Raw genomic sequence first — 144,179 nt, forward strand, 5'->3', positions numbered from 1 at the left:
AACGAAAAAGCGTATAATAAAAAACTACACTTAAATAGAAGCAAAATAAAATAAAAGACAGCATTACGTTAACTTGGAAACATGATAACAAAAAAGCTCAGTTCACTCTCATATCAAATTGGCAAATAAATTGTCGATAATATCTGACTTACTAAACTCGTGTGTGGGTGAAGCGGAATATAAAGTGACATTCTGCCAGATGATATAGGTTTGCTTGGCTTACCTACATGACTGTCGACACAAGTTCTTCATGTGGCAGCCATCACTTCCCTCTCCAACGATTTAGTGCGCCGTCTGTAACGGTTCCAACTATGATCCCATATTTCCTCTTAACTTTCCTTCTTTACTGCTTTATTTATTTTGTTACTTTCCCCAGAATGTGTAAATCTTTCAGACTCTCTCTGAGGTGTAAGCAAGACTCCTTAAACATATTCGTAACAGTAAATCTTGCAATGAGTTTCATTGGTGGATTTTGCATACCAATAATAATACTTGTAGTAATTAATAAACATATTACGGCAAGGTCAGTAAGCTCATTCTGTTAAATGAACATAAGAACTTATACGAGCGACCAACCAACATTTAACTACAAATCGTATTCAAGAAATTATGGGTCGGCAACCGTAATGGATGGTTTTTCTTTTTTCTTTTTCTTTTTTTTTTTTTTTTTTAATGGTTGCACCTTTGTATCGATTTGAGATGTGGAAAAACAGTGAATATGAAGGCGTTTCTTGATCATGCCTATGTTTACTCCATTATGCTCAAAATGCTTTATGAAAACATGAGTCAAGGGAAACTTATTTCTCGTGGAAGGCTGAGTGTACTCTGTTCATCAGTTGCACGTCGATGCTTTTGGATTAATTCTCTTTCTAATGCTAGCATTTTGCTTACTATAACTGGGGAACTTCTTTCTGTCATCACAGGTAACGAAGTCATCCAGGAGTGCTAGACGATGTTGAAATGGCGAATAGACGAGACCTCTTAAGAGCTGCAGCACCATACCACACCGTCTGCAGGGTTTTCGGGTTGACGCCGTTCACAGTGGACACTGAGAAGTGTGAGCTACGGAGGACACGTGCTGGTACGCTGTACGCAGCTGCTGTTCTCGTCATCAACCTGGCAGTAACTGCAAATGTGGCAAACTCGTTGCAAGATATGTACACGAGAAAAAAGGATTCCATCACCTTTGTGTGGCTGATAGGCCATATGACGACGCATTACGCCACCACGGTGATGGCGGTCGCAGCAGACCTGTTTGGAAATACCGACAAGTACCAGAGGATCCTCAGTCTGTTGTCTTATCGGGACAGCGGTATCCTGGAGTCGCGCCGTTTCTCCAGTGCGGCGGTGAGGATCTCCAGCAAAGTGGCACTCGCAGGCTCTCTCGCGCTACTTGTAGCTGCTGTGAAGTTGGAATTTCTGAGTAACGAAGTGAAATGGACACACGTGTTAACACTGTTCTCATGTGGCATTGTTCTTACCGCTGTTGCCAGGTATGTGGGCCTCGTTCTTCTTGTGAGGAGTGACTTACGCCAACTCAACCAGTGTCTGAGAGCTACAGCCCGAGTGAGATGGCAGCAGCGACCACTTGCGGACCGCTACCGCAAGCTGAGGAGAGTCTACTCCGCATTGTGCAACGTGTCCCAGGAGGTCCTATCGGCCCACCAGATATTTTTAGTTTTATTCGTGGTGACAGCGCTGTGCAGTATATCTTGGAATGCAGTTGCCGCTGTTTCATTACAGCACCAGCAACGGCTGGTCGTGATACATATTTTGCGTATATCGTGGCAGTCGTCACAGGTGTTAGTAGTGACTGTAGCTTCGCACGCGCTGTCCAAGGAGGCGGCGCAGACACCTCCTGTCCTGTGCCGGCTACTCCTGAGTTCGACTCTCCGCAGCTCAGAAACTGCAGAGCTGCGTCACTTCTGCCGACTCGCCCGCAGCCAGAGTCCCACTCATCAGCTTTACGGCGTCTTTCCTTTGGATACACGGATGTTGGTGGCCTCCTTGTCGTTCGTTACAACTTGCATCGTGATTTTGTTTACTTTCTGGACAGTGTCCTAAAAAAGAAATTAAACAGAACAGTGAGCTACTGCAGTATTTGTGGACATGGATTGCTCTGCAGTAAAGTTCTAGAACAGTGCTCTATGATTACGAGCTTGTATAGTACGTGCCTATTACATTAATCTTTACCAGGCTCTCAGGTAGTTATTAGAATTCTGTAGTGTTGTAAATAATAAGACCTTATTTGTTCAAACTTTCCCCTTGATTAGTATTGCAAAACACTGCCAAGGGGTACAAATAATGGATGTTCTCAAGTCTGTTGCGCAATATATCCAGGTATAATGTGGCTAGCTTCGCTCAAACTCAACATGTAATGTCTCGTCGGTGGAAGCCGTAGGAGACAAACCACAGCTGCCGTACTTCTTTCACTACGTTACACTTTCAAGCAATAAGTAACTCTTAATAGCAAGACTGAAATGATTTACTTATACAAGGATATAAATTGCACGAATTTACAATTCTTGAAACACAAAATCAGTTATTTCATTTAAATGAAAGAGAAATGTTCAGGAACAACAACTCGAATGTTTTTAGAAAGACAGAGTGTTGCCAGAGACGACAGAGAAGCTGTGTTTCTCAGAAGAAGATGGAAGGTTGACAAAGAGGTTCAAATGCTACATGGACGTAGAGGAACAACAGGACACGTCGACAGAAGAAGGCCACAATCACTAACTGACGTAGGCAAATGTAAACGATATTTCGTCACTGTCTTCAGTGGGACGTCAAATATGAGCTACTAAATTCGCAAAATTTACCCGCTACAAAAATTATACTTGTATTAATCTCGGACATAAATATTACTGTTTCTTGCTTTGTTGCATAGAGAAATGGGACCACCACAGTCTTAAACACCACGACGATCTGGAGAAACCATCATAAAACATAGTCAACCATCAGTGAAACGAAATCCATATCGAGACCTTATTACTTCCCTTGACACAACCCACTTTGCCTCACTCAACCCCAGAGAATCATTTCATATTGTATCACGCGGAGGTAAACATTTTCTTGTAGATATTTAACCTTTACAAACAACTCTCATACAATACTCAGTGCTTGAATAAATCTACATTCACACAGACATAGTGCAGAACAATACTAGAAAACAGCACAGAAAATGGAAGGCGAAATGTGCACTGCCTCGACAGGAGTGATCTTGAGCTTTCTACACTCGTCATGTACACAGTTCCTGTGAAGCGCTGAGCGTCAAGTGGTAACCTCACTGCACACCAGATTCACTTTCATCCACACAGCGTACTCACTCTGGCTCAAATGTCGAACAAATGAGGCATCTTTCGCATCATATGTGACACAGATCAAGAGACAACCACTGCCAATCAAAACTCACTTTTCAACATACTAGGACAGAGCCATCTCTTCACCCAGAAAACTGTGGGACCCGACAGCTACAATAGAAACTTTTTACGAGTATAAATATCCTTAATATGTCACATCGTGCGTACATATATCTTCCATAGGGACTGTTTTCTGTCAAAGAAGAATAACACTCATTCAAGGAAATGTAAAATAAAGTGTAAAGTAAAGGCTAAACATAACTGTCATAAATCATCCTACATATCATTCACAGCATACACTGAACCTTACAACATAGAAAATACCCACTCATAATGACACGTCACAGTTTCAGGTTCACAAGAAACATGTTCTTACCCTGTATCTTCTCACTGTATCGTACATTATTCAGATAAGGCCAATATCGCAACATCAAAACATTCATGAAAATCATATCATAAGACTAGTCGTTCATCAAATCGGACCTGACACTAAAAGAAGAAGCTGCACAACGCATGTGGAAATTTGTCTCATTAAACATATATATATGCGCATGACATATGGTAACCACATCTCTAATCAAATCATGTGTAAGAGCACTGTACATCATCTCACTTGGCCTCATAATTCAGAAAATTACTGTACACCATCTCATCAATAGTACTCCCCAAGAGTAGTAAATTCTTCATCACATGTTGTAACTGTAGTCACCCTGATTTATGATTTCCGTGATTTCTCTAAACCGCTTCGGGAAAGTGGTGGATGGTTCCTTCCCTAATTCGATGGGGCCGATGACCTAGCTCTTTGGTCCCCTCACCCAAACCAACCGATCATCCTATGCCCAGCTTACACAGGCAGTGCGCGACCTCCTTATAAATACGATGAACCTGTTACTGCGGCCAATAGTGTTACAAGGCACATATAATTTTGAGTTGAAGTGACTTAGTGTATCGTAGATGCGAATATCGGATATTCCATCCCGTTAGAGCAGCTAAAATACTTTACACTTCAGACACTCGTTTTCCAAACCTTTGATAGGTTGGTTTGTTTTGCTGAGGAACTGCTCCCTGTCCTAGTGTTTAATGAGGCCATTATTTCACCGAAGTGTCAGTTTGTTTTTAAAGAAAGGACATTCTTACTGATCAGGATTTTTATTTGAGACAGAAGTGTCCTTTCGCTAATCTATCATTGAGTCCATTTGCTAGATCTTTTACTTAGCTTTCACATGTTCTTTCACATGAGGAATTCGGTGTTGACTTTGTAAACTCGCACAACATGTGGTTAGCTAACGTATTACTAGTTTGCAGTTTTGACACTTGTACGAATGTTCAGCATGTTGTAAAATAACCGACTGTTACCAACATAACTCTCATAAATCATTCTACGTATCATTCACAGCATATACTGAACCTTACAACATAGAAAATGTTCCCTCTCCTTTCCTCTTTCCTGAGGAAAGCTTGAAATTTTGTGTGTGTGTTTGTGTGTTTTTTTATTGTGTCTGTCTACCTGCGCTTACCCATTTGGTAGGTCACAGAATCTTTGTTTTTAATATATTTTTCCCATGTGGAATGTTTCTTTCTATTTTATTCGCGCATGACATGTGGTAACCACATCTCTAATCAAATCATGTGTAAGAGCACTGTACATCATCTCACTTGGCCTTGTAATTAAGAAAATTACTGTACACTCTCTCATCAATAGTACTCCCCAAGAGTACTAAATTCTTCATCACATGTTTTAACTGTAGTCATAACCCATATTGTGCAACAACCAAGTATCAGTCTCTGAAATCCAATAGCACCTGGGATATCTAGAAGATTACCCATCCATATACTAACCAGGCCTGACGGTGCTGAATTTTTTTGATTGTGTGAGACCCAATGTGGCAAGACCGTTGGCTATATTGCCACTCATACGAAAGAAAATATCAGGACATATAACTAAGGCCTCACTCATGCAAAAAAAAAAAAAAAAATTAAAACGAGGAAATAAGCTCAAAGGACAAGACTTGCAAGCTGCCTACTTACACAAATAAACGAAATCAGGACATAAGCAAAAACACTACATACGTTACACCAGACACCTGAACATCAGAAAATACGGTACCTCCAAAGTATCACACACTGAGGTCGGCATTGACCCTGTATAAATTCCATAGATTCTAAGACGAGTGTTTAAATTTCCATTCACACTGAGGCCATTACAGACGGTCATTTAGCAACAAAAACAGACATATGTTAGTTTTCAGGAAAAAAAAATTGTATTTTGAAGATTTACTCCTTGTTGGAATAGCAGTCTCAAAACGACTGTAAGTGTGAAGTCACTTCGCCGTTCTAAAGTTTGGTTTGCTACCTCTACATCTGTTAATAATTCAGTTTCATTTAGTCCTATGAGAGGTTATGTAGCTAGTTCATCCTGTTCCTCCCGTATCACATTAACGCCTAAATCGTGTTGTACATTTACTGTAAATAATCCTAATTCAGACTTATCTTTCAACCCTGGTTAGACATGTGCTGTGTGGTCACCATGTGCATCTACCAGCGCCTCCTGACAAACTGTTAGCTCAGTCCATAAACAATGGCCTGCACTGGGATATCCGAGCTCTACTTACCACTAGCAGCCAGTTTGGCTATAGCAGTAGAAAGTTCATCAACCTTCTCTGATTCTTGCTATGCTGTTTTGTCTGTTGCCCTTTAATACTTCTACTCTGTGTTCAAGATATTCCAAATTGTCGCACGACTGTTTCCTTGCTCGTTAACCTGACTCGCTCCAATCTGACTTGGAGTAGCTTCTAGCCTATTATGTAACTCAGATTGTTCCCTTCCTCCGCAAATATTACCCTCCTGGTCTTTCACTTCTTTTCATATCTTTTTTGACAGTTATAATTTTCTAATATTTCCGCCCTCAAGTGCTATTAATCTGTATAATTCTGCTATTTCCGTGTAAGATTCGAATTTCATCCCCTGTGACGTCTAGAAACTTTCCAAACAAACTTCCGAAGAGGGATAACATAGGTCCTGAAGTAACATAAACCTCACTCAGCTGAATCCAATCCACCTTTCCACAACAAAATAATGTTAGTTTCATGGCAGATGCACACTAAAGAATAATTCAGCAAGGCATTAGTATCGATCACAAGCAAGTTGACCGTAGATGTTCAATCTCATCTTTTTAATACACAAGTTCACAAATTTTGTACGCCCTGTCTACCTTGGTTTTCATTAGACCTCTTTTTTTGTCTAGGGTGGTGGTTTGAATCTCTGCGTAGATAACGATCAGTACGTGTGGCCTTTCTATTCACCTTATGGCCCAACGTTCCGTCCCGTCGTTTAATCACAGACACATCCAGGAAATTCAATTGCCCATTCCTTTCCGTCTCCATAGTAAATTGGATTTTCGGATTAATGCTGTTTAAACGTGTCAGGAAGGCATCCAACTCCTCTGCTCCGTGTGTCCATGCTACGAACGTGTCATCGACATAGCGATACCATCTGGCTGGTCTCTTACTGGCGGTCTGCAAAGATCGTTGTTCAAAAGTCTCCATAAATAAGTTAGCCACAGCAGGACTGAGAGGACTGCCCATAGCCACCCCGTCAATCTGTTCATAAAAGTTACTATTGTTTTGAAAGGAGGTTGTGGTGAGGCAGTGTCGAAATAATGCCACAATATCGGTAGGAAAAATATTCGCTATGCATAATGTAGTTTCGTTTACCGGAATCATGGTAAATAACGACACAATATCAAAACTGACGAGGCTCTCATCCGGGCCCACGCTCGTTTCCTTTAACTTGTCAATGAAATGAACTTAATTTTTAATATGACTGTCCGTCCTACCAACGTAAGGTTGCAGCAATGAGGCAAGGTGTCTAGCTGACTCGTGTGTTGGTCCGCCTATAGCGCTGACAATTGGCCTCAGCGGAATTTCAGGTTTATGCACTTTGGATAAGCCATAAAGTCTAGGTGCAAGGGCATCCGGCCACCCCTTTCCACTAACCTTGCCAAATCTGTTCCTAACAATGCCGACTCTGCGACAGCGCGGGACATGGCACCAGTGAAAGAAAGAATGAAAGAACTGTTGGTACTATGTGTAAGGTCATTAATACACAACATGAACAGCAAGGGTCCCAGCACACTTCCCTGGGCAGACCTTAAGTTACTTGTACTTCTGATGAAGACTGTTTTAATGCGGTTATGTCTGTTTCAATTATTCGGGAGTTGACCGTCTGGTTTTAAACTTTCTTTGCTTTTTGCGTTTAATTTGATTGCGAAACCGTTGAGATTGAACTTAACATAGACATGGATGGACATGAGAAATGCAAGGTTGCAATAAATTTTCCGTATGTGATTATTACTTTACGTATGAAATATTCTGTTGTAGATTAATAAAAATGAATTTCTTTGAATATTACAAAATAGTGACTCAAGTTTTTCTTTTATTCAAGTAGTAAAGCTGTTTCTGCAAGAATGAAAATATTATTGTCCATCGAACTTAGCAAATATTTTCACGTTGCAGTGAATTTTTGTTTAACTGGATACATCCCGACTAGCTTTGAAGCATAAGACTATCTTTACTATATGAAAATGTTTTCTTTTTTTATATATTGCTAAGCTCTCATGAAGATTATCCACTTTTAAATACACTTCACGATGTGTTCAGAATTTATCACTTTTTTGAATGAGAATTTACAAAAGCTGCAGCTTGTATCCACCTGTGAGTGCACAAGATAAAATCTACTATCTCTTTTTATTCTGCGTCTGGAATGCTGTGAAAAGGAACACTTTCTTATTTTCCTTCACCTCTACCTGTACCTTTTTTAGGATGTGGTCGTTACTGCGATCGTATATTTAAATCTGCCGCTGCTGCAGACTGCTCGCTCGCGCCGCAGCTCCGCACCGCCAGCGATATCCGATAAAATGCTGCAATTTCTTAAATAAAATGGGTAGTGGCCGGTGCGAACTTTGCAGTAATTGTGACAAACAGATTTTACTAAATAAATATATTTTAACAGTAACAATTATAACCTTTACACACCTTTTACAATCCCAGCTACAAACGGCGTCGATCATCGACTTATGACAAATGAAGACTACCTAAGAGCCTAATGCAACGTCACGGGTTCCTCTCCCATTCAGTCCGTGCAGAAGACAAGCGATTCTATTACGATATATTGCCTATTTATATCTTAACTAATTCTTGTACAGTCTTTGTCATTTTTAATTACATATCGTTTCTTCTGTGGCGGTTTTCACATCCTCCGCCACAGAATTTCTGTGAATTTGTAGACACATCTGTGATGATATTATTCCCATGACTAGGTGCACATATATTTCCTTGAATCTTCTTTATGTAATTACTAATCTGATAGAGACAGCACAGACATGCGCCTTGCTTGGGATATACCTACAAAGAATAACCTATTGCGACTAATGTATAACGAGCACTACATACTTGGAAGGCTTAAACTTTCCACTGGTAATTCTGTTCAGCTCTCACTCAGTTTTGCACAACGTCATTTCAATTAAATTAGAGAGGGACTTACAGATATGTGTTTCACTTGGAAACAGCTACCAGGATTAATTAATTTGCTAAGTGCAGTCATTATTGTTTTGTAGGTACATTTCACCTGGCAGCTCCCACCAGGATTGTCTTACTAATAGTGCGGTTATCAGATTTGCATTTATACTTTTGAACATGTTCCCGCGGTACAAGCAATAGCAAGTAGTCGTTCTATACAATGAAAGTAGGGCTACCAAGTTTCGGCCAATCTGTTATCCATAGTTAACGTCTGCAAAACAAGGTGAATTGTGATAACCTTCCATGCAAACGCAATATTGAATGCATTTTCTATTCACCTGTTCCAGACTCACGTTCGTAACTGTAGTCCGCTCACTTAGTAGTTTCATAATTACCTATTATTCGTTTAAAGAGTTCATGTAGGTTTGAACATTACCTTGTCTAAAATCCTTTGCAAAACCACAGTCTGTGAGGCATATTCCTGGAACAAATAAATCATGAATCAAACTAAAGTTGGATGACAAAATGAAATTTTTTCTATGCTCATGTGGACTCATTTTTACCGCGAATTGACGGCTTTGTGTTGATTCTGTATACCTTAGAAACAGTTTTAAAATGATAGACGCCTTTAAAGATATTAGTCCCCTACCGATGCCACGTCTGTTGTAGGCCAATATATTTTCCATGCATTGGTTACTGTATTTCTTAGTTCTTTACGAAAGTACAGTTGGGAGACAGTTCTAATCATTCGAGTAGTCTTTTACATTCGAAACATAAAGATTTTTTTCCAGTGTTTATTCCATACTTCAGCAATCACAACGGCCACGGCGGCTGGAAAAAAAACTCACCACCGACCTTTAGAGGCATGGAGTCCGCATCTTCCTTGGTAAACAGGTTACTCTCTTTGAGACAAAACAACCTGTGGTAAATAACACCCGTGTACTTTGAAATTTAATTTTGTACGAAATGCGTGTTTGCTGCTGTCCACCGAATCTGCAACACAATGACCACGAAGGCCTCTTGCAATAAACATCCAGTCTGTCGAGTGTACACACAAAACATGCTCGGATATGCAAATGATCAGCATTTCAACGCAGGCACACAATGTAGGTTGGAGCAAAGTCATCTACATTCATTTCACAAGAAAAGATTATGCTGCGAGTATGTCATTCAGAAATCACATTTCAGTAGCAGTTATTGTGAGGAAATCGTGTTATGGATCGTTTAAGGACACCCCACCACCAGCAGATGTCGCAGTTTGGCTGTGACGAAGTCGCTTTCTCACGGGGCTGCAGCTAATCGATCCACGTCACTGCTGCTTGCAGTAGTCGGCGTATCATGATTGCCAGTACTCGGTACCATGCAGGGTCTCCATAGCTCGTGGCCCGTTTGCATCAAAACAAGAACCATAATCGCAGTGAGCACTACGAGACCTCAGCACGGCGGACATTTCTGTGCTGTCCGAGCAGGGGTGGCATCGCGATGAACACAGGAGTGGCACCACATCACCTTTCCAGACAAATCACTATCTACATACACCGTCACAATAGACGTTTCACATGTGGCGGTCTGCAAGCTGAACGAAGCTTGCCTGATTGCATATGACATTTTCATATGTCCACAGCGTACAGTGTGGATAGAAGGAGTATCCAGAATGAATTGCCTTAGGTTAGAATTAAAACTTGCTTTGCTACCTGCCAGACTTGTGATTTCATCTTTCAGCTACACAGCGCAAGGCTGCAAGTGGTCCGTGGTATCCTGACCTACATCGATGTAGATGATATTCAGCTGTTGCCATGGTCAGCACGTTCTTCAGAAGAGTTAGCGAATTAAATTATTTGATGGTAAGTCGACGAGACACTGACGCCAAACCAATAATTAGAGGTTGCAAATGATGAACTCTGCTATATAGATGAAGGGGAATGGAATGACATACCCATATATGTCATCCACGTTTCCCTCTGCTCTGTACCATGCCAGTTTAGAGCTATTGTCAGAAGCTTCAGATCTGTGTCCTACTGTTGCATCTTGCATATCTCCAAATCATGTGTTCTTCTCCTGCACTATAAACGGACAAAAAGTACATTTAAATTATTTGCTGTCCCTCCTTTTACATTTTTAATACCAAGTACCGTACTTTATGTACCTGTAAAACAGTCAAGTTTCAATGAGTTTGTAATACATAATGAGATAGAGTCTTACTTTCTTCATCACCACACTACGTTGTTGTGGCTTTTTTCTTTCTCTCATAGCTTACTGAGAACTATTTATTACCAAAGCTGTTAACAGCCATTGATGTAAGGAACATTAGTTCTTGAAATAAAACGTTACCTTTCATTTTTCTCAAGTCCGTAATTTCTATGTCGACATAATTTTCTCTCAACGCCAGTTTCCTCACATGTACAATTGTTGCTGATACGTTAGACGATAGGGATAGCGCTGGCGCCAGCTATCGGCACGAAGATTCTGCTTGCCTTCGGAGCATAGCTGGCCACAGTAATCGGACGGAAAAAGCAAGACGCGCCCTCAGAAGTTCTCCGTGTCACCATCGACGGATTGTCTTGGAACAGACACGATGTCAGTTGTACGCCAGGCTATGTTTCAGTCAACACCTGGTCCACAGCAAACAAGCAGAGGAGTGTCGTGTCCGGTGAGAACAGAGTAAGGACAACCAGTTGGCTGATAAAGTTAACATGCAGGTCCTAGTTTGTGTTTGAGAACTTTGACTCTCAGTAGCTCTCGAAAAAGAGTTTCCACTGGGAAGCATTTAGAGTTGTACTACCAACAATGGTCTGTTTCAGCACAGGTGTTAGAGTGGTTCTATGTATGTATATAAATGCACCTGCGCTCTGACCCATAGTCGTTATAAACCAGCGGTTGTACGACAAAAGATAAGTGTTGCTTTTCACTGTCAGTGTATTTCAACACTTACGTTTTACACTTCCAATAATCATGTCATTGTGACAACCAGTCACAACAGTGGCGACGAGGATTACCGACAACTGTTTCTCTGTTTTGAATAAAAGTATGCACAGAGTGTATCACGCGCCTCCCTGCTCAAGTGCCGGACTTGTCACCGACACAGACTGTTCAGCTGCAGGGCCGCCGCGTTGAGCAGCTGCCACAAACGCTGCACGGGGTGACGCAGCTGGTTGCCACGCCACAGCGGCAGCCACCCCCAGCCTCAGTGAAGCCAGTGCGTGGTATGCCCTGCGCACCGCAGTTCAGAGCGTATCGTGGTAAAGTGCAACATTGTGCGGAATCCTTGGCTCAGCTTACAGCACATTTCCACGCCTACAGCATCACAAGTGACCAGCGCGTTTTTCATTTTCTTTCCACAGTGGGCTAGGAAGTACGTAGGGTAACAGTAGAACGTTTCCCCGATGTTCGTCCAGATGAAGTACCGTACCATCACTCAGTACCTAAAGTGTCAAGGGTATTAATTCTCTACTAGTTCATGAAAAAACAGTAGGACAGAGAATTACTTGGATCAACCAGACAGCATCGCTATAACTGTTCGCGTGGCTTAAGTTACAGTGACGTTATGCTCAGAGGCAGCATTACTCAAAACGTTGGTATTGCACATATCCGTGATTCTGTTCTCATATTGCCGAGTTCTTCGAACTTCCATACTGTTTTGTCTATTACAGACACACCCCTTCTACAGCGCGTAGCAGCGGCGTAGCCCGAAGTCCCAGTTTTGTGCTAGCATGTAGCGCAGTTCGTGTAAACAGCCGGACTACCGTACACAGAAATCTTACCTTTGCTGCTATTGCGCGCACGAACGTTCTCAGAACCATTGTCGGAAAACAAGGCGAGACGACATAAAAACGCTGTTTATGCAGTCTTTCAGGAAACGGAAAGTTTCTAAACCGAACTCTATCCCACAGTAAGTAACATTGTTTCTGCCTGTGCCGTCCAGAGAATTCAGTGACTCGACTCGTTTCCGTAAAAACAGTTCCTCGGTGGTTAAGCAGCAAATTAGTTGTATGTAGATTTGTGGAAAATCACAATATTAAATTTCACTACGATACTAGTGCTTCCGCGACCCTGCTGAATCGTGCAACGTGTAAACGTTTAGGCATCTCGCCGCTAGAGAAGCCATTTGCCACCCTCACATCCTTTACTGGTCAAGATAGCCCTGTGTTAGGCGTGTGCAGCGGGACTTGTACTTTTCGTGACGCTGAGTAAACAGTTATTTTTCACGTGTAATATTCATGTGACAGCACGAATATATTTGGAATGGACAATTTTGATTTGTTTGGTTTCACCATTCATGGCAATATATTGTGAGTTAATTCAGCTGGGCCACTTGACAGTGTCAGTACTTTCCGTGACAAGTAGATTTCTCTGTTTGAAGAAGTTTCAGGAAAAGTGTCAGGATTCGAAGCCCATGTTACATTAAAACACAGTGCGCTGTGTACCTTTTGTCATGCTAGCCCTGTCCCTCATTCTTACGGGAGGCATTAGCCCAACAGTTAGAACGGTGGCAGGACTGTGGGTGGCTTAAGCCTATATCTGCAGGCTAGTGGCCGCAGCCTTTGGTTGTTCTCAGGGAACCGTCAGGTGGTCTCAGAATGTGTGCACACTTCAAAGTAACAGTAAGTCCACAAACTGTTGTTGAGTCTTTTTCGCAGCCTCGGCCATAGTAATTGGACGAATTAGAAAAAGGTAATTTTTTCTGAAAAATTGACTTGTACGAGACACGTCACACTGTGTGGGCTCCACAAACTGGCCTATCGCATTTGAATCAAAGGCACTTACTAGGGTGCAAGGCAATTACAGGTAGTTGCAAAAGGAAGACCTCTCTAACATTTACAGGGCCATCAAATTCCACCAGTAACTGTATGAATCTCTCTCTCTCCTTTTTTTTTTTTTTGACGTCTCTATTTGACTTCTTCCTGTCCTGACTTGGCGACCTGGACAGTGCAGAAGCTACAGCAGACGTCCCTATTGCTGTCAGCTTATCATTATGACTTGAAACATCAGTCCACACCATAAAGCATTCAAAAGTGACTTGCAATCGCAGCTACCAGTGGGATCTGATGTAACGTTTGATTCGTCCTAAGCCTCCTGACTTCCACACTTATTTGTAAGAAAAGCGTGTGCTGGAAAATTTTCTTCTAACTTTTCGTCGTATGGCACATGAGGCTACGTCAGACCCTGCTTTGACAGTCACTTTGGATTTTGCTCACTACAAGTGACTAAGTAGTATCGAAGACACGCACCACCACATGGGAAGCTGCTTGTATGCACATCGTTGTGCTATCACAGTACAGATGGGTGTTCTTGTCCTTCACACAGAAGATGGGGATGCCTTGTGCCTTTGTGGCTCAGGCCCTCCAGTGAGTAGTGTTAAACTGACTGCATCAGAATCAGAGTGTGCAGTGTGTGTGGAGCATCAGGCGACTCCCTTACAATGATGCATTCTGTTCACACAGAGGAGCTCCCTGGCAGTGCTTCTACAGTGGCTTTGCTGGTCCATACTGGAATATGAGATGGTTAGTAGCGGCGGACACGTTCAGCAAGTCTCCAAGCGTCACCCAATGTACTCTACTACTTAAACAAATACTGTGTCTGCTTTGACTTCAGTTTTTTTGTATCGAAGGTATAGCAGCAGAAGTAATCGTGTCTGACAATGGGCCACACGCTGCCTTCTATCCGACGACCACTCAAATTATGAACTATTGTAACCCGAAATACCTACTTCTACAACAATTAGATCTCTATTAGTCTCTAAAGTAGAGATATATGCCATTTGATTCGTTTGATATGGGAATGCAGCACCACCATTTAAGAAAAAACTGACAAAACAAGTTTTCTTCTCTCTGGAGTTTGACGTTACAGAACATAAATGCTTCACAGAGCGGCGCTTCTGTACAGTATTTTATTCTCTACTGTTCGCCAGTTTCGACCACACTGCGATATTCACGCTGTCGTCGGGCATATCAAAGAAACTCTTAAAACATGGACATTCTCAGATAATAATTTAAAGATTTCTACCAAAAAACTGAAAGCGAAATAACATGATGAAATGATTAGTGATTTATTATTTGGTCATTACAAATAAAAACCTTTGTAGGAGACGTTTGGTACGTTACTTACAAAGTTGAGAAACGTCTTAATCAAAATGGGAGCCGTGTCGAGCAGCCTGTACGCCATGTAATTACTTACTAAACCCTTTGTATTAGTAAGTGTATACACAACACTTGCATAAATTTCAGTCTGTTCATAAATCACTTCGAAACGAGATTCCTCTATTAAGAGTAAGTATAAGGAAATAAATGTTGCTGGTGATTTCATATAGATTTTCTTAAATAATGGGCAAGTAAGAATTTATTGCATTCGGTAACATTATTATTCAACATAGTCCATATTGTAAACATTCCAGTCAGGTTAGTCGTTTGTCCAAAAACAGCCACTGATTATATATTTAGTTAAAGGTCCAATAAACAAGAGGTATGCTACAAAACCAACAGTCAGTGGCCGCTCAGGGTTGCAGTTCCTTCTGTTAAGTGAGAATACCTATCAGGATAAAAAATTTTAATTAAAAATAATAGTCAGTCACGCAAAATTAGGTTACTTTAGAAACTCCTCAGAGGAATCAGCTGTAAGATGTATGCACGAGTGACAAATATGGTACTTTTACTGATAAAATTTCTACATTGTTTTAAAATCATCTTTCTGCAAAAGTAACCCAGATTAGTGCAAAATCTACAGAACATCCACAGATTTCTCAGGGAATGAAGGTATCTTGCAAAACAAAAAGAAAATAGTATTTCTAAGTCAGAAACGGGAATCAAGTTGATGGTGTAGCATAATATTGAAGGTAGTAATACAGAAAGATACGCAAAGGTATTATGAGAAATACATGGAGACATAAGGTAGCATAACAAAGGCAGTATTCCACACAGTGAAGGAGAAAACTGGTAGAGTTACTAATGAAGAAGACTGATACTATAAAGATTAAATGATAGATGGACAGATGCTTGCAGTGTTGCAAAACATTTTAACAAGCATTTCATCACTGTTACTGAATCGATAGGGTTGTCAAGTCCAGTAAGTGCTAACATGGAGTATCTTAGACCGTCACTACAAATAGCTCGTGTAGTATGAACATGATCCTTACCATGAAAGCTGAAATACACTCCTGGAAATTGAAATAAGAACACCGTGAATTCATTGTCCCAGGAAGGGGAAACTTTATTGATACATTCCTGGGGTCAGATACATCACATGATCACACTGACAGAACCACAGGCACATAGACACAGGCAACAGAGCATGCACAATGTTGGCACTAGTACAGTGTATATCCACCTTTCGCAGCAATGCAGGCTGCTATTCTCCCATGGAGACGATCGTAGAGATGCTGGATGTAGTCCTGTGGAACGGCTTGCCATGCCATTTCCACCTGGCGCCTCAGTTGGACCAGCGTTCGTGCTGGACGTGCAGACCGCGTGAGACGACGCTTCATCCAGTCCCAAACATGCTCAATGGGGGACAGATCCGGAGATCTTGCTGGCCAGGTTAGTTGACTTACACCTTCTAGAGCACGTTGGGTGGCACGGGATACATGCGGACGTGCATTGTCCTGTTGGAACAGCAAGTTCCCTTGCCGGTCTAGGAATGGTAGAACGATGGGTTCGATGACGGTTTGGATGTACCGTGCACTATTCAGTGTCCCCTCGACGATCACCAGTGATGTACGGCCAGTGTAGGAGATCGCTCCCCACACCATGATGCCGGGTGTTTGCCCTGTGTGCCTCGGTCGTATGCAGTCCTGATTGTGGCGCTCACCTGCACGGCGCCAAACACGCATACGACCATCATTGGCACCAAGGCAGAAGCGACTCTCATCGCTGAAGACGACACGTCTCCATTCGTCCCTCCATTCACGCCTGTCGCGACACCACTGGAGGCGGGCTGCACGATGTTGGGGCGTGAGCGGAAGACGGCCTAACGGTGTGCGGGACCGTAGCCCAGCTTCATGGAGACGGTTGCGAATGGTCGTCGCCGATACCCCAGGAGCAACAGTGTCCCTAATTTGCTGGGAAGTGGCGGTGCGGTCCCCTACGGCACTGCGTAGGATCCTACGGTCTTGGCGTGCATCCGTGCGTCGCTGCGGTCCGGTCCCAGGTCGACGGGCACGTGCACCTTCCGCCGACCACTGGCGACAACATCGATGTACTGTGGAGACCTCACGCCCCACGTGTTGAGCAATTCGGCGGTACGTCCACCCGGCCTCCCGCATGCCCACTATACGCCCTCGCTCAAAGTCCGTCAACTGCACATACGGTTCACGTCCACGCTGTCGCGGCATGCTACCAGTGTTAAAGACTGCGATGGAGCTCCGTATGCCACGGCAAACTGGCTGACACTGACGGCGGCGGTGCACAAATGCTGCGCAGCTAGCGCCATTCGACGGCCAACACCGCGGTTTCCCGGTGTGTCCGCTGTGCCGTGCGTGTGATCATTGCTTGTACAGCCCTCTCGCAGTGTCCGGAGCAAGTATGGTGGGTCTGACACACCGGTGTCAATGTGTTCTTTTTTCCATTTCCAGGAGTGTAGTATCCGTGGCAAAAATCTTAAAATAAAAAAAATTCCACCTGCTATGACAAAATATCTTCAGTTATATAAAGAGTGTTGATCTGAGTTTAGTAACATACTAAGCTATCTCTGTAGCCAGTCAGTTATCAGCGAAATGTTCCCCAATTTGTTGAAATATGCTGAAGCTAAGCCTTTGTGTAAGATCTGAGTAAATGGTTCTTAAGCAGTTGACACTGATAAAATATTCTCAAAGTCACTGTCAGGGTATCTGCTGCATTCTGGTATTGAGAATTCTATTTACACATACAATGGGAATGTACACAACTATATATATATATATATATATATATATATATATATATATATATATATATATATATATATATCGATGGCATTTTATTATGTAAATGACTATATGTTAATTTGAACATTATGGTGTAACAGGAAACGCTGCAAAGTGGTTGAAACCGTATCTCTCTGATTAGAAACATGGGGTGTCAATGGTAAAGTGTCCTTTTTTAAGCTATCATGCATCATCCAACTGAGAACTATTTACATCTAGAGTACCACAAGATTCGATTTATGACCCTTAGCTTTCCTAGTGGACATTAATGACCTCTCATCAGTAACAGATGATATGACCATTGCAATAAACAGAAAATAAATTTAGTTTACAAATATCGGTTAACGAAAGTAACGATGCTATTTTTTATCATGAAACTTTGAAAAAACGCCTTGTGTTCGTTTTGGAACTTCCAAATTGTTCCACCACAGTATACACCTTAAAGACGACGAAAGGCAGACGTCATTGTTTGGTAATGTGAAATTATAGGCATAATAAGTTCATCTGGGTGAAGTGTACCACATTAACTACCGGAACCCGTTGTTGGTGGCTAATTTCTTTTGCTCGACTAGCGGTTTTCTTGGTAAATTGAGAGCTGTACATGTATTATTAATATCTGATATCTGCAGTGCAGTGATATGATCAATGTAAATAAATGTTGAAATCTGATAGTTCTCTTTGACGATGTGTGGTGACAACAACCTAAGAATTGTCGTATGCACCCTTCAGTTCTATATATTTACAGGTTTTGTGGGAGTTTTTTATTATACTTTAAATCAAAATATGTTTAGGTTTCTTCAATTTAATCCACATGCATTATGACTGTATCGATTTGGATATGTGGAAAGGTTATTAACTTTTCATCATTGTAAATATGTACTGTGCATTCTCGTTGTCCAGAGACAATCTATATCCTTGAGGATAGCCTGGATAGGGATCTGCGGAATGAAAAGTACATTTAATGCGATCTAACGTACTGATTCAAGAAGGATGAATATTAAAGAATCCCTTTAAGAGTACAAAATAAGAGAGTACATCGGCTGCCACTTGTGAGGTATCTGGAACAAGACAGTACAAGTATGCGAAGTTGTCAGTTGCTCTCTGATTTAATGATTGGCCACTCTACTTGGTGGCCACAGCTTTAATAAAATGTGTCACTGCTTCACAGATATCGATTAATAAGATGTATCTTGAAGTACTGTGAGAAATTCTCATAGTAAATTAACAGTCATTAACTTGCCTCAGAACTCTTTCACATGAAATAATCTTGGCTACAAGTACTATTCAATGTTTTACCCGTTGTATAAAATTCGCGGATGTAACTGGCCATTTTGATGAACATTTGACAGCTGACAGGAAAGTAATGGTCAAATTCAGACCAGTGTCCTAACCACACTTCCATGAGTAGATTTGTACAATTTTTATCAGATCACAGTGTCGCAGAAAACTAGCCCTTAATTTTCCTAACAATTTTGTTGTTAGCTTATGACATTATAATCTTTTATCATTAATCTTAATGGGAATGCTATTGCGAAAATGAAAATTGAGAATTTTGGTTTAGCGCGTTAAACAGACTTCTACAAATTTTCTACATTCGTTAATCTTCATATGTCGGTAAACAGTCACTTTCAGTCGAAATGATGAAGCATAAGATTGTGTACAGCTGAAAGTTGAATCTTATCATTCAAGTGATAGTCTTCCTGTACTCATTAGATCATTTCACTATTATTCAAAACGGTGGAACAAGCACTACATAATTTATGAAGTTATGAAAGTTTATCACCATCAAAACATAAAATGATATTAAAAAGGGAAGTTTCTACCTACGCATTTAACTTTGAGACTGGCGAGGCTACTTTGAAAAATACCATTCATTATTTTATCAGTTCACTGCAATCATCACAAATGCTACTTTTGCGTCTGTAATTCATTGGAAGCAAAATTTTGCCTCTGGACCTCTTTACGCATTACTCACAAATTCCAAGGGATCACCAATAAACCTCACTGAAGATATTTTCCTAGAATTTTTTTTTAGAAATTGTTAGACTTGTAGTTAAGTAATAATGTATCTAAGAAATCATTAAATGCTTTCGTTCTCGAATTATTTAGTTCAGATAGCTTACAACGAAAAGTGGAAGAGGCGTGTTACCTGTACCGTCGGTCAGATGAAGGGAGTCTGGTTTCATCCTCTCACGACGATTTGTTATTGTTGTTTATTTTTCGGGATGGTCTGTGTTAATGCATGGTTATTTTAACTAGTAAGAGCTAACGACACGCAAAAAAGAATGAAAGACACTTTTAAATGTTTACACCGAAGCTGCTCGTTATTTATTGGCTAATTAGTTTCGGGTTTCTCATATTCTCACAAGCTATGCATTTTGTCTCTAGGGTATGCTATCATACTTAAGAGTAGCTCAGAGCTTCATTATTCAGGATTGCACGTGATAACAATATTTTATGTGTAACAGGAATATGTTCTCACTTGTGTACACTGTGTGTCACATAGGCTTATTTGTCAGTACGAAATGGCAACATATTCTCCGTTTTATATGAAAAGTGGTAGTCAAGTGGATCACATCGTGCAGGAAAATAAATATCTGAGCTGCATGTAAGTATTATCACATCAGTACAGCTGCACACAACAAGCATTCACCAAGTACAAAATACATGGCTTGTGGGAATGGGCAAAATCCGAAACCAGCCATTCAATAAATAATTAGCAGCTTCGGTGCAAACATTTAAAAAAATTTCCCTTGAACATTTGAGAGCTGCAAGACGTGATGTACTGAAAACCATAAATATGAAAAAAAAATAATTTCCATCATCTCAATTTGCAACACAGGAAGGTGTATAGCATAGAGTGTTTTTCGGGGGACATGCGGTGTTTCAGAACACAGATGGGCGAAAACGACAACACACGGAGAAGGAAGACGCTCATCAGTGGACAGAGAATCGCTACAAGTTTGTAACTCACGCTACGGGTTCTCAGTATGGGTACGGCTTGTAACGCGACAAATGTCGGTACGTGTGAGCAGTTCATTGAGACGAACTGTCCAAGAAAGTGTGATAGCAAACCGTTTAGCAAATACGTTCATTAGGGTGCCAATCTGCAGGCGCCAACTGAAGCCATGCAACAATGTGGGGCAAAGCGGTGACAACGAAAATTAAGAGAGCGCAACCTTCAGGCGGAGCCTCTAATTTTAAGAATTCTGCAAACCATTAGCATGTTTATCTTCAACAGTTGGTCATTAGTACGTAGCAACAACATGGAGCAACTGCTCACTGTTTCTCTGATAACCTATCATGGAACACAAACCTCTCAACGATAGCGAACTGGTTAAGAAAGCAAACGTTTCCTCTCAGTTTCATCCACAGCAGCTCGATGGTAGATGTCACTTTCATAGCAAATGTTTCCAAATAAAGTGCCAATAAGTTACGCGCATGACACCGTCGCCTTTTGGGAACATGGCAGAGGGGCCCAGACCGCCTGAACAGCTTCCATCAAACTGTACAGTTGACGACAGAGCTACGACATAAGGGATGTCTTCCAGTTTTGGATACTCTAATAAGAAGAAATGCAGACAGTGCACTAGGATATGCACTCTATGAAAAAGACTCGCTCAGATCTGTACGTTCATGCAACAAGCTAGCATCAGCCGGTGGTGTCACCGCCAGACACCACACTTGCTAGGTGGTAGCCTTCATATCGGCCGCGGTCCGTTAGTATGCGTCGGACCCGCGTGTCGCCACTATCAGTGATTGCAGACCGAGCGCCGCCACACGGCAGGTCTAGTCTAGACAGACTCCCTAGCACTCGCCCCAGTTGTACAGCCAACTTTGCTAGAGATGGTTCACTGTCTACATACGCTCTCATTTGCAGAGACGACAGTTTAGCATAGCCTTCAGCTACGTCATTTGCTACGACCTAGCAAGGCGCCATATTCAGTTACTGTAAGTACTATATTCAAGAATGTATTCTGAACAGATAATATTGTGAATCATGAATCGTCAAGAGCGACGGTCATCATTAATGGATTAAAGTTAAGTAACAAACTAATTACGTCCGCTTTCTGAATTCTCATTCTTTGTCATGTTCCAGACGTCACGTCAGTATAGTTCTTTCCTCGTCACGCGAGCCTGCGTGAGCTAAAACGCGTGCATTTCGGCCTCCACTAGTAACACGGTGTTGGCTCTTCTGCCAACAAAGCACTGTGTGTTGCCAAAAAAAGTAGAGCGGAGCGCAGACTGACGTGCATCGAAGAAAACGAATGATACAGCCATCAGGAAATATGAGGTACAGAAAAATGAACAGAACCTCGTCTAAGCCAAAACTGGAAGAATCGTCGAAAAAAGGTAACATCAGGGCCACTTTCCGATCACTACGAAAAACGAATAATGTGGTTCGTAAAGTACAATATACACTTGCGAATACCGGGTACATATGACATTCATTGAGAGTGTGGCTCCCAATAGATCCGGCAAACATAGCACAGCATCCCACAAGGCTGGATGGAACACACTAGTTGCGTACATTTGGGACATAAAGACAAATCAGCACTGGCAAAATCAGCCTCAACGACGGGTATACGTTCAAATTTGAGAAAGCTAAATTGTTGTGCCGAGCTAGTGGATTTTGGGAGAGTATGACCAAATAATTTAGTGAGATAAGGCTCCATGATAATCTCGTCAGCAGGGACGACAGCTATCACCTGAGTTCGGCAAGACATCCTGTTCTAGCAGCTTTACGCCAAGCGTGCAGCCCGCAGTTGACTCCTTGCGAGTCTGTGCACTGAATGCACCGAGAGTCGAACGGCGGACCACAACCCCCAACACACGCCACTCTCTCAGTTATACACAGGGTGTAACGGCTGTTAAGTGCCGATATTTGTGCTGCTGACTGGTTGTTGTGGTGGTTGTTGGGATGTTTAAGGGGGGGACTAAACAGCTAAGGTCATCAGTCCCCCATCCCAAAAAAAAAACAGGCGAGACATAAATGCACGAAGCAGGTAAAACCCCAAGGGAAAGGAGACTCCCCCCCAGGCCCTAAAAGAACACAAATGCGGTAATGAACACTACAAACACGAAGATTACAGATGAACACCAGACAAAAAGAAACAGAAGAAAAGAAAATGGCCGGAGACTGGTTGACTGACCACGACAACAAAAAAGGGAAAGAGTCAACCAACCGACTACACACTAAAATCTGCATCCAAATATGAGAGACTCGAGGACAAGAGACACACAAAGGGAAAGGAGCAAGACCTCCCTAAATGGAACCATAAAAAGGACTACCACGGATAAAATTTAAAACGTCATCAGCCACGGAGGCATTGTCGCTTAAAACCAAAGGCAAAGTGCCCGGGAGATTAACAGACTGCCGGAGGGTGCGCAGTCGGGGACACTCCAATAAAATGTGGGCGACCGTCAGCCGGGACCCACACCGACACAGGGGGGGATCCTCCTGACGCAAAAGATGGCCGTGTGTCAGGTAGGTATGGCCGATGCGGAGCCGACACAGGATAACAGAGTCCCTGTGAGAAGCCCGCAGGGAGGAGCGCCACACATCGGTCGTCTCCTTGACAGCCCGCAGTTTATTCGGGGCTGTCATGCCACGCCACTCAACAGACCACATCCCAAGCACCTTACGGCGCAACACCAGCTGCTGATCGCGAGCCGTAAGGCCGATCTCCAAAGCTGGGGCGTCGATCGCCCCTTTGGCCAGCCTGTCAACACGTTCGTTCCCCGGGATGCCAATGTGACCTGGCGTCCAAACAAATACCACCGAACGACCAGAGCAGGTAATGGTGGAAACAGACTCCCGAATGGAGGACACCAGAGGAGAAGAGGGATAGCAGCGGTCGATGGCCTGGAGGCTGCTCAGGGAGTCACTACAGATGACGATGGACGTACCTGAGCAGGAACGCATATGCTCAAGAGCGCGCAATATGGCCACCAGCTCTGCAGTAAAAATACTGCAGCCAGCCGGCAAGGAGCGCTGTTCAACATGGGCAGCGTGAGCAAAAGCGTAGGCAGTGCGACCATCAACCAGGGAACCATCAGTTTAGACAGGCTCACAGTCCGGAAATGAGGCGAGGAGCGCAAGAAAATAGCGACGGAGGGCCACAGGCGGAACCGAGTCCTTGGGTCCCTGTGCCAAGTCCAGACGGACGGACGGCCAGGGCAAACACCAGGGAGGCGTAGGTGCACGGACCCGGAAGGGAGGCAGAAGAGGGAATGACCCTAGTTCCGACAGCAGGGACTGGACGCGGACAGCTATGGAAAGCCCAGACCTAGGTCGCCGTTCGGGCAGATGGAGGACCACGGCAGGGAAAAGCAGGCGATGATTGGGATGGCCGGGCGAGCAATGCACGTGGACAGCATAGTCGGCGAGCAGTCTGTGGTGGCGAATCCGCAGCGGGGGAACTCCGGCCTCCACCAGTAGACTATCCACAGGGCTGGTACGAAAAGCGCCAGTTGCAAGCCGAACCCCACAGTGGTGTATGGGGTCTAACAACTTCAACACTGAGGGCGATGCAGACCCACAGGCCAGGCTCCCATAATCAAGCCTGGACTGCACAAGGGCTCTGTATAATTGCAACAGCATGCAGCGATCCGCACACCAAGATGTGTGGCTCAGGCAGCGGAGGGCGTTGAGGTGCCACCAGCACTTTTGCTTCAGCTGAGTAATATGACGAACCCATGTGAGCCGGGCATCAAACACGAGTCCTAAGAAGCGGCAAGTGTCCACCACTTCAAGCAGGTGGCCGTCGAGGTAAAGTTCAGGATGAGGGTGGACCGTCCGACGCCTGCAGAAGTGCATAACGCGAGTCTTGGCTGCAGAGAACTGAAAATCATGAGTCAGAGCCCATGATGCTTCCTTGCGAACGGCTACTTGCAGCCTGTGTTCGGCGACTCCCGTAGTCGTGGAGCTAAATGAGATGCAGAAGTCGTCGGCATACAAAGAAGGAGACACCAACGACCCCACGGCTGCAGCCAGACCATTAATGGCCACTAGAAATAAGGAGACGCTCAACACTGAGCCCTGCAGGACCCCATTTTCCTGTATATAAGATGAACTTGAGACGGCACCCACTTGCACCCGGAAAGAGCGGCAAAGGTTTGAAGAAAAGCCGGGAGCTGACCACGAAGACCCCACGCATGTAACGTAGCAAGGATATGATGCCTCCATGTGGTGTCATACACCTTCCGCAGATCAAAAAATACAGCAACGAGATGCTGACGTCGGGCAAAGGCCGTACGGATAGCAGATTCCAGCCGCACCAAATTGTCCGCTGCAGACCGGCCCCGACGGAAGCCACCCTGGGATGGAGCGAGGAGACCGCGCGACTCAAGGACCCAACACAAACGCCGCCCCACCATACGTTCGAGCAATTTGCACAAAACGTTGATGAGGGTAATGGGACGATAGCTGTCCACTGCCATTGGGTCCGCACCGGGTTTCAAGATGGGGACAATAAGACCCTCTCGCCATTGCGACGGGAACACGCCCGAGCTCCAAATGTGGTTAAAGATGGTGAGGATGTGTCTCTGGCAGTCCCTGGAGAGATGCAGTCTGGTCCTGGTGCTGTATCAGGGCAATCGGCGAGGGCAGCGAGGAATTCCCTCTCGCTGAAGGGAGCATTGTATGTTTCAGAACGACGCGTGTGGAATGATAATGGCGTCCGCTCGGCTCGCTCCTTGAGAGAGCGAAAGGCGGGTGGATAAGTTGCAGTCACAGAGCTCTTAGCAAAGTGCGCAGCAAGGTGTTCAGCAATGGCGGCAGCGTCCGTGCAGACAGCGCCGTCCAAGGAGATCCCAAGGACACCCATAGGGGTCTGGTGTCCATAAATCCGCCGGATCCGGGACCACACGAGCGTGGGGGAGACACGGGAGCCCAAGTATGAGACATACCGCTCCCAGCACTCCTGCTTACGCCGTGTAATAAGACGACGGGCGAAGGCACGGAGCCTCTTAAAGGCGATGAGGGTCTCCAGAGACGGGTGCCGCCTATGACGCTGGAGAGCCCGCCTACGGTCGCGAATAGCCTCAGCAATCTCCGACGACAACCAGGGTACAGCCTTCCTCCGAGGGAGTCCAGAAGAGCGGGGGATGGCAGCCTCGGCCGCCGAAATGATTGACGTGGTTAAGACACGAACCACCTCGTTAATGTCACCCCCTGGGGGAGACTCAATTGTTGCCGCGGAAGTAAAACCCGGCCAGTCAGCCCTGTGGAGAGCCCAGCGGGACGGACGCCCAGAAGAAAGACACTGGGGCAGTGACAAATAGATGGGAAAATGGTCACTACCATACAGGTCAGGATGCACTCGCCAGTGGAGGGATGGGACAAGTCCGGGGCTGCAAAGAGAGAGATCGATGGCCGAGAATGAGCCATGGGCCACACTGAAATGCGTGGGAGCACCGGTGTTCAAGAGGCTAAGGTCGAGCTGAGCCAACAAATGCTCCACGGCATGACTGCGGTCATCGGAGACAGTCCCACCCCATAGAGGGTTGTGGGCATTGAAGTCGCCCAGCAACAAGAAAGGTGGCGGCAGTTGGGCTATCAGAGCAGCCAGGACATGCTGCGCGACAGCACCATCCGGTGGAAGGTAAATACTGCAGACGGTAATAGCCTGTGGCGTCCACACCCGAACAGCGACAGCCTCTAAAGCTGTTTGTAGAGGTACAAACTCGCTGTGAAGAGAATTGAGGACATATATGCAGACGCCACCAGACACCCTTTCATAAGCTGCCTGGTTCTTAAAATAACCCCGATAGCCATGGAGGGCGGGGGTTCGCATTGCTGGAAACCAAGTTTCCTGCAGAGCAATGCAAAGGAAAGGATGAAGGCTGATAAGTTGGCCGAGCTCAGCTAGATGGTGGAAGAAACCGCTGCAGTTCCACTGGAGGATGGTATTGGCCATGGATGGGAAAGGTGTGAAGGGACTGGGGAGGCAGATTACACCTCCGGGGCCCCTGCTGCTACTGAGTCACCACCTGTACAACAGCCATCTATTGCATCCGAGGGACTGGCGAGATCCATGTTCTCAGCGGACTCCAGAATCTCCACCTCATCCTCAGACGCAGAGCTTGTAGGAAGCGGTGGAATGGGTGTCACCGCAATATTGGTAGCCTTGGGGAGTTTCTTCTTCTTCTGCTTTTCGCGCTGCGCCTTGGGTGGTTCAGGCTGGGAGGGCGTCACTGGGTCAGACTCAGGGACAGACGACGACCGTGTGTCCCGACGACCAGGGACCGGCGGTTGTTTAAGCCACTTGCGGCTGTCGGCTTTGGTACCGGTCGGAACTTGCGAAGGGAGGTCCCCAGGGACCCCTTCCTTATGAGAGTAGCCAAAGAAGTCTTACGCTTCTCCGGCTGGGAAGGGGGAACTGATGTCCCCGATGGTTGGGGGGGTGTTGCTCCTGAAGTAGATGGAGCAGGAGCAACAGGGGGTTTAGTGCCCCCCACCATCAAGGGGGCAGGTGTGGGACTTCGACTCTGAGAGCTGGCTGGAACGGATGGAACGGTAGCAGGAGTGACAATTGCGGCATAAGAAGCTGTCATGCGCACTGGATGAAGCCGATCATATTTCCGCTTCGCCTCAGTGTACGTCAGGCGGTCGAGGGTCTTGATTTCCATGATTTTCCGCTCCTTCTGCAGAATCGGACAGTGTGGCGAGCAAGGCGGATGGTGCTCGCCACAGTTCACACAGATTGGAGGCGGGGCACAGGGATGATCAGGATGGGATGGTCGACCGGAATCGCGACAGACGAGGTCGGAAGCACAGCGTGAAGACATATGGCCGAACTTCCAACACTTGAAGCACCGCATCAGGGGAGGGATATATGTCCTGACATCACAACGGTACACCATCACCTTGACCTTCTCAGGTAACGTGTCACCCTCGAAGGCCAAGATGAAGGCACCGGTGGCAACTTGACTATCCCTCGGACCCCGGTGGACGCGCCGGACGAAATGGACACCTCGGTGCTCCAAGTTGGCGCGCAGCTCGTCATCGGACTGTAAAAGGAGATCCCTGTGGAAGATTATGCCCTGGACCATATTCAGACTTTTATGGGGCGTGATGTTGACGGAGACATCCCCCAGCTTATTACAAGCGAGCAAGGCCCGCGACTGGGCGGAGGACGCCGTTTTTATCAACACCGATCCGGACCGCATCTTGGACAAGCCCTCCACCTCCCCAAACTTGTCCTCTAAATGCTCTACAAAGAACTGAGGCTTCAAGGATAGAAACGAGTCACCATCAGCTCTAGTACACACAAGATACCTGGGCGAATACTGCTCACTTGCAATTAATGCCTTTCGTTCCTGCCATGGTGTGGCGAGGGAGGGGAACTATTTTGGGTCATAAACGTTACCTTTGAAATAGGCCCTCGAACGCCTAGAGACTGCTGGTGGCTGGCCACCAGCAAGAGAAGATGTGCCACGCTTCATTGCATGTCATCCACCCTGATGCCACCTACTCTGACCAAGGGCCCTCCCCACGGGCGCCACCCAGACACAGCAAAGGCCACCTGGCAGGATGGCCATTGCCGGGAGTCCCGATGCCCCAAGGAGATGGACATCTACTCCTTGGCATACGTGGGGAGTTAACGGCGCAGGCACCAGTAGAGCGATCCCTGTGTTGTCAGGGGGCTACAACCAAGAGGGTACATGGCGGCCCCACCACAACGGACTGGCTACCGTGCTGGATCTTAGGTGCAAAAATGTCCAGGGTCGTCGTCGCAGTTAAAAACAACACCGCAGAGTGCAGGGTGGTATCGCCCAAGAGATGGAAAACGAGCCCTTCCCCAATTGGCTCGCTCTTCGGAATAATTTAGAAAGATGTGGGTCAAACCCGAGAGGGGACCATCACATAAGGCCGAAACATTTGAGACTCCTTTTAGTCGCCTCTTACGACAGGCAGGAATACCGCGGGCCTATTCTTACCCCCGAACCCGCATGGGGGGCTGCTGACTGAGGACGGCATGTCGATCGACATTACAACAGTATTCACGTCATTTGCAGACAAAAAATTATAGCTGTTACAAGACATATGTTTGTAGGTTGCTTGGTATCTCCAAGTAGGTGTGGCAAGAGCGAGCAATTAATGACTATTCTACCCTAGGTAGATGGTCAGGGACTGAAGCTTGAACACGTGGATGGGAAACGGTAGTCTATAATGAAAGGCGTTGTCTGCTTAGTGGTGTACTCACGAGCACGCAGAAAACATCAAGGAAAAATTGGTGACATGTTTGCGAGAAGACAGTCAAAGCGTAAATATTAAGGTACCACATATAAACATATCTGCACTTAAATGCGTTACATTCTATATATGGGACACCCGTGGAACCTCGACGTTTCGCCAGAAGATGATGGAAGTAGCATTCATCGAAACGTCGTGGAATTTCGACGAAGCCACACACATAGAAACTGAAGATCTCATTAGTGCCAGTAACATTCACGCAAGAGCATGGCACATTTAAAAGGTCAAGAGAGACAAAGGGCAAGAACGTATTTTGGTTTTCAGACAAATTTTTGACATCAGAATGTTATTCTGCAATATACAGAGATTTACTAAATACACGGGAAAGTTAAAATTGTTTTGAATCTGCCAAAAAAGTATAAAAATGTGACTTTAAAATAGGTCGGCATCAACGAGACGTTAACTTACTCACTAGAGCACTGAGGTTCAGTGTGATGTAGAATTGTAAATAGTACCTGTGGTGCAGCAATGGGGGAGGGGGGGGGGGATTACTGTAGAACGTTAGCACGTAGTGTGCTTTCTGAGTTCTGAATCTGAAAAATTGCGTGTCAGAGGAGCAATCCATAATAAGTAAACTATTTTATTTCCATTACAAGTAATTTTACTTTACAAGTGAGTTAATGCTTTACTTACTATGATAAACATTTAATGTAACAGTACTCATATGAGTATAATGTGATAGCATTTTAAACTGCTCACATGTGTCAATAATTTTATTAAACGTTGGCAATCGATTTTTGTTACCACTGGAAGCCTTTGGATAGATACACTGCAACTGTGACCAGGAGACATTTTGCTGTTTTGTAGTAAGGATGGGTACAAAAATGAATACATTTTACACTGTATCTTAATACATAACATGTTCTATGAGAATTTTCGCATGTAATGTATGTTGTATTTTAGAGCTAAAATAATTGACTGAAATGGCCAGCAAATAAATAATAACAAAATAAGTGTCGTAACAATCGTCACTGTGACCCAGTAAGAGATTCTCATCGCATGCACTGAAAATGCTAACTCCCAACCTGTTAGTTCCCTGCCAGTTGTGTTTCTCTCGTGACATGACTATGAGCATGTGTTGTGCTACGTAATCGTTAGATAATTATGGGTTCAAATGGCTCTGAGCACTATGCGACCTAACTTCTGAGGTCATCAGTCGCCTACAACTTAGAACTGATTAAACCTAACTGAGGACATCACACACATCCATGCCCGAGGCAGGATTCGAACCTGCGACTGTAGCGGTAGCTCGGCTCCAGACTGTAGCGCCTAGAACCGCACGGCCACTCCGGCCGGCTTAGATAATTATTTCCGATAGCATGAAAGACGGTAAAATATAACATTGACAGCAAGGGGAGTGAGAAAATACGAAATATTGAAGTACACAAACAAAGAAAAATTGGAGCAAAGAAAACGACTGGTTTTTACCCTTCTGCATTGATTCGACAGTCCTTGCAGTGTCCATTAAAATAACAGCCACCTTAAAAAATACTACTTCCCTCCTACACCATGTCGATACCAGGCCAATTCATTATTCATATTTTTCTCACTTTCTCGCTCAACACTAGCGTACAGTTGAGAGATAGCCCAAACCTTCTCCGTCGTTTCTCGCAGACGCAACATACAGACCTGTCACATCTCAGTTATTTCAGCGATCTCAACTGTCGAGGAAGGTACAGAATTCTTAGACGTAATTGCCAAGGCAAAGGAACTGCGTGCTCTTGGCAAAGAGGTTAATGCTTTAGTCTATAATATTCAATGACGAATAACTACCACTCGCGTAATTTTTAATTTAACACGGAAGAAAGAAATGCACACAACTGCCATTAAAAATTTAAGGATCTTGTCCAGCAAGAGGGCATGCAACAAACGGAACATTGGCTGACGTGCACAGTACGCGTTGCAGCTGGTTATCATATCAGCTTAAATGCAAAATTTTTGATAAACAGATCATGTAGCCTTAGAATACTGTCTCGAGTTAGTGGGTTTTCGAACTTGCAATAATTCTTGCAAATGGCACAATCTCAGAGCGGTATATTTTCATGTTTGTATGCGCTTTGAAGTTGTAATAATACTCGCAAGTTGGAAAGATTTAACACACAATATTTCCACGAGTTAGTGGGTGTTCGGAGTGGCAAATATTTGAATGTTGAACAATCTTAGCGTGAGCTGGACATAGAAAAATTTCACGACGTTTAGCTATTGTGGAACTATTTAAGTTTGAACACAGGTGGCTGGACATAAAATAAACTTCGGTATTTTTCTAGGAATACATGCTAGATAATGTCGTGCACAGTTTTAGCCAGTAAATTCGAGAAACTTTAGCCCTATTGTTGTGATAATTCAACCTCAAAGAGGAATCAATAAACGTAGTTGCGTTAAACGAAACCCAAAGTGAGTTGAGAATGTTGTTTGGATTTTGGCATCATATATTTAAATCCTGCCTACAATTTACGAACTGATACTAACAAGATTAAAAGACCACTGCGACAAATGTCTTGGTTGTTCCCTAGATGAGCAACCAAGTGTAAAAAATAAGAAACCAACCAGTAGGTAGAAGCTACTTACCGAACAGTCGTACTGTACACCGATGGGCATTAGAAGTGGGACTTCCTGTGCTTGAAACACAATTATGATACGTTGAGCTCTGGATGTTTAACGAGATTCAAACAAACATTCTTCCCCAGATAATAAGGCTATTGTGTCTTGCTTGTTTCTCTTGTAGCTTTGCTGAGGAACAGTTATTATTAACAATGTTAACAGCCAGTTACATACGGAACATCATTACTTCACACGACGTTATATCGTCTTTTTTGAACTATCTATTTTTTTTTTTTTTTTTTTTTTTTGCTCCACTCGTTTTGTGCTGACGTAACTTCTTCCCAGTGCCAGTTTTCTGATGTTATTGCGCCAGTGCAGTTGATGTGTTGCATATTTATGTGCTGCTAGCTTCAGTTAATGTCAGAATTTGAGAATTTATGTTCACCTTTTCAGCGATAATTTTATTACCCTATTTACAACCAAAATTGAATTTTTGTGCTTGTGAATACCAGAATCTGAATTGGAGCAACTGATATCAGTAAACAGTAGTTGTAGAGCTCTGTACTGACAGTTATGGACGTCGAAAGATTGAAACGCTTGATGACAGAAACATCGAGGTGGGAATATCAGTACGAATTTAACTAACTTTTATTGTACAAAGAAAGGAATCACGCCGACAGAAACCGGATTTTATCTTACGAGTATATACAGGTAAGGACGGACTTAATAAGAAACATTCTTCATTTGGTAATAAGAGATAATTTTGAGGTGAAAAAAGTACCTATTATCGATTGACTTCTGTATCAAGGCACTGAATTTATCAGTTTTCCAGTTTTGTATCGTTGCAGCGTAATTCATAGAATTCTACCTGATTCTCATTTATCACTATTAAAATGCTTTTCCTAGCCACAAAATTGGTTAGATATAGAAATCGGTTGAGATCGGATGCGATAAATCTACCAACCTGGAAGAGTTTTCCATCAATTTACACTTAAGTTTCTTTGATTATTATGTTGCTTAAACATCTTTCGACGTACGTGCATTACTCAAAATCAAGAATAGTTTTGTACTGCGTTCAGATTCTTCACATCCATTTTTCATCTAATTATTCCAGGTATTTGCGTAATGAATGAAGTTGCTGATTCTGGGGACTGCTGGCAGCAACAAGTAATGAATCATGATCAGAGCTGAATAGGGAATAAAGTTAGAAGAAAAAGATTTCCGATATTTGTGAGGCAAGGAACTAATTTTTGGTGTGTAAGAACTTGGATTCTACGGGAAGAGAATGATTTGGAGCCTTCAGTGGTGATATGATTACTGTGCTACATTTAAATTTAACAAATGGGTACGTCTCTGGGACTATTTTATGTACACACTGTGAGATGGTGATTGTAAAAACTGAACTGGCAAAAGGATGGTTTGCATTGGGTTACGAAACGTGTGGGCCATCCGGGCTGGTGACTGACTGGGGCTGACTGGCATAAACTTAGCAGTAGGGAACATCTTTATTTACTCTTTGCTGTTATAGTAAGGAGCGTAACTGTCCATCATTAGCGCTACTGGCAACACAGAAGACAAATCATCTTTCCATATAGATTTAAGTTGAATGATTAGTGTTTCTTGTTAGTTAACATACGACTGCATTTTCTTTCAGGTTACATAAACTGACTTCTTAGCTTATGTCAAAGACATTTTTAAGTACGTTATATAATTATCTTCTTCTATGCCAGTGGTAATGAGCATATAAATTTGGTTATTGTGTAGTTTTCAGTGGCAGTGGGCTTTACATCCAAAGATAATGATTAATTTGACCTCAATACAGATTACATCATTTCACCTGTAAATAATTTCGTAAAAGTTAACACATTATCTGAAGAAAGGAATGTATTTTAAAATTAAACATTTAAATTAACATTGGTGGAATCTTCAATGGTTCTTTTTGTAGTTCCATCTCTTCGTTCAAAATAATGTCTCGATGTTTCATAAGACATTTATAATTTTCAGTATCTTGTAAAATGTTTAGCATATATCCTATTTCACTGTTGGGTGATATTGGCAGCCATTATATAATGTCACTAAACTTGTTGTTCTAACAGTGAGAAAATGAAGGTAATTTCATGCCAGTGAAATTCAGATACTGTTTTGAAAATTCCTTCTGCCTACTCCAGTATATTTTTTCTTTCACCTGCCACTTCAAAATATTAACACCTGATAGAGTAAATGTATCGGATTCACCTAGAGAATGATTAATTTGAGATCATGTCAGGTCGTGTATCCTCTTTCTTTTTCTCAAATTAGTTTTTGTTGAAGTGGAAGTTTAATCTGATCCAATATTTTTCCTCAATATGGGAAATATATCTACCAATCATACAATGAAGGCTTTCACGAACGGATGGTACTGTTGTTGATAATTCTTCCGGGTTATATGGCCGTGGTCCATGGAATTCTTCTATTCCTAACGTTTCGTCCAATACTACGTTGGACAACCTCAGAGGTATGGCTGGTCCTGCTGAGTCCTGCCTATGGTGTCACCGCCAGACACCACACTTGCTAGGTGATAGCCTTTAAATCGGCCGCGGTCCATTAGTATATGTCGGACCCGCGTGTAGCCACTGTCAGTGATTGCAGACCGAGCGCCACCACACGGCAGGTCTAGAGAGACGTCCTAGCACTCGCCCCAGTTGGACAGCCGACTTTGCGAGCGATGGTTCACTGACAAAGTAAGCTCTCATTTACCGAGACGATAGTTAGCATATCTTTCAGCTACGTCAATTGCTACGACCTAGCAAGGTGCCATTATCATTTGTTATTTATCTTGGGATGCATACCTCACGCCAGCCTGCGTGAGCTTAAACGTGTGCATTTCGGCCTCCTCTAGCAACACGGTGTTGCCTCTTCTGCCAACACTACATTGGCGCCGAGGATTTTGCGTTCGTCTTGCTATTGCACTAATTTATTTGTGTCATGGCTTCGCCACAATCTCAGAACATTGTTTCAGGTCTTGCGACAAAATGGTCTTCGCTTGCGGAAGGACAAATGTGTGCTTTTTCCTCGTGACTTACCCTGCCTGGGACATGTAATCAATGCCCAAGGCATACATCCCAGTCCCGAGCACCTCCGTGCCATACAAGACTTGCCTTCGCCGCAGAATTTGAAGCAGCTACAGAGTGTGCTGGGCAAAATCAATTATTACCATCGCTATGTGCGCCACGCCTCTTCCATTTCAGCTCCGCTTCATCGCTTACGCCGTAAAGGTATTCCGTTCGTCTGGACGACGGAATGCGAACGCGCCTTTCGCCAGTTGAAATCGGCGTTGCTTTCAAATACTTGCCTTACGCCATTCGATCCCTAGATACCCCTTTTGTTGATGTTCGATGCATCGGATTTCGGGATCGGTGCTGTGCTTGCGCACAAAGATGGATCGCATGATCGCCCTATTGCCTTTGCGTCCAAATTGCTCTCGTCTGCGCAAAGAAATTATTCACAGATCGAGAAAGAAGCATTGGCTCTCGTATTTGGTGTTACTAAGTTTCATGATTTCTTGTATGGTCGTCACGTTACCATCATCACGGACCACAAACCTTTGACGTCGCTTTTTCATCCGAACAAGCCTGTACCTCCACGTACAGCGCAGAAATTCATTCGCTGGTCTATTTTCCTCTCGCAGTACCGCTACCATATCTTGTATCGGTCCACTGCTAAGCACGGAAACGCTGATGCGTTGTCCCGTTTGCCTGTTGCTGAGGATAGAGCATTCGATTCTTCCGAACTTGCTTGCATGTTCATTGATGCGGAAACCGATGACGTGGTCGAATTGTTTTCCGATTGATTTTCGTCGTGTGGCTACAGCCACAGCTGCCGACCCTGTCCTTGCTACCGTTCTGCGTTTTGTTGCTACACAATGGCCCTTGTCAAAGTCACGGATCGAGGATCCGTTGGTTCGACGTGGTGTTTTGCTGTTGCGTTCTGATAATGATCAGTCCCAGGTCGTGGTCCCACGTTCGTTACAGTCCTCTGTAATACGGCTTCTCCACAAAGGACGTTGGGGTATAGTGAGAACGAAACAACTTGCTCGTCAGCACTGTACTTGGTTCGGAATCGATGCTGCGATTACGAATATGTGCTCTTCTTGCATGGCGTGCGCCGAACAACAATCCGCACCGCCGCGGCAATTCTTTGCATGGTCAAAAGCCACTTCCCCTTAGCAACGCTTACACATCGATTTTGCTGGTGCATTCTGGAATGCTCGATGGTTGGTTGTGGTAGATTCATTCAGTAATTTTCCTTTTGTTGTCCGGATGTCTTCCACGACGTCATCTGCCACCATTCAAGCGTTATCCGCTATCTTTTGTATTGAAGGTCTTCCACAGACTATTGTTTCCGACAATGGCCCACAATTCATGTCCGCAGAATTTCAGTCATTCTGCAAGGCCAATGGTATTCAACATCTGACGTCCGCGCCGTTTTCGCCGCAGTCAAACGGTGCCGCTGAACGATTGGTCCGGACTTTCAAGTCACAGATGTTGAAGCTGAAAGAGTCGCATTCTCGGGAGGACGCGTTATTGCTCTTCTTGTCCTCGTATCGCTCTCAGCCCCGAGATGGTCGCTCGCCGGCTGAGTTGCCCCACGGTCGTCCTCATCGAACCTTGATGTCTTTGCTACATCCGCCGCATCAGGTTCCTGTGCAGCGGCAGACACCTGCTTTTGCCCCAGGCGACGTTGTATACTATCGCAACTATCTAGGTTCACGGCGTTGGCTCGCAGGGCGCATTCTTCGCTGCCTCGGCCGCGCTATGTATCTGGTTTTGTGGTCCTCTGGTGACGTGCGTCGGCATCTCAATCAGCTGCGCGTCTGGCGTCGCACGGGTTCTGCTGCTCCCCGTCTGCTTTCAGCGACGGTGCCGTCCGGTCAGCGCCCTGGCGACCCATCTACTGGCTCGTCTCATCCCCAGGTGTTACCGACGCTGCCTTCCATTTTGCCCCATGGCGACGCGCCGCCGCCTGTTCTCCCGCCGGCGACGCCCGCAGTGGACGCGTCGCTGCAAACGCCGGGCGCCTCCCTGGGTCACGCGCCGCCGATCGCTTCCCGTGACCAGCTGTCCTCCGACATGGAGCTCTTGCCCGCTCCGAACCACATGACGTCTTCGCCCGTCGGGTGCACCGCCCCGATGGAGGTCGACTCTTCGGCCCCTCCTGTCTCTCTACGGGCGCATACACCGCATGTTGGCGTGCACCCTGGAGTAGGTTTTCAGCCGTTTCCTAGCTCCCCTCGGGCCGAATGGCAGGGTGCGGGTGGCACAGCCTCGCCTGTTCTTAGGCTCCCCACCTCGTCGCATACGTCAACATGGGGTCCTCCCCACGGCGGGCGGAAGCTTTATAACACAACCGTACGCCGATTTGCGGGGGAGGAATGTGGTGTCACCGCCAGACACCACACTTGCTAGGTGGTAGCCTTTAAATCGGCTGCGGTTCATTAGTATACGTCGGACCCGCGTGTCGCCACTGTCAGTGATTGCAGACCGAGCACCACCACACGGCAGGTCTAGAGAGACGTCCTAGCATTCGCCCCAGTTGGACAGCCGACTTTACGAGCGATGGTTCACTGACAAATTACGCTCTCATTTCCCGAGACGATAGTTAGCATAGCCTTCAGCTACGTCATTTGCTACGACCTAGCAAGGCGCCATTATCATTTGTTATTTATCTTGGGATGCATACCTCACGCCGGCCTGCGTGAGCTTAAACGCGTGCCTTTCGGTCTCCCGTCCATTGTGGATTGGCTGTCTTGCCAGTCCACAACACTGCCGACTGACGAGTCGGGCGTCAAAGAGCAGCCTAAATACCGAGGAAAGTGGGCGTGGTCTAGGTTGCACATAGTAGCAGAGAGAATGTGGAAGCAGGGATTCGAACCCTCCCTAAGGCAACGGCTAATGCAATTCGTATTGAAATCACAAGGGTCTTATGCCATAATAAGTCATTGGAGAATAATTTAACTAAGGGGGAGAGAAAGGCCCTCAGGGATTTAAATGCTGACGAAGGGATAGTTGTTCTTCCATCTGATAAAGGCAATGCCACTGTGGTGATCAACAAAGAGGACTACAGAAGTAAGATTTGGGATCTATTAGTGGCGGGACATTACAATAAACTTAGAAGAGACCCGACGGCTGTTATTTTGAGGAAAACTAATACGTTGATAAAGTCTTCTACTTCCATTCTACAGGAGGATAAAAAAGTTTTGCTAAGGAGTGAAGCTAAGTGTCCCAGACTTTATGGTTTACCTGAAGTTCACAAAATTAATCTCCATCAGAGACACATTGTTAGTGCGATTGATTTCCCTACTTACCAAATATCTAGGTATCTAGTTACTCTTCTACAACCATACATTGGTAAGACTGATTCTTATGTGAGGGATTCACGTCATTTTATTGAGAAAATTGAAGTTCTAACCTTGGTTCCTGAAGACATTCTGGTCAGTTTTAATATTGTATCTCTATTTACTATGATTCCGGTCAATGAATTTACGGTTTACACAACGGAAGTTTTCCTTGAAGATTTGACCGCTCTGTCTCACATCTAGCCCGTTTCAGTGGGATGAGGAGTTTTATGAGCAAATGGATGGTATTGCCATGGGTAACCCGTTGAGCCCTGCTATGGCCAATTTTTACATGGAGAAATTTGAATAATTAGCGTTGAATAAAGCAAATAAGAAACCATGTTGTTGGTATCGTTATGTATACGACACATTCGTGGTTTGGACACACGGTAAAAAAGCCTTAAACGAATTTTTTGATTATCGTAATAGCATAAACCCTAAAATTCAGTTTACCATTGAAGTGGAAAAAGACCAGGCTATTTCGTTTCTCGATGTGTTAGTCATGAGACAGACCGATGGCAGTCTAAATCATAAAGTTTTTCGGAAGAGCACACATACTTATAGATACTTACATAAGTACTCCAATCATCAGTCACAACAAAAAAGAGGTGTAATCAAAAGTTTAGTGGACAGGGCAAAATGGATTTGTACGCCGGAACAGCTGGATACGGAATTGAATCATCTGAAACAGGCCTTCGAAAAGAATGGGTACTCAAACAAAGGAATTAATAGAGTTTTAAAACCTAATTACAGCAGGCCAAAGGACAAGGATGGTACACAGCAATGGAAGAACACGGTGTCTTTACCTTTCATCAGTAAGGTTACAGATCGAATCGGCAAAACTTTGCTGAAACATAAAGTGAAACCGGTATTCAAACCTACCAGAAAAATAGGACAAGTACTTCGTTCTGTTAAACATAGAATGACACCATTATCGTCTAGCGGTGTGTATAAAATTCCGCGTACTTGTGGCAAGGTCTATATTGATACTACGAAAAGAAGTGTCAATACGAGGGTAAAGGAGCATAAAAGTCTTTGCCGACTGGGAAAAATAGATAAATCGGCCGTTGCGGAACATGCACTTCAGTCAGGTGACCACGTAGTTAAGTTTTCTGAAACTGCAGTTTTAAGTGCTACGACGAACTATTACCCACGACTGCGTAGGGAGGCCATTGAAATTTATAAACATGAAGATAATTGTAATAGAAAAGAAGAGGCCTTGAAATTAGGCGAGATATGGACAGTGGCGGAACAGAATCGATAAGTGATTTTCATCTATGACGGATTATTATCGATAGTTACATTTTATCTTTGACTAGTTTTCTCTCTGCTTCTATGTGAAAGCTAGACCACGCCCACTTTCCGCGGTATTTAGGCCGCTCTCCGACGCCCGACTCGTCAGTCGGCAGGACTCAGCAGGACCAGCCATACCTCTGAGGATGTCCAACGTAGTATTGGACGAAACGTCAGGAATAGAAGAATTCCATGGACCACGGCCATATAACCCGGAAGAATTATCAACAAAAATATCTCTACCATTTGAGAGAAAACAGGAACTATAAAGGCAAATTATTTAATACTAACAAAGATAATATAGCAGTAATCATGAACAAAACAGGCTGAGCGAAAAGAACACAAGGCTATTCAGCAAAAAGTCCACATGAAAAAACCCTAATTAAATTACTCCTAATTAAAACTGAATTTCTATTTGACAAAAGAAAAATGCAATCCATTTCCTTCTAAACAGTAGACCCAACAAAAAATTCATAAAGAAAACAGTCTTGTCAAACCAATAGTAAAGAACGTGATTAAACTTTAATTCCTACCACGCAAAAGATCAATTACATTTTTACTTAGAACTACGTATTGAGAAATCAGTGTCCAATTAAGAGCTCGAGTCATGTGATACAACACATTACAGGTATCACATTCAAGACAGACCAAAAGATTTTATCTTAGATGGAACAAACTTGTACACCAGTGGATGAGTTGACAAATCTAATTATGTTATTAAACATAATTTACAGACACATCATACAATAGCACTGGCTCATTATTGTATATGCGACTAATTACATGTACAAGGATAGAGCTTAGCATTATCAAAGTTCTTTGCTTGTGCACTAGCTAATGTGTCCACACAAAATTTTCGTAAAAATGATTTATAACCACCCCAATGAGCTAGTAGGTTTCATTACTACTGAAAATATGCACATGGCAAACTAATTCCATTTGATGAATCAGAACGATATATATACACATGCCACTTACAGTGGAATAAGTTACAAAGGTTATTGAATTCGTATTGAGCAAGGCCAACAGAAAAAATAAACTTTCTAGATCTCTAAATTACAAAACGTTTGCTTGAATACACACGCCAGACAGCCACAGACTGCATAATTAACAACTGCTTTTCCCACCAAAAATCACGTCCGTTGACAGATATAAGAACCTGTATGGAGAAAAAATACTTACTCAATGAAGGAAACATAATATCTGAACTAAAAACAGAAGAAATAGCAAACTTCATGTGGTTACAGTGACGTATTAGTCAAAATATTTACACTAATAAGCTATACGTTAATAAAATGCTAATATAAGGGAGCTTTACATAAACCAGAATACTTCATTGCAAAAAATGTCTATGCACTGTCATAACATACTGGAAAAAATTTGGTGTCAGATCATATCTGTACTGCAAAAAAAAATAAAAAAATAAAAAACTTCCAATATTTTTCGCACCACATAGCACCGTACGACTATGAATTTGTCATTTCCTCAGACAGTCTTGTGAATTTAGCCTTTGAGGTTTTTAAAAGTTAACATGTGGACACATGCCACGGATAGACATGAAGTCCCAAGAAAATGTTCACAGATCATCTGAATTCTCACCATCATTAATTGTCTTTGTTTCCCTTACACCAAAAAGAACAGGAACGCACAACCAATAGTACAATGCCTTTCAATATGACCGCCAACGGAGGAAGTATGTCTACTAAATATTTTAGAAGATTTAGAAAAATTCACTTTGTTTTTAATGACCATATCGACCTAAACCATAGTAACAAACAGTAATAAGAAAATATTGTGTTAGTACATATCTTTTTATAATCAGTATCTAATTGTCTGCTTGTAAAATGAGGCTAAGACAAAACATGTGCATCAGGGACACTCTTGTAAGTGATGGATCTTAATAAATTAATGGCACATACTGTTAAGAGAAAGTATTAAGGTATACAAGACTTAAGGATAATACAGAGATATCGATACAAAAAATTCATAGCCAGCTCTGAATAGGACACATGCCACTAGACCCACTAATACGCGTGTATATCATACAGTTTCGTGGATACGTTACTAGTCTAGTACCACTGTATGCAGTGTATGCGGAAGTTTGTATGTTAATGCAAGCAGTTACGACGGGTTTGTACTCTGCATATTGCTGCGCAACAATTTGCGGACTTCTTGAAAATTTTGCGCAGCTGTGGCTAGAAGGTAGAAGTTAAAGGACCTACAGATATTTGGCTAATGGGCACTGGGAAGGTCCTTATTAAGCAATCAGTTCTGCAAGGCAGGTTTGCGACACCACTCGCAGGTGAGGAACCATGGCCTGGGTGGCATTATAAGCAATTAATGTGGTGGCAGATGTAGAGTAATCAGACACAGGGCTGTTGTGTGCCATGAAAAACGTGTACACTGCAGTCACAACAGAGTCTAACTAGCTGCATGGGGGGGGGGGGGCGGGGGGGTGATGAGGGGTAGAAAAAGCTGACGTAGAAAAAGTTGATATTCTAATTATTAAGGAGGACTCCACTCGTCCCCTGCAGAGAAACCACCTCGGAGGAACAGGAGAAGGAGTATAAATAAGGGTGCCCAGAGGCTCAAGGTAAACAGTCGTGTTGATGTTCTGCCCATGTCTGGAGCTGGACCTAACGACGATTGTTTGTATTCCAAGGCAACTACAACAACTATCTAGAGATGGATTTCGACAACCAACTGGCCCACTGCCAAGCTCTGTGGTACAGACACGCCACTCCCGAGGGAGTGCATGTCTCACACTTGGCACTCCATGGGTGCTGTGAGCAGATGGGGGACCAGTCTCCAGTCTCCGTGTGACGTCGTCCGGCGGGCTGCAAGCTGCCGTCTGCAAGGATAGAGTTGGGTCACGGCCTCGCAGCCTCGTTGTCCCTAGGCTGTCCCCAACCACCGACAGAGTCACCCTGAGCGGGCGATTGGATATGCTGAGCCTCTTCCACAACGACGGCTGCTGGCTGTTACCCTTTCGCACCCTGCATGGTGGCCATAAGCAGCACTTGAGAGAGTAGACGGCCGCGCTCCGGAGGGCAGGTACAGTGGTCCGCGTCAGCCGACACGCGCTGCCGGCCACACCGCCTCGGTGAGGACAGGAGCCATTACGTCCAGGGGGCGGAACGTCAGGTGCCGTAACAGCAGACTTCGGCGTTGGTGTTTGCGCTGAAACACGTATGAACGTCGTATCGCCGTTGTCTGAATCAACATGGGCACAGTGGATTCTTCTGCGGAATGACGGTCAAGGCCAAACTTGTCTACTCATCTTTGCACGGCTGGTCCGATTCACCCTTCTCTCCCAGTAATCCTGGTACATTCTGCCTCCTGAGACCATGGGATCGTAACAATTTGTTGTCAGATTGGTCGTTTTGCTTCGCAACGTAACAAGTTGTGTCAGAAAGAGTTCATCGATTTAAAACACTACGGTTTGGAGAGAGAGAGTTGGTTTAGGGAGTGGTGAGTGAGGCAGTGGCACTTTATGTGGGTTCGGTGGTATCAGTTCAGCACAATGTCGTTCAGTGGGTCTAGCTTTTTTGCGTTGCATTTGGCGGTAGCACTTGATGTCAGAATTAATGGTGTCAGCTAGAGTATGCGATGTTTAGAGTTACTTTTGTAAAGCCACAGAAACCCATTTACTTACATTCGTTTAGGGGTAATTGTGAACATGATAATGTAGTGCCTTTTCGGTGTTCATTCTGTAATTTGTCTGGGCACGAACTGCCGTGTACCAGTGCTGCAGCACCTGGTTGTTCTGTGTGTGGGTGAATTCATCATCTGGCTAGTACCTCTGCTGAGCGCAGACGGGTGATGATTAGCCGGAAGAATTAATTTGCGTTTCAATTTTTCGTGTAATGTGGTTAAACGGGAGTTCCTGCGGTTTTTTTTTTGTTTTTTTTTTTTTTTGGGAACAGTTTGGTTGGTTGGTTTGAGAATTAAAGGGACCAAACTGCAGAGGTCATCGGTCCCTTGTTTCATAAACACACAGAGCACAGTGAAATCATGCATTAGTCATTCGAAGCACAAGATAAAAACTCCAAGGGAAGAAAATCCCCAAGGTCAATAATAAAGAAACATGGAAAACGGAGCACAGCAATAAAAATTACAAAGAGAAGAAAGGTAGAAAGAATTAAAACTGTACAGCAGAGGATCGTGGCTGGCTGATCACGAAAATAATAGGATGAGCCAGCCACTCTGCAACACGTTAAAACCTCCAGCCTAAAAGAATAGGAGGGAGTCGAATTAAAACACAAAACTAAGGAAAAGACACAGCTCAAAAGAGGGTGATGTAATAAAATTAAATGGACCTATAAAAGCTGCTTGCGCGAATAATACTTAAAACCCGATCTGCCATAGAGACATTGTCACCTAAAAGAGATGATAAATCACCCTGGAGATTAAAAGCACGCCTGAGAGCGGTTAAAAGAGGACATTCCAACAACAGATGGGCCACCGTCATCGTTGAACCACAGCGACAATGAGGGGGGTCCTCTCGACGCAGCAGATGACCATGCGTCAGCCAAGAGTGACCAATGCGGAGCCTACAGAGAATAACAGAATCCCTGCGAGACGCCCGCATGGAGGAACCCCACACGGTCGTGGTCTCCTTTACACGCCGCAGCTTGTTGGGTACAGACAGAGTGCGCCATTCGTCTGCCCACATCCCAAAGACCCGACGGCGTAACACCGATCCGAGATCAGTGGCCGGGAGGCCGATCTCCAACGGCAGTTTGCGGGTGGCAGCTTTAGCTAACTTGTCGGCGTGTTCGTTTCCCGCTATCCCAACGTGTCCCGGGGTCCATATGAACACCACTGAACGTCCACGCTGGTCAAGAGCATGAACGGACTCCTGGATGGCAACAACAATAGGATGGCGTGGGTAGCACTGGTCAAGAGCCTGCAGACTACTGAGAGAGTCACTGCAAATGACAAAAGACGCTCCAGTGCTGGTACGAATACGCTCAAGGGCACGAAAAATAGCTGTTAGCTCTGCGGTGTAAACACTGCAGCCGTCCGGCAAGGCGCGCTGCTCTACATAGTCCGCATGAGCATAAGCGTACCCCACACGGCCATCAACCATCGAGCCATCTGTATAGATAGCCTCCGAGTCGCGGGATGCGGCGAGGAGAGCAAGAAATTGGCGGCGCAAGACTGCAGGAGGAACTGAATCATTTTGCCATTGTGAGAGCTCCAGCCGAAGCTGCGGCCAAGGGGGCGTATGTGGGTGGACCTGAAGAGCAGATGGAAGAGGCAAAGAATCGAGGTCACTAAGGAGTGACCGAACACGGATCCCAATGGTATGGCCCGATCGCGGCCGCCGGTGTGGGGTATGGACTGCCGCATTAGCGAAAAGGAGACGGTAGTTAGGGTGACGAGGCGAACAACGAACGTGGGCAGCATAGTTGGCTAAGAGTTGTAGACGCCGAATGTGGAGCGGAGGAACCCCAGCCTCAGCAAGGAGGCTATTAACAGGACTGGTGCAGAATGCCCCTGTCGCCTGTCGAACCCCACAGCGGTGAATGGAGTCCAGCAGTTGCAACGCTGAGGGCGACGCTGAGCCATACGCCACACTCCCATAATCCAGTCGGGACAGCACAAGGGCTTTGTAGAGCTGCAGCAGCGTGTTACGATCTGCACCCCAAGTTGTGTTGCTGAGGCAGCGGGGCATTCAGATGCTGCCAGCACTGACGCTTGAGCTGACGAATATGTGGAAGCCAAGTAAGCCGGGCATCGAACAGCAATCCCAGAAAACGGTAAGTGTCAACAACCCTGAGCATGGCATCCTGTAGATAGAGCTCAGGGTGGGGATGGACAGTTCGACGCCGACAAAAGCGCATAACACAAGTATTCGCAGGGGAAAACTGAAACCCATGGGCTAGGGCCCACGCCTGCGCCTTGCGTATGGCTCCCTGCAACCGACGTTCTGCAACACCAATCGTGGAGGAACTGAAAAAGATGCAGAAACCGTCAGCATATAACGTGGGTGAGACAGACGACCCTACTGCAGCTGCAAGGCCATTAATGGCCACAAGGAAATGGGGCACGCTCAATACAGAGCCCTGTGGAACGCCGTTCTCCTGGATATGAAGCTAACTATGGGATGTGCCAATTAAAACGCGGAATGTCCGAACAGATAAAAATTCTGAATAAAACTGGGGAGAGAGCCCCGGAGACCCCACCTGTGCAACGTGGCGAGTATATGGTGCCGCCACGTCGTGTCATATGCTCTGGAGACATCGAAAAAGACGGAGACGAGGTGTTGGTGCCTGGAAAAGGCAGTGCGGATTGCAGACTGAAGGAAGACCAAAGTATCGGCGGTGGAACGGCCCTGACGGAAGCCGCTCTGGCACTGAGCCAGAAGACCCCGAGACTCGAGCAGCCAACACAGCCGTCGACTCACCATACGTTCCAGTAGCTAGCACAGAGTATTCGTCAAGCTGATGGGCCGATAGCTATCAACAGTAAGCGGGTCCTTACCAGGCTTCAGCACCGGAATGATGGTACTTTCTCGCCACTGCGACGGAAAGACACCATCGCCCCTTATGCGGTTGAAGATGGCAAGAACACATCGCTGACAGTCCGGGGACAGGTGTTTGAGCATCTAATTGTGGACGCCATGTGGCCCAGAGGCTGTATCGGGGCACTGTGCCCGGGCGCTTTGGAGTTCCCTCAAACTAAACGGGGCGTTATACGTCTCAGGGTGACGAGAAGCAAAAGAAAGCCGTTTGCCTTCCTCCCGGCGTTTAAGCGCACGAAACGCAGGCGGGTAAGTCCCCGACGCAGAGGCCCGAACATAGTGCTGTGCGAAATGCTCGGCGATTGCATCAGCATCGGTGGATACCGCACCGTTGATGGTAAGCCCTGGGACACCCGTAGAGTGCTGCACTCCAAAGATGCGCCGAATCTTCATCCACACCTGAGAGGGTGAAGTACGGGAACCAATGGTGGAAACGACCTCTCCCACCACTCCTACACTCCTGGAAATGGAAAAAAGAACACATTGACACCGGTGTGTCAGACCCACCATACTTGCTCCGGACACTGCGAGAGGGCTGTACAAGCAATGATCACACGCACGGCACAGCGGACACACCAGGAACCGCGGTGTTGGCCGTCGAATGGCGCTAGCTGCGCAGCATTTGTGCATCGCCGCCGTCAGTGTCAGCCAGTTTGCCGTGGCATACGGAGCTCCATCGCAGTCTTTAACACTGGTAGCATGCCGCTCAGCGTGGACGTGAACCGTATGTGCAGTTGACGGACTTTGAGCGAGGGCGTATAGTGGGCATGCGGGAGGCCGGGTGGACGTACCGCCGAATTGCTCAACACGTGGGGCGTGAGGTCTCCACAGTAAGTCGATGTTGTCGCCACTGGTCGGCGGAAGGTGCACGTGCCCGTCGACCTGGGACCGCACCGCAGCGACGCACGGATGCACGCCAAGACCGTAGGATCCTACGCAGTGCCGTAGGGGACCGCACCGCCACTTCCCAGCAAATTAGGGACACTGTTGCTCCTGGGGTATCGGCGAGGACCATTCGCAACCGTTTCCATGAAGCTGGGCTACGGTCCCGCACACCGTTAGGCCGTCTTCCGATCACGCCCCAACATCGTGCAGCCCGCCTCCAGTGGTGTCGCGACAGGCGTGAATGGAGGGACGAATGGAGACGTGTCGTCTTCAGCGATGAGAGTCGCTTCTGCCTTGGTGCCAATGATGGTCGTATGCGTGTTTGGCGCCGTGCAGGTGAGCGCCACAATCAGGACTGCATACGACCGAGGCACACAGGGCCAACACCCGGCATCATGGTGTGGGGAGCGATCTCCTACACTGGCCGTACACCACTGGTGATCGTCGAGGGGACACTGAATAGTGCACGGTACATCCAAACCGTCATCGAACCCATCGTTCTACCATTCCTAGACCGGAAAGGGAACTTGCTGTTCCAACAGGACAATGCACGTCCGCATGTATCCCGTGCCACCCAACGTGCTCTAGAAGGTGTAAGTCAACTACCCTGGCCAGCAAGATCTCCGGATCTGTCCCCCATTGAGCATGTTTGGGACTGGATGAAGCGTCGTCTCACGCGGTCTGCACGTCCAGCACGAACGCTGGTCCAACTGAGGCGCCAGGTGGAAATGGCATGGCAAGCCGTTCCACAGGACTACATCCAGCATCTCTACGATCGTCTCCATGGGAGAATAGCAGCCTGCATTGCTGCGAAAGGTGGATATACACTGTACTAGTGCCGACATTGTGCATGCTCTGTTGCCTGTGTCTATGTGCCTGTGGTTCTGTCAGTGTGATCATGTGATGTATCTGACCCCAGGAATGTGTCAATAAAGTTTCCCCTTCCTGGGACAATGAATTCACGGTGTCCTTATTTCAATTTCCAGGACTATATTTCCGCCTCTCGATGAGCCGCCGTGCCTGACCACGGAGGCGTTTGAAGAAAATGAAGTTCTCCAAAGACGGGTGCCGCTTATGTCGCTGAAGAGCCCGCCGACGTTCTTTAATGGCTTCAGCGACCTCCGGAGACCACCAAGGCACTGACTTTCGCCGGGGGCACCCTAACGAACGAGGAATGGTACGTACCGCAGCGGAAACAATCGCTGCAGTCAGTGCCTCAACCGCCACATCGACGGTACCGTGGGGGAGAGAATCAACAGTGGCAGCAGAGGAGAACGTTTCCCAGTTTGCCATGCGAAATGCCCATCTAGGCAGGCGGTCATGGGATCGACGCTGTGGTAGTGAAAGGAAGATTGGAAAATGGTCGCTACCACACAAGTCGTCATGGACTCTCCAGTGGACCGATGGTACAAACCTTGGGCTACACAGCGACAGATCTATGGCCGAGAACGTGCCATGCGCCACACTGAAATGCGTGGCAGCGCCAGTGTTTAAGAGGCAGAGGTCGAGTTGGGAGATGAAATTCTCGACATCTCTGCCTTGGCCAGTAATCTTCGATCCTCCCCACGTGGGCGTTAAAATCCCCAAGGAGAAGAAAAGGCGTGGGAAGTTGGGTGACAAGTGCAGCCAATTCGGTCAGGGAGACTGTACCACCTGGAGGGAGATAAATACTGCAGACGGTTATGTCCTGGGTAGTCCTTACGCGGTCAGCCACAGCTTCCAATGGCGTTTGAACGGGCACAGGAGCACTATACACAGAGGTAAGGACATACACGCAGGCTCCACCTGACACACAATTGTAAGTGCTACGGTTGCAGTAATAACCCCTGTATCCACGGAGGACAGGGGTCCGCATTGCCGGGAACCAGGTTTCCTGGAGAGCAATGCATAAAGCAAGTGTCATGCTTAGAAGCTGACGTAGCTCAGGTAGATGGCTAAAATAAACGCCACAATTCCACTGGAGGATTGTACAAAGCGTGTCCTGTAGGGGCATTCAGGCACTGAAAAGGCAAATCACTGCGCAGGGTTACATGCTGCCACCGACTGAATGACGGACGTCGCTACGTCCATCGTTTCTGAGGAGACGGTGAGATCCAGGTCATCAGGGGACGCAAAGAGCTCGACCTCAACCTCAGAGGCTGAGCTGACAGGAAGCGTTGGTGCGGGAACCACTGGGTCCATATCCTTCTTGGAGACCTTCCTCTTCTCTCTCTTGTCTTTGGGAGGAGGGTTGGCATGCTGGGAAGGCTTTCCTGATGCATTATCAGGAACAGAGGAAGAGCGTGAAGCCCTTCGACCAGCAGCTGGTGGCTTCTTCAGCCACTGGCTAGTGTCTTGTGAGACACTGGAGAAGTCCTTGGAAGGGACTCCCCCAAGGGATCCCTTCCGAACAAGTGAGGCCGGAGGAGGCTGTTGCGTCTCCGGCTGAGCAGCCGGAGAGAGCTGTCGCTTCCCCGGCTGAGGAGCCGGAGAGGGCTGTCGCCGCTCCGGCTGAGAGGTGGGGACTGACGTCCCGGGTTACTTGGGGCGCACTGCTCCCAAACTGGGTGTTTTGGGAGCAGTGGAAGAGAGAGTGGCCTGTCCCAGCGGTGGGGCAGACGTTACTGCATTTCTCTGTGGGCCAACGGAGAAGGGAGTGTGCAGGAGCTGGTGGCGGCAGTGTGACGGTAGCATAACTCCTCAACAGAGGTGTGGGGTTGAGTCGTTCTAGCTTCTTCTTTGCCTCTTGGTAAGTTAAACGGTCCAAGGTCTTAATTTCTTGTATCTTCCGCTCTCGTTGATAGACTGCACAGACTGGCGAGCAGGGAGAATGATGCTCCCCACAGTTAACGCAGGTGGAAGGCGGAGCACATGGAGCATTAGGATGTGTAGGTCGTCCAAAATCACGACACGTGGGGCTGGCAGTGCATCTGGAGGACATATGTCCAAACTTCCAACACTGGAAGCATCGCATAGGGGGTGGGACATAGGGCTTGACATCTCACCGGTAGATCATGACCTTGTCCTTCTCAGGCAAGCAGTCACCCTCAAAGGCCAGGATGAAGGCACCGGTAGCGACCCTATTATCCTTGGGCCCCCTAAAGACACGACGGACGAAGTGCACACCTCGTCGTGCCAGGTTCTCTCGTAGCTCGTCATCAGACTGTAGCAGAAGATCTTTATGGAAAATAATCCCCTGGACCAAATTTAAGGACTTATGGGGAGTGACATGAACGGGGATGACACCGATCTTCTCACAGGCGAGTAACGCTCGTGACTGTGCAGATGAAACTGCTTGTATCAAAATAGCCCCGCTCCTCATTTTGGAAACAGATGCCACTTCCCCAAACTTATCTTCAAGATGGTGAACAAAGAAGAGAGGCTTAGTCCCCAAAAACGAATCCCCATCGGTTCTGCTGCACACAAGGTATCGCGGTGAATACGGCTCCTGTCTGTCCGCAGCCCTACGTTCCTCCCATGGCGTGGCTAGGGAAGGGAAAGATTTGGGGTTATATGTCACAGCATTAAATTCTGTCTTACCGCGCTTAGAGACGTTGGCGGTCGTGCGACCACCGGATTGAGACTTCACCCGCTTCATTGCGGGGCATCCGCCCCGATGCCACCCACTCCGACCAGGGGCTCTCCCCACGGGCGCCACCCAGCCACAGCAAAGGCCACCTGGCAGGATGGCCGTTGCCGGGAGTCCTGATGCCCCAGAGCGACGAGCATCGACTCCTTGGCTTACGTGGGGAGGTGTCAGCTCAGGCATCGGCAGTACGATCCCTGTGTTGTCAGGGGGCTATAACCTAGAGGGTACATGACGACCCCACTACAACGGGCTGGCTACCGTGCTGGATTTTGGGTGCCATGGGTAGTCCATAGTGATCGTGGGTGCAGATGGTGACGCACTAAGGGCGTTACGTACACAATCCATCAGCTGTGTAAGCCCAAAATGACGGATGGAGGGTGCAGTGACGACGCCAAGACGATCAAGTGTGCCAAGGCCTTAGGGCACAGAGGACTGATGGTGCACCACGTAAGGTGTCCTTCCCCAAAAGGCTCGTACTTCTGTGGAATTTGGAAAAATGGTCAAACCCTAATGGGGAGCATCACATTAAGGCGGAAACGTTTGAGACTCCTTTTAGTCGCCTCTTACGACAGGCAGGAATACCGCGGGCCTATTCTAACCCCCGAACCCGCAGGGGGATTGGAACAGTTTAATTAAGGTAGACGTAGAGTACTCATAAAGGTAGAAATACGTGTTGCCACTAATATGAAAGCAGCTGGAACTTTAACTTAGCAAGTGCGTGTGTTAAGAGAGAAACTGGAGCACGAGAGGTAGACAAAATTCGAAATTAATCGTGCGTTAGAAGCTGAGAAAACGAGTCAGATTCAGTCGCAATTGGACGAAAACAGATCCTAATGCAGCGTGCTTCCTGTCCAAAACGACCCGGCAGTGGTTACCTTAATTAATTCCTTCTCTGACAAGACTACAGAGGACGTGACAATTTTTATTAAAGAGATCAGGTGTGCTGCCGCAGAGCACGAGAATTCAGCTGAAACTGCGTTTGGCAGGGACGCCAAAGCACACGTTGTACACCACGAGCCCTTGAGCAAAGCACAGCCGTTTCAGAAGTGGGCCGCTGGACTGTGCCAGCGGAACCAAAAGCAAACTAGTGCACAGTTTTAACATGGACACTAAGGACTTTATCAATGTAGAGCAACGAGTCTGTTGAAGTGTTCTCTAAGAGAGTCGATAAACTGAGTGCAAAGATATATGCGCGGTGCCAGAGTGTGGAAGCTAATACGGTGTCATTGCATGAGGCAGGTGGGCGCTTTTTCTGCGTCATATACCTGCGGAGATGTCACGGAGGTACTAATGGGAAATCTGGAGGACTTAGCAGGAACATTTAAAACCGCAGCATGTATAGAGGAGATGGGTATAGCAACAAAGCAAAGAGTGGGCAACTGAGTGTTCTCTTCTGAAATAAGGAGTTACGTATGCTGTCAGGAGGGGCTTATAGGGAAGCAATGTAGACAACCAGAGTGTTACATGGCGGAGTGGGTCACCAGGCATTTGACTGTAGAGGTGGAAAAGGTGGTGAGAACTGGCAAGGGAAGCACCTGTTGAACACGGACGAGAGTGGTTCAACCATTGGAAAGCAATCAATATAGACCGTAACATGGCACAAGTTAGTACAAAGATGAAATGCTGCTTAATAAGCTTGGTGAGTGGCAAGAACAGATTGTTGATAGACACAAGGGCGCTTGTGTCCGCTATCATTCCGCTCCTCATTGGGAAGAGGAGACTGGGGCGATAAAAGTGTGGACTCATTGGTACACTTGACAAAGATTGATCTTTGGCAACACATAGTAGAATTCATTGGAACTTGGTTTCAGTTGGGAGAAACAATTGCAACTAAGGCAATGGCGCACGGTTCACTTATTATGGGGCGACGCCAAATGAACTGTGTACGTTTTCAGTATAGATTGAATAGCAGGACAAAATACCAGCAGGTATGTGGAAGATAGTGTGGCTTTCAGTCGATACTGATTTGTAGAGAGAAACATTATATGCGATTGAGCCGCTCTCAAGCAGTAAAGGGTTTGATGGATCACATTGTTTAGCCCGCTGGAGTTTAGCACATGTGGGTGACACTCACGGATAGTGGATGATTCCGGTTAGTGTGGATAGCTTTGGTAGAAGTGAGGTAACTATCAAATTTTGCAGTAACAGCGTAGCTACTCAATGACTAAAAATGACATGCTGGCGGTCATATAACTTAGTATGTATTTTCGATTCTACCTGTATGGTAGGAAGCTTAAGGTCGCGACAGACTACGCCTTATTTAACTGGTTCCTTGGTTTCAAAGATGCGTCTACCATATTAATTTCGTGGATACTTAAGCTCAGTGAATTCATCTCCCATGTAATTAATAAGCCAGCGAGATCACATGCAGACAAAGATGCATTAAGTCGTTGATTAGCGTTGTTGTTGACGTTGGGGGGGGGGGGGGGGGGAAGGGAGGGGCATGGAAAGATGTTAGCGGGCACAGGCAAAAGATATGGAGTGCCACATATTTCAGTTACGGCCACTCTTTTTTTTTATTCACGTTGGTCTGTTGTGTAGAAGGACGATGTGTAGACCGCCTGTGGTGGTTCCAGCTGTTTCTGAGAAGGGAATTTTTCAGCACGCTCGTGATCATTTGTTGTCAGGTAACGGAGAGCTACGTGCGACGCATAGACGTGTAGCAGAGCAGTTTTAGTGGAGCAACAGAAAGCGGGAGATGGAGCAGTATGTTAAGAACTGTGTGCCACGCGTGCAAAGGGCCGACATTTGTCATCGCGAAGTTTCATTTCAAAGACTACCAGATGCGTCCAGAGCGTTTTATATGTTGGGGATGGATGTCCTCAGGGCCATTTAATACAACACCTGCAGGGAATAGGTATTTTATCACGATCGTCGATCATTTATCTCGAGTTTTGGCAATCGTATCGATGCCAGACTAACTGGCGAGTACCGTGGCACAGGCGTTATTAAACAGTGGGGTACCTGATAACATAGTTAAAGATCAGAGTACCATATCTGCCTTAGACTTAAAGAAACGATTATGCCAAGTGCGGCGAATGCGGCAGTTACAGACGAGTCTCTTTGTATGCAGACCAACGGGAGAACCGATTGTGTGCACAAGACTGTTGCAAACCTTTAAATTTATTTCGTTCAATCCAGGCACGATGACTGGCATATCTATCTTCCCTCTGTCCTGCGCGCCTATAATTAGACGGTCCATACCGCAATGGACTTGTCGTCATTTGAGGTGACGTACAGTAGGAGCGTCCCATTTCCTTTTGACGTTGAAAGACATGCACTTCATTCTCATTCACTTTACACGCCTTATATATTTTACTTATTTACTTTTTTTTTGTAACGAAAGTACCTTCCATCACTCTCTTCTAATACTAGGCGAATGCCTATACGGCTAGATGAGTTTTTATGTTAAAACTCTATGCGATCAAAAGTATCCGGACGCACCTAAAAATATACTTTTTCCATATTAGGTGCATTGTGCTGCCTACTTCTGCCAGGTACTCCATATCACTCCATATCAGCAACCTCAATAGTCATCAGACATCGTGAGAGAGCAGATGGGGTGCTCCGCAGAAGTCACGGACGTCGGACGCGGTCAGGTGATTGGGTGTCACTTGCGTCATAAATCTGTACGCGAGATTCCCACACTCCTAAATATCCCTAGGTCCACTGTTTTCGATCTGAAAAGTGGAAACGTGAAGAGCTACGTACAGCACAAAAGCACACAGGCCGACCTCGTCTGTTGTCCCACAGAGACTGCCGACAGTTGAAGACGGTCGTAATGTGTAATAGGCAGATATCTATGCAGAGCATCAAACAGGATCCACTGCTAGTAATATGACAGTTAGGTGGTAGGTGGGAAAACTTGGATTTCATCGACGAGCGGCTGCTCAAAATCCACATGTCACGCCGGTAAATGCCAAACACCGCCTCTCTGTGGTGTAAGGAGTGTATACATTGGATGACTGAACAGTGGAAAAACGTTGTGTGGAGTGGCGAATCACAGTACACAATGTGCGATGTGATGGCAGGGTGTGAGTATGGCAAATTCCCGGTGAACGTCATCTGCTAGCGTCTGTAGTGCCAACAGTAAAATTCTGAGGCGGTGGTGTTATTGCGTGGTCGTTTTGTTCATGGAGGGGGCAGGCACCCCTTGTTGTTTTGAGTGGCACTATCACAGCACAGGCCTCAATGATGTTTTAAGCACCTTCTTGCTTCCCACTGTTGAAGAGCAATTCGGGGATGGCGATTACATCTTTCAACACGATCGAGCACCTCTTCATAACGCAAGGCCTGTAGCGGAGTGGTTACACGACAAAAACATCCCTGTAATGGACTGGCCTGCACAGAGTCCTGGCCTGAAGCCTACAGAACACCTCTGGGATGGTTTGGAACGCCGACTTCGTGCCAGGCCTCACCGACCGATATCGATACCTCTTCTCAGTGCAGCACTCCGTGAAGAATGGGCTGCCATTCCCCAAGAAAGTTCCAGCTCCTAATTTAACGTATGCCTGAAAGAGTGGAAGCTGTCTTTAAGGCTAAGTGCTAGCCACCACCATACTGAATTCCAGCATTACAGATAGATGGCACCCCGAACTCTTCAGTCATTTTCAGCCAGGTGTTCGGATACTCTGGATCACATAGTGTGTCACACTGATTAGTGAGAGAGGATGTGTGCAGCGCATTTTCCTTTATTTGTGTAGTCAGTTCAGCAGCTTTTCTGTAGCCATGATGGCGCCACATTTCCCTCTCGATCGTCGTTATATGTGGAGCACGTGGGACCAGTTTGAATACTAGGAGATGACCAACCTTGTTCCTCTTCTTAGTCTCTCAAGCTGTCGTATCAACTTTGAAATTTCTCTTCTCACTCACTGGGCCCCCTGACTGGTCAGTGTAGGAGGGCGCCAGTGTTCGCAGTGCCCCTCTGGAGGCAAGGAATCGTCGGTGCTAGTCTGCTGCTGCTCGTTGGTTGGTTGGTTGGTTTGTGGGACTGAAGGGACCAGACTGCTACGGTCATCAATCCCTTTTTCCAAAACTTCAAACACCCACACAGAATAAAAACGAACAATGGAGATGACAACAGACGACACAGGACAAGAAAGACTCAGACAGAGACCAGACCAAAGGAAGTAAAATCACACAGAGTGTGACAGTGGATGGCCGACCATAAAGACAAAAAAGGAAAAGCCAACAATCTACAAACACACTAAAAAAATAACCCAGTCTAAAATCGTAGGCCAAAGGAGAGACTCAGGCCAAAGGAGAGACTCAAAACAAAAAAACGACAAAGTGATAAGCCACCTGCCTGAATAAAACGCAAAACTAAGCCTGAGATGGCAGTCTCATCTGTTAAAAGGGCAGGAAGCGTATCAGGCAGCGCAAACATCTGCCTGAGTACACCTAAAAGGGGACAGGCCAACAAAATGTGGACCACCATCAAAACGGATCCGCAGCGACATAGAGGTGGGTCCTCACAGCGCAATAAGTGGCTGTGCGTCATCCGGGTGTGTCCAATGTGCAGGCGGCAGAGGACAACAAACTCCTTGCGAGAGACCTGCAAGGAGGAGCGCCACGCACCAGTAACCTCCTTGATGGCCTGAAGTTTGTTTGGTGAAGGCAGGGTGCGCCATTCTTCACCCCAGGTGCGAAATACAATCTGTCACAAAACTGCCCTGAGGTCACTCTCCGAAAGCCCTATCGATAAGACTGGTGCACCGACAGTCTGTTTGGCCATCATGTCAACACGTTCATTGCCAGGGATGCCGACATGACCAGGGGTCCACACAAAGACCACACAGCGGCTGCAACGGGCAAGAGTATGGAAGGACTCATCGATAGCCATCACCAGATGAGAGCAAGGGAAACACTGGTCGATAGCTCGTAAACCGCTCAGGGAGTCACTACAGATAACCAAGGACTCACCTGAGCAGGAGCGGATATACTGTAGGGCACAAGAGATGGCGACCAGCTCAGCAGTGAAAACGCTGCAGCCAGCCGGCAATGAGTGTTATTCGTAATGGCCCCCTAGAGTGATAGCATAACCGACACGACCAGCAACCATCGAAGCGTCAGTGTAGACAACGCCAGAGCTCTGATACATGGCATGGATGGAAAGTAAGCGGTGGCGGAAGGCCTCAGGAGGGACCGAGTGCCAATTCGAGCCGAAGGCATGGGTGGGGCACACACCACAGGGGTGTACGCAGAAGGGGCCAGGAAAAGAGCTGGAAGAGGGAAAACCCCAAACCTGGAGAGAAGCTCTCTGACGCGAACAGCGATCGTACAACACGACTGGGGCCGACTTTCCAGGAGATGGACGACAGACTGAGAAAACAGGAGATGATAATTCGGATGCCCAGGCAACCTACAAATGTGTTTAGCATAAGAGGCCAGTAAACGTTGGCGCCGTAACGGCAGTGGAGGGACACCTGCCTCCACAAGTATGCTGTTCACAGGGCTGGTCCGGAAAGCTCCAGTGGCAAGTCGCATCACGCTGTGAAGGATGGGGTCCAGCACCCGCATCACAGAAGGGGATGCTCCCATAATCCAGATGGGACTGAATTAACGCCTGGTAGATCCATAATAGGGTAGACCGATCGGCTCCCCAGCTGGTGTGGCTCATGCAATGCAGAGCATTAAGATTGGTTGGTTGGTTGGTTTCGGGGGAATAAAGGTACCAGACTGCTATGGTCATCGGTCCTTGTTACAAAACTTAAAAACACTTACAAAGAATAAAAACCGACAATGGAAAAAGACAGACGACACAGGACAAGAGTAACTTAGACAAAGTCCAGACAAGAAGAACTAAAATCACACAGAGTGTGACGGTGGAGGGCCGACCATATAGACAAAAAAGGAAAAGCCAACCACCGAGAAACACATTAAAAAAACAGACCAAAATCCGAGGCCGTAGGCCAGAATCAACACAAAAAGACAAACACTTACATTAAGCGATAAAAGCCCCCTGCCCGAATAAAACGCAGAGTCATCTGTTAAAAGGGCAGGGAGCGTATCAGGCAGCGCTAACGTCTGCCTGAGCACAGCTAAAAGGCGACACCAACAAAATGTGGACCACAGACAAAACGGAGCCGCAGCGACATAGAGGCGCGTCCTCACGGCGCAGTAAGTGGCCGTGCGTCAGCCGAGTGTGCCCAATGTGCAGCCGGCAGAGGACAACAGACCCCTTGCGAGGGACCCGCATGGATGACCGCCACACAGTCGTTGTCGCCTTGATAGGACGGAGTTTGTTTGGCACGGGCAGGTTGCGCCATCAGTGTCCCATAAATCGAAAATTTTGCGGCGTAAGATTGCCCGCAAATCAGTCGCCGGGAGGCCAATCTCCAGAGATGGTGCACTGGTGGCCTCTTTCGCCAGGCGGTCAACATTTTCATTGACAGGTATCCCAACATGGCCAGGGGTCCACATAAAGACCACAGATCGGCCGCAAAGGATGGGGCCCCTCCACGCCCACACCAACGTGGTGACCAAACCAAAAGTTCTACTGTCACCTCCGTATAACATGATAGTTTTTGAATCAGGAGTCACAGGATGTTATCCATGCATCTGGGTAACATTACTCACTAACACTGTCCATCAGGAGATAGAGAGTGGACGAAAGCGATCGATGGGTAGCGGTTGTAAGGGTAAAGGAAAAAAAAGTGCCAAGGCAAGAGCCAAGGGAAAAAAACATCTGCGACAGTAGGACGGGTAGTAAGGGCAGTAGCGGCTTGCTGTCTGCGACAGTACATGCAAGGTGTGGTTATGTTAATTCGAGGTAACGTGCATCGTTACCTTTGTCGTTGTTGGAGGTCGTCGCGGCGCTTGCTGCAGTTGCTGCGTCCCTGCAACAGTTCAAAGTCGTTGTAAATTAGTGGGCGATCGGTCATAGATCGGCTCACAGACGGTGTAGGGTGTGTGTGTGTGTGTGGTTTTGCGTGCTGTGTACAGTACGGTTTCCCCGCGGTTGCCTGTTTTTCGGATGGTCGAACATCTGGGGTTTCCAGTAATAACTGTGTTGCAGGAGCTCGCCAGTACTGTCGTGTTAGCGTTCTATGGACCACAGATGTTTAGTTCCTAGCCAGTAATGTCTTTGGTCTGTTGTGCTTCCATCTATGGTTGTGGTCGTAGTCACCCAGAGAAAGGATAAACGGGTTGCCCGAGTGTGTCGTGTTATTGTACAGTCGTGTGGAGAGTTTTTGGAATACCTGCAAGATAGTATCTAGCCGGTATTCCCGGTGCAGGTCCGCGATGCGAGTGTAGCGCGGAGCGTTGCTTATGATTTTGAGTACTTTGTTATGTATGAGCTGCAGACGGCGCAGGCGAGTTGGCGCAGCGTATCCCCAGACTGGGGCTGCGTACGTTGGTTGGTTGGTTTGGGAGATTAAAGAGACCAGACTGCTACGGTCATCGGTCCCTTTTTTTTAAAAAAAAAACTAAAACCACCAAAAGGGAATAAAAAAAGAACAAAAGGAAAGACGGCAAACGACACAGGACAAGAAAGACTCAAACAGAGATCAGACGAAACAAATTAAAATCACACAGAGTGTGAAGGTGGTTGGCCGACCATAGAGATAAAAAAAGGAAAAGCCAACCACCGAGAACACATTAAAAAATCAGTTTAAAAACCGTAGTCCAAAGGCCAGAATCAAAACAAAATAATAAAATAAAACATAAACACTCAGATTAAATGATAAAAAACCCCTGCCCGAATAATACTCAAAACTAAGCCAGCCATGGCAGGGTCATCAGTTAAAAGGGCAGGGAGCGTATCAGGCAGCGCTAACGTCTGCCTGAGCACAGCTAAAAGGCGACACTCCAACAAAATGTGGACCACAGATAAAACGGAGCCGCAGGAACATACAGATGGGTCCTCACGGCACAATAAGCGTCAGTCGAGTGTGCCCAATGCGCAGCCGGCAGAGGACAACAGACTCCTGGCGGGAGACCCGCATGGACGACCGCCGCACAGTCGTCGTCGCCTTGATACGGCGAAGTTTGTTTGGCATGGGCAGGTTGCGAAATTCAGTGTCCCATTGGTCGAAAATTTTGCGGCGTAAGATTGCCCTCAAATTAGTCGCTGGGAGGCCAATCTCCAGAGATGGTGCACTGGTGGCCTCTTTCGCCAGGCGGTCAACATTTTCATTGCCGGGTATCCCAACATGGCCTGGGGTCCACACAAAGACCACAGAGCGGCCGCAACGGGCAAGAGTATGCAGGGACTGGTTGGTTGGTTTGAGGATTAAAGGGACCAAACTGCAGAGGTCATCGGTCCCTTGCTTCAAAAACACACAGAGCACAGGGAAACCATCCATTAGTCATTCTAAGCACAAGATAAAAATTCCAGGGGAAGAAAAACCCCAAGGTCAATAATAAAGAAACATGGAAAACGGAGCACAGCAACAAAAACAACACAGAGAAAAAAGGCAGAAGGAAATAAAATTGTACAGCAGAGGACTGAGGCTGGCTGATCACGAAAACAATACGATGAGCCAGCCACCCTGCAACACGTTAAAACCTTCAGCCTCAAAGTTTAGGGTGGAGTCGGATGACAACACAAAACTAAGTAAAATATACAGCACAAAAGAGGGTGACGCAATAAAATTAGAGGGACCTATAAAACCCACTTTCTCGAATAAAACTTAAAACATGAGCTGCCATAGAGACATTGTCACCTAAAAGAGATGATAAATCACCCTGGAGATTAAAAGTTCGCCTGAGGGTGCTTAAAAGAGGACAGTCCAACAATATATGGGCCACCGTCATATTCGCACCACAGCGACAATGAGGGGGTCCTCCTGACGCAGGAGATGACCATGCGTCAGCCAAGAGTGGCCAATGCAGAGCCTACACAGAACAATAGAGTCCCTGCGAGAGGCCCGCATGGAGGAACCCCACACAGTCGTGGTCTCCTTTACCTGCCACAGCTTGTTTGTTGCAGACAGAGTGTGTCATTCGTCTCCCCACAACCCAAAGACCCGACGGTGAGAAACCGTTCGGAGATCAGTTGCTGGGAGGCCGATCTCCAGCGGCAGTTTACGGGTAGCCTCTTTGGCTAACGTGTCGACGAGTTCGTTTCCCGCGATCCCAACGTGTCCTGGGGTCCATATGAACACCACCGAACGACCACGCTGTTCAAGAGCGTGAATGGACCCCTGGATTGCACCAACAATGGGATGGCGTGGGTAGCACTGTTCAAGAGGCTGCAGACTACTGAGCGAGTCACTGCAAATGACAAAGGACTCTCCAGTGCTGGTACGAATATGGTCAAGGGCACGAAAAATGGCTGTCAGTTCTGCGGTGTAAACACTGCAGCCATCCGGCAAGGAGCGCTGGTCGACATAGTCCACATGAGCATAAGCGTACCCCACACAGCCATCAACCGTCGGTAAAGATAACCTCTGAGGCATGGTATGCGCCTAGGAGAGCAAGGAATTGGCGGCGCAAGACTGCAGGAGGAACCGAATCTTTTGGCCATCGGGAAAGTTCCAGCCGAAGCTGCGGCCGACGAATACACCAAGGTGGTGTATGTGGGAGGACTTGAAAAGCAGATGGAAGAGGCAAACACTCGAGTTCATTAAGGAGCGACCAAACACAGATCCCAATTGTATGGCCTGATCGCGGCCGCCGGTGTGGGAGATGGACTGCCGCATTAGCGAAAAGGAGACGATAGTTAGGGTGACGGGGCGAACAACGGACGTGGGCAGCATAGTTGGCTAACAGCTGTTGACGCCGAATACGAAGTGGAGGAACCCCAGCCTCAGCAAGGAGGCTATTAACAGGGCTGGTGCGGAATGCTCCTGTCGCCTGTCGAATCCCACAGTGGTGAACGGGGTCCAGCAGTTGCAACTCTGAGGGCGACGCTGAGCCATACACCACACTCCCATAATCCAGTCGGGAGAGCACGAGGGCATTGTAGAGCTGCAGCAGCGTATTACGATCTGCACCCCACGTTGTGCTGCTGAGGCAGCGGAGGGCATTCAGATGCCGCCAGCACTGACGCTTGAGCTGACGAATATGTGGAAGCCAAGTAAGCCGGGCATCGAACAGCAATCCCAGAAAACGGTAAGTGTCAGCAACCCTGAGCATGGCATCGTGAAGATAGGGTGGGGATGGACAGTACGACGCCGACAAAAGTGCATAACACAAGTCATCGCAGGAGAAAATTGAAACCAATGGGCTAGGGCCCACGCCTGCACCTTACGTATGGCTCCCTGCAACCGACGTTCTGCAACACTAATGGTGGAGGAGCTGAAAAAGATGCAGAAATCGTCAGCATATAACGTGGGTGAGACAGACGACCCTACTGCTGCTGCAAGGCCATTAATGGCCACAAGGAAAAGGGGCACGCTCAATACAGAGCCCTGTGGAACGCCGTTGTCCTGGATATGAAGTGAATTATGGGATATGTCAATTAAAACGCGGAATGTCAGAATAGATAAAAAATTCTGAATAAAAATGGGGAGAGAGCCCCGGAGACCCCACCCGTGCAACGTGGCGAGAATATGGTGCAGCCATGTCGTGTCATATGCTCTGGAGAGATCGAAAACGACGGAGACGAGGTGTTGGCGCCTGGAAAAACCAGTGCGGATTGCAGACTCAAGAAAGACCAAAGTATCGGCGGTGGAACGGCCCTGACGGAAGCCGCTCTGGCACGGAGCCAGACGACCCCGAGACTCGGGCAGCCAACAAGCCGTCGACTCACCATGCGTTCCAATAGCTTGCACAGAGTATATGTCAAGCTGATGGGCTGATAGCTATCCACATTAAGCGGGTCCTTACCAGGCTTCAGCACCGGAATGACGGTACTCCCCCGCCACTGCGACGGAAAGACACCATCGCCCCATATGCGGTTGAAGATGGCAAGAACACACCGCTGACAGTCCGGGGACAGGTGTTTGAGCATCTGATTGTGGATGCCATCTGGCCCAGAGGATGTATCGGTGCACTGTGCCAGGGCGCTCTGGAGTTCCCACAAACTAAATGGGGCGTTATACGCCTCAGGGTGGCGAGAAGCAAAAGAAAACCGTTTGCCAGCCTCCCGGCGTTTGAGCGCGCGAAACGCAGGCGGGTAAGTCCCCGACGCAGAGGCCCGAACATAGTGCTGTGCGAAATGCTCGGCGATTGCATCGGCATCGGTGGATACCGCCCCATTGATAGTAAGCCCTGCGACACCTGTAGAGTGTTGCAATCCAAAGATGCGCCGAATCTTGATCCACACCTGGGAGGGTGAAGTACGGGCGCCAATAGTGGAAACGTACCTCTCCCAGCACACCTGTTTCCGCCTTTTGATGAGCCGCCGTGCCTGAGCACGGAGACGTTTGAAAAAAATGTGGTTCTCCAAAGACGGGTGCCGCTTATGTCGCTGAAGAGCCCGCCGACGTTCTTTAATGGCTTCAGTGACCTCTGGAGACCACCAAGGCACTGACTTTCGCCGGGGGCACCCTAACGAACGAGGAATGGTACGTTCCGCAGTGGAAGCAATCGCTGCAGTCAGTGTCTCAACCGCCACATCGACGGTACCGTGGGGGAGAGAGTCAACAGTGGCAGCAGAGGAGAACGTTCCCCAGTTTGCCTTGCTAAATGCCCATCTAGGCAAGCGTTCATGGGAGCGACGCTGTGGTAGTGAAAGGAAGATTGGAAAATGGTCACTACCACACAAGTCCACATGGACTCTCCAGTGGACCGATGGTACAAGCCCTGGGCTGCACAACGACAGATCTATGGCCGAGAACGTGCCATGCGCCACACTGAAATGTGTGGCGGCGCCAGTGTTTAAGAGGCAGAGGTCGAGATGGGAGATGAGATTCTCGACATCTCTGCCTCGGCCAGTAATCTTCGTTCCACCTCACAGGGGATTGTGGACGTTAAAATCCCCCAGGAGAAGAAAAGGCGTGGGAAGTTGGGTGACAAGTGCAGCCAATTCGGTCAGGGAGACTGTACCACATGGAGGGAGATAGACACTGCAGACGGTTATGTCCTGGGTAGTCCTTAGGCGGACAGCCACAGCTCCCAACTATGTCTGAAGGGGCACAGGAGCACTATATACAGAGGTAAGGACATACACGCAGGCTCCACCTGACACACAGTTGTAAGTGCTATGGTTGCAGTAATAACCCCTGTATCCACGAAGGACAGGGGTCCGCATTGCCGGGAACCAGGTTGCCTGGAGGGCAATGCAGAAAGCAGGTGTCATGCTTAGAAGCTGACGTAACTCAGGTAGATGGCTAAAATAACCGCCACAATTCCACTGGAGGATTGTACAAAGCGTGTCCTGTAGGGGCATGCAGGCTCTGAAAAATCAAATTACTTCACAGGGTCACATGCTGCCATCGACTGAGAGACGGACGTCGCAATATCCATCGTTTCTGAGGAGACGGCGAGATCTAGATCATCAGGGGACGCAAAGAGCTCGACCTCATTCTCAGAGGCTGAGCTGACAGGAAGCGGTGGCGCGGGAACCACTGGGTCCTTAGGCTTCCTAGAGAGCTTCCTCTTCTCTCTCTTGTCTTTTGGAGGAGGGTTTACATGCTGGGAGGGCTTTCCTGACGCATTATCAGGAACAGAGGAAGAGCGAGAACCCCTTCGACCAGCAGCTGGTGGCTTCTTCAGCCACTGGCTAGTGTCTTGTGAGACACTGGGGAAGTCCTTGGAAGGGACTCCCCCGAGGGATCCCTTCAGAACAAGTGAGGCCAGAGGAGGCCCATGCGTGCCCGGCTGATCAGCCGGAGAGGGCTGTCGCCTCTCCGGCTGAGCAGCCGGAGAGGGCGGTCGCCTCTCCGGCTGAGAGGTGGGGACTGACGTCCCCAGTTGTTCAGGGCGCACTGCTCCCAAACTGGGTGTTTTAGGAGCAGTGGAAGAGAGAGTGGCCCCAACCTGTGGTGGGGCAGGTGTAACGTGACTGTTCAGTTGGCCAACTGTGAGAGGAATCTTTGCAGGAACTGGTGGCGGCAGTGTTACAGCAGCATAACTCCTCAACATAGGCTTGGGGTTGAGCCGTTCTAATTTCTTCCTCGCCTCTTGGTAAGTTAAACGGTCCTGGGTCTTAATTTCTTGTATCTGCCGCTCTCGTTGGTAGACTGCACAGTCTGGCGAGCAGGGAGAATGATGGTCCCCACAGTTAACGCAGGTGGGAGGCGGAGCACACGGAGCATTGGGATGAGAAGGTCGACCACAATCTCGACACGTGGGGCTGGCAGTGCATCTGGAGGACATGTGTCCTAATTTCTAGCACTGGAAGCATCGCATAGGGAGCGGGACATAGGGCTTGACATCGCACCAGTAGATCATGACCTTGTCCTTCTCAGGCAAGCAGTCACCCTCAAAGGCCAGGATGAAAGCACCGGTAGCGATCCTATTATCCTTGGGTCCCCTAAAGACATGACGAACGAAGTGTACACCTCGTCGTGCCAAGTTCTCCCATAGCTCGTCATCAGACTGTAGCAGAAGATCTTTATGAAAGATAATCCCCTGGACCAAATTTAGTGACTTATGGGGAGTGACGGTAACGGGTATGTCACCAAGCTTCTCACAGGCGAGTAACGCCCTTGACTGTGCAGAGTAAGCTGCTTGTATCAAAATGGCCCCGCTCCGCATTTTGGAAAGAGATGCCACTTCCCCGAACTTATCTTCAAGATGGGTCACAAAGAACAGAGGCTTCGACCCAAAAATGAATCCCCATCAGTTCTGCTGCACACAAGGTATCGCGGTGAATATGGATCCTGTCTGTCCGGAGCCCTGCGTCCCTCCTAAGGCGTGGCTAAGGAAGGGAACGATTTGGGGTCATATGCCACAGCGTTAAAGTCGACTTTACCGCGCTTAGAGACGTTGGTGGTCGTGCGACCACCGGATTGAGACTTTACCCGCTTCATTGGTGGTATCCGCCCCGATGCCACCCACTCCGACCAGGGGCTCTCCCCACGGGCGCCACCCAGCCACAGCAAATGCCACCTGGCAGGATGGCCGTTGCCGGGAGTCCTGATGCCCCAGATAGACGGGCATCTACTCCTTGGCTTACGTGGGGAGGTGTCAGCGCAGGCATCGGCAGTATGATCCCTGTGTTGTCAGGGGGCTACAACCTAGAGGGTACATGACGACCCCACCACAATGGGCTGGCTACCGTGCTGGATTTTGGGTGCCATTGGTAGTCCATAGTGATCGTGGGTGCAGATGGTGACGCACTAAGGGCGTTACGTACACAATCCATCAGCTGTGTAAGCCCAAAATGAGTAATGGAGGGTGCAGTTACGACGCCAAGACGATAACGTGTGCCAAGGTCTTAGGGCACATAGGACTCATGGTTCACCACGTAAGGCGTCCTTCCCAAAAAGGCTCGTACTTCTGTTGAATTTGGAGGTCAAACCACAATGGGAACCATCACATTAAAGACCGAAACGTTTGAGACTCCTTTTAGTCGCCTCTTACGACAGGCAGGAATACCGTGGGCCTATTCTTACCCCCGAACCCGCCGGGGGAATGCAGGGACTCCTGGATAGCCATCACCAGACGAGAACGAGGGAAACACTGGTCGAGAGCTCGTAAACCGCTCAGGGAATCGCTACAGATCACGAAGGACTCACCTGAGCAGGAGCGGATATACTCTAGGGTATGAAAGATGGCGACCAGCTCAGCAGTGTAAACGCTGTATCCAGCCGGCAATGAACGTTGTTCGGAATGGTTCCCTAGAGTTAGCGCATAACCGACACGACCAGCAACCATCGATCTGTCAGTGTAAACAACGCCAGAGCCCTGATACGTTGCGAAGTTGGAAAGAAAGCGGCGGCGGAAGGCCTCCGGAGGGACTGACTCCTTCGGGCCCTGTGCCAATTGCAGCTGAAGGCGAGGGAGAGGCACACACCACGGGGGTGTAAGCAGAGGTGCCCGGAAAGGAGGCGGAAGAGGGAAAGCCCCAAGCCCGGAGAGAAGCTCTTGGACGCGGACCGCGATCGTACATCTTGCCCTGGGCCGACGTTCTGGAAGATGGACGTGCAACTGTGGGAATAGTAGACGATAGTTAGGATGCCCGGGCAAGCTGAAAACTTGGGCAGCATAAGCGGCCAGCAATCGTTGGCGCCGTAATCGCAGTGGAGGGACACCCGCCTCTACAAGTATGCTGTCCACTGGGCTGGCCCGGAAAGCACCAGTGGCAAGGCATATCCCGCTGTGGAGGATTGTGACCAGCACCTGCAACGCAGATGGGGATGCTGAGCCATAAGCCAGGCTCCCATAATCCAGACGGGACTGGATTAACGCCTGGTAGAGCCGTAACAGGGTAGATCGGTCGGCGCCCCAGCGGTTGTGGCTCAAGCATCGCAGAGCATTTTGATGCCGCCAGCACATCTGTTTAAGCTGCCGGATATGAGGCAGCCAAGTCAACCGGGCATCGAAAACCACCCCCAAAAACCTTTGTGACTCCACCACTGCAAGAAGTTCGCTGTCAAGATAATGCCGCGGCTCCGGGTGGACAGTGCGTCGCCGGCAGAAATGCGTAACGCAGCTCTTGGCTGCCGAAAACTGAAACCCATGAGCTATGGCCCAAGACTGCGCCTTACGGATAGCGCCCTGTAGCTGACGTTCAGCAGCTGCAACGCCAATAGAGCTGTAGTAAAGGCAGAAGTCGTCAGCATACAAGGACGCTGAGACAGACGTTCCCACCGCCGCAGCGATCACGTTAAAGGCTATTGAAAACAGGCAGACACTTAAAACAGATCCCTGTGGCACAACGTTCTCCTGAACTCGGGAGGATCTATGGGAGGCCACGACTTGCACGCGGAAGGTATCAGACGACAGAAAATTTCTGATAAAGATCGGCAGAGGGCCCATAAGACCCCATCCATGAAGCGTTGAAAGGATGTGAAGACGCCATGTCGTATCGTACGCATTCCGCATGTCTAAAAAGACAGCGACCAGGTGCTGACGGCGAGCAAAGTACGGATGGCCGACTCCAGGCTCACCAGACAGTCGGCGTCGGAGCGGCCTTTACGGAACCCACACTGAGAGGGAGCCACAAGGCCCCGAGTCTCCAGTACCCAATTCAAGCGCCGGCTCAACATCCGTTCAAGCAACTTGCAAAGAACGTTGGTGAGGCTAATGGGACGGTAGGTGCCCACCTCCAAAGGGTTCTTGCCTGGTTTCAGAATGAGGATAACAATACTTTCCCGCAATTGCGACGGAAACTAACCTTCGACACAACTACGGTTGTAAAGGTGGAGGAGCCGTCGCTGGCAGTCCACTGAAAGGCGCTTCACCATCTGACAGTGGATGCGATCTGGCCCAGGAGCGGTATCAGGGCAAGCGGCTAGGGCACTGCGAAATTCCCACTCACTGAATGGAGCATTGTAAGATTCTGGGTGGTGGGTGCGAAACGAAAGGCTCCGACGTTCCATCCGCTCTTTAATGGAGCGGAAGGCCCGTGGGTAATTGGCAGAAGCGGAACTCAGAGCAAAATGCTCTGCCAAGCTGTTTGCAATGACGTCGGAGTCAGTACAAACCGCTCCATTCAGTGAGAGCGCTGGGTCGCTGACAGGCGTTCGATAGCCATAGAGGCGTCGAATCTTGGCCCAGACCTGCGATGGAGAGACATGGAGGCCAATGGTGGAAACATACCGCTCCCAGCACTCCTGCTTGGGTTGGCGGATAAGGCGGCGGGCACGCGCACGCAGCCGTTTGAAGGTTATGAGGTGTTCTATGGAGAGATGTCGCTTGTGACGCTGGAGCGCCCGCCGGCGATCTTTAATCGCTTCAGCGATCTCAGGCGACCACCAAGGCACAGTCCTCCACCGGGGGGACCCAGAAGAACGGGGAATGCAGATTCTGATGGTGACGGAGTGAGCTATCGCATCAATGTCGTCATTAGAGAGAGGCTCAATAGTGGCAATGGAGGAGAACAAGTCCGAGTCAGCCTTATTCATAGCCCATTTGCTGGGGCGCCCAGAAGAGTGACGCTGTGGTAGTGACAGAAAGATCGGAAAGTGGTCACTACCAGACAGGTCGTCATGCAGACTCCATTGGACAGAAGGGCTGCAGATCGAAAGGTCAATGGCGGAGTATGTGCCATGCGCCACACTGAAGTGTGTGGAAGCACCATCATTTAAAATCGAAAGATGTAGCTGCGCCAATAAGTTCTCAACGTTGGCGCCTCGACCTGTCGCCACTGACCCACCCCACATAGGGTTATGGGCGTTGAAGTCGCCCAGTAACAAGAAAGGTGGCGACAATTGGGCTATCAGCGCAGCCAGTACATGCTGCACGACATCACGATCCAGTGAAAGGTAAAGACTGCAGACGGTAACAGCCTGTGGGGTCCACACCCGAACAGCGACAGCCTCTAAAGCTGTTTGTAGAGGGGCAGACTCGCTGTGAGGAGAGTGAAGGACATAAATGCAGACGCCACCAGACACCCTTTCATAAGCTGCCCGGTGCTTATAATAACCCCGATAGCCACGGAGGGCGGGGGTTCGCATTGCTGGAAACCAAGTTTCCTGAAGAGCAATGCAGAAGAAAGGGTGAAGGCTGATAAGTTGGCGGAGCTCAGCTAGATGGTGGAAGAAACCACTGCAGTTCCACTGGAGGATGGTGTTGTCCATGGCTGGGAAAGGTGTGACGGGACTGGGAAGGCAGATTACGCCGCTGGGTCACCTGCTGCCTCTGATGGAGCACCTGTGCAAATGCCATCCACTGCGTCCGAGGGACCGGCAAGAGCGAGGTCCTCAGCGGACGCCAGAATCTCCACCTCGTCCCCAGAGGCAGAGCTTGTAGGAAGCGGTGGGATGGGTGCCACCGCAATATCGTTGGTCTTGGGGACTTTCTTCTTTTTCTGCTTGTCACGCTGTGCCTTCGGCGGTTCAGGCTTCATGGGCTTCACTGAGTCAGTCTCAGGGACAGACGACGACCGCGAGGCCCGACGACCAGGGACTGGCGGTTGTTTCAACCACTTGCGGGCGTCCGTTTTTCCACTGGTCGGAACTTGCGAAGGGAGGTCCCCAAGGGATCCCTTCCTGGCGAGAGTAGCCGAAGACGTCTTACGCTTCTCCGGCTGGGAAGGGGGAGCTGATGTCCCCGATGGTTGGGAGGGTGTTGCTCCTGGAGAAGATGGAGCAGGAGCAACAGGTTGTGAAGTGCCCCCCCCCCCCCACAAGCAAGGGGGTTTTTGGATGCTGACCAATCATAGAACCAACCGTATGGGACGACACAGAAGATGGAAGAACCGTCGCAGCAGCAGCGGCGTACGTTGACGTCATTGGCACAGGATGGAGCCTCTCATATTTCCGCCTAGCCTCAGAGTACGTCAGGCGGTCCAGGGTTTTATATTCCATTATCTTCCGTTCTTTCTGGAAGATCCTACAGTCCGGCGAGCAGGGGGAATGGTGTTCTCCGCAGTTAACACAGATAGGAGGCGGGGCACATGGAGTATCAGGATGCGAAGGACGTCCACAATCCCGACACGTGATGCTGGAAGTACAGCGAGATGACATGTGCCCGAACTTCCAGCATTTAAAACACCGCATCGGAGGAGGGATATATGGCTTCACCTCACAACGGTAAACCATCACCTTGACCTTTTCGGGTAATACATCACCTTCGAAGGCCAAGATGAAGGCACCGGTGGCTACCTGATTATCCCTCGGACCCCGATGGACGCGCCGGACGAAGTGAACACCTCGTCGTTCGAGGTTGGCGCGTAATTCATCGTCGGACTGCAGAAGAAGATCCCTGTGGAATATAATACCCTGGACCATGTTGAGAGGCTGTGTACGTCCTCAGGGGTCGAATAAGTGTCATGTACATGGACCTAGACACCCTCCTGTTCAGTGTGCTACGCCTGTTAAGCATAGGGTAGAGTTGTTTGAGCCTCGCGTTAGCTTTGTTGGTCACGTGTTGAATGTGGTCCCCCCAGAGTAGTTTCCTGTCCAGCCAGACACCGAGGTATTTGACCTTCTCGCGGAAACGTATTGGTCGTGTGTGTAGTGTTACTGGGTTGGAGTGCTGATGTTTGCGCAGTTGCTTCGGTCTTCTACTGAACAAAACGGCCTCGCACTTGTCGACGTTTACTCTAACACGCCATTTTACCAGTCAAGGCTCCGCCGTTCTGAGTGCAGTCTGTAGTCGTGAGTGAAGGTTAGACGGCTTCCAATCATGCGCAAGGATGGCGGTGTCATCAGCGTAGATTGCTACCGTCGTGCTGTGTGTAGCTGGGAGGTCGTTAATGTAGAGGTTAAACAGTAAGGGCTCTAGGATACTTCCTTGGGGTACTCCTGCCTGTATACCATGTCGTGTCGATTGTTTGCCCTGCACGTCGGTGTTGAAACTCCTGTCCGTGAGATATGAGTGTATGAGACGTACGAGCCCGTCGGGGAACCCTGCGTCGCTAAGTTTGCGTATTAGGCCGTTGTGCCATAGACGATCGAAAGCCTTTTCGATGTCCAGGAAAACCGTCCCAGTTGCTTTGTTTGTTTTGTATCCGTGTGTTATGTATTCAACAACGCGGAGGAGTTGTTGTGTTGTTGAGTGGTGATTCTTGAAACCGAATTGCTCCAGTCTCAGGGTGTGGTTTGTGATACAGTGCCTTGTGAGTCATTTTAATATTACCTTCTCAACGATCTTGCTGAGTGCGCTCAGCAGACTGATGGGTCGGTAATTTTGTGGGATGGAGTGGTCTTTCCCCGGCTTCCTGAACATCAGGACCTTGGCCGTCTTCCAAAAGGCGGGGAAGCGTTGGTGCTTAAGTATGGCATTCGTGATGTGTGTTAGGTAGTATACAGCTTTGTCCGTGAACTCCTGGAGGACACGGTTTGGAATGCCATCGTGACCAGGGGCCTCCCTAGCGGTGGTATGCATGATGGCCCATTTCACTTCAGCTGTACTAGCTTTTTGGATGATGTTGCGCGCTGGTTGGGCCAAGATGCGTGCGACCTCCTGGTCCGCTGGGTCTGAGGGTTCCAGGTTAGGTGTGAATGGCGCTGCGAGTGTGAGGGCCATCAGTTCCACTTTTTCTTCCGCAGAATATGCTGGTCCGTCGGGCCCTTGTAACGTGGGGGTGTACAGTTTTTCCCTGGTGAAATGTCGGGCTAGCTGCCACACGCAAGGTCGCGTGGTGTCCAGCCCTTCGAGTTTCTGGTCCCACTGTTGTGTCTTAAATGTTTGTATTATTTCCCGGATTATACCCAGGAGCCTGTTAATGTGCTGTTTGAAGTGCTGGCGCCTGGTAGGCTGCCAATGTCTCCTGAGGCGGTTCCTCATCGAGATTAGACCCAGGATTTCCTGGGGCAGGGCAGCACTGTGTTGTTGTGGCGTGCGGATTGGTATGGTGTCGGCTATTGCGTCCTGGAAGGCGCCGGTGAGAGTTTCAACTGCCTCGTCAGTTTGGGCTGTCTCGTTAATCGCGTGGGTGGGTGGGATACGACTGTCAAGAGTTTCCCTGAACTGGGTCCAATTCGCGCGCCTGTAGTCTAACATCCTGCGTTGTTCCATGTGCTGCAGTGTTTCTTCAATGTACAGTACAATGGGTTGGTGATTTGAGGGCAGATCGTTTTCTACGGCAACGTTGAGTGTCGTTGTTATGCCCTTGATGAGGCCCATGTCTAACACGTCTGGCCTGTGTCCCCTCCGTTAGGGAATGTGCGTCGCCTAAGTCGGCGCTAGTGTGATGTAGTTTCGTCCTAGTGCGTGTTCGTTTAGTTTCTTGCCGTTGGAGTTTCGTATTCGTGAGTTCCAGTCCGGGTGTTTTGTGTTAAGATTTCCAGCGGCTATTACGCGCTGTGATATGTTGAGTACTGTGCTGATGTCGCGTGTTTTAATGTTTTTAGGGCTGATGTATACTGACACCATTGTAGTGTAGGCTCCGTTGAACATGATCCTGACGGCGGTTGCCTCTAGTTTTTCAAGTTCACGGAGCACTATGTATGTGTGTTCTATGTCTTTGTGTATGATGATGGCTGTTCCGCCGTGACCGGAGCCGTACGGTCGGTCGGTACGATAGACGCAGTAGCCGGTGAGGTTTAGTCGGTTGCGTGGTTTGAGCTTAGTTTCGCTCAGTAGTGCGGTAAGGATACCCTTACGCTCCATGAGCGCGGCAAATTCTGCCCTGTTGTTGTTGATCCCGTCTGCATTCCAGAACAGGATCTGTAGTAGTAGTAGTAGTAGAGGGGTTTTTGGGCGCACGACAGCAAGGTCTTCAGCGCCAGTTCAGTAACATAGTGAGACAGGTGTCAAGAAAAAAACTCAGAACAGTAATATAAAACGGAACATAAAACACGGGGAAAAATCCTGGAAAAACATGTGATCACCCACACCGAAGCGTGGGATGAAGCATGGTGTCAGCAGTAATACATGGACAACACATGAAGAAAAAGGTAGAGGGAGCTAAAACAATGTAGCAGATGGAAGTGGCTGTCTGACCGCAAGGAAAAAAGGGGAGGAGTCAGCCACTCTGCAATACACTAACACCTCCAGCCTAAAAGTTTAGGCCAGAGTCCAGACACATCACAAACTTAAAAACCCTAGACACACACGTCTCATCATTAGCTAAAACAGAAGGCAGATCCCCATCAACTTGTGCTTCTGCCCATGCATCACGGTATAAAATGCGGTCTGTTAAAATGGGCTGGGCAGAGATGTGCACACCACAAGCATCACAAAACGGAGGATCCTCCCGCCGTGATAAAAAGCTATGTGTGAGAGGACAGTGCCCGATCCGAAGACGTGTGAGGCCCACCTCTTCCCGCCTGAGCAACCGGCAGGAGGAACGCCACGGCCGAGTGGTTGACTTTATCAACCGCAGTTTATTGGCCGTCACCGCCAGCCATTCGTCCTCCCACAACGCCATGCACTTCCTGTGGAGTGCAGCGATGACTGACTGCAAGGGGATAGGACACCGGACCACATCCTGCTCTCTGCAGGCCTCCTTGGCAGCCCGATCGGCCTGTTCATTGCCCCATATTCGGACATGACCAGGCACCCAGCAGAAGGATACCTCTTTACCCCGCCGTTGGAGCAAGTACAGTTGGTCATGTATCAGCTGGACCATCTCCTCAGTCGGGTGTAGGTTCTGCAGTGATTGTAAGGCACTAAGAGAATCGGAGCAGAGAAGAAACCGATCGCCCCTAACATGATGCATCTGCTCCAGTGCCTTCAGGATCGCGTTGAGCTCCGCCGCGAAAACGGTATATTCAGCAGGGAGGCGAATCCGGGTAACGTGATCAGGGAACACCACAGAACAGCCAAGGAAATTCTCCTGTTTGGAACCATCAGTGTAAACGACAGTGAAACCGTGATGCACATCTAAAATGTTAAAAAACAGACATTGGAATGTAAAATCTGGTGTGCTATCTTTCTTAAAATTAGTCAAATCTAAAATAAGTTTGGGTCTCCGGAGGAGCCAAGGTGGAGATCTGCTCCAACCGCGACGTAAAACACGAAAACCAGCCATAGACATCGCAGCGAGGCAATCCTGTGCGCGAATCCCATAGGGCTGCTTCGCACGTCGCCGGTTATGAAATAACCGTGCCAGAGGAGGCTCAGAAACAGTATGGCATGCAGGTGTGTATGGTGTGGACAAAGTTTCGTACCCCTGGCGTACCGTAAGTAGCCGTCGCCGCATATGAAGTGGCGGTTCACCAGCCTCTGCACAGAGGCTTGGTATAGGGCTAGTTCGGAATGCCCCAGTGGCCAACCGAAGCCCTTGATGGTGCACAACGTCCAACATCTTTAAGTAAGAAGGCCTCGCAGACCCATACACCGTGCACCCATAATCGAGCCGAGATCGCACAAACGCCCTGTAAAACTGGAGCAGACAAGTCCTGTCAGCTTCCCATGTACTGTGGCTAAGACATTTTAAAATACTTAAAGCCTGAAGCGACCGCCATTTCAGGTCTTTAAGATGAAGTAACCACGAAAGCTTCGAGTCAAAAATGAGCCCCAGAAATCTCACCGTGTCTTTAAATGTAAGAATAGTGTCCGTCATCCTCAACTCAGGAAAGGTTAAAATCGAACGAGAACGGTTAAAAAGAACGCATACAGACTTCTCGGTGGAAAACTTAAAACCACTCGTCTGCGCCCAGTCATCAAAGCGTCAAATAGTAAGTTGCAACTGACGCGTTGTCGTTGCAAGGATTGAAGAAGAACAAAACAAAGAGAAATCCTCCACAAACTAGGACCACTGGACAGGACTTTTCACTATGGACGTAATGCTATTAATAGCGATGGCAAAGAGAGTCACACTTAAAACGCTACCCTGAGGGGCACCGTTCTCCTGCTCAAAGCGATCAGACAGGACGTCACCACTTCGGTATTTAAAATATCGTGGCGAGAGGAAAGACTGAATAAAAAGAGCAAGACAACCAAGGAAACCCCAGTCGTGAAGCTGCTCCAGGATGAGACGCCTCCAAGTGGTATCGTAGGCCATCACGATGTCGAAAAATACACCTAGAAGATGATGACGGCGTAGGAAAGCTTGTTGTATAGCCGCCTCCAGGAGGGCAAGGTTATCGAAGGTGGAACGAAACCTCCTGAACCCACACTGAGAGCGACTAAGGAGTTGCCGGGATTCTAACATCCAGACAAGGCGGCGGTTGACCATACGCTCCAAGGTCTTCCCCATGCAACTAGTGAGGGCAACAGTACGGTAGCTACTCGGGCTCGTGCAGTCTTTCGCAGGTTTTAAAAAAGGAATTAAAACTGCCTCACGCCACGCGTCAGGAAAGTGACCCGACGCCCAAATGGCATTAAAAAGTGCGAGGAGGATTTCTTTGTTGCGCATTGTGAGGTGCCATAGCATACTGTAATGGATCCTGTCGTGACCAGGGGATGTGTCACAAGCTGCAGACAATGCAGAATCCAGCTCCCACGTAGAAAATGGGCAGTTGTAAACTTCATGAGAGGTGGACTGGAAGTCCCGACTACATCTCTCAGCAACCGCTGTATGGCGCTGGAAACCTGGATCCTGACTGGTTGACACAGTAACTGTGGCAAAATACGCTGCCATAGTCTGGGCAATGCCTCGCGGATCCGTGTGGAGAGTGCCGTTATTCATTACAGCAGCTATGGGGCACCTCCCTCCTCTGCCAGAAATTCTCCTGATGGTCTCCCACACAATGAAACTTTTGGTGGAACGATTAATTGTGTTCAGGAACTGTTGCCATGACCTCGTTTTGCTCTCACGAATAATACGGCGACATCTTGCCATCGCCACCCGAAAGGCTGCAAGATTCTCAACAGTCGGCCGACACTTGAACCGACGCAGAGCCGCACGCCTGCAGAGCGGCATTCGGCACTCCACCAAGGCACAGGTGGCCTCTTCCGGTGGCCTGTGAACTGTGGAATGGATGCTGCAGCGGCGTGGTGGACCGTTTTGGTAATATGATCCACCCACATATCAACATTCGCACAGTGTTTGAATTGGGTCAACTGGCTGTAAAGTGTTCAGTCAGCTCCACTGAGCGCCCATCGTGGCGGTCTCCTTTCGGGGCCCACGCCATCTGGCAGGTGAATCCATATTGGGAAATGATCGCTGCCGCGCAAGTCAGCAACCACTTCCCAGTGAGCACTGGTGGCAAGAGCTGGAGAGCAAAGCGAGAGAGCAATGGCAGAGAACGACCCAGTCGCTGTGCAGAAATGAGTACTCTGTCCTCCATTAATCAAGTAGGCACAGGATGACAGGAGAAGCCCCTCAATTGCTCTACCCCTGGGGCAGGTAATTGCAGAGCCCCAAAGCACATTGTGGGCATTAAAATCACCACAAATAATGAATGACTGGGGGAGCTGTGTAAGAAGGTCGGTGAGGGCCACTTCATCAAGTGTGTCATGTGGGGGCAAGTAAAGTGAACATACAGTCAATGGACGACACACGCGCACGGACACAGCGATGGCCTGTAAAGACGTCGTAAGCGAGAGAGGCGAGGAGTGGTAGTCCGTCCTGATGAAAATACCTACGCCTCCTCTAGCTCTCTCTCCACGCAGGTCGTCCTTTTTGTGGAGTGTATAGCCTCGTATCTCAGGGGAGTATGATGGATGGAAATAAGTCTCCTGGAGACATAGCCACAGTAGTCTATCCTGAGATAGTAGACGAAGTTCTTCCACATGCGTCCTGAACCCTTGCAAGTTCCACTGAAGTATGGGAGCTATCTATGATGGGGGTAGCACCTTCATCCTGTCTCTCCGTCGAGGCGGGTAGACCGCAGCAGGTGGAGGAGCAGGCGTGGGGCGAGATGATTGCCCCACACATATATCGTATTCCATCAACTCTGGGGAAGCCTCACGTAAAACAACATCCGCATGGTCAGATGGTTTACCACGGGATTTGACCCGCTGTTGCTGCTGTACAGGAGCTTTCTGTGGTTTGGTGGGCTTTGGGGGAGCGGATGTGGGAGTGGTAATTGGCGCACTGGGCTTGGGAACAGCCGCAGCTGTTGGAGGCGCCAGGGGCTGGCCCAAGTTCGCCACTGTACCTTTGTCTGCCAGTCGAGTAGGGGCTACTGGCTCAGAAACACTGGCTGCGTTGCAAGTGCACTGACAGCTGCAGGTGTTAGTACCAACACTCACCACCTCGGTCTGCGTCGAGGCATCGACTTTTGGAGTAGGCTTCTGAACCAGGGATGCAAAAGATAAAACAAATGTGGGAGGTTGCATCGACTTAAAGATCTTCTTGGCCTCACCATAGGGGATACGCTTGGTTGTTTTTATTTCCTGGACTTTGCGTTCCTCTAAAAATATTCGGCAGTCCCTACTCCACACAGGGTGGTTGCCAGAGCAATTGATACATCTAGCTGGAGACGAGCAACCAACTCCTTCATGAGCAGCCTTACCACAGTTGCCACAAGTCGCTTCGCCTTTACACCCGAAGGTGGTATGCCCAAAACGCTGGCATTTAAAACAGCGCATTGGGGGTCAGCAAATAAGGCCGCACACTAAGGCGAAGGAAGCCAGCTTTAATATGGTCTGGAAGTTTCGTGCTAATGAAGGTCAGAATAAAAGAGTCGGATTTCACAACCCTCTTCATGATATGTTGAACATCAACAATACCTTCCGGAGCCCACTCACGTTGCAGTTCGTGTTTGGGAATGTCGACTAGATCCCGGCATGTCACAACACCTTTGCTATAATTCAAAGTGCTGTGCAGTTCAGTGTCTATGGCATACTCCCCAAGGCATTTAGCAGCTTGCAGGTTAGTGGCTTGCTGGGAAGTGGAAGTTTCCACGAGCAAGGTCCCATTACGCAAACACTTCACTGATTTTAAGGAGCCACAGATGCCCTCCCGACCCTTTTGTATATAGAAGGGCGAAACCTTCTCAAAACTACCCTCCTTCCGTTTTACAATGATTGCTTGGTTGGTTTGGGGGATTAAGGGGACCAGACTGCTACGGTCATCGGTCCCTTTTTCCAAATACAAAGAACACCCACAGGGAATAAAAACGAGGAACAGAACAGATCACAGACGACCCAGAACAAGGGAAACTTAGACAACGACAAGACAAAACGAACTAAAATCACACAGAGTGTGACAGTGGTTAGTCGACCATAGAAATAAAAAAGGAAAAGCCAACCACTTAGAAACACAATAAAAAATCAGTTTAAAATCATAGGCCAAAGACCAGAATCAACACAAAACAATAAAATAAAACAGAAACACTCAGATTAAATGATAAAATCCCCCTGCCCGAATAAAACGTAAAACTAAGTCAGCCATAGCGAAGTCGTCTGTTAAAAGGGCAGGGAGCGTATCCGGCAACGCAAATGTCTGCCTGACCACAGCTAAAAGGGGGCAGGCCATCAAAATGTGGGCCACTGTCAAAGCCGCCCCACAGCGACATAGAGGAGGGTCCTCCCGGCACAGTAAATAACTGTGTGTCAGCCGGGAGTGGCCAATGCGGAGCCGGCAAAGAACTAATGAGTCCCTGCGAGTGGCTCGCAGGGATGACCGCCACACAGCCGTCGTCTCCTTGACAGCACGGAGTTTATTGCGCGTTGTCAGTCCGCGCCATTCATCGGCCCATAGCGCCAAAATTTTGCGGCGGAAGACTGCCCGCAAATCAGTCTCTGGGAGACCAACGTCCAGAGATGGCTTACTGGTGGCCTCTTTCGCCAGGCGGTCAACATGTTCATTACCCGGGATACCGACATGACCGGGGGTCCACACAAAGACCACAGAGCGGCCGCAACGGGCAAGAGTATGCAGAGACTCTTGGATAGCCATCACCAGACGAGAACGAGGGAAACACTGGTCGAGAGCTCGTAAACTGCTCAGGGAATCGCTACAGATAACGAAGGACTCACCTGAGCAGGAGCGGATATACTCTAGGGCACGAAAGATGGCGACCAGCTCAACAGTGTAAACGCTGCAGCCATCCTACAAAGAATGTTGTTCGGAATGGTCCCCTAGAGTTAGCGCATACCCGACACGACCAGCAACCATCGAACCGTCAGTGTAAACAATTCCAGAGCCCTGATACGTGGCCAGGATGGAATAAAAGCGGCGGCGGAAGGCCTCTGGAGGGACTGAGTCCTTCGGGCCCTGTGCCAAGTCGAGCCGAAGGCAAGGGCGACGAACACACCATGGGGGTGTATGCAAAGGAGCCCGGAAAGGAGGTGGAACAGTGAAAACCTGAAGCCCAGAGAGAAGCTCTTTGACGCGGACCGCTATTGTACAACCAGACCGGGGCCGACGTTCTGGCAGACGGACGACCGATCGCGGGAACAGGAGACGATAGTTTGGATGCCCGAGCAAGCTAAAAACATGGGCAGCATAAGCGGCCAGCAAACGTTGGCGTCGTAACCGCGGTGGAGGGACACCTGCCTCCACTAGTACGCTGTCCACAGGGCTGGTGCGGAACGCACCAGTGGCAAGGCATATCCCGCTGTGGAGAATTGGGTCCAGCACCCGCAACGCAGATGGGGATGCTGAGCCATAAGCCAGGCTCCCATAATCGAGACAGAACTGGATTAACGCCTGGTAGAGCCGCAACAGGGTAGATCGGTCGGCGCCCCAGCGGGTGTGGCTCAAGCAACTCAGAGCGTTTAGATGCCGCCAACACGTCTGTTTAAGCTGCCGGATATGAGGCAGCCAAGTCAACCGGGCATCGAAAACCACCCCCAAAAACCTGTGGGTCTCCACCACAGCAAGAAGTTCGTTGTTACGAGAAACCCGCGGCTCAGGATGGACCGTTCGGCGCCGGCAGAAATGCATAACGTGGGTCTTGGCAGCCGAAAACTGAAAACCACGCGCTACAGCCCAAGACTGAGCCTTGCGGATAGCGCCCTGTAGCTGACATTCAACAGCTGCGATGCCAGTAGAGCTGTAGTAAAGGCAGAAGTCGTCAGCATACAGGGAAGCGGAGACAGAATTCCCCACGGCCGCAGCGAGCCCGTTAATGGCTATTAAAAACAGGCAGACACTTAAAACAGAACCCTGCGGCACGCCATTCTCCTGGACGTGGGAGGAACTATAGGAGGCTGCGACTTGCACGCGAAAGGTACGATACGACAGGAAATTGCGGATAAAAATCGGCAGAGGGCCCCGAAGACCCCATCCATGAAGCGTAGAAAGGATGTGATGACGCCATGTCGTATCGTACGCCTTTCGCATGTCGAAAAAGACAGCGACCAGGTGCTGACGGCGGGCAAAGGCAGTACGGATGGCCGACTCCAGGCTCAGCAGATTGTCGGTGGCGGAGCGGCCTTTACGGAACCCACCCTGAGACGGAGCCAGAAGGTCCCGAGACTCCAGTACCCAAGTCAAGCGCCGGCTCACCATCCGTTCGAGAAGCTTGCAAAGAACGTTGGTGAGGCTAATGGGGCGGTAGCTGTCCACCTCCAAAGGGCTCTTGCCCGGTTTCAAAACGGGGATGACAATGCTCTCCCGCCATTGCGACGGAAACTCACCCTCGACCCAGAGACGGTTGTAAAGGTCGAGGAGGCGTCGCTTGCAGTCCACTGAAAGGTGTTTCAGCATCTTACAGTGGATGCGATCGGGCCCGGGTGCGGTATCAGGGCAAGCAGAAAGGGCACTGTCAAATTCCCACTCACTGAATGGAGCATTGTAGGATTCAGAAGTGTTTGTGCGAAAAGAAAGGCTCCGACGTTCCATCCGCTCTTTAATGGAGCGGAAGGCCTGGGGGTAAGTCGCAGAAGCGGAACTCATAGCAAAATGCTCTGCCAAGCGGTTTTCAATGACGTCGGAGTCAGTACAAACTGCGCCATTCAGTGAGAGCGCAGGGACGCTGGCAGGGGTCCGATAGCCGTAGACGCGTCGAATCTTGGCCCAGACCTGCGATGGAGTGACATGGAGGCCAATGGTGGACACATACCGCTCCCAGCATTCCTTCTTGCCTTGGCGGATAAGGAGGCGGGCCCGCGCACGCAGCCGCTTGAAGGCGATAAGGTGGTCTATGGAGGGATGTCGCTTGTGACGCTGGAGCGCCCACCGGCGATCTTTAATCGCTTCAGCGATCTCAGGCGACCACCAAGGCACAGCCCTCCGCCGAGGGGACCCAGAAGAACGGGGAATGGCAGATTCGGCGGCAGTAACGATGCCGGTGGTGACCGATGTAACCACCGCATCAATGTCAGCAGTAGAGAGAGGCGCAATAGTGGCAGTGGAGGAGAACAAGTCCCAGTAAGCCTTATTCATGGCCCATCTGCTAGGGCGCCCAGAAGAGTGACGCTGTGGTAGTGACAGAAAGATCGGAAAGTGGTCTCTACCACACAGGTCGTCATGCACACTCCATTGGACAGACGGTAAGAGGTTAGGGCTACAGATTGATAGGTCAATGGCGGAGTAGGTGCCATGCGCCACACGGAAGTTTGTGAAGGCACCATCATTTAACAGCGAGAGATCGAGCTGCGACAATAAATGCTCAACGATGGCGCCTCGACCTGTTGCCACTGACCCACCCCACAGAGGGTTATGGGCGTTGAAGTCGCCCAATAGCAAGAAAGGTGGCGGCAATTGGGCGATCAGTGTAGCCAGGACATGCTGCGAGACATCACAATCCGGTGGAAGGTAAAGACTGCAGACGGTAACAGCCTGTGGCGTCCATACCCGTACAGCAACAGCCTCTAAAGGCGTCTGGAGAGGGACAGACTCGCTGTGCAGCGTGTGAAGGACATATATGCAGACGCCACTAGACACCCTTTCATAAGCTGCTCGGTTCTTATAATAACCCCGATAGCCACTGAGGGCGGGGGTTCGCATTGCTGGAAACCAAGTTTCCTGCAGAGCAATGCAGAAGAAAGGGTGAAGGCTGATAAGTTGTCGGAGCTCAGCTAGATGGTGGAAGAAACCGCTGCAGTTCCAATGGAGGATGGTATCGTCCATGGCTGGGAAAGGCGTGACGGGACTGGGAAGGCAGATTACGCCACTGGGTTACCTGCTGCCTCCGATTGAGCACCTGTGCTAGTGCTATCCGTGGCGTCTGAGGGACCGGCGAGATCGAGGTCCTCAGAGGACGCAAGAATCTCCACCTCATCCTCAGACGCAGAGTTGGAAGAGTGCAGTGGGACAGGTGCCACCGCAATGTCAGAATGCTTGGGAGCCGTTTTCTTCGACTGCTTTGCACGCTGTGCCTTTGAAGGGTCTGGCCGGGACGGCCCCACTGAGTCAGTCTCAGGGACGGACGACGACCGTGAAGCCCTATGACCAGCGACCGGTTGCTGTTACAAAAATTTGCGGGTGTCCGCTTTGGCACTGGGCAAAGCCGGGGATGGGAGGGGGGATGGGAGGGCCCCAAGGGACCCCTTCCTGGCTAGAGTAGCCGAAGAAGTCTCACGCTTCTCCGGCTGGGAAGGGGGGACGAATGTCCCCGATGGTTGGGGTGGTGTTGCTCCTGGGGTAGATGGAGCAACAGAGGGGGAAGTGCCCCCCACAACCAAGGGGGCCGGTTCATTATGACATAGGTGAGAGGCATCAGGACGTGACGACACGGGAGAGGGTCGGACCGCTGTTGCAGCAGCGGCATAGGTGGATGTCATGGGCACGGGATGTAGCCGCTCATATTTCCGCCTTGCCTCGGTGTAGGTCAGGCGGTCCGGAGTCTTATATTCTATTATCTTCCTTTCTTTCTGGAAGATCCTACAGTCCGGCGAGCAGGGGGAATGGTGTTCTCCACAGTTAACACAGATAGGAGGCGGGGCAAATGGAGTATCAGGATGCGAAGGACGTCCACAATCCCGACACGTGATGCTGGAAGTACAGCGAGATGACATGTGCCCGAACTTCCAGCATTTAAAACAGCGCATCGGCGGAGGGATATATGGCTTCACATCACAACGGTAAACCATCATCTTAACCCTTTCGGGTAAGACATCACCCTCAAAGGCCTAGATGAAGGCACCGGTGGCTACCTGCTCATCCCTCGGACCCTGATGGACGCGCCGGACGAAGTGAACACCTCGTCGTTCGAGGTTGGCGCGTAATTCATCGTCGGACTGCAGAAGAAGATCCCTGTGGAATATAATACCCTGGACCATGTTGAGACTCTTATGCGGCGTGATGCTAACTGAAACATCCCCCAACTTGTCACAATTGAGCAACCTCCGTGACTGGGCAGAGGATGCCGTTTGGATGAGCACAGAATCAGAGCGCATCTTGGACAAACCCTCCACCTCCCCGAACTTGTCCTCTAAATGCTACACAAAAAACTGGGGCTTGGTTGACATAAACGATTCCCCATCAACTCGTGTACACACAAGGAACCGGGGTGAATAGTCTCCACTGCCTTCTTTTGCCATACGTTCCTCCCATGGAGTGGCCAGGGAGGGAAATGATCGTGGTTCGTATTTCCTGCCGTTGAGGTTAGACCTCGATCGCTTAGAGACTGCTGGTGGTGGCCCACCAGCGAGAGATGATGTACCACGCTTCATTGCGGGTCATGCGTCCTGATGCCACGTACTCCGACCAAGGGCCCTCCCCACGGGCGCCACCCAGCCGCAGCAATAGCCATCTGGCAGGACGGCCATTGCCGGGAGTCCTGATGCCCCAAGGAGATGGGCATCTACTCCTTGGCATACGTGGGGAGTTAACGGCGCAGGCATCAGTAGAGCGATCCCTGTGTTGCCAGGGGGCTACAACCAAGAGGGTACATGGCGGCCCCACCACAACGGACTGGCTACCGTGCTGGATCTTAGGTGCAAAACTGTCCAAGGTCATCGTCGCAGTTAAAAGAAGCGCTGCAGAGTGCAGCGTGGGAATCGCACCCAGGGACGTATCCTTGCCCAAGAGATGGAAAACGAGCGGGACACCATTGCAACGACGAAAAAGCCGGCTAAAGGTCTCAATGCACGACGGATACAGTGCACCATGTAAGGCGCCCTTCCCCAATTGGCTCGCTCTTCGGAAGAATTTAGAAAGATGGAGGTCAAACCCGAGAGGGGACCATCACTTAATGCCGAAACAAGTAAGACTCCTTTTAGTCGCCTCTTACGACAGGCAGGAATACCGCGGGCCTATTCTAACCCCCGAACCCGCAGGGGGGGTTTTACAATGAGAAACACATTCTGATTACCAGAATGCATTCTGTTACTAAAGACTTGACTTGTCAAAGATGTGCTGCAGTCAGGGGGACTGACTGCACGAGCCCTCTTCAGAGACTGGGTGTTGGAACCTTCCAGCGGCCCACCCTTTCCGCTGGGAGGAGGAAAAGAGGAATTCGAAGGATCCATCTCGGTCCCACGAGCAGCTAGGGAACTAGAAGTCCACCTAGACAGAGCCGCGCGTGCCTAGGTAAGCCTTATACAACTGGGGTGGGGCAGGTGTCCCAAAGGTTGCCCGTTTGCGACTGTTTCACCCCAACAGCCATGCATCTTATAGGCGCGCAGCACACCGTAGGATTGAGGGGTTTTTATAGAGGTTTACCGTCCTCGCAATCCAGGCGGTCAAGCCAAGATAACCATTCCCCGCAGCACACAACATTCCACCGCCGCGCCATACGGTGGTCGCTGAAGCATGTCCGGGGGTTACGGTGACAGGAGACTGGCGGCGCTGATCAGACCCCAGCTCAGGACCCCGGGGTCGCGAAGCCCGTACTCAGCAAATGAATGCTGAGCCACTGGGGGCAACAGGATCTGTGTCAGTGTCTGGCTGTTTGCGATGTGGGCCGGGTGTGGCGTGTTATCCATGTATTGGTGAAAACAGTGTGGTGAGCGCTGTTGGTATGGCGGCCCAGTACTGCCCAGGTTGAGCAGTCAAGAGCTGTGCGTCGAGTGTGGTGACGGTCGCCGCAAACTTGTTACAAATCTGAGCGGTCGTGTGATGGGGGAATATTGTTTTCAATAAACCCTCAAGTGTTGTGTTGGTGTTGTGTGTGTCGGCCTGTGGCTCGGTTGTGGTGTTGGCGGCCGCTGGTGCGGGTGTTGGCGTTATGTGTGGGCTGGCGCCTGTGTTGTTGTTATGTGGAACATTTTGAGGTGCCTGTGTGTCAGACGTGGTGGAGGGTGGAGTAGTGTGTGTACTGGTATAACTGGCTTGCTGACTGTGTGTCTGTGTGTCAGTGTTTTGTTGTTGTTGGGTACTATGTTGTGGTGCACATGTGTTCCCGCTCCTGTTACCGCGTGGTTGCCTACGCCTTCTCTGGGTTTTTGGTTCTAGGGGTCCTTGTGTAGGTGTGTCTTCCTGTGTGTCGTGTGTAGGTTCGCAGGCAGTGGCTTCAGGGGATGGGGTTGTGTTGTTTTTGGGGGCTGGTGTTGGTATAGGTGTGGTTGTAGTGTTGTGTGTTGGCTGAGACGACTGTGTTGCGGTCGCAGTGGTTGTATTAGGTGCGTGTTCTGGGCGCAGAGGTTCCGCGGCCTGCTCCGCTCCTCCAGGGCGTGTGGCCATGGCGAACGACACTCCGTTCCTGACAGGGTTTGGTGCGGGCCTCTGTCGTGTTATGACATTGGGTGGCTTCGACTTTTGATTTTTGCGCCTCTGCGCCTCTTTGTACACGTCGCAGACCCTGTAGTTGGCCGCATGGCCTTGGCCACAGTTGCCACAGTTGGCGCAACGGCGTATGTTTTCGTGGGTTAGTGTACATGCGTTGGATGCGTGTTTGCCAGCGCATCCGCGGCAACGGGCTGCCAGGCCTCAGCGGAGGGCCGAATGACCGAACCGCTGGCAGTTGTTACATTGTTGGGGGACCTGTGGCGGTTCGTATATCTCTACACTTACGTCCATCCGCAGAAGGCTTTTTATCTGCAGAAGGCCGCGGGAGGCGGCAGTGTCGGCCATCTCGACCAGGTAGTGTGGTAGACGGTGGTGGAAGCGCAAGCCCGCTTTTGCAGTCGAATCCTAGGAAGTTGAGCGCCGCTTGTACTGTAGTGTTTGGGGTACTGGGGTCCACTCCCTTTACCACGTACTGCTGTGTCCGTTCTTCAGCAGTCCTGTACGTATAATGTTCGATCCCCTTTTCTTTGAGGAAGATAAGGAGATATTTATATTCATTGTTAGTTGATACGCACAGTGAGGCCCTATCCCCAGAGTACTTCGTGCGTAGCGTGCAAGGTGTGTGCCTTTCCGCGAATGTTGTGTTGAGGACACTAAGGTCCTCGTAGTTTTGTATTACGACTGGGGGAAAAAACAGTCTTCTGTTGTGCGGGCGTAGCTGCGGTTGGTGCTTGTGTGGTGTTGCTGACCGCAGGTCGGGTCGTGTTTGTTGTTGTGTTGGTGTTCCTAAACGGAAGTGCGGGTTTTGGTGTAGGCAGCAGCGCCTTTCGGCTGCCTTGTAGTGTGCTTGCTCGCTTGTTTGCGTGGTGTTTCTCTGTTTGCGTCGTGCGCCCTCCACCTGCCAGGGCCGAGTGTAGTGTTGTTCTGTGTCCGCATCTGCAGCTGCTGGTTTCGCCGTTGGAGTCAGCTGCCGCAGTGGGACGGTAGTGCATGAGTCACCAGTTGCAGGTGAATGTAGCGTGATGTGGAGGGTACTTGTCCGCGTGGGGGACTCACTTGGGCCGCAGAGGTCGGTTATCAATCGACGCTGGCTCTGCAGTTCCTGCGCTTGCACAGCGATCTGCCGATCCTTGTCGGCCAACACCTCCTCAACGGCGGCAAGCGGGACGTTGACGTCGACGGGAACAGGCGACTCACGCGCCTCTTTAGCTGCAGCCTGCTGCGGGTTAGGGCGGGGGAAACACCGGCGGAATCTGCCATCTTGGTGCTTTCAGGAGCTTTATTAGGTGTGGGTGGGCACGACAATTATCCTTTTTCTGAAAACAAAAGCTACCAAATAGGTCCTACAGAAGAGGGGGAATGCCCTACGGCCTAGCGTGCGCCGTTGGTGCAGTGGCGCGGCACCTAAAGGAGGTGCGGAGGAAGAGAAGTGGCCTACAGTACGCGGGGTGGTCCGACGTGAACGGGCCCCTGGCACTGATCAACCCTAACACAGAACGAGATAGTCTCGCTAAGGAAGTTTGTAACCGAAGTTATGGGTTACTGCGTGTCAGTGACTCTTCCGACAATTGAGCTTCTCCGCGAGCTACGCGGCTTTTCGACGAAAGGGAGCAAGCTCAACCTTCCGCCGATCCACCGAGCGCTACTGGCGCCTCGAAAGGAAACCCCAATAGCTACCGTTGCACCGGCCATCACCAGCTGAGAGCTCCTTCCACTGCGAGGGCAGGAGCGCGTCTCCCGCGCGCAGATCGGCCACAACGGGCAAGAGAATGCAGGGACTCCTGGTCAGCCATCACCAGACGAGAGCGAGGGAAGCACTGGTCGATAGCTCGTACACTGCTCAGGGAGTTGCTACAGATAGTGAAGGACTCACCTGAGCAGGAGCGAATATACTCTAGGGCACGAAATATGGCGACCAGCTCAGCAGTGAAGACGCTGCAGCCAGCCGGCAATGAACGTTGTTCGGAATGGTCTCCTAGAGTTAAAGCATAACCAACACGACCATCAACCATCGAACCGTCAGTGTAAACAACGCCAGAGCCCTGATACATAGCGAGAATGGAATTAAAGTGGCGGCGGAAGGCTTCCGGAGGGACTAAGTCCTTCGGGCTCTGTGCCAAGTCAAGCCGAAAGCAAGGGCGAGGCACACACCACGGGGGTGTACGCAGAGCGGCCCGGAAAGGAGGTGGAACGGGGAAAACCATAAGCCCGGAGAGAAGCTCTCAGACTCGGACGGCGATCGTACAACCCGACTGAGGCCGACATTCTGGGAGATGGACGACTGACTGCGGGAACAGGAGGCGATAATTTGGATGCCCGGGCAAGCTACAAACATGGGCAGCATAAGCGGCCAGTAAATGTTGGCGCCTTAACCGCAGTGGAGGGACACCTGCCTCCACAAGTATGCTATCCACCGTGCTGGTCCGGAAGGCAGCAGTGGCAAGTCGTATTCCGCTGTGTAGGATTGGGTCCAGTACCCGCAGCGCAGATGGGGATGCTGAGCCATAAGCCAGGCTCCCATAATCCAGACGAGACTGGATTAACGCCTGGTAGAGCCGTAGGAGAGTAGATCGGTCGGCGCCCCACCTGGTGTGGCTCAGGCATCGCAGAGCATTTAGATGCCGCCAACACATCTGTTTAAACTGCCGAATATGAGGCAGCCAAGTCAACCGGGCATCAAAAACCACACCCAAAAATCTATGTGACTCCACCACAGCAAGAGGGTCGCCGTCAAGATAAAGCCGTGGCTCAGGGTGAACAATGCGTCACTGGCAGAAATACATAACGCACGTCTTGTCAGCCGAAAACAGGCAGCCATTCGCTACAACTCAAGACTGCGCCTTGCAGAAAGTGCCCTGCAGCTGACGTTCAGCAGCTGCAATGCCAATGGAGCTATAGTAGAGGCAGAAGTCGTCAGCATACAAGGAAGCTGAGACAGACGTTCCCACCGCCGCAGCGTGCCCATTAATTGCAATTAAAAACAGGCAGACACTTAAGACAGATCCCTGTGGTACCCCGTTCTTCTGAACTTGGGGGGAACTATGGGAGGCTGCAACTTGAACGCGGAAGGTACGATGTGACAGAAAATTTCGTATGAAAATCGGCAGCGGACATCGAAGACCCCAACCATGAAGCGTAGAGAGGATGTGATCTCGCCATGTCTTATCGTATGCCTTCCGCATCTGCAAAAAGACTGCGACGAGGTGCTGATGGCGGGCAAAGGCCGTGCGGATGGCAGACTCTTGGCTCACTAGGTTATCGGCGGCAGCGTGACCTTTACGGAACCCACCCTGAGACGGAGCCAGAAGGCCCCAAGACGCGAATACCCAACTCAACCGCTGGCTCACCATGCGTTCGAGCAACTTGCAAAGAACGTTGGTGAGGCTAATAGGGCGATAGCTGTCCACCTCCAGTGGGTTCTTGCCATGTTTCAAAACGGGGATTACGATGCTTTCCCGCCGTTGCGAGGGGAACTCACTCTCGACCCACATAAGATTCTAATGGTCTAGGAGGTGTCGCTGGCAGGCCGCCGAGAGATGTTTGAGCATCTGACAGTGGATGCGATCTGACCCAGAAGCCGTATCAGGGCAAGCGACTAGGGCACTTTGGAATTCCCACTCATTGAAAGGAACATTGTAGGATTAAGAGTGGCGCTTGTGAAATGAAAGCCTCCAACATTCCAACCACTCTTTCAGGATAAGTTGCAGAAGTGGAACTCAGAGCAAAATGCTCTGTTAAGCGGTTTTGCAATAATGTCAGAGTCAGTACATACTGCTCCATTCAGTGAGAGCGCAGGGATGCTGACAGGGGTCCGATAGCCATAGAGTCGCCTAATCTTGGCACAAAATTGTGATGGAGAGATATGGAGGCTAATGGTGGGGACATACGTTCCCAGCAATCCTGATTGTGTTGGCGAATGTTGCAGTGGGCCCGCACACAGAGCCGTTTTAAGGTGGTGAGGTGTTCTTATGAGGAGTGTGGCTTGTGAAGCTGGAGCGTCCGCCAGCGATCGTTAATCGCCTCCGAGATGTCAGGCGACCACCAAGGCACAGTCCTCTGCCAAGGGGACCCAGAAGAACAGGGAATGGTAGATTCTGCCGCAGTAACGATGCCGGTGGTGACCAAGTGAACCACCGCATAAGGGCATCATTGGAAAGAAGCTCAATAGTTTCTTGAAGAGCAATGCAAAGGAAAGGGTGAAGGCTGAGAAGTTGTCGGAGCTCAGAAAGATGGTGGAAAAAACTGCTGCAGTTCCACTGGAGGATGACATTGTCCATGGCCGAGAAAGTCGTGAATGGACTGGGGAGGCAGATTACGCCACTACGTCACCTACTGCCACCGATTGAGCACCTGTGCAAGTGCTATCCATTGTGTCTGAGGGACCGGCGAGATCTAGGTCCTCAGCTGACGTCAGAATCTCCACCTCAGACGCAGAGCGTGGAGGTTGTGAGGGGGGGGGGGAGGGGGGAGGCTGCCACCGCAAGTACCTTGGTCTTATAGGTCTTTTTCTTGGATTTCTCTCGCTGTTTCACCAATTCAGTCTCCGGGATGGAGGAGGATCACGAAGCCCTATGACCAGCTGCCGATGGGAACTTATGCCACTGTTGGGCGTCATCCTTCCCGCTTGTGGAAACCTGAGAAAGGAGGGACCCAAGGGGCCCCTTGTGGGCGAGTGGAGCCGAAGAAGTTGGACAGTTCTCCGGCTTAGAAGCAGGGACAGACGTCCGCGATGGGTGGTGGGGTGTTGCTCCTGAGGTAGGCAGTGCAGGAGCAACAGGGTGGGCATTGCACCCCATAGAAAAGGAGGCATGTGGAGTTATACAGCTCGGCGATTTGCCTGGAATTCGCTGAGCTGATGGGGCTAACACGTTTGTTGCAGCAGCAGCATGTGAAGATGTCATTCGAACAAGATGTAGTTGGTCATATTTCCTCTTAGCCTCAGTATAGGTCAGACGATCCCGGGTCTTATATTCTATGATTTTTCTCTTTCTGTAAGATCCTGCAGTCTGGCGAGCAAGGTGAATGATGCTCTCCGCAGTTGACACAGATGGGAGGCGGGACACATGGAATATTGGGATGAGATGGGCTTCCACAATCTCGACATGTGAGGCTGGAAGTACAGCAGGAAGACTTATGGCCGAACTTCCAGCACTTAAAGCACCGCATCGGGGGAGGGATATAAGGCTTGACATAACGGTAGACCATCACCTTCATCTTCTCTGGTAATGTATCACCCTCGAAGGCAAAGATGAAGGCACCAGTAGCAATCTGATTATCCTTTGGACCCCGACGAACGCTCCGGACGAAATGAACACCTCGAGGCTCTAAATCGGGGCGCAGCTCGTCATCAGACTGCAAAAGAAGGTCCCTATGGTAAATAATACCCTGGACTATATTTAAACTCTTATGGGGTGTGACGGTAATGGAAACATCCCCCAAGTTGTCACAAGCAAGTAACCTTCGTAACTAGGCAGAGGATGCCATTTTCATCAGATCGCATTTTGCACAAGCCCTCCATCTCCCCAAACTTGTCCTCTAAATGCTCTACGAAGAACTGAGGCTTTTTGGACATGAAAGACTCCCCATCAGCTCTCTTACAAACTAGGAACTGGTGCGAATAACTGTCACTTCCATCCTGAGACTTACGCTCCTCCCACGGCGTGGCCAGTGAGGGGTACGTTTTGGGATCGTATTTCTGAGCTTTAAATTGAGCCCGAGAACGCTTAGAGACTGCTGGCGGCTGGCCACCAGCGAGAGATGATGTACCACGCTTCTTGCGGGTCATCCACCCTGATGCGACCCATTCCGACCAAGGGCCCTCTCCACAGGCGCAACACAACCTCAGCAAGGGCCACCTGGCAGGATGGCCATTGTTGTTGTTGGTGGTTGTTGGGATGTTTAAGGGGGGGACTAAACAGCGAAGGTCATCAGTCCCCCATTCCAAAAAACAGGCGAGACATAAATGCACGAAGCAGGTAAAACCCCAAGGGGAAGGAGACTCCCCACCCCAGGCACGAAAAGGACACAAATTAGGCAAAAACACTGCAGACAAGAAGAGTACAGACGAACACCAGACAGAAAGAAACAGAAGGAAAGAAGACGGCCGGAAACTGGTTGACTCACCACAAGAACAAAAAAAAAGGGGAAAGAGTCAACCATCCGACTACACACCAAAACAGCAACAAATATGGAGAGAAGTGAGGACAAAAGACACAGACAGGGGAAGATGCAGGACCGCACTAAATTGAACCATAAAAAGGACTACCACAGAGAAAATTTAAAACGTCATCAGCCACTTAGGCATTGTCACTTAAAACCAAAGGCAAAGTGCCCGGGAGATTAAAAGACTGCCGGAGGGTGCGCAGTCGGGGACACTCCAATAAAATGTGGGCGACTGTCACCCGGGACCCACACCGACACAGGGGGGGATCCTCCTGACGCAAAAGATGGCCGTGCGTCAGGTAGGTATGGCTGATGCGGAGCCGACACAGGATAACAGAGTCCCTGCGAGAAGTCCGCAGGGAGGAGTGCCACACATCGGTCGTCTCCTTGACAGCCCACAGTTTATTCTGGGCTGTCATGCCATGCCACTCAGCAGACCACATCCCAAGCACCTTACGGCGCAACACCAGCTGCTGATCGCGAGCCGTAAGGCCGATCTCCAAAGCTGGGGCGTCGATCACCCCTTTGGCCAGCCTGTCGACACGTTCGTTCCCCGGGATGCCAATGTGACCTGGCGTCCAAACAAATACCACCGAACGACCAGAGTGGGTAATGGGGGAAGAATAGAGGACACCAGAGCAGAAGATGGATAGCAGCGGTCCATGGCCTGGAGGCTGCTCAGGAAGTCACTACAGATGACGATGGACGTACCTGAGCAGGAACACATATGCTCAAGAGTGCGCAATATAGCCACCAGCTCTGCAGTAAAAATACTGCAGCCAGCGGGCAAGGAGCGCTATTCAACGTGGGCATCGTGAGCAAAAGCGTAGGCAGTGCGACCATCAACCAGGGAACCATCAGTGTAGACAGTCTCACAGTCCGAAAATGAGGCGAGGAGCGCAAGAAAACGGCGACGGAGGGCCACAGGCGGAACCGAGTCCTTGGGCCCCTGTGCCAAGTCCAGACGGATGGATGGCCGGGGCAAACACCAGGGAGGCGTAGGTGCATGGACCCGGAAGGGAGGCAGAAGAGGGAATGACCCCAGATCGGACAGCAGGGACTGGGCGCGGACAGCTATAGAAAGCCCAGCCCTAGGTTGCCGTTCGGGCAGATGGATGACCACGGCAGGGAAAAGCAGGCGATGATTGGGATGACCGGGCGAGCAATGCACATGGACAGCATAGTCGGCGAGCAGTTGATGGCGGCGAATCTGCAGTGGGGGAACCCCGGCCTCCACCAGTAGAATATCCACGGGGCTCGTACGGAAAGCGCCAGTTGCGAGCCGAACCCCACAGTGGTGTATGGGGTCTAACAACTTCAACACTGAGGGTGATGCAGACCCATAGGCCAGGCTCCCATAATCAAGCTGGGACTGCACAAGGGCTCTGTACAATCGCAACTGCATGCAGCGATCAGCACCCCAAGTAGTGTGGCTGAGGCAGCGGAGGGCGTTGAGGTGACGCCAGCACTTTTGCTTCAGCTGAGTAATATGAGGAACCCATGTGAGCCGGGCATCAAAGACGAGTCCTAAGAAGCGGCAAGTGTCCACCACTTCAAGCAGGTGCCCGTCGAGGTAAAGTTCAGGATGAGGGTGGACCATGCGATGCCTGCAGAAGTGCATAACGCGAATCTTGGCTGCTGAGAACTGAAAACCATGAGTCAGAGCCCATGATGCTGCCCTCCGAACGGCTACTTGCAGCCTGCGTTCGGCGACTCCCGTAGTCGTGGAGCTAAATGAGATGCAGAAGTCGTCGGCATACAAAGAAGGAGACACCGACGACCCCACGGCTGCAGGCAGACCATTAATGGCCACTAGAAATAAGGAGACGCTCAACACTGAGCCCTGCGGGACCCTATTTTCCTGTATATAAGATGAACTAGAGGCGGCACCGACTTGCACCCAGAAAGAGCGGCGCAATAGAAAGGTTTTAAGAAAAACCGGGAGCTGACCACGAAGACCCCACTCATGCAACGTAGCAAGGATGTGATGCCTCCATGTGGTGTCATACGCCTTCCGCAGATCAAAAAGTACAGCAACAAGATGCTGACGTTGGGCAAAGGCCGTATGGATAGCAAATTCCAGCCGCACCAAATTGTCCGCAGCAGACTGGCTCCGACGGAAGCCACCCTGGGATGGAGAGAGGAGACCGCGCGACTCAAGGACCCAACACAAACGCCGCCCCACCATACGTTCGAGCAATTTGCACAAAACGTTGGTGATGGTAATGGGACGATAGCTGTCCACCGCCAGTGGGTCAGCACCGGGCTTCAAGATGGGGACAATAACACCCTCTCGCCATTGCGACGGGAACACGCCTTCGCTCCAAATGCGGTTAAAGATGGTGAGGATGTGTCTCTGGCAGTCCCTGGAGAGATGCTTCAGCATCTGTGCGTGGATGCAGTCTGGTCCTGGTGCTGTATCAGGGCAATCGGCGAGGGCAGCGAGGAATTCCCTCTCGCTGAAGGGAGCATTGTATGTTTCAGAACGACGCGTGTGGAATGATAATGGCGTCCGCTCGGCTCGCTCCTTGAGAGTGCGAAAGGCAGGGGGATAAGTTGCAGTCACAGAGCTCTTAGCAAAGTGGGCAGCAAGGTGTTCAGCAATGGCGGCAGCGTCCGTGCAGACAGCGCCGTCCAAGGAGATCCCAGGGACACCCATAGGGGTCTGGTGTCCATAAATCCGCCGGATGCGGGACCACACGAGCGTGGGGGAGACACGGGAGCCCAAGGATGAGACATACGGCTACCAGCACTCCTGCTTACGCCATGTAATAAGACGACAGACCAAGGCACGGAGCCTCTTAAAGGCGATGAGGGTCTCGAGAGACGTGTGCCGCCTATGACGCTGGAGAGCCCGTCTACGGTCGCAAATAGCCTCAGCAACCTCCGGCGACCACCAGGGTACAGCCTTCCTCCGAGGGACTCCAGAAGAGCGTGGGATGGCAGCCTCGGCAGCCGAAATGATTGACGTGGTTAAGACACGGACCGCCTCGTCAATGTCACCCGGTGGGGGAGACTCAATGGTTGCCGCGTAAGTAAAACCCGGCCAGCCAGCCCTGTGGAGAGCCCAGCGGGGCAGGCGCCAAGAAGAATGACACTGGAGCAGGGACAATTAGATGGGAAAATGGTCACTATCACACAGGTCAGGATGCACTCGCCAGTGGAGGGATGGGACAAGTCCGGGGCTGCAAAGAGAGAGATCGATGGCCGAGAACGAGCCATGGGCCACACTGAAATGCGTGGGAGCACCGGTGTTCAAGAGGCTAAGGTCGAGCTGAGCCCACGGCACGATCGCGGTCATCGGAGACAGTCCCACCCCATAGAGGTTTTTGGGCATTGAAATCGCCCAGCAACAAGAAAGGTGGCGGCAGTTGGGCTATCAGAGCAGCCAGGACATGCTGCGCGACAACACCATCCAGTGGAAGATAAATACTGCAGACGGTAATAGCCTGTGGCGTCCACACCCGAACAGCGACAGCCTCTAAAGCTGTTTGTAGAGGTACAAACTCGCTGTGAAGAGAGTTGAATATATATATGCAGACGCCACCAGACACCCTTTCATAAGCTGCCCGGTTCTCAAAATAACCCCGATAGCCATGGAGGGCGGGGGTTCGCAATGCTGGAAACCAAGTGTCCTGCAGAGCAATGCAAAGGGAAGGATGAAGGCTGATAAGTTGGCGGAGCTCCGCTAGATGGTGGAAGAAACCGCTGCAGTTCTACTGGAGGATGGTATTGGCCATGGATGGGAAAGGCGTGAAGGGACTCGGGAGGCAGATTACGCCTCCGGGGCCCCTATTGCGTCTGAGGGACTGGCGAGATCCATGTCCTCAGTGGACTCCAGAATCTCCAAGTCATCCTCAGACGCAGAGCTTGTAGGAAGCGGTGGAATGGGTGCCACCGCAATATCGGTAGCCTTGGGGAGTTTCTTCTTCTTCTGCTTGTAGCCGAAGAAGTCTTACGCTTCTCCGGCTGGGAAGGGGGAACTGATGTCCCCGATGGTTGGGGGGGGGGGGGGTGTTGCTCCTGAAGTAGATGGAGCAGGAGCAACAGGGGGTTTAGTGCCCCCCACCATCAAGGGGGCAGGTGTGGGACCTCGACTCTGAGAGCTGGCTGGAGCGGATGGAACGGTAGCAGGAGTGACAGTTGCGGCATAAGAAGCTGTCATGCGCACTGGATGAAGCCGATCATATTTCCGCTTCGTCTCAGTCTACGTCAGGCGGTCGAGAGTCTTGATTTCCATGATCCTCCGCTCCTTCTGCAGAATCGGACAGTCTGGCGAGCAAGGCGGATGGTGCGCACCACAGTTCACACAGATTGGAGGCGGGGCACAGGGATGATCAGGATGGGATGGTCGACCGCAATCGCGACAGACGAGGTCGGAAGCACAACGTGAAGACATATGGCCGAACTTCCAACACTTGAAGCACCGCATCGGGGGAGGGATATATGGCCTGACATCACAACGGTACACCATCACCTTGACCTTCTCAGGTAACGTGTCACTCTCGAAAGCCTAGATGAAGGCACTGGTGGCAACTTGACGATCCCTCGGACCCTGGTGGACGCGCCGGACGAAATGGACACCTCGTCGCTCCAAGTTGGCGCGCAGCTCGTCATCGGACTGTAAAAGGAGATCCCTGTGGAAATGCCCTGGACCATATTCAGACTTTTATGGGGCGTGATATTGAAAGAGACATCCCCCAGCTTAGTACAAGCGAGCAAGGCCCGCGACTGGGCAGAGGATGCCGTTTTTATCAACACCGATCCGGACCGCATCTTGGACAAGCCCTCCACCTCCCCAAACTTGTCCTCTAAATGCTCTACAAAGAACTGAGGCTTCACGGATATAAAAGATTCCCCATCAGCTCTGGTACAGACAAGATATCTGGGCGAATACGTCTCACTTTCATGCAATGCCTTTCGTTCCTCCCATGTGTGGCGAGGGAGGGGAACGATTTGGGGTCATAAACGTTACCTTGAAAATGGGCACTCGAACGCTTAGAGACTGCTGGTGGCTGGCCACCAGCAAGAGAAGATGTGCCACGCTTCATTGCGTGTCAGCCATCCTGAAGCCACCTACACCGACCAAGGGCCCTCCCCACGGGCGCCACCCAGCCACAGCAAAGGCCACCTGGCAGGATGGCCATTGCCGGGAGTCCCGATGCCCCAGGGAGATAGGCATCTTGTCCTTGGCATACGTGGAGAGTTAACAGCGCAGGCATCAGCAGAGCGATCCCTGTGTTGTCTGGGGCTACAACCAACAGGGTACATGGCGGCCCCCCCACAATGGACTGGCTACCGTGCTGGATATTAGGTAACAAGTAGTCCATGTGCATCGTCAGTCCAGAAAGCGGCACTGCAAATTGCATGGCGGAAATATTACGAATGAACGTAGCCATGCCCGAGAGATGGAGAGCAGGCAGGAGTGCAATACAACGACGAATAAGCTGGCGAAAGGTCTCAACGCACGATGGACACAATGCACCATGTAAGGCGCCCTTCCCCAATCGGTTCGGTGTTTGGAAGAATTTTGAGATATGGAGGTCAAACCCAACAGGCGACCATCACATAAAGGCCAAAACGTTGGAGACTCCTTTTAGTCGTCTCTTACGACAGGCAGGAATACCACGGGCATATTATAACCCCCGAACCCGCAAGGGGCAGGAGAGCCTAATGCCAGATCCACTGTTGTTTTCGAAGGAATAAAAAAAGGGCGATTTCCCCATTGCACATCTAAACAACAGTGTAATCCACTTCGATAATGATTCATCTACTTTCGTCAATTACGCTGGAACCTCCACAGTAGATCACATTATGTGCGCAAGGCGAATGGCTAGTAACTGCAATGACGTTGAGACGGTGATAGCATTACCAGATAACACATCCTCATCATAAAAAAACGACAAAAATGACAACATAAACTGGAGCACTCATCGACTACAGAAACCATAAAACAGAAATTTTTAAGCAAGAAATCCAACACGATAGCAATTAAGACGCTGTCAGCTAGAACCAGCTAATCGTCGAAACAGTACGATCTGATTTTATTAATAATGCATCAAAGAAAAGCATCATAGAACGTCAGGACAGGCCGAGAAGTGGCATGCCTCTTTCACACTTTAAGAACACTGTCAGTCAGATTAACGTTCATGTTTTAGGTCATGATCTCGGTGTTCCCCTACATTTGCTAAGTGTGGTTTATGACTTTTTTACACGGGGAAATTGTGGGCACAATGTGTTTATCATTGCATGTGTAACTTGTAGAGAACTGGTAACCAAGAGGCCACAGTGTAGGTGACGGAGAACAGAGGAGAGATGAGTTGGGGACCAAAATGCTGAGTGCAGTGACCTACCTTTGTGAGTGACTCTGGGAAGCACCGCCAGTGGGTCGTACTTGCAGAGAGATTTCTCGCCAAAGCCCTCTCACCCTCCTACTCAGGGTCAACAGAAGGCCGCCGGTTCATAAAACATTTTTCTTCGGCCACGTGACGGGACGGCGACCAGTTGGCAGAAAGTGGGTGGAGGAAGTCACGTAAGAGAGACTGCTGCAAATTGAGCTATTGTGCAAACAGTGTGAAGGTCATAAAGGTCTGTGCATTCTCACGTTAGATCCTGGGACGATACGGACATAACAGCTGGTGTACCTGTCTAGAGGAGGCAAGGCTGTAAGGCCCACTGACGCTAGGAGCTCGCCATGTTCATTTAGCCAGCGCCAGAAACATATTTGATGGGCACGGGTATTTGGGAAGCTTAACACCATTCTTTCAGAAACTGGGAATGGTTAGCGTGGAAAGATTAGACCTCCCCGTAAATGAGGGATATGAAATCGTCTAGGCAGATGCTTTTTCGCCAAAACATGGCCATTCTTACCCTGAAAACGACATCTCCCTAGTCTAAAATCATCTTTTTTCGGACAAGAGAAATTTGGAGTCGCTGATTGGCTCCTCTCGGCTGGTGCAAAATGGAGGCTTGCTCAGCAAGCGCGAGAACACCCTAGCTGTGTGTGGATTGATTACGAGGCCAATAGAGCAGTCAAGAGATGAGATTCAATGAACAGAGGATAGTTTCATTGGTTTCTGCACTGTGGGGGCGGTTTGGTTTTTGCTAATTCGGCTCCCGTAGCGGGGCTTGGCGGAAATTGGTTGTGGTTCTTTGCCTTCGTCGTCGTCCGGTCTTTCCCTAGTGGAGAACTTCCGGTCTTTCCCTAGTGGGTGAGACCTGTTGTCTGTATCTTGTGGTGGACTAAGAGCCAGTGGCAGTTTCCCGCTGTATTGACAGTGGAACTGCATATCACATCCCACATATCGTGCGTCATGAGGGTGAACTTATTCGTTCTGATTCGGCCATCTGACGTTTTATAATTCCAGCACACACCGTGGTGCCTGTGAGTCAGATCGATTTGGCCAGAAGAGCGAACGGGTGCACCTCACACTGAAATCTGTCGGGATTTCAGGGATCAGATAGGGAAGTTTCACGTGTTCTAATAATCAGAACGCCAGACCGCTCAGTTCGCAAATTTTCGTGGACACGTCAGACCACTACAGCTCCTTAGCGCACCGCACGCCGTTTCCAACTGCCGCCTGAATCAAAGTCAAAGGGCGAAACACTGCTGCGACGGCGTAAGTTTGTTAAATGGTGTTCACAGCTTCCTGTTAATCAGGTGAACCACAGTGTGTGGTATACTTGGTCGTAGTTTATTCCATTTGAATAAAGTTGGACCTCATAGTGGATTCATGTCAACAAAGTCATTTTGTGTTGTAAAAGGATTGATCCGAGGAAGACTTCGCATAGCTTCCATCCCAATCATTGCTTTGCAAAACAAACACTATTCCCTTTTCTGATTTGTGTTTATGATTTCTGTATAAGCTTTATCAGCTAGTTGTAATTACAAAAGGATTAATAAAACTTGTCACTATTTTGTAAACTTAAATACGCCACTGTTTTCATTCATACTTCCTCCACGCTTCACTGTTTTTAGTTTATTGTGGTCGTACATGGGTACACAAGCAAGTTAAGGCCAAGTCTTCTTAATTTAATTAATTTGATGATTAGTTTGGGTTGTGAAAGTGTCCAGGAGGCTTGGGCAAGAAAACTGCTCTGAGTAAATTCACTAATTTCATATACAAAATTATGGATGAGCTCACGATTTGGAGGTTATTGAGAAGATAATACATTTCTTTGCCTAAAGATAATAAGATTTAGCAACACTCATGAGTGTATTTACTCCAGTGGAAACATACACAGATTATCATGATTCCGAAACGTGGAAAACACAAAAACAACCATTACTCATAGAGACTTACCACGTTACTTCCAATAATTGGCAAGACCTTGAAAAAAATAATTAATAACAGACAAAAACAGTTTGCAGAAGACAACAGCGTTATACCACATGAAGAAGCTAGTTTCAGAAAGTGACAGTACCATTGATCGATTATTAAGACTAACTAACAATATAGCAGAAATCTGCAATTCAACAGATGCGATTGATACCCTCTTTTTAGACACAGAACGTACCTTTGAAAAGGTATAGAATGCGCGTCTTCACAAAATGCTAAAATAAAACCGCCCACCTGAAATAGTCCAATTTGTATCTAACCTCATCATAAACAGAAAAGTGCGAGTTGGGATCAAAAATCGTGCTACTCCACAGCTAAAGCAGTCCCTCAGGGTGCCCTCATGTCCACTTTATGTACGATATATACAGCGGACATCCCAACACCTAGGTGAGTGAAAAACATAGTCCTGTACGCTGATGACACCACTTATTGGTGTTATGTACCCATCAGGGATGCAATTAATAACAAGACAAGAGTTTCATCAGCAAACTTAAAACCTGGATAAATAAATGAAGAAACCGATCTAATCCAACCAAAAGTTAGCTTTTCCTATTCAGACATAGCTGTATCATTAATCGCCAAAAACAGGATACCCACAAACTCCGTTTTGGACACTGGGGACAAGAAATTACTCCACAACTAAACGTCAGATATCTGGAATCTATCTAGATGACCTCTGAAATCAGCAGAAAAACTCGACTAGAAATATTAAATAAGTTGAAGGGCGACTTCATCTAGTGCGTTTCGTGAAATAAAGTGGCGCAACCAATTCCCTTCTTACATACAAAATACTTTTTCGGCGCATTCTGTAATATGGATCTTAACCATGGATTGTGTAGTCCAATCAAACGATGAAAAGCTCTATCTACTGACCAGAATAGATCTACAACATGAATTCCCAAAAACTCCCTTCACTAAAAATTTGAAACCAAGATGATACTAACGGAATAAAAGAACATATTCGCGTTCAACATCACTACATAACAACATACTTACAAAATCACTCCTCCAGCACGATCCTACAACGATTAATTTTCCGAAATTCAAGTATGCATTTCATCCCTACATTATTCACGAAGCAGTTTCGAATTCACTCCAACATAATCCTCTGGAAAACGAAGAAATCAGTGAAATTGTCCACAAACGGAAACACATACAAGGATTTGGAATGATGTAGCAGCCTGATATAGAAAGAACAAACTACTCAGCAAAGTTACTTCAATGAACACCCACAGAAGAAGAGAGTAGTCTCTACTCGACTAGATTTTAAAGTTTCTCATATTCTGCAGAATTAGACATAAATTTTCTGCATCAACAAAATCCCAAGATCACGCTATAACGTTATCAAGACCACTGAGATAATATGAAGATATCTAAGACGAACAACAGGCAACTAATCCTTACAGCGATTTTATTGACCGAGACTTTTTAGCTCAGCCGTAAGGCAAATTCCGGGATTCGGTATGAAGGAAACTTAATGAACAACATCTTCCTCTCAGCTATCCATCTATATGCAGTTAAAAATCCTACAAAATTAAATAAGCCACCAGTTATCCTAAATAAAGTTTCTCACAGGAGCACAAACTACAACTATTGGCTGAAAATGGCTATGCTTCCTTGCAGCCACCCTCTCCTCCAGAGGTGAAATGAAAGATTTAAAAATAAATAAAGAAGTTCGTCAGCGCACATGACGATGGGACATGTCTGGAAGCCGTTGTTTTGTGCCCGTTGGACCGGCAGTACTCCCGTGGATTGTTTGATCAACTAATACGCCTGGAGAAGTTAAAGAATCGCAAAATTAGCTTTGTTTTCTAAACGCTCTATTTGTGTGACGCTGACGTGTAATTAAAAATCTGTATTTGCAGACAGGAATGTGTGCATGTGGGTTTTTCCTCCCTACTCTGATTGTATAAAGTACTGCTACGTGGATTGGTGTTGGAAATACGTAACGCACTGATTAACATTTTTTCTCATATAATGAAAAATTGCAGCATGGGATTCAGTATTTTTATTTTTAATTTACTGATGATGATGTCTGGTTTGTGGGGCGCTCAACTGCGCGTTCTTCAGCGTCGTACAAAGGCTCAGTTATTACACAGTCCATTTTCTTTTCCCACTCCAATCTAGTCTTTCTCACAAATCATGATAATGATGAAATGGAGGACAACAAAAACACCCAGTCCCCAGGCAGAGATAATCTTCAAATCGGCCGGGAATCGAACCTGGGACACCGTGATCCATAGGCAATAACGGTAGCCTCTTTTTTTAGTTTTTTTTTTCACGCGAAAACAACCTCAGAAAGGAATACGATTACCACATTTTTGCACAGGAAACACACCGAAAGATACACTCAAATGGCAGTGTATTCCTTCAAAAACGTAAAATCTTCAGTTTTTTTGTTTGTTTTTTTCAAGGCACTTATTGAAGGCAATCAATTAAAGTAAAACAAAAGAAGTTATTTCGACAAAAACAAAAGGGTTAAATCAGAAAAAAAGTATTTGAAGGAATGGGGCGTTAATTTTTTAACATGCCCACACCTTCTTTCCTCCGTCGCTTCTACCTCATGGAACATTTAAATCCAAACAAGAGTGTCCACACAAAAAAAGAAGGGGGGGATGGCAACTCATCCAACGCCTTGTCGATGAAAATCAAGATACAGAATATTAGAAAAAAGTTCACGATAACGGGGCACCCTGAGCCACGTCCAATGGTGGTGGTGGTGGTTGTTGGGATGTTTTAGGGGGACTAAACAGCGAAGGTCATCAGTCCCCCATTCCAAAAACAGGCGAGCCGAAAATTTGTGGAGCAGGTAAAACCCCAGGGGGGAGGAGACTCCCCCCAGGCACTGAAAGAACACAAATGTGGCAACGAACGCTACAGACAAGAAGAGTACAGATGAACACCAGACAGAAAGAAACAGAAGAAAAGAAGATGGCCGGAGACTGTTTGACCGACCACGAGAACAAAAATAGGGAAAGAGTCAACCATCCGACTACACACCAAAACAACAACCAATTACGAGAGACTCGAGGACAAGAGACACAGAAAGGGAAAGGTGCAGGACTTCCCTAAATGTAACCATAAAAAGGACTACCATGGATAAAAAATTTAAAACGTCGTCAGCCATGGAGGCATCGACACATAAAACCAAAGGCATAGTGCCCGGGTGATTAAAAGACTGCCGGAGGGTGCGCAGTCGGGGACACTCCAATAAAATGTGGGTGACCGTCAGCCAGGACCCACACCGACACAGGGGGGATCCTCCTGACGCAAAAGATGGCCATGCGTCGGGTAGGTATGGCCGATGCGGAGCCGACAGTGGTCGACAGAGTCCCTGCGAGAAGCCCGCAGGGAGGACCGCCATACATTGACTCCTTAACAGCTTGCAGTTTATTCGGGGATGTCAGGCCACGCCACTCATCATTCCACATCCCAAGCACCTTACGCCGCAACACCAACTGCAGATCACGAGCCGGGAGGCCGATCTCCAAAGCTCGGGCGTCGATCGCCCCTTTGGCCAGACTGTCGACACGTTCGTTCCCTGGGATGCCAGCATGACCTGGTGTCCAAACAAAGACCACCGAACGACCAGAGCAGGTAATGGCAGAAACAGACTCCTGAATAGATGATACCAGAGAAGAGGTATAGCAGCGGTCGATAGCCTGGAGGCTGCTCAGGGAGTCACTCCAGATGACGATGGACGTACCTGAGCAGGAACGCATATGCTCAAGAGCGCGCAAGATGGCCACCAGCTCTGCAGTAAAAATACTGCAGCCAGCGGGCAAGGAGCGTTGTTCAACATGGGCAGGGTGAGCAAAAGCGTAGGCAGTACGACCATCAACCAGGGAACCATCAGTGTAGACAGTCTCACAGCCCGAAAATGAGGCGAGGAGCGCAAGAAATCGGCGACGGAGGGCCACAGGCGGAACCGAGTCCTAGGGGCCCCATGCCAAGTCCAGACGGACGGACGGCCGGGGCAGACATCAGGGAGGCGTAGGTGCACGGACCCAGAAGGGAGGCAGAAGAAGGAATAACCCCAGTTCCGACAGCAGGGACTGGACGCAGACAGCAATCGAAAGCCCAGACCTAGGTCGCCGTTTGTGCAGATGGAGGACCATGGCAGGGAAAAGCAGGCGATGATTGGGATGGCCCGGCGAGCAATGCACGTGGACAGCATAGTCGGCGAGCAGTCGATGGCGGCGAATCTGCAGTGGGGGAACCCCGGCCTCCACCAGTAGACTATCCACGGGGCTCGTACGGAAAGCGCCAGTTGCGAGCCGAACCGCACAGTGGTGTATGGGGTCTAACAACTTCAACACTGAGGGTGATGCAGACCCATAGGCCGGGCTCCCATAATCAAGCTGGGACTGCACAAGGGCTCTGTACAATCGCAACAGCATGCAGCGATCAGCACCCCAAGTAGTGTGGCTGAGGCAGCGGAGGGCGTTGAGATGCCGCCAGCACTTTTGCTTCAGCTGAGTAATATGAGGAACCCATGTGAGCCGGGCATCAAAGATGAGTCCTAAGTAGCAGCTAGTGTCCACCACTTCAAGTACGTGGCCGCCGAGGTAAAGTTCAGGATGAGGATGGACCATCCGACGCCTGCAGAAGTGCATAACTCGAGTCTTGGCGGCAGAGAATTGAAAACATATGTCAGAGCCCATGATGTTGCCCTGCGAACGGCTACTTGCAGCCTGCGTTCGGCGACTCCCGTAGTCGTTGAGCTAAATGAGATGCAGAAGTCATCGGCATACAAAGAAGGAGACTCCGACGACCCCACGGCTGCAGCCAGACCATTAATGGCCACCAGAAATAAGGAGACGCTCAACACTGAGCCCTGCGGGACCCTATTTTCCTGTATATAAGATGAACTAGAGGCGGCACCGACTTGCACCCGGAAAGAGCGGCGCAATAAAAAGGTTTCAAGAAAAACCGGGAGCTGACCACGAAGACCCCACTCATGCAACGTAGCAAGGATGTGATGCCTCCATGTGGTGTCATACGCCTTCCGCAGATCAAAAAATACAGCAACAAGATGCTGACGTCGGGCAAAGGCCGTATGGATAGCAAATTCCAGCCGCACCAAATTGTCCGCAGCAGACTGGCTCCGACGGAAGCCACCCTGGGATAGAGCGAGGAGACTGCGCGACTCAAGGACCTAACACAAACGCCGCCCCACCATACGTTCGGGCAATTTGCATAAAACGTTGGTGAGCATAATGGGACGATAGCTGTCCACCGCCAGTGGGTCCGCACCGGGCTTCAAGATTGGGACAATAACACCCTCTCGCCATTGCGACGGGAACAAGCCCTTGCTCCAAACGCGGTTAAAGATGGTGAGGATGTGTCTCTGGCAGTCCCTGGAGAAATGCTTCAGCATCTGTGCGTGGATGTAGTCTGGTCCTGGTGCTGTATCAGGGCAATCGGCGAGGGCAGCGAGGAATTCCCTCTCGCTGAAAGGAGCATCGTATTTTTCACAACGACGCGAGAGGAATGAGAACGGCGTCTGCTCGGCCTGCTCCTTTAGAGATCGAAAGGTGGGAGGGTAAGTTGCAGTCGCAGAGCTCGTAGCAAATCGCGCGGCAAGGCGGTCAGCAATGGCGGCAGCGTCCGTGCAGACAGCGCCGACCAGGAAGATCCCAGGGACACACATAGGGGTGTGGTATCCATAAATCCGCCGGATCCGGGACCAAACGAGCGAGGGGGAGACACGGGAGCCCAAGGATGGGACATACCTCTCCCAGCACTCCTGCTTACGCCGTGCAATAAGACGACGGGTCAAGGCATGGAGCCTCTTAAAGGCGATGAGGGTCTCCAGAGACGGGTGCCGCCTACGACGCTGGAGAGCCCGCCTAAGGTCGTGAATAGCCTCAGCAATCTCCGGCGACCACCAGGGTACAGCCTTCCTCCAAGGGAGTCCAGAAGAGCGTGGGATGGCAGCCTCAGCCACAGAAGTGATTGACGTGGCCAATACACGGACCACCTCGTCAATGTCACCCGGTGGGGGAGACGCAATGGTGGCAGCGGAAGTAAAAGCCGGCCAGTCAGCCCTTTTGAGAGCCCAGCGGGGCAGGCGCCCACAAGAATGACAATGGGGCAGTGACAAATAGATGGGAAACTGGTCACTGCCACACAAGTCGTCATGGACTCTCCAGTGGACCGATGGTAAAAGCCCTGGGCTGCACAACGACAGATCTATGGCCGAGAACGTGCCATGCGCCACACTGAAATGTGTGGCGGCGCCTGTGTTTTAAAGACCGAGGTCGAGTTGGGAAATGAGATTCTCGACCTCTCTGCCTCGGCCAGTAACCTTCGTTCCACCCCACAGGGGATTGTGGGCGTTAAAATCCCCCAGGAGAAGAAAATGCGTGGGGAGTTGGGCGACAAGTGCAGCCAATTCGGTCAGGGGACTGTACCACCTGGAGGGAGATAGACACTGCCGACGATTATGTCCTGGGTAGTCCTTACGTGGACAGCCACAGCTTCCAATGATGTTTCAAGGGGCACAGGGGCACTATATACAGAGGTAAGGACATAACGCAGGCTCCACCTGACACACAATTGTAAGTGCTACGGTTGCAGTAATAACCCCTGTATCCACGAAGGACAGGGGTCCGCATTGCCGGGAACCAGGTTTCCTGGAGGGCAATGTAGAAAGCAGGTGTCATGCTTAGAAGCTGTCGTAGCTCAGGTAGATGGCTAAAATACACGCCACAATTCCACTGGAGGATTGTACAAAGCGCGTCCTGTAGGGGCATTAAGGCACGGAAAAAGCGAATTACTTCACAGAGTCACATGCCGCCACCGACTGAGTGACTGACGCCGCAACTGCCATCGATTCTGAGACGGCGAGATCGAGGTCATCAGGGGACGCAAAGAGCTCGACCTCATCATCAGAGGCTGAGCTGACAGGAAGCGGTGGCGCGGGAACCACTGGGTCCTTATGCTTCTTGGAGATCTTCCTCTTCTCTCTCTTGTCTTTGGGAGGAGGGTTTGCTTGCTGGGAGGGCTTTCCTGACACATTATCAGGAACAGAGGCAGAGCGTGAAGCCCTTCGACCAGCAGTTGGTGGCTTCTTCAGCCACTGGCTAGTGTCTTGTGAGACACTGGGGAAGTCCTTGGAAGGGACTCCCACAAGGGATCCGTTCCGAACAAGTGAGGCCAGAGGAGACTGTTGCCTCTCCGGCTGAGGAGCCGGAGGAGGCTGTTGTCTCTCCGGCTGAGCAGCCGGAGGAGGCTGTTGCCTCTCTGGCTGAGAGGTGGGGATGGATGTCCCCAGCTGGTCAGGGTCCACCGCTCCCAAACCGGGTGTTTTGGGAGCAGTGGAAGAGAGTGTGGCCCCTACCAGCAGTGGGGCAGGCGGAACTGGACCGTTGTGTGGGCCAACTGAGAAGGGAGTCTGTGCTGGAACTGCTGGCGGCAGAGTTGCAGCAGCATAACTCCTCAACATAGATGTGGGGTTGAGCCGTTCTAGCTTCTTCCTTGCCTCTTCGTAGGTTAAACGGTCCAGGATCTTAATTTCTTGTATCTTCCGCTCTCTTTGGTAGACTGCACAGTCGGCGAGCAGGGAGAATGATGCTCCCCACCGTTAACGCAGGTGGTAGGCGGAGCACAAGGAGCATTAGTATGTGAAGGTCGGCCACAATCACGACACATGGGGCTGGCAGTGCATCCTGAGGACATATGTCCGAACTTCCAGCACTGGAAGCATCACATAGGGGGCGGGACATACGGCTTGACATCGCACCAGTAGATCATGACCTTGACCTTCTCAGGCAAGCAGTCACCCTCAAAGGCCAGGATGAATGCACTGGTAGCGACCCTATTATCCTGGGGGCCCCTAAAGACATGACGGACAAGGTGCACACTTCATCGTGCCCGGTTCTCTAGTAGTTCGTCATCAGACTGTAGCAGAAGATCTTTATGAAAGATAATCCCCTGGACCAAATTTAAGGACTTATGGGGAGTGACGTGAACGGGGATGTCACCGAGCTTCTCACAGGCGAGTAACGCCCATTACTGTGCAGATGAAACTGCTTGTATCAAAATAACCCCGCTCCTCATTTTGGAAAGAGATGCTACTTCCCCAAACCTATCTTCAAGATGGTGAACAAAGAAGAGAGGCTTAGTCCCCAAAAACGAATCCCCATCGGTTCTGCTGCACACAACGTATCGCGGTGAATACGGCTCCAGTCTGTCTGCAGCCCTACGTTCCACCCATGGTGTGGCTAGGGAAGGGAACGATTTGGTGTTATATGTCACAGCATTAAATTCTGTCTTACCGCGCTTAGAGACGTTGGTGGTCGTGCGGCCACCGTATTGAGACTTCACCCGCTTCATTGCGGGGCATCCGCCCCGATGCCACCCACTCCAACCAGGGGCTCTCCCCACGGGCGCCACCCAGCCACAGCAAAAGCCACCTGGCAGGATGGCCGTTGCCGGGAGTCCTGATGCCCCAGAGAGACGAGCATCGACTCCTTGGCTTATGTGGGGAGGTGTCAGCTCAGGCATCAGCAGTACGATCCCTGTGTTGTCAGGGGACTACAACCTAGAGGGTACATGACAACCCCACCACAATGGGCTGGCTACCGTGCTGGATTTTGGGTGCCATGGGAAGTCCAGAGGTATAGTGGGTGCAGATGGTGACGCACTAATGGTGTAACTGACACAAACCATCAAGTGTGTATGCCCAAAAAGAGGGATGGAGGGTGCAATTACGACGCCAAGACGATAACGAGTGCCAAGGTCTTAGGGCACAGAGGAGTCATGGTGTACCACGTAAGGTGTCCTTCCCCAAAAGGCTCGTACTTCTGTAGAATTTGGAAAAATGGAGGTCAAACCCCAGTGGGGACCATCACATTAATAGCCAAAACAGTTGAGACTCCTTTTAGTCGCCTCTTACGACAGGCAGGAATACCGCGGGCCTATTCTAACCCCAGAGCCCGCAGCGGGGCACGTCCAATGGGCTGTGGCCATATATTGGGGAAAGGCACACGGATCTGCGTCATATCCACTCACCATCACGTAGTGGACGTAATGTCCAACAAGCCACATGATGGCATTGTCCTTCGATTGCGGAAAGAAGGTTGAATCGGGACGCATGAGAATCTCACCCGAGATAGCAACCTCCGACGTCCTGAGTGGAAAAGCCAGTTGTCGGCGAAGCCACCTCCAATGGCCATGGCCGCAGGAGATCAACCAATGATATAATGTATCAGTTTCATGGCAACGATGGCAAAAAACCGTCACACTAATACCAATACGAAAAAGTCGCACTTTGGTAGGTACAATATAATGAACAACTTGGTACCACGAGGACGCCACTTCCATCGAGAAAATCGGGAGGCTGATGTTAGACCAAACAATCTTCGAGTTCTTTTCTGGCGACAGGGCTTCCACAGAGGGAATACTATGAGGAACTGGCCAGCTGCTTAACAACATTTTTAGGGGAAGATTCTCTTGGGAAAGGATATTTACTCCTAAATAACTGACATCAAGAAAAAATTCCTTAACGTGCCGTAGTTTATAACTAATCCTACCAATATCTGCTGGAGGGTTTAAACTCGCCGGTCGGATACAGTCATAAAGGCGAGCTGTAAGTGACTGGGAGGGGGGGGGGGGCGTTGACGTGTTAAAACGGTGCGACGGATGAATAAGGCAGGAGCCTTAGCCCGAATGTCAGGGAGACCCAAACCTCCCAGCAGACGCGGGCGCGCCATGACCCGATAAAGGACGCGAAATATAGAGTTGCGCCAGTTAAACTTTGCAACTTGCGGTACATCATCGCAGGAAGGGGGAAAATTTGTGCAATAAAATAAGCCTTACTTAACACATACGTTTCCATAGCCCAAACCTTGTGAAAAAGTGAGAGAGAGCGACGCTCGTGTTCAATGATTGCTCCCTGAATCTTATCCTTGTCAAACTTCCAGTTTATCGTACCCATCTTTAGCGTACATCTGACAATTATAACACCCAACGAACGATATCGGATGACTTTCAAAGCCCATGGAATTTCAACAGCGTCAAATACTCGCAACTGAGTCATTAGCCCACACTCCCGCAAGAGGACAAAAGGCATCCAAAACTTCCTTCGGCAGTGGCATATCATCATGGGTACGGAGTACCACCATAATGTCATCAGCATATGCACAAATGGTAAACATTTCTCCCTACAGCGACCAGCCACCCAAACGAGCAGCTATAGTTCGCAATAAGTGTTCCAGAAACAGCACGTAGAGCGACATAGGTAATGGACTCCCTTGAAGGACGCCCTGACACACCGCGATGGGGGAAGTAAGACGGCCATTTACGTCAATGGACGCCCAAACACCACTGATGAGAGAGCTAAACAGCCGTAGCGCAGCATGGTTCAAACCAACAGTCTTCAATACTCGCATAAGGAATCCATGATTAACGCGGTCTAACGTTTGGTGAAAACCAATTAAAAGCAAAGCGCTTGGCACGGGAATAGTGGAAGCAATCGAAATTATATCACGACATTCAGCAACGGGAGTCAGGAGACCCGGAAGACAACTTTGATGGCTGGCTATAATGGTAGCCAACAATACTGATAGTCGGTTATTCACCGCTGGCGCCACTATTTTATAATCGTAGTTAAAGAGGGTTATCAGGCGAACTTGAACCACATGCAAACTTCCCGGCTTTTTGGGGATCAGGACAATTTTAACAACCTTAAAGGTGGGCAGGAGAACGCCTCTGTGGCATACTTCATTCACTATGGAAGTTATCGTATCTCTTATTAGGGGCCAAAATCGAATATAAAACTCTTTGGGAAGTCCATCGGGGCCAGGCGATTTGTAGGAGGGAGAACGAGCCACAATATCAAGGATATCATAGTGATGGAATACAGAGAAATACTCTTCCTGGAGAGATGGCGTAACAACACTATCAAGAAGGGAGGTGAAATATACGGACAGTGGACCGTCTGATTCCACTGCAGTATAAAGTGCGCAATAGTACTGGTAAAGTTCATGCATGATATAGAATGGGAGGACCACTCACGCCCATCTAGAGAAGGGATGGTAGAAAGATATGTCCTTTGAGATCGCTTGTGAAGCCGGAGAAGATTATAGAGAGAGGTCAACTCATCCTGTACGATTGAACAAGGATGGGAACGCTATCGGACACCGTCCATTTGCCTGCGTATGAGTTGTAGATGACTGGTTGATTGGTTGGTTGTGGGATTAAAGGGACCACACTGCGACGGTCATCGGTCCCTTTTTCCAAAAAATTAAAACCACCCAAAGAGAATAAAACCGAACAGCAGGAAAGACGTCAGACGACACAGGACAAGATATACTCCGACAGAGATCAGACAAAACAAATTAAAATCACACAGAGTGTGATGGTGGTTGGCCGACCATAGAGAAAAAAAAGGAAAAGCCAACCACCGAGAACACATTAAAAACTCAGTTTAAAATCAGAGGCCGAAAGCCAGAATCAACGCTAAAAAACAGAAACACTCAGATTAAATGATAAAAACCCCCTGCTCGAATAAAACGCAAAACTAAGTCAGCCATAGCAGGGTCATCCGTTAAAAGGGCAGGGAGCGTGTCAGGCAGTGCGAACGTCTGCCTGAGCAAAACTAAAAGCGGACACTCCTATAAAACGTGGACCACAGATAAAACGGAGCCGCAGCGACACAGAGGCGGGTCCTCACGGCGCAATAAGTGGCCGTGCGTCAGCCAAGTGTGCCCAATGCGCAGCCGGCAGAGGACAACAGACTCCTGGCGGGAGACCCGCATGGACGACCGCCACACAGTCGTCGTCGCCTTGATAGGGCGAAGTTTGTTGGGCATGGGCAGGTTGCGCCATTCAGTGTCCCATTAATCGAAAAGTTTTCGGCGTAAGATTGCCCGCAAATCGGTCACCGAGAGGCCAATCTCCAGAGGTGGTTTACTGGTGGCCTCTTTCGCCAGGCGGTCAACATTTTCATTGCCGGGTATCCCAACATGACCGGGGGTCCACACAAACACCACAGAGCGGCCTCAACGGGCAAGAGTACGCAGGGACTCCTGGATAGCCATCACCAGACGGGAACGAGGGAAACACTGGTCGAGAGCTCGTAAACCGCTCAGGGAATGGCTACAGATAACGAAGGACTCACCTGAGCAAGAGCGGATATACTCTAGGGCACGAAAGATCAGCTCAGCAGTGTAAACGCTGCAGCCATCCGGCAAGGAACGTTGTTCGAAATGGACCCCTAGAGTTAGCGCATAACCGACACGACCAGCAACCATCGAGCTGTCGGTGTAAACAATGCCAGAGCCCTGATACGTTGCGAGGATGGAAAGAAAGCGGCGGCGGAAGGCCTCTGGAGGGACTGAGTCCTTCGGGCCCTGTGCCCTGTGCTGAAAGCGAGAGCGAGGCACACACCACGGGGGGTACTCAGAGGTGCTCGGAAAGGAGGCAGAAGAGGTAAAGCCCCAAGCCCGGAGAGAAGCTCTCGGACGCGGACTGCGATCGTCCATCCAGCCCTGGGTCGACGTTCTGAAAGATGGACGTGTGACTGTGGGAATAACAGCCGATAGTTAGGATGCCTGGGCAAGTTGAAAACATGGGCAGCATAAGCGGCCAGCAAACGTTGGCGCAGTAACCGCAGTGGAGGGACACCCGCCTCCACTACTATGCTGTCCACTGGTCTGGTCCGGAAAGCACCAGTGGCAAGGTGTATTCCGCTGTGTAGGATTGGGTCCAGTACCCGCAGCGCAGTTGGGGATGCTGAGCCATACGCCGGGCTCCCATAATCCAGACGAGACTGGATTAACGCCTGGTAGAGCCGTAGGAGAGTAGATCGGTCGGCGCCTCACCTGGTGTGGCTCAGGCATCGCAGAGCATTTAGATGCCGCCAACACATCTGTTTAAACTGCCGAATATGAGGCAGCCAAGTCAACCGGGCATCAAAAACTACACCCAAAAACCTGTGTGTCTCTACCACAGCAAGAAGTTCGCCACTGGGTCCCCTGCTGCCTCCGATGGGGCACCTGGGCAAGAGCTAACCATTGCGTCTGAGGGACCAGCGAGATCGAGATCCTTAGCGGACGCAAGAATCTCCACCACATCCTCAGACACAGAGCTTGTAGGTAGCGGTGGAGTATGTGCCACTGCAGGTGCCTTGGTCTTACGGGTTGGTTGGTTGGTTGGTTTGGGGCATTAAAGGGACCAGACTGCGACGGTCATCAGTCCCTTTTTCCAAAAAATTAAAGAGAATAAAAACGAACAACAGGAAAGACGTCAAACGACACGGGACAAGAAAGACTCCGACAGAGATCAGACAAAACGAAATAAAAGCACACAGCATGTGACGGTGTTTGGCCGACCACAGGAACAAAAAAAAGGAATAGCCAACCACCGAGAACACATTAAAAACTCAGTTTAAAAACGTAGGCCAAAAGCCAGAATCATCACAAAACAAACACTCAGAATAAATGATAAAAAACCCCTGCCCGAACAAAACATAAAACTAAGTCAGCCGTAGCAGAGTCATCAGTTAAAATTGCAGGGAGCGTATCAGGCAGCGCCAATGTCTGCCTGAGCACAACTAAAAGCGGACAAGTTAATAAAATGTGCACCACCTTCAAAACCGCCCCACAGCGACAGAGAGGCGGGTCCTCACGACGCAATAAATAACTGTGAGTCAGTCGGGTGTGGCCAATGCGGAGCCGACAAAGTACAACTGAATCTCTGCGAGTGGCTCGCATGGATGACTGCCACACACGCGTCGTCGCCTTGAGAGAACGGAGTTTGTTTGGCGTGAACAGATTGCGCCATTGAGTGTCCCAAAGCGAGAGAACTTCACGGCGGAAGACTGCCCGCAAATCAGTCTCCGGGAGGCCAATGTCCAGGGTGGGTTCACTGGTGGCCTGTTTGGCCAGGCGGTAAACATATTCATTGCCCGGGATACCGACATGACCGGGGGTCCACACAAAGACCACAGAGCGGCCGCAACGGGCAAGAGAATGCAGGGACTCGTGGAGAGCCATCACCAGCCGAGAACGAGGGAAACACTGGTCGAGAGCTCGTAAACCGCTCAGGGAATCGCTACAGATGACGAAGGACTCACCTGAGCAGGAGCGGATATACTCTACGGCACGAAATATGGCGACCAGCTCAACAGTGTAAACGCTGCAGCCATCCGGCAAGGAACGTAGTTCGGAATGGTCCCCTGGAGTTAGCGCATACCCGACACGACCAGCAGCCATTGAACCGCCAGTGTAAACAATGCCAGAGCCCTGATACGCGGCCAGGATGGAATAAAAGCGGCGGCGGAAGGCCTCTGGAGGGACTGAGTCCTTCGGGCTCTGTGCCAATTCAAGCCGAAGGCAAGGGCGAGGAACACACCATGGGGGTGTGCGCAGAGGTGCCCGGAAAAGAGGTGGGACAGGAAAAAATCCAAGCCCAGGGAGGAGCTCTTTGACGCGTACGGCGATCGGACAACCCGACCGGGGCCGAAGTTCTGGCAGATGGACGACTGACTGCGGGAACAGGACACGGTAATTTGGATGCCCGGGCAAGCTAAAAACATGGGCTGCATAAGCAGCCAGTAATTGTTGGCGTCGTAACCGCAGTGGAGGGTCACCTGCCTCCACTATTATGCTGTCCACAGGGCTGGTGCGGAAAGCACCAGTGGCTAGGCGTTTCCCGCTGTGGAGAATTTGGTCCAGCACCCGCAACGCAGATGGGGATGCTGAGCCATAAGCCAGGCTCCCATAATCCAGACGGGACTGGATTAACGCCTGGTAGAGCCGTAACAGGGTAGATCGGTCGGTGCCCCAGCGGGTGTGGCTCAAGCGTTTAGATGCCGCCAACACGATTGTTTAAGCTGCCGGATATGAGGCAGCCAAGTCAACCGGGCATCGAAAACCACCCCCAAAAACCTGTGTGATTCCACCACGGAAAGAAGTTCGCAGGCAAGATAAAGCCGCGGCTCCGGGTGGACAGTGCGTCGCCGGCAGAAATGCATAACGCGGGTCTTGGCTGCCGAAAACTGGAACCCATGAGCTACAGCCCAAGACTGCGCCTTGCGGATAGCGCCCTGTAGCTGACGTTCAACAGTTGCAACGCCAGTACAGCTGTAGTAAAGGCAGAAGTGGTCAGCATACAGGGAAGCGGAGACAGATTTTTCCACGGCCGCAGCGAGCCCATTAATGGCTATTAAAAACAGACAGACACTTAAAACAGAACCCTGTGGCACACCGGTCTCCTGGACGTGATAGGAACCATAAGAGGCCGCGACTTGCACGCGGAAGGTACGACACGACAGGAAATTTCTGATAAAGATCGGCAGAGGGCCCATAAGACCCCATCCATGATGCGTAGAAAGGATGTGATGACGCCATGTCGTATCGTACGCCTTCCGCATGTCGAAAAAGACAGCGACCAGGTGCTGACGGCGGGCAAAGGCAGTACGGATGGCCGACCCCAGGCTCACGAGATTGTCGGCGGCGGTGGCCTTTACGGAACCCACCCTGAGACGGAGCCAGAAGGTCCCGAGACTCCAGTACCCAATTCAAGCGCCGGCTCACCATCCGTTCGAGAAGCTTGCAAAGAACGTTGGTGAGGCTAATGGGGCGGTAGCTGTTCACCTCCAAAGGGCTCTTGCCCGGTTTCAAAACGGGGATGACAATGCTTTCCCGACATTGCGACGGAAACTCACCCTCGACCCAGAGACGGTTGTAAAGGTCGAGGAGGCGTCGCTTGCAGTCCACTGAAAGGTGTTTCAGCATCTGACAGTGGATGCGATCTGGCCCGGGAGCGGTATCAGGGCAAGCAGCAAGGGCACTGTGAAATTCCCACTTACTGAACGGAGCATTGTAGGATTCAGAAGTGTGGGTGCGAAAAGAAAGGCTCCGACGTTCCATTCGCTCCTTAATGGAGCGGAAGGCCTGGGGCTAATTCGCAGAAGCGGAACTCATAGCATAATGCTCTGCTAAGCGGTTTGCAATGACGTCGGAGTCAGTACAAACTGCTCCATTCAGTGAGAGCGCAGGGACGCTGGCAGGGGTCCGATAGCCGTAGACGCGTCGAATCTTGGCCCAGACCTGCGATGGAGTGACATGGAGGCCAATGGTGGACACATACCGCTCCCAGCACTCCTTCTTGCCTTGGCGGATAAGGAGGCGGGCCCGCGCACGCAGCCGCTGTAAGGCGATAACGTGGTGTATGGAGGGATGCCGTCTGTGACGCTGGAGCGCCCGCCGGCGATCTTTAATCGCTTCAGCGATCTCAGGCGACTACCAAGGCACAGCCCTCCGCCGAGGGGACCCAGAAGAACGGGGAAAGGCAGATTCGGCGGCAGTAACGATGCCGGTGGTGACCGATTGAACCACCACATCAATGTCATCACTAGAGAGAGGCTCAATAGTGGCAGTGGAGGAGAACAAGTCCCAGTCAGCCTTATTCATAGCCCATCTGCTGGGGCGCCCAGAAGAGTGACGCTGTGGTAGTGACAGAAAAATCGGAAAGTGGTCACTACCACACAGGTCGTCATGCAGACTCCATTGGACAGAAGGGCTGCAGATCGAAAGGTCAACGGCGGAGTATGTGCCATGCGCCACACTGAAGTGTGTGGAAGCACCATCATTTAAAATCGAAAGATCTACCTGCGCCAATAAGTTCTCAACGTTGGCGCCTCGGCCTGTTGCCACCGACCCACCCCACAGAGGGTTATGGGCGTTGAGTCGCCCAGTAAGAAGAAAGGTGAGATCGGTCGGCGCCCCAGCTGTTGTGGCTCAAGCGTCTCAGAGCATTTAAATGCCTCCAACACGCCGGTTTAAGCTGCCGAATATGAGGCATCCAAGTCAACCGAGCATCAAAAACGACCCCCAAAAACCTGTGGGTCTCCACCACAGCAAGGAGTTCGTCGGCAAGATAAAGCTGCGGCTCAGGATGGACTGTTCGGCGCCGGCAGAAATGCATAACGCGGGTCTTGGCAGCCGCAAACTGAAAGCCATGCGCTACAGCCCAAGACTGCGCCTTGCGGATAGCGCCCTGTAGCTGACGCTCAACAGCTGCAACGCCAGTACAGCTGTAGTAAAGGCAGAAGTCGTCAGCATACAGGGAAGCGGAGACAGAATTTCCCAAGGCCGCAGCGAGCCCGTTAATGGCTATTAAAAACAGACAGACACTTAAAACAGAACCCTGTGGCACACCGTTCTCCTGGACGTGGGAGGAACCATAAGAGGCCGCGACTTGCACGCGGAAGGTACGACACGACAGGAAATTTCTGATAAAGATCGGCAGAGGGCCCATAAGACCCCATCCATGATGCGTAGAAAGGATGTGATGACGCCATGTCGTATCGTACGCCTTCCGCATGTCGAAAAAGACAGCGACCAGGTGCTGACGGGGGCAAAGGCAGTACGGATGGCCGACTCCAGGCTCACCAGATTGTCGGTGGCGGAGCGGCCTTTACGGAACCCACCCTGAGATGGAGCCAGAAGGCCCCAAGACTCCAATACCCAATTTAAGTGCCGGCTCACCATCCGTTCAAGCAACTTGCAAAGAACGTTGGTGAGGCTAATGGGACGGTAGCTGTCCACTTCCAGAGGGTTCTTTCCAGGTTTCAAAACGGGGATGACAATGCTGTCCCGCCACTGCGACGGAAACTCCCCCTCGACCCAAAGACGGTTGTAAAGATCAAGGAGGCGCCGCTGGCAGTCCACTGAAAGGCGTTTCAGCATCTGGTAGTGGATGCCATCTGGCCCAGGAACGGTATCAGGGCAAGCGGCTAGGGCACTGCAAAATTCCCACTCACTGAATGGAGCATTGTAAGATTCTGGGTGGTGGGTGCGAAAGGCTCCGACGTTCCATCCGCTCTTTAATGGAGCGGAAGGCCTGGGGGGTAATTCGCAGAAGCGGAACTCATAGCATAATGCTCCGCCAAGCGGCGTGCAGTGACGTCGGAGTCAGTACAAACTGCGCCATTCAGTGAGAGCGCAGGGACGCTGGCAGTGGTCCGGTAGCCATAGACGCGTCGAATCTTGGCCCAGACCTGCGATGGAGTGACATGGAGGCCAATGGTGGACACATACCGCTCCCAGCACTCCTTTTTGCCTTGGCGGATAAGGAGGCGGGCCCGCGCACGCAGCCGTTTGATCGCGTTAAGGTGGGCTATGGAGGGATATCGCTTGTGACGCTGGAGCGCCCGCCGGCGATCTTTAATCGCTTCAGCGATCTCAGGCGACCACCAAAAGGCGTGACGGGACTGGGAAGGCAGATTACGCCGCTGGGTCACCCGCTGCCTCCAATATAGCACCCGTGAAATGCTATACATTGCGTCCGAGGGACCGGCGAGATCGAGGTTCTCAGCGGACGCCAGAATCTCCACCTCGTCCTCAGACGCAGAGCTTGTAGGAAACGGTGGGATGGGTGCCACCGCAATGTCGTTAGCCTTGGGGACTTCTTCTGTTTCTCTCGCTGTGCCTTCGGTGGTTCAGGCTGGGAGGGCTTCACTGGGTCAGTGTCAGGGACAGACGACGACCGTGAGGCCCTACGACCAGGGACCGGTGGTTGTTTGAGCCACTTGCGGCTGTCTGCTGTTGTACCAGACGGAACGTGCGAAGGGAGGTCCCCAAGGGAACCCTTCCTGGTAAGAGGATCCGAAGAAGACTTACGCTTCTCCGGCTGGGAAGGGGGAACTGATGTCCCCGATGGTTTGGGGGGTGTTGCTCCTGAAGTAGATGGAGCAGGAGCAACATGGAGTTTAGTGCCCCCCACCATCAAGGGGGCAGGTGTGGGCCTTCGACTCTGAGAGCTGACTGGAGCTGATGGGACTGTAGCAGGAGTGACAGTTGCGGCGTAAGAAGATGTCATACGCACTGGATGAAGCCGATCATATTTCTGCTTCGCCTCAGTGTACGTCAGTCGGTCGAGGGTCTTGATTTCCATGATTTTCCGCTCCTTCTGCAGAATTGGACAGTCCGGCGAGCAAGGCGGATGGTGCTCGCCACAGTTCACACAGATTGGAGGCGAGGCACAGGGATGATCAGGATGGGATGGTCGACCGCAATCGCGACATACGAGGTCGGAAGCACAGCGTGAAGACATATGGCCGAACTTCCAACACTTGAAGCACCGCATCGGGGGAGGGATATATGGCCTGACATCACAACGGTACACCATCACCTTGACCTTCTCAGGTAACGTGTCACCCTCGAAAGCCTAGATGAAGGCACCGGTGGCAACTTGACGATCCCACGGACCCCGGTGGACGCGCCGGACGAAATGGACACCTCGTCGCTCCAAGTTGGCGCGCAGCTCGTCATCGGACTGTAAAAGGAGATCCCTGTGGAAGATAATGCCCTGGACCATATTCAGACTTTTATGGGGCGTGATAGTTATGGAGACATCCCCCAGCTTATTACAAGCGAGCAAGGCCCGCGACTGGGTGGAGGATGCCGTTTTTATCAACACCGATCCGGACCGCATCTTGGACAAGCCCTCCACCTCCCCAAACTTGTCCTCTAAATGCTCTACAAAGAAATGAGGCTTCATGGATATAAAGGATTCCCCATCGGCTCTGGTGCAGACAAGATACCTGGGCGAATAAGTCTCACTTTCATTCAATGCCTTTCGTTCCTTCCATGGTGTGGCGAGGGAGGGGAACGATTTGGGGTCATAAACGTTACCTTTAAAATGGGCCCTCGAACGCTTACAGACTGCTGGTGGCTGGCCACCAGCAAGAGAAGATGTGCCACGCTTCATTGCGTGTCATCCACCCTGATGCCACCTACTCCGATCAAGGGCCCTCCCCACAGGCGCCACCCAGCCACAGCAATGGCCACCTGGCAGGATGGCTATTGCCGGGAGTCCCAATGCCCCAGGGAGATGGGCATCTACTCCTTGGCATACGTGGGGAGTAAACGGCGCAGGCATCAGTAGAGCGATCCCTGTGTTGTCAGGGGGCCACAACCAACAGGGTACATGGCGGCCCCACCACAACGGACTGGCTACCGTGCTGGATGTTAGGTGACATGTGGTCCATGGTCGCCGTCAGTGCAGAAAATGGCCCTGCACAGTGTTTGGCAGAAAGTGTACGCAGGAGCGTATCCATGCCCAAGCGATGGAGAGCGGGCAGGACTGCAATGCAACGACGAATAAGATGGCGAAAGTTCTCAACACAACATGGACACAATGCACCAAGTAAGACGCCCTTCCCCCATCGGCTCGCTCTTCGGAAAAATTTTGAGATATGGAGGTCAAACCCGACAGGGGACCACCACATAAGGCCGAAACGTTTGAGACTCCTTTTAGTCGCCTCTTACGACAGGCAGGAATACCGCGGGCCTACTCTAACCCACGAACCCGCAGGGGGGGGGGGGGGGGGGGCAGCGGGTGTGGCTCAAGCATCTCAGAGCGTTTAGATGCCGCCAACACGCCTGTTTAAGCTGCCGGATATGAGGCAGCCAAGTCAACCGGGCATCGAAAACCACCCCCAAAAACCTGTGTGATTCCACCACTGAAAGAAGTTCGCCGGCAAGATAAAGCCGCGGCTCCGGGTGGACAGTACGTCGACGGCAGAAATGCATAAATCAGGTCTTGGCTGCCGAAAACGGAAAACCACGCGCTACAGCCCAAGACTGCGCACTGCGGATTGCGCCCTGTAGCTGACGCTCAGCAGCTGCAATGCCAATGGAGCAATAGTAAAGGCAGAAGTCGTCAGCATACAGGGAAGCGGAGACAGAATTTCCCAAGGCAGCAGCGAGCCCGTTAATGGCTATTAAAAACAGGCAGACACTTAAAACACAACCCTGTGGCACACCGGTCTCCTGGACGTGGGAGGAACTATACGAGGCCGCGACTTGCACGCGGAAGGTACGACATGACAGAAAATTGCGGATAAAAATCGGCAGTGGACCCCGAAGACCCCATTCATGAAGTGTAGAAAGGATGTGATGGTTGGTTGGTTGGTTTTAGGATTAAAGGGACCAAACTGCAGAGGTCATCGGTCCCTTGTTTCATAAACACACAGAGCACAGGGAAACCATCCATTAGTCATTCGAAGCACAAGATAAAAATCCCAGGGGAAGAAAATACCCAATAATAAAGAAACATGGAAAACGGAGCACAGCAATAAAAACAAGAAAGAGAAGAAAGGCAGAAAGAATTAAAACTGCACAGCAGAGGACTGTGGCTGGCTGATCACGAAAATAATAGGATGAGCCAGCCACTCTGCAACACGTTAAAACCTCCAGCCTAAAAGAATAGGACGGAGTCGAATTAAAACATAAAACTAACTAAAAGATACAGCTCAAAAGAGGGTGATGTAATAAAATTAAATGGACCTATAAACGCCGCTTGCGCGAATAATACTTAAAACCCGATCTGCCATAGACACATTGTCACCTAAAAGAGATGATAAATCACCCTGGAGATTAAAAGCACGCCTGAGAGCGGTTAAAAGAGGACATTCCAACAACAGATGGGCCACCGTCATCGTTGAACCACAGCGACAATGAGGGGGGTCCTCTCGACGCAGCAGATGACCATGCGTCAGCCAAGAGTGACCAATGCAGAGCCTACAGAGAATAACAGAATCCCTGCGAGAGGCCCGCATGGAGGAACCCCACACGGTCGTGGTCTCCTTTACACGCCGCAGCTTGTTGGGTACAGATAGAGTGCGTCATTCGTCTGCCCACATCCCAAAGACACGACGGCGTAACACCGATCGTAGATCAGTGGCCGGGAGGCCGATCTCCAACGGCAGTTTGCGGGTTGCTGCTTTAGCTAACTTGTCGGCGTGTCCGTTTCCCGCTATCCCAACGTGTCCCGGGGTCCATATGAACACCACTGAACGTCCACGCTGGTCAAGAGCATGAACGGACTCCTGGATGGCAACAACAATGGGATGGCGTGGGTAGCACTGGTTAAGAGCCTGCAGACTACTGAGAGAGTCACTGCAAATGAGAAAAGACTCTCCAGTGCTGGTACGAATACGCTCAAGGGCACGAAAAATGGCTGTTAGCTCTGCGGTGTAAACACTGCAGCCGTCCGGCAAGGAGCGCTGGTCTACATAGTCCACATGAGCATAAGCGTACCCCACACGACCATCAACCATCGAGCCATCTGTATAGATAGCCTCCGAGTCGCGGGATGCGGCGAGGAGAGCAAGAAATTGGCGGCGCAAGACTGCAGGAGGCACTGAATCATTTTGCCATTGTGAGAGGTCCAGCCGAAGCTGCGGCCGACGAATACACCAAGGGGGCGTATGTGGGAGGACTTGAAAAGCAGATGAAGAGGCAAAGAATCGAGGTCACAAAGGAGTGACCAAACACGGATCCCAATGGTATGTCCCAATCGAAGCCGCAGGTGTGGGGTATGGACTGCCGCATTTGCGAAAAGGAGACGGTGGTTAGGGTGACGAGGCGAACAACGAACATGGGCAGCATAGTTGGCTAAGAGTTGTAGACGCTGAATGTGGAGCGGAGGAACCCCAGCCTCAGCAAGTAGGCTATTAACAGGACTGGTGCGGAATGCCCCTGTCGCCTGTCGAACCCCACAGTGGTGAATGGGGTCCAGCAGTTGCAACGCTGAGGGCGACGCTGAGCCATACGCCACACACCCATAATCCAGTCGGGACAGCACAAGGGCTTTGTAGAGCTGCAGCAGCATGCTACGATCTCCACCCCAAGTTCTGTTGCTGAGGCAGCGGAGGGCATTCAGATGCTGCCAGCACTGACGCTTGAGCTGACGAATATGTGGAAGCCAAGTAAGCCGGGCATCGAACAGCAATCCCAGAAAACGGTAAGTGTCAACAACCCTGAGCATAGCATCCAGAAGATAGAGCTCAGGGTGGGGATGGACAGTTCGACGCCGACAAAAGTGCATAACACAAGTCTTCGCAGGAGAAAACTGAAGCCCATGGGCTAGGGTCCACGCCTGCGCCTTGCGTATGGCTCCCTGCAACCGACGTTCTGCAATACCAATCGTGAAGCAGCTGAAAAAGATGCAGAAATCGTCAGCATATAACGTGGGTGAGACTGACGACCCTACTGCTGCTGCAAGGCCATTAATGGCCACAAGGAAAAGGGGCACGCTCAATACAGAGCCCTGTGGAACGCCGTTCTCCTGGATATGAAGTGAACTATTGTATGTACCAATTAAAACGCGGAATGTCCGAACAGATAAAAAATTCTGAATAAAAATGGGGACCGACCCCCGGAGACCCCACCCGTGCAACGTGGCGAGAATATGGTGCCGCCACGTCATGTCATATGCTCTGGAGAGGTCGAAAGAGACGGAGACGAGGTGTTGGCGCCTGGAAAAACCAGTGCGGATTGCAGACTCAAGGAAGAACAAAGTATCGGCGGTGGAACGGCCCTGACGGAAGCCGCTCTGGCACTGAGCCAGAAGACCCCGAGACTCGAGCAGCCAACACAGCCGTCGACTCACCATACGTTCCAGTAGCTTGCACAGAGTATTTGTCAAGCTGATGGGCCGATAGCTATCAACATTAAGCGGGTCCTTACCAGGCTTCAGCACCGGAATGATGGCACTTTCTCGCCACTGCGACGGAAAGACACCATCGCACCATATGCGGTTGAAGATGGCAAGAACACATCGCTGACAGTCCGGGGACAGGTGTTTGAGAATCTGATTGTCGACGCCATCTGGCCCAGAGGCTGTATCGGGGCACTGTGCCAGGGCGCTTTGGAGTCCCACAAACTAAATGGGGCGTTATACGTCTCTGGGTGGCAAGAAGCAAAAGAAAGCCGTTTGCCTTCCTCCCGGCGTTTGAGCTCGCGAAACGCAGGCGGGTAATTCCCCGACGCGGAGGCCCGAACCTAGTGCTATGCGAAATGCTCGGCGATTGCATCGGCATCGGTGGATACCGTCCCGTTGATGGTAAGCCCTGGAACACCTGTAGAGTGCTGCAATCCAAAGATGCGCCGAATCTTCATCCACACCTGGGAGGGTTAAGTATGGGAACCAATGGTGGAAACGTACCTCTCCCAGCACTCCTGTTTCCGCCTCCTGATGAGCCGCCGTGCCTGAGCACGGAGACGTTTGAAAAAAATGAGGTTCTCCAAAGACGGGTGCCGCTTATGTCGCTGAAGAGCCTGCTGACGTTCTTTAATGGCTTCAGCGACCTCCGGAGACCACCAAGGCACTGACTTTCGCCGGGGGCACCCTAACGAACGAAGAATTGTACGTTCCGCAGCGGAAACAATCGCTGCAGTCAGTGTCTCAACCGCCACATCGATGGTACCGGGGGAGAGAGTCAACAGTGGCAGCGGAGGAGAACGTTTCCCAGTTTGCCTTGCTAAATGCCCATCTAAGCAGGCGTTCATGGGATCGACGCTGGGGTAGTGAAAGGAAGATGGGAAAATGGTCACTACCACACAAGTCGTCATGGACTCTCCAGTTTACCAATGGTACAAGCCCAGGGCTGCACAACGACAGATCTATGGCCGAGAACTTGCCAAGCGCCACACTGAAATGCGTGGCAGCGCCAGTGTTTAAGAGACAGAGGTCGAGTTGGGAGATGAGATTCTCGACATCTCTGCCTCGGCCAGTAATCTTCGATCCACCCCACAGGCGATTGTGGGCGTTAAAATCCCCAAGGAGAAGAAAAGGCGTGGGAATTTTTGCGACAAGTGCAGCCAATTCGGTCAGGGAGACTTTACCACCTGTAGGGAGATAGACACTGCCGACGATTATGTCCTGGGTTGTCCTTACGCGGACAGCCACAGCTTCCAATGATGTTTCAAGGGGCACAGGGGCACTATATACAGAGGTAAGGACATACACGCAGGCTCCACCTGACAAACTATTGTATGTGCTACGGTTGCAGTAATAACCCCTGTATCCATGGAGGACAGGGGTCCGCATTGCCGGGAACCAGGTTTCCTGGAGGGCAATGCAAAAAGCAGGTGTCATGCTTAGAAGCTGACGTGGCTCAGGTAAATGGCTAAAATAACCGCCACAATTCCACTGGAGGATTGTACAAAGCGTGTCCTGTAGGGGCATTCAGGCACTGAAAAGGCAAATCACTGCGCAGGGTTACATGCTGCCACCGACTGAATGACGGACGTCGCTACGTCCATCGTTTCTGAGGAGACGGTGAGATCCAGGTCATCAGGGGACGCAAAGAGCTCGACCTCAACCTCAGAGGCTGAGCTGACAGGAAGCGTTGGTGCGGGAACCACTGGGTCCTTATCCTTCTTGGAGAGCTATCTCTTCTCTCTCTTGTCTTTGGAAGGATGGTTGGCATGCTGGGAGGGCTGTCCTGATGCATTATCAGGAACAGAGGAAGAGTATGAAGACAGTTATGTCCTGGGTTGTCCTTACGCGGACAGCCACAGCTTCCAATGATGTTTGAAGGGGCACAGGGGCACTATATACAGAGGTAAGGACATACACGCAGGCTCCACCTGACACACTATTGTATGTGCTACGGTGGCAGTAATAACCCCTGTATCCATGTAGGACAGGGGTCCGCATTGCCGGGAACCAGGTTGCCTGGAGGGCAATGCATAAACCAGGTGTCATGCTTAGAAGCTGACGTAGCTCAGGTAGATGGCTAGTGTCTTGAGAGACACTGGGGAAGTCCTTGGAAGGACTCCCCCAAGGGATCCCTTCCGAACAAGTGAGGCCAGAGGAGGCTGTTGCGTCTCTGGCTGAGCAGCTGGAGATAGCTGTCGCTTCCCCAGTTGAGGAGCTGGAGAAGGCTGTCGCTGCTCTGGCTGAGAGGTTGGGACTGACGTCCCCGGTTGCTTGGGGCGCACTGCTCCCAAACTGGGTGTTTTGGGAGCAGTGGAAGAGAGAGTGGCCTGTCCCAGCGGTGGGGCAGACGTTACTTGATTTCTCTGTGGGCCAACGGAGAAGGGAGTCTGTGCAGGAGCTGGTGGCGGCAGTGTGACGGTAGCATAACTCCTCAACATAGATGTGGGGTTGAGTCGTTCTAGCTTCTTCTTTGCCTCTTGGTAAGTTAAACGGTCCAAGGACTTAATTTCTTGTATCTTCCGCTCTCGTTGATAGACTGCACAGTCTGGTGAGTAGGGAGAATGATGCTCCCCACAGTTAACGCAGGTGGTAGGTGGAGCACATGGAGCATTAGGATGCGGAGGTCGTCCACAATCACGACACGTGGCGCTGGCAGTGTAGCTGGAGGACATGTGTCCGAATTTCCAGCACTGGAAGCATCGCATAGGGGCCGGGACATAGGGCTTGACATCGCACCGGTAGATCATGACCTTGACTTTCTCAGGCAAGCAGTAGCCCTCAAAGGCCAGGATGAAAGCACCGGTAGCGACCCTATTATCCATCTTAAGACACGACGGGCAAAGTGTACACCTCGTCGCGCCAGGTTCTCACGTAGCTCGTCACCAGACTGTAGCAGAAGATCTTCATGAAAAATAATCCCCTGGACAAATTTAAGGACTTATGGGGAGTGACAGTAACGGGGATGTCACCGAGCTTCTCAAGGGCGAGTAATGCCTGGGACTGTGCAGATGAAGCTGCTTGTATCAGAATGGCCACGCTCCTCAGTTTGGAAAGAGACGCCACTTCCCCAAACTTATCTTCGAGATTGTGCACAAAGAAAAGAGGCTTAGTCCCCAAAAACGAATCCCCATCAGTTCTGCTACATACAAGGTATCGTGGCGAATACGGCTCCTGTCTGTCTGCAGCCCATAGTGTGGCTAGGGAAGGGAACGATTTCGGGCTATATGTCACAGCGTTATTCCACCTTACCACGTTTAGAGACGTTGGCGGTCGGGCGACCACCAGATTGAGATTTCACCCGCTTCATTACGGGGCATCCGCCCCGATGCCACCCACTCCGACCAGGGGCTCTCCCCACGGGCGCCACTCAGCGACAGCAAAGGCCACCTGGCAGGATGGCCGTTGCCGGGAGTCCCGATGCCCCAGAGAGACTTGCATCAACTCCTTGTCTTATGTGGGGAGGTGTCAGCTCAGGCATCGGCAGTACGATCCCTGTGTTGTCAGGGGGCTACAACCTAGAGGGTACATGACGACCCCACCACAACTGGCTAGCTACCATGCTGGATTTTGGGTGCCATGGGTAGTCCATAGTGATCGTGGGTGCAGATTGTGACGCACTAAGGGCGTTACTTACACAATCCATCAGGTGTGTATGCCCCAAATGAGGGAGGAGGGTGGTTACGCCAAGAATATCAAGAGTGCCAAGGCCTTATGGCACAGAGGACTGATGGTGCACCACATAAGGTGTCCTTCCCTAAAAGGCTCATACTTCTGTGGAATTTGGAAAAATGGATGTCAAACCCTAATGGGGACCATCACATTAAGGCCGAAACGTTTGAGACTCCTTTCAGTCGCCTCTTACGACAGGCAGGAATACCGCGCGCCTATTCTAACGCCCGAACCCGCAGGGGGGGACATGTGAGGCTGGAAGTGCAGCGGGAAGACATATGGCCGAACTTCCAGCACTTGAAACACCGCATCGGGGGAGGAATATAGGGCCTGACCTCACATCGGTAGACCATCACCTTGACCTTTTCCGGTAACGTATCACCCTCGATGGCCAAGATGAAGGCACCGGTAGCTATCTGATTTTCGTTCGGACCCCGGTGAACGCGCCGGAGGAAATGTACACCTCTGCGCTCTAAGTTGGCGCGCAGCTCGTTAACAGACTGCAAAAGAAGGTCCTTATGGTAAATAACTCCCTGGAGCATATTTAAACTCTTATGCGGTGTGATCGTAACAGCAACATCCCCCAACTTGTCACAAGCAAGTAACCGTCGTGACTGGGCAGAGGATGCCGTTTGTATCAGGTCCGATCCAGAGCGCATTTTGGACCAGCCCTCCACCTCCCCAAATTTATCCTCTAAATGCTCGACGAAGAACTGAGGCTTTGTGGAGAGAAAAGACTCCCCATCAGCTCTCGTACAAACTAGGAATCGGGGCGAATAACTGCTACTGCCATCCTGAGATTTACGTTCCTCCCACGGTGAGGCCACGGTGGGGAACGTTTTCGAATCGTACGTCTCAGCGTTAAAGTGAGCCCGAGAACGCTTAGAGACTGCTGGAGGCTGGCCACCAGCGAGAGACGATGTACCACGCTTCATTGCGGGTCATCCGCCCTAATGCCACCTACTCCGACCAAGGGACCTCCTCACGGGCGCCACACAGCCACAGCAAAGGCCACCTGGCAGGATGGCCGTTGCCGGGAGTCCCGATACCCTAGGAGGATAGGCATCTACTCCTTGGCATACGTGGGGAGTTAACGGCGCAGGCATCAGTAGAGCGATCCCTCTGTTGTCAGGGGGCTACAACCAACATGGTACATGGCGGCCCCACCACAACGGACTGGCTACCGTGCTGGATCTTAGGTGCAAACATGTCCAAAGTCGTCGTCGCAGTTAAAAGCAACACTGCAGAGTGCAGCGTGGGAATCGCACCCAGGAACGTAGCCTCGCCCAAGAGATGGAAAACGAGCGGGACACCAATGCAACGACGAAAAAGCCGGCTAAAGGTCGCATTGCACGAGGGATACAGTGCACCATGTAAGGCGCCCTTCCCCAATTGGCTCGCTCTTCGGAATAATTTAAAAAGATGGAGGTCAAACCCGAGAGGGGACCATCACATAAGGCCGAAACATGTGAGACTCCTTTTAGTCGCCTCTTACGACAGGCAGGAGTACTGCGGTCCTATTCTAAAACCCGAACCCGCAGGGGGGGGGGGGGGGTCTTACGGGTCTTCAGTGTCGTTTTGTCTCGCTGTTCCTTTGGTTGCTGTTGATGAGAGGGGTTATTGGAGTCAGTCTCCGGGACCGAAGACGATCGTGAAGCTCGACGACCAGCGACCTGTGGCTTCTTCAGTCACTGGTTGGTGTCTGTCCCTTCCGAGCGAGAGAAGCCGAAGAAGACTGACGCTTCTCTGGCTTAGAAGTGAGGACTGGTGTCCCCAGTGGTTGAGAGGTTGCTGCTCCCGAGGTAGGTGGTGTGGGAGCGACAGTGAGAGAAGTGGCCCCCATCGTCAGGGGGGCAGGTGAGGTCCTCTGAGAGCTGACTGTATGTCTTGCAGCTGAAGGAGCTGGAGCAAGAGTGACAGTGGAGGCATAAGATGACATCATGCACACGGGATATAGCCGTTCAAATTTCTGCTTAGCCTCAGTGTAGGTCAGTCGGTCCAGGGTCTTATATTCCATGATTGAGCGTTCTTTCTGTAAGATACTGCAGTCCGGCGAGCAAGGTGAACGAGGCTCTCCACAGTTGACACTGATGGGAGGCGGGGCACACGGAGTATTGGGATGAGATGGGCGTCCGCAATCTCGACATGTGAGGCTGGAAGTACAACGAGATGACATGTGACCGAACTTTTAAAACACCGCTTCGGAGGAGGGATATATGGCTTGACATCGCAACAGTCAACCATCACCTTAACCTTTTCAGGTAAGACATCACCCTCGAAGGCTAAGACGAAGGCACCGGTAGCAACCTGATTGTCCCTCGGACCCCGATGAATGCGCCGGACGAAATGAACACCTCGACGCTCTAAGTTGGCGCGCAGCTCGTCATCAGACGTCAAAAGTAGGTCCCTATGGAAAATAATACTCTGGACCATATTTAAACTCTTATGTGGGGTGATGGTAACGTTAACATCCCCCAACTTGTCACAAGCAAGTAACCTGCGTGACTGGGCAGAGGATGTCGTTTTTATCAAAACTGACTCAGAGCGCATTTTGGACAAGCCCTCCACCTCCCCAAACTTGTCCTCTAAATGCTCTACAAAGAAATGAGGCTTCACGGATAGAAATGATTCACCATCAGCTCTGGTACAGACGAGATACCTGGGCGAATACATGTCACTGTCATTCATTGCCTTTCGTTCCTCCCATGGTGTGGCCAGGGATGGGAACGATTTCGGGTCATAAACGTTAGCTTTAAAATGAGCCCTCCAACGCTTAGAGACTGCTGGCGGCTGGCCACCAGCAAGAGATGATGTACCACGCTTCATTGCGTGTCATCCACCCTGATGCCACCTACTCCGATCAAGGGCCCTCCCCATGGGCGCTACCCAGCCACAGCAAGGGCCACCTGGCAGGATGGGCATTGCCGGGAGTCCTGATGACCCAGGGAGATGGGCATCTACTCCTTGGCATACATGGGGAGTAAACGGCGCAGGCATCAGTAGAGCGATCCCTGTGTTGTCAGGGGGCTACAACCAACAGGGTACATGGCGGCCCCATCACAATAGACTGGCTACCGTGCTGGATCTTAGGTGCAAAAATGTCCAAGTTCGTCGTCGCAGCTAAAAGAAACACTGCACAGTGCAGTACGGTAAGCGCATAGTCCGCATGAGCATAAGCGTACTCCACACGGCCATCAACCATCGAGCCATCGGTATAGATAACCTCTGAGGCATGGTATGCGCCTAGGAGAGCAAGGAATTGGCGGCGCAAGACTGCAGGAGGAACTGAATCTTTTGGCCATCGGGAAAGTTCCAGCCGAAGCTGCGGCCGACGAATACACCAAGGTGGTGTATGTTGGCGGACATGGAAAGCAGATGGAAGAGGCAAACACTCGAGTTCATTAAGGAGCGACCAAACACAGGTCCCAATTGTATGGCCTGATCGCGGCCGCCGGTGTGGGAGATGGACTGCCGCATTAGCGAAAAGGAGACGATAGTTAGGGTGACGGGGCGAACAACGGACGTGGGCAGCATAGTTGGGTAACAGCTGTTGACGCGAATACGAAGTGGAGGAACCCCAGCCTCAGCAAGGTGGCTATTAACAGGGCTGGTGCGGAATGCTCCTGTCGCCTTTCGAATCCCACAGTGGTGAACGGGGTCCAGCAGTTGCAACGCTGAGGGCGACGCTGAGCCATACACCACACTCCCATAATCCAGTCGGGACAGCACAAGGGCACTGTAGAGCTGCAGCAGCGTATTACGATCTGCACCCCACGTTGTGTTGCTGAGGCAGCGGAGGGCATTCAGATGCTGGCAGCACTGACGCTTGAGCTGACGAATATGTGGAAGCCAAGTAAGCCGGGCATCGAACAGCAATCCCAGAAAACGGTAAGTGTCAACAACCCTGAACAAGGCATCCTGAAAATAGAGCTCAGGGTGGGGATGGACAGTACGACGCCGACAAAAGTGCGTAACACAAGTCTTCGCAGGAGAAAATTGAAAACAATGGGCTAGGGCCAACGCCTGCGCCTTGCGTATGGCTCCCTGCAACCCACGTTCTGCAACACCAATGGTGGAGGAGCTGAAAAAGATGCAGAAATCGTCAGCATATAACGTGGGTGAGAGACGACCCTACTGCTGCTGCAAGGATATTAATGGCCACAAGGAAAAGGGGCACGCTCAATACAGAGCCCTGTGGAACGCCGTTCTCCTGGATATGAAGCGAACTATGGGATGTGCCAAATAAAACGCGGAATGCCGCTCTGTCACTGAGCCAGAAGACCCCGAGACTCGAGCAACCAATGCAGCCGCCGACTCACCATGCGTTCCAATAGCTTGCACAGAGTATTTGTCAAGCTGATGGGCCTATAGCTATCCACATTAAGCGGGTCCTTACCAGGCTTCAGCACCGGAATGACGGTACTCTCCCGCCACTGCGACGGAAAGACACCATCGCCCCATATGCGGTTGAAGATGGCAAGAACACACCACTGACAGTCCGGGGACAGGTGTTTGAGCATCTGATTGTGGATGCCATCTGACCCAGAGGCTGTATCGGGGCACTGTGCCAGGGCGCTCTGGAGTTCCCACAAACTAAATGGGGTGTTATACGCCTCAGGGTGGCGAGAAGCAAAAGAAAGCAGTTTGTCTTCCTCCCGGCGTTTGAGCGCGCGAAACGCTGGCGGGTAAATCTCCGACGCAGAGGCCCGAACATAGTGCTATGCGAAATGCTCGGCGATTGCATCGGCATCGGTGGATACCGTCCCGTTGATGCTAAGCCCTGGGACACCTGTAGAGTGCTGCAATCCAAAGATGCGCCGAATCTTCATCCACACCTGGGAGGGTGAAGTACGGGAACCAATGCTGGAAACGTACCTCTCCCAGCACTCCTGTTTCCGCCTTTTGATGAGCCGCCGTGCCTTAGCACGGAGACGTTTGAAAAAAATGAGGTTCTCCAAAGACGGGTGCCGCTTATGTCGCTGAAGAGCCCGTCGACGTTCTTTAATGGCTTCAGCGACCTCTGGAGACCACAAAGGCACTGACTTTCGCCGGGGGCACCCGAACGAACGAGGAATGGCACGTTCCGCAGAGGAAGCAATCGCTGCAGTCAGTGTCTCAACCGCCACATCGACGGTACCGTGGGGGAGAGAGTCAACAGTGGCAGCAGAGGAGAACGTTTCCCAGTTTGCCTTGCTAAATGCCCATCTAGGCAAGCGTTCATGGGAGCGACGCTGTGGTAGTGAAAGGAAGATTGAAAAATGGTCACTACCACACAAGTCGTCATGGACTCTCCAGTGGACCGATGGTACAAGCTCTGGGCTGCACAACGACAGATCTATGACCGAGAACGTGCCATGCGCCACACTGATATGTGTGGCGGCGCCAGTGTTTAAGAGGCAGAGGTCGAGTTGGGAGATGAGGTTCTCGACATCTCTGCCTCGGCCAGTAATCTTCGTTCCACCTCACAGGGGATTGTGGGCGTTAAAATCCACAAGGAGTAGAAAAGGCGTGGGAACTTGGGTGACAAGTGCAGCCAATTCGGTCAGGGAGACTGTACCACCTGGAGGGAGATAGACACTGCAGACGGTTATGTCCTGGGTAGTCCTTACGTGGACAGCCACAGCTTAATGATGTCTGAAGGGGCACAGGAGAACTATATACAGAGGTAAGGACATACACGCAGGCTCCACCTGACAATTGTAAGTGCTACGGTTGGAGTAATAACCCCTGTATCCACGAAGGACAGGGGTCCACATTGCCGGGAACCAGGTTTCCTGGAGGGCAATGCATAAAGCAGGTGTCATGCTTAGAAGCTGACGTAACTCAGGTAGATGGCTAAAATAACCGCCACAATTCCACTGGAGGATTGTACAAAGCGTGTCCTGTAGGGGCATGCAGGCACTAAAAAATCAAATTACTTCACAGGGTCACATGCTGCCATTGACTGAGAGACGGACGTCGCTACGTCCATCGTTTCTGAGGAGACGGCGAGATCTAGGTCATCAGGGGACGCAAAGAGCTCGACCTCATCCTCAGAGGCTGAGCTGACAGGAAGTGGTGGCGCGGGAACCACTGGGTCCTTAGGCTTCTTAGGGAGCTTCCTCTTCTCTCTCTTGTATTTTGGAGGAGGGGTTACATGCTGGGAGGGCTTTCCTGACGCATTATCAGGAACAGACGAAGAGCGTGAAGCCGTTCGACCAGCAGCTGGTGGCTTCTTCAGCCACTGGCTAGTGTCTTGTGAGACACTGGGGAAGTCCTTGGAAGGGACTCCCCCAAGGGATCCCTTCCGAACAAGTGAGGCTGGAGGAGGCCCGTGCGTGCCCGGCTGATCAGCCGGAGAGGGCTGTCGCCTCTCCGGCTGAGCAACCGGCGGTCGCCTCTCTGGCTGAGAGGTGGGGACTGACGTCCCCAGTTGTTCGGGGCGCACTGCTCCCAAACTGGGTGTTTTAGGAGCAGTGGAAGAGAGAGTGGCCCCCACCTGTGGTGGGGCAGGCGTAACGTGGCTGTTCGGCTGGCCAACTGTGAGAAGAATCTTTGCAGGAACTGGTGGCGGCAGTGTTACAGCAGCATAACTCCTCAACATAGGTGTGGGGTTGAGCCGTTCTAATTTCTTCCTCGCCTCTTGGTAAGTTAAACGGTCCAGGGTCTTAATTTCTTGTATCTGCCGCTCTCGTTGGTAGACTGCACAGTCTGGCGAGCAGGGAGAATGATGGTCCCCACAGTTAACGCAGGTGGGAGGCGGAGCACACGGAGCATTGGGATGAGAAGGTCGACCACAATCTCGACACGTGGGGCTGGCAGTGCATCTGGAGGACATGTGTCCGAATTTCCAGCATTGAAAGCATCGCATAGGGGGCGGGACATAGGGCTTGACATCGCACCGGTAGATCATGACCTTGACCTTCTCAGGCAAGCAGTCGCCCTCAAAGGCCAGGATGAAAGCACCGGTAGCGATCCTATTATCCTTGGGTCCCCTAAAGACACGACGAACGAAGTGTACACCTCGTCGTGCCAAGTTCTCCCGTAGCTCGTCATCAGACTGTAGCAGAAGATCGTTATGAAAGATAATCTCCTGGACCAAATTTAGTGACTTATGGGGAGTGACGGTAACGGGTATGTCACCAAGCTTCTCACAGGCGAGTAACACCCTTGACTGTGCAGAGGAAGCTGCTTGTATCAAAATGGCCCCGCTCCGCATTTTGGAAAGAGATGCCACTTCCCCGAACTTATCTTCAAGATGGGTCACAAAGAACAGAGGCTTCGTCCCCAAAAATGAATCCCCGTCAGTTCTGCTGCACACAAGGTTGGTTGGTTGGTTGGTTTGGGGGATTAAAGGGACCAGACTGCTACGGTCATCGGTCCCTTGGTCCAAGTACTAAAAACACCCACAGAGAATAAAAAACGAGTAACAGAATAGAGCACAGACGACACAGAACAAGAGAAACTGAGACAAAAACCAGACAAAACGAACTAAAAGCACACAGAGTGTGACGGTGGTTGGCCGACCAGAGAAATAAAAAAGGAAAAGCCAACCACTTGAAACACATTAAAAAATCAGTTTAAAACCGGAGGCCACAGGCCAGAATCAACACAAAACAATAAGATGAAACAGAAACACTCAGATTAAAGAATAAAAACCCCCTGCCCGAATAAAACGTAAAACTAAGTCAGCCATAGCCGAGTCATCCGTTAAAAGGGCAGGGAGCGAGTCAGGCAGTGCGAACGACTGCCTGAGCGCAGCTAAAAACGGACACTCCAATAAAATATGAACCACTGATAAAACGGAGCCGCAGCGACATAGAGGCGCGTCCTCACGGCGCAATAAGTGGCCGAGCGTAAGCCGAGTATGCCCAATGCGCAGCCGCCAGAGGACAACAGACTCCTTGCGGGAGACCCGCAAGGACGTCCGCCACACAGTGGTCGTCACCTTGATTGGACGGAGTTTGTTGGGCGTGGGCAGATTGCGCCATTCAGCGTCCCAAACCGAAAGAACTTCACGGCGTAAGACTGCCCGCAAATCAGTCTCTGGGAGGCCAATCCCCAGAGACAATTTACTAGTGGCCTCTTTCGCCAGGCGGTCAACATTCTCATTGCCAGGTATCCCAACATGACCTGGGGTCCACACGAAGGCCACAGAGCGGCCGCAACGCGCAAGAGCATGCAGGGACTCATGGATAGCCATCACCAGCCGAGAACGAGGAAAACACTGGTCGATAGCTCGTAAACCGCTCAGGGAATCGCTACAGATAACGAAGGACTCACCTGAGCAGGAGCGGGTATACTCTACGGCACGAAAGATGGCGACCAGCTCAGCAGTGTAAACGCTGCAGCCATCCGGCAAGGAACGTTGTTCGGAATGGTCCCCTAGAGTTAGCGCATACCCGACACGACCAGCAACCATCGAACCGTCGGTGTAAACAATGCCAGAGCCCTGATACGTGGCCAGGATGGAATAAAAGCGGCGGCGGAAGGCCTCAGGAAGGACTGAGTCCTTCGAGCCCTGTGCCAAGTCGAACCGAAGGCGAGGGCGAGGAACACACCACGGGGGTGTACGCAGAGGTGCCCGGAAAGGAGGTGGAACAGGGAAAAACCCAAGCACGGAGAGAAGCTCCTTGACACGTACGGCGATCGGACACTTTTTTTTTTTTCACTAGCTGCTTATATTTTATGACCCACCGTCTAATTTCTTATGGTGGGTCGTATATTGCCACTTAGCCGCTGTGACTGGGTGCGGGGTCCGCAGTGACTGAAAGTAACGCCACGCCGGCTCCCGTCCCCACTCACACCGTTGCCCGTGTCCCTCCACGTGGAGGCGGGCTCTGTTTAGATCCATTTGATATCTTTTTTTTTTTTTTGGTGCAGCATTAGAAAAACTTATAACTAATACAAAATCAAGTAAGATATTAATAAACAAAACGAAATTATATATTTAGAAAGAAGGAAGGAAGAGAACTGAATAGAGAAGTTATAGGTATAATATGGCCCGTCACCTGGTTGTGGGCGGCGGCCCGGGTCTTGGAATGACCCTCAAGACGCTGGCCGTTGCTCACCATGCTTTTAACATCTACCATCCTAAAAACTACCTTAACTAGAAGAGATTAGGGTACGTTAAAGCTAGAAACTAAGACTAAGACCTCCATGTCCAGCCTGCTAAACTATTTACGATATACAATAGAGAGGTAACTGATTTTGTGCTTGGCTCAAAGTTGCTAATGAAAGGGTACTCGTGGTAAAAGTAATAAGGTAATGACGCTAACGGTTTGTGTTGAGCCTGCAAGGCTCCTAGTAGAGTACATCAGGCGCAAGCACCTCCCGGCCCCGCCGACAACACGACCTGAACGGTGGTTTTCCCCAATCTACCATAGGTATCCGTCGGGTTGGGCTCAAAAGAGAGGAACCACAATTAAGATCCTTCCCTCCAGGACGTGCGCCGCCTCTTACCAGGGGGGCGTAGGTCCCTTGAGGAGGTGCCCAACTTTAAGCTTCAGATGAGAAGTTCTTAGTATAGTGGAGGTTGAGGTATAGGCTGTGTAGGTTGGTTGTACAAACAGTTCACACTGAGCCAATGAGACTTACAATGATACGTGGTGTGGCAGTTAGCACCTTCCGGCCCCGCCAGCAACACAGCCTGAGCGGTGGTTTTCCCCGATCTACCATAGGTATCCGTCGGGTTGGGCTCAAAAGAGAGGGACCACAATTAAGATCCTTCCATTCAGACTGTGCGCTGCCTCTTAACGGAAGGCGTAGGTCCCTTGAAGAGGTACCTAGCTTTAAGCTCTTATTGGACATGGATATGCTGTTAACTATTTATATATACGGTGCAATCTGTTTTTAGGATTGTGTGTGACTTGTGCACCTCTTGTCGGTTGTTCCACTCTGTTCTTTGAATTTGACTTGGTTGACACTATGGATCATCCGCGCTGGACGCTTCAATATCTGTGTTGGTGCCCTGGTCTGTATCTGTTTCTTCTTCATCACTCGTGGTGCTAATCATATCTGTATCCCCCTGGGCATCGTGACGTCTGTTTGGACCGACTTGCCTTCGTTATGGTCTGTTGCGCAAGTATTCTGTTTGTTGGATCTTAGAGATTTCGTCCGTTTGTTTGTTGAGTTCAGTCCACCTTTCCGGGTCACGTATTATGGCATGTAGTTCGTTCTGTGTGTTCAGGCGATTTATGTGTACTGTGTGTCTTATGTTCGTGCGTTGTCCGCAGAAGAAGACAGTATGTTCAGGGGAACCTTCTTCCCCGCATGTGCATCTATTAGTCTGCTGCAGACTCACGCGGTACAGGTGCGTGGGATAAGGGCCATGTCCTGTGATGAAATGTACCATACCGCGGCTGGGATCAATATGTTTTAGTTTTAGTCTTTCCCGGATGTCAGGGAAGAAGTTGTAGACACGGCGGCCCTTATCGCTGTTGGCCCACTCGCTCTGCCAGGTATCCACTCGCCATGCTCTGAGTTGGCGTGTTGTCTCAATCGGTACACCAGTGATCTGCCGAACCTGGTCTATTCTCCCCATCCTAAGCCAGTACATTGCTGCGCGGTACCTGATGGTGATATCTATGGGGAAAATTCCCATGACGACACATAGTGCGTCATTTGATGTTGTGTTGAATGCCCCTGTTAGTCGAAGTAGAACACTTCTTCGGTCTCGACGTACAATGGTTCTGTTGGTTGAGAGATTTAACCTGTGGGCCCACGTACTGGCAGCAAAGCATAGTACTGACTCGAAGAGAGCGCAATGGTATGTTCGTGTCACTGACAGGGGTAGTCTGAATTGTTCCGAATTTAGCCTAGCCAGTTTGTGTAGTATCTTTTCTGCTTTGTTTGTGCATATGCGTATGTGTTCGTGGAAGTTCAATCGTTCATCAATGTATACTCCTAGATAGCGTGTGACTGCTAGTCTTTTTATGTTTGTGTCCCCGATTTTGACTATTGGGTTCCTGCGCAGGATACCCTTTAGCAATGTATAAGTTGTTTTGTTTCCTGCTATCTTTAATTTATTATCTGTGCACCATTGGGTTATTGTCCTAAGTGTTCCATTGGCTCTTTCTTCTAGCTGGGCACGGTTATTTGCTGAAACTACGACGAGTAGATCATCAGCATAAGCGACAGCTCCATCTGTCAAGATGTGCTCCTCTAGTAACTGTAGGAGCGGTTCTATAACTATGTCCCAGAAGATGGGGCCGCAGATCGACCCTTGTGGACAGCCTTTTGTAATTAGTTTAATCACTTTCTGGTTGTCCATTTGCCAAACGACCGTTCTGTCTCTGCAGTAGTCCATGAAACTATTATACAGTGACTCCAGTACCTGCAGGTGTCTGAGCCTCTTGAACAAGGCCGGCCACCAGAGGTTGTCGAAGGCACCTGAGATGTCTATCATAATTGCAAGTGTGTATTTGGAGGGTGTGTCGTGTACTATTTGGAGTGCTCTGTTAATTGCGTCGTCTATAGATTTCCCTTCCCTGAAGCCGTATTGGTGTGGTGTCAGTCCCCGTAGTGTTCGGTGTGCTTGTAGTCTTTTGCAGAGTAGTTTTTCTTGTACTTTACCGAGTGTATTGATAAGGCAAATTGGTCTGTATGACTTGGGGTCTGATGGGTCTTTGTCTGGAGCCTTTTTGCTGATAACCGCCTTCGAGGTCTTCCACACTGCAGGCACACGGCCCAGCCTTAATGCATCGTTTAACAACGTTGTGAGAAACGGGGTGATCTGCGGTGCAATTTGTTTCAGTACCTCAGAGTGGATACCATCCGGTCCAGGCGCCTTTTTGTTTTTGAGTTCTGAGATCGCTGTCGCACTTCTTCCTGCGCAAATGGACAGGTGACGGTTGGTGTGGTGTATACTGTGTCTACTTCGCGTCTCAGTGCTGCATGTAGTGGTGTGTCTGTGTCTGCGATGTCGTCGGGCAGGAGTTTGCTCAGCAGGAACTCCGCTGTGCGTCTCCAGCCCTTAGTCATCTCACCATCCTCCTGTCGCAGCGTTCCCAGAACCAGTGGGCTCTTAATTTTCTCTGTCACGATTTTGTATGGTTCCCCCCAAATGTTGTGTTTGTGCTGCTACATGGCTGTTCCAATGGTCTTTCCTGGTCTTATTCAGTTCAAGTTTATATTTATCCTTGGCAAGCCGGTAGTCGTGTAGTCGTAATTGTCTCTCTCTATCTGAAATTGCTCGTTGGTAAAGTTTACGTTTACGTTTTGAGTCTTGTTTGAGTCGTGTTAATTGTGTAGTCCAGGGAATATTTTGGTGTTTTGTCATTCTTTGTGTGGGTATGCAGGTGTTCTGTGTGTGTGTGATGATATCTGTCAGCATGTGTGCTCTGTAATCAACACTGCCGGTGATGTCTTGCGATATGTGCTCATGTATTTTTTGTATGACCCTGTCCGAGTCTGTTTTGTCAAATAATAGTCTTTTTGGTAGTGTTTCTGTGTTGACGTTTGGTGTACCACTTAAGGTTAGTGTGATGATGTTATGGTCGATAGCAGTGATCTGGTCAAGTACGGTCCAGTCTCGTACGTGGTTGATGGCGGCATTATTAACGAGGGTGATGTCTACGAGGCCTGTTCAGAAAGTAAGCTCCGATCGATTGCCAAATTGAAACCACAGTGAACATCAGAAATGTTTTACTTGTAACAATTAGCTACACCTTTCAGCTACTTCTCTACGTAGTTGCCGTTCTGACTTAGACTTTTGTCATAGCGTTGTACCAACTTTTCAATAGCCTCATCATAGAAGGCAGCCGCCAGTGCTTTCCGCCAATTCTCCACGCTGGCCTACACCTCGTTGTCTGTGTCAAAATGTTGTCTTCAAAGACAGCGGTTCATGTGACCAGAGATGAAACTCAGGGGGAGACAATTGCGGACTGTATTGTGGGTAATCTCACATTTCCATTTGAAAACGATGCAGGAGCATCTTCATTGCCCCTGCAGAATGCGGCTGAGAATTGTCTTGAAGAAGAAACAGCACGACAGTTATGTAATGTTAGCTGCATAGCTTCAGGCGAAATTTCTCACCAGGCCCTCGTACTTGGCGGCAGACACTATTTTCTAGACATCTTTATGCACTTACTGCGAGCTCAGAAATGAGAAGAGCGACGTGATGCTAACTGGGGTTATACTAGAGACACTACCCAACACATCTGTGCAAAGCTTTATCGGATTTTCATAGTCGTTTCCATTTCGCGACCGATCGGAGCTTACTTTCTGAACGCCCCTCGTATGTTTGATGAATGACCGTTGTGTCCGATGTGAGTCGGGTGATGTCCTTCCTTGTTGAGTACGTGTAGTCTGTTTTCTTGGATGATGTCATTTATTATTCTACCTCTGTCGTCAGTTCTGTCTGAATGCCACAGGGTTGATCTGGCATTTATGTCTGCACAGATGAGAAGTTTTTTGTTGCCAGCGTATTGCGCAACATCTCTGATGAGGTCTGCGTATGGTTTGATGCAATGACAGAATTGGGCGTACAGCGACGCGATGATCCAAGTATCCCCCTTGTGTGTGACTTCAACTGTAACTAGGTGCTCGGAACAGAGTTCTGTAATTTTGACTGGATGTATTTCTTTGTTTAGGATTATGACAGATGCCATGCAGCCTGTCCCCTCCGCAACTGTCACCCCACTTGGAGGAAAGTTGGGGATATGCCCTTGTCTAGTGTAGGGCTCCTGTATGCACAGAATGTCACTTTTTAGTTCACGTAGGACCCGTGGGAGCTCCGAATTTACAAGTATACTCCGCATAGCATTAAGCTGTGCTATTAGCAGTTTGGGTGTTTAACTGTGGCGTAGCACTTGCTGCCAGTTTGACTGTAATCGAAGTATGTTCTCCCATGAGCCCTTACGTGATCCTTGTAAAGCTTGTCCATATCGAATGGTTCCTCCCTGCGGGCGCACACCTGCATGAGCAGGTCTAGTAGGCTGTCTGGATCTGTTGGAATATTCTCTGTTTTGAGAATCAGTCTATCGGTTTGCTCTGATGTACGGAAACAAACAGATTGGCCGTACGGGTGTAGGGTGCGGATGAGCATCCGCTGTGCCGTCTCTAAGATGTCTCTTTTTTCTAGCCTACTTAATTTTACATTTATATCTAGCTTGTCGTAACTAAAACTATCGGTGTCGATGGCGTGTGTTGGCGTCTCTGCAGCCGTGACGTGTCGTGATGGTGTAGTGGCGTTGTTGTGCACCTCTGCGGGGGGCGCTGGATTGGCTTCCTCGTTGGTTGTTGTGGGGGTTTACTTGGGCGTCGGCATTGAGGTTGTTGGTTGGGGGGCTGCGAAGGTGTTGGTATCATCAGGGGTATGCACTTTCGTATCACTAGTTTTTGAGGCAGCCTGCGATTGCCGCGATTGGTCGTCACACGCTTTCACTTTCGGGACTCTCTTAGGCTGTTTGGGTTTCCTATGCGGTTTTAGTTTCCTAAAGGCTGCGATGATTCGTTTGTTTTTTGTGTGTGTTTCGTTTGTGCAGTCTTGATGTGTATCAGATGTGTTGGTTGTTTGTGCCTCCATTCTGCATTGATTTGACGTGATTTGGTTCCCACTTGACTGCTCGTCTACGCTACCTGTGACAGACATAACAGCTTTTGGTATGTTATGCGCACTGTCGCCTCTGTTGCCAGACCCTCCGCAGACTTTTGTTGCGGTTGTTGCTGCGGCTTTTTGTGTGGCATTCGTGGTGTCTGCCGGCGCTGTGGCCTGTTCAAGGTCGGTATTACTGTTTCGAATATCATTGTTATGAACACTACAATCTCTGGCGTAAGGGCAATAATAGACGTCGTCTTCTTCCTCTGTCAGTGAGTCAGAGAGAGTTATTTTGCGTTTGATTTGATTACAGTCTGAGGTGTCTGATTTGTTCATGTTTTCCGTTTGGACTCCAGTTGTGCTTGCTTGCGTTACGGTTGTGTTTAGCACCGTTGGGTTCAAGGTCTCACCTTGTATGAATTTGATTGGTTTGATGCGTCCTTCGCATTTTGTAGTGTCGTATGTGCGTCGTTGTGCTGGAGTGGATGGGTGATCTTGAGTGGTTAGCAACGCTGTTTTGTGCAGTTGCTTTGGTTGGTCATGTGTGGTATGGTTTTCTGGTCTGTCGGTATCAGGATTTGGGGTTATCATGTCTATTCTCAACCCGATCGGGGCCGACGGTCCGGCAGATGGACGACACGGTAATTTGGATGCCCGGGCAAGCTAAAAACATGGGCCGCATAAGCAGCCAGTAATTGTTGGCGTCTTATCCACAGTGGAGGGACACCTGCCTCCACTAGTATGCTGTCCACAGGGCTGGTGCGGAAAGCACCAGTGGCAAGGCGTATCCCGCTATGGAGGATTTGGTCCAGCACCCGCAACGCAGATGGGGAAGCTGAGCCATAAGCCAGGCTCCCATAATCCAGACGAGACTGGATTAACGCCTGGTAGAGCCGTAACAGGGTAGATCGGTCGGTGTACCAGCGGGTGTGGCTCAAGCGTTTAGATACCGCCAACACGCCTGTCTAAGCTGCTGGATATGAGGCAGCCAAGTCAACCGGGCATCGAAAACCACCCCCAAAAACCTGTGTGATTCCACCACGGAAAGAAGTTCGCAGGCAAGATAAAGCCGCGGCTCCGGGTGGACAGTGCGTCGCCGGCAGAAATGCATAACGCGGGTCTTGGCTGCCGAAAACTGGAACCCATGAGCTACAGCCCAAGACTGCGCCTTGCGGATAGCGCCCTGTAGCTGACGTTCAACAGTTGCAACGCCAGTACAGCTGTAGTAAAGGCAGAAGTCGTCAGCATACAGGGAAACAGATTTTTCCACGGCCGCAGCGAGCCCATTAATGGCTATTAAAAACAGGCAGACACATAAAACAGAACCCTGTGGCACACCGGTCTCCTGGACGTGGGAGGAACCATAAGAGGCCGCGACTTGCACGCGGAAGGTACGATACGACAGGAAATTTCTGATAAAGATCGGCAGAGGGCCCATAAGACCCCATCCATGATGCGTAGAAAGGATGTGATGACGCCATGTCGTATCGTACGCCTTTCGCATGTCGAAAAAGACAGCGACCAGGTGCTGACGGCGGGCAAAGGCAGTACTGATGGCCGACTCCAGGCTCACCAGATTGTCGGCGGCGGAGCGGCCTTTACGGAACCCACCCTGAGACGGAGCCAGAAGGCCCCGAGACTCCAGTACCCAAGTCAAGCGCCGGCACACCATCCGTTCAAGCAACTTGCAAAGAACGTTGGTGAGGCTAATGGGACGGTAGCTGTCCACCTCCAGAGGGTTCTTTCCAGGTTTCAAAACGGGGATGACAATGCCTTCCCGCCATTGCGACGGAAACTCCCCCTCGACCCAAAGACGGTTGTAAAGATCGAGGAGGCGCCGCTGGCAGTCCACTGAAAGGTGTTTCAGCATCTCACAGTGGATGCCATCTGGCCCGGGAGCGGTGTCAGGGCAAGCGTCTAGGGCACAGCGAAATTCCCACTCACTGAATGGAGCATTGTAAGATTCTGGGTGGTTGGTGCGAAACGAAAGGCTCCGACGTTCCATCCGCTCTTTAATGGAGCGGAAGGCCTGGGGGTAATGCGCAGAAGCGAAACTCACAGAAAAATGCTCTGCTAAGCGATTTGCAATGACGTCGGAGTCAGTACAAACTGCTCCATTCAGTGAGAGCGCAGGGACGCTGGCAGGGGTCCGATAGCCGTAGACGCGTCGAATCTTGGCCCAGACCTGCGATGGAGTGACATGGAGGCCAATGGTGGACACATACCGCTCCCAGCACTCCTTCTTGGCTTGGCGGATAAGGAGGCGGGCCCGCGCACGCAGCCGTTTGAAGGCGGTACGGTGGTCTATGGAGGGATGTCGCTTGTGACGCTGGGGCGCCCGCCGGCGATCTTTAATCGCTTCAGCGATCTCAGGCGACCACCAAGGCACAGCCCTCCGCCGAGGGGACCCAGAAGAACGGGGAATGGCAGATTCGGCGGCAGTAACGACGCCGGTGGTGACCGATTGAACCACCGCATCAATGTCACCATTAGAGAGAGGCTCAATAGCGGCAGTGGAGGAGAACAAGTCCCAGTCAGCCTTATTCATAGCCCATCTGGTAGGGCGCCCAGAAGGGTGACGCTGTGGTAGTGACAGAAAGATCGGAAAGTGGTCACTACCACACAGGTCGTCATGCACACTCCATTGGACAGACGGTAAGAGGCTATGGCTACAGATTGAAAGGTCAATGGCGGAGTACGTGCCATGCGCCACACTGAAGTGTGTGAAAGCACCATCATTTAACAGCGAGAGATCGAGCTGTGACAATAAATGCTCAACGATGGCGCCTCGACCTGTCGCCACTGACCCATCCCACAGAGGGTTATGGGCGTTGAAGTCGCCCAATAGCACGAAAGGTGTCGGCAATTGGGCTACCAGTGCAGCCAGGACATGCTGCGAGACATCACCATCCGGTGGAAGGTAAAGACTGCTGACGGTAACAGCCTGTGGCGTCCACACCCGAGCAGC

This window comes from Schistocerca nitens, chromosome 4 (genome assembly GCF_023898315.1).
Source record: "Schistocerca nitens isolate TAMUIC-IGC-003100 chromosome 4, iqSchNite1.1, whole genome shotgun sequence".
In the NCBI taxonomy this organism is placed as follows: Eukaryota; Metazoa; Arthropoda; class Insecta; order Orthoptera; family Acrididae; genus Schistocerca; species Schistocerca nitens.